We start from the raw sequence: 144,179 nt of genomic DNA on the forward strand, positions 1-144,179 counted from the left end.
TCTGTATTTATGTGTCTGTTTCTGCATTTTTTTTTTTTGTTTATTCCCTTTTTTTGTTAGATTTCACATAAAAGTAAAATCATATGGTATTTGTTTTTCTCTGTATGATTCACTTCACTTAGCACAATACCCTCTAGGTCCATCCATGTTGACACAAATGGCAAGATCTCATTTTTTTTTTTATGTCTGAGAAATATTCCATTGTGTGTGTGTGTGTGTGTGTATCTCACATCTTCTTTATTCATTCATCTCTCTGTGGATACCTGTGTTGCTTCCATATCTTGAGTATTATAAATAATGCTGCAATAAACATAGGGGTGCATATATCTTTTCATAATAGTGTTTGTATTTCCTTTGATTAAATATCCAGTAGTGGAATTACTGGATCATATATTTCTATGTGTATTTTTTGGGCACACCTCCATACTGTTTTCCACAGTGTCTGCACCAGTTTGCATTCCCACCAGAGGTGCATGATGGGAATTCCTTTCTCTCCACATTTTCAACACTTGTTATTTCTTGTCTTTTTGATACCAGCTATTCTGAAAGGTGTAAGATGATATCTCATTATGCTTTTGATTTGCATTTCCCTGATGATTAGTGATGTTGACATCTTTTTATGTGTCTGTTGGCCAACTGTATGTCTTCTGAAGAAAAATGTCTATTCAGGTCTCTGCCCTTTTTTCAATTGAATTATTGGGGGGGTTTTTTGGGTTGAGTTGTATGAGTTCTTTATACATTTTGGATATTAATCCCTTATCACACATACCATTTACAAATATCTTCTGCATTCAGGAGGTAGCCTTTTTGTTTTGTTGATGGTTTCCTTTACTAATCAAAAGCTTTTTATTTTGGTATAGTCTTAATACTTCAGTTTTTATTTCCCTTGCCTAAGGAGACATCTAGAAAAATGTTGTTAAGGCTGATGTCAGAGAGATTACTACCCATGTTTTCCCTTAGGAGTTTTATGGTTTCAGGTTTCACCTTTAGTCTTTAATCCATTTTGAGTTTATTTTTGTGTATGGTGTATGGTGTATTTTTGCATGTTGCTGTCCAGTTTTTCCAGTACCATTTGTTCAAAAGACTGTCTTTTGCTCATTGTATATTCTTGCCTCATTTGTTGTAATTGACAATATATGCATCAGTTTATTTTTGGGCTCTCTATTCTGTTCTATTGATCTATGTGTTTGTTTTTGTGTCAGTATCATACTGTTTTGATTAATATAGCTTTGTAGTATATCTTGAATTCTGAGATTGTGATACCTCAGCTTCATTCTTTTCAAGCTTGCATTTTGCTATTTGAGGTCTTTTGTGGTTCCATACAAATTTTAGAGTTAATTTTCTGGTTTTGTGCAAAATGCTATTGGGGGGTGCCTGGATGGCTCAGTCACTTGGGTGGCCAACTCTTGATTTTGGCTCAGGTCATGCATGATCTTAGGGCTATGGGATCGAGCCCTGTGTCAGGCTCTGCACTGGGTGTGGAGACTGCTTGGGATTCTCTTTCTCTCTCCCTCTGCCCCTCCCCCACATGCATATGCTGTCTTCAAAAAAAAAAATGCATTGGTATTTTGACAGGGATTGCATTAAATCTGTAGATTGCTTTGGGTGATGTGTACGTTTTTATAATATGAATACTTCCAATCCAAGAGCATGGTGTATCTTTCCATTTGTTAGTGTTTTCGATTTCTTTCATCAGTGTTTTATAGTTTTCAGAGTACAGGTCTTTCACTTTTTGATTAATTTTATTCCTAGATATTTTATTCTTTTTGGTGCAATTGTAAATGAGATTGTTTTCTGTTTTTTTCTTTATGCTACCTTGTTATTAGTGTATAGAAAAACAACAGATTTCTGAATATTAATTTTGTATCTGGCAACTGTACTGAATTTATTTATTACTTCTATCAGGTTTTTTGGTGGAGTCTTTAGGGCTTTCTATGTATATTATCACGTCATCTGCAAATAGTGACAGTTTTACTTTTGCCTTGTCAAGTTTAATGATATTTATTTGTTTTTCTTGTCTGACTGCTGTGGCTAGGACTTCAAGTACTATGTAAAATAAAAATGGTAAGAGTGGACATCCTTGTCTTGTTCCTGACCTTTGAAGAAAAACTCTACCTTTCACCTTTGAAGATGATATAAGCTGTGAGTTCATCATATATGGACTTTATTATGTTGAGGTGCATTCCCTCTAAAACCACTTTGTTGAAAGTTTTTATTATGAATGGATGTTGAATTTTGCGAAAAGTCTTTTCAGCATCTATTGAGATGATCATCTCATTTTTATCCTTCATTTTGTTTAATGTATTATGTTGATTAATGTGCAATCATTGAACTGCCCTTGCATCCTCAGAATAAATCTCACTTGATTATGTGAATGATCCTTTTAATGTATTGTTGAATGTGGTTTGTTTATATTTTGTTGCAGATCACTGAATCTAGTTTATCAGGGATATTGGCTTATAATTTTCTTTTTTTGTACTACCTTTGCCTGGGTTTGGTATTATGGTAATTCTGTCCTTGTAGAATATATATGGAAATTTTCCTTCCTCTTCAGTTTTTTTGGTTTGTTTGAATACTTTGATGAGAGTAAGTATTAACTCTTCTTTAAATGTTTGGTAGAATTCACTTGTGAAGCCACCTGGTCCTAGAATTTTGTTTTTTGTGGATTATTTTATTACTGACTCAATTTTGTTACTAGTAATCATTCTGCTCAGATTTTCTATTTCTTCCTGATTCAGTTTTGGAGAATTGTATGTTCCTAGGAATTTATCCATTTCTTCTGGGTTGTCCAATTAGTTGGCATATACTTTTTCATAGTAATGTCTTATAATCCTTTGTATTTCTGTGGTATTGATTTTTACTTCTCTTCCTTTCTGATTTTATTTATTTATGTTCTGTCTTTTTTTTTTTTCTTGATATGTCTGGCTAAAGTTTTATCAGTCTTTTTTTCAGAGAACCAGATCTTGGTTTCATTAATCTTTTCTATTTTTTAATTCTCTATATCATTTATTTCTGCTCTGATATTCACTATTTCCTTATTTATATTAACTTTGGGTTTTCTTTGTTTTTCTTTTTCTAGTTCCCTTATGTGTAAGATTAGATTGTTTAATCAAGATTTTTCTTGTTTCTTGAGGTGGGACTGTATTGCTATAAATTTCCCTCTTAGAACTGATTTTGCTATGTCCCAAGATTTTGTACCATTGTGCTTTTATTTTCATTTGTCTCCATGTATTTTTTTTTATTTTTTCTTTGATTTGTTGGCTGACCCATTGGTTGTTTAGCAGCATGTTGTTTAGCATGTTGTGTGTTTTTTCCAGGTTTTTTTTTTCTTATAATTAATTTGTAGGTTTATATCATTGTGGTCAAAAAGATACTTGAAATGGTTTCTATCTTCTTAAATTTGTTGAGACTGTCATTGCAGTGCAGTCTAACATGTGATCTGTCCTGGAGAATGTTCCATTTACACTTGATAATAACATGTATTCTATTATTTTTGGATGGAAAGTTCTGTATATTTCTGTTAGATCCACTTGTCCAGTGCATCATTCAAAGACACTGTTTCCTTATTGATTTTTTTGTCTGCATGATTTATCCATTGATGTAAGTGGGGTGTTAAAATCCTCTACTATTACTCTCCATTTATTCACTTATGTCTATTAAATTTGCCTTATGTATTTAGGTGCTCCAGTGTTGGGTGCATACATATATACAGTTGTTTTATCTTCTTGAAGTGATTCCTTTATCATTTTATAGTGCCATTCTTTGCCTCTTTTTACAGTCTTTGTTTTATTTTTATTTTTTTTTTAAAGATTTTATTTATTTATTTGACAGAGAGAGATAGCGAGAGCAGGAACACAAGCAGGGGGAATGGGAGAGGGAGAAGCAGGCTTCTTGCTGAGCAGGGAGCCCGATGTGGGACTTGATCCCAGGACCCTGGGATCATGACCTGAGCCAAAGGCAGACGCTTAACCACTGAGCCACCCAGGCACCCTACAGTCGTTGTTTTAAAGTTTATTTGTCTGACACAACTATTGCAACTCTGGGTTTTTGTTTTGTTTTGTTTTTTGTTTTTTGTTTTTTTGCTTCCATTTACATGGAATATCTTTTTCTGTCCCTTCAATTTCAGTCTGTATGTGTCTTTTCTGTTTTTTATTTAAATTCAATTATGTATTATTGGTTTCAGAGGTAGAGGTCAGTGATTCATCAGTCTTATACAATATACAGTGTTCATTACATCATGTGCCCTCCTTAATGTCCATCACCCAGTTACCCCTTCCCCCCTCACCCCCCTCCAGCAACCCTCAGTTTGTTTCCTATGATTAAGAGTCTCTTATGGTTTGTCTCCCTCTCTGATTTTGTCTTTTTATTTTTCCCTCTCTTCCCCTATGATCCTCTGTTTTGTTAAATCCCACACATGAGTGAGATCATATAATTGTCTTTCTCTGATTGACTTATTTCACTTAGCATAATACTATCTAGTTCCATCCACATTGTTGCAAATGGCAAGATTTCATTTTTTGATGGCTGAGTAGTATTCTCTATTCATTCATCTGTCGATGGACATCTGGGTTCTTTCCATAGCGTGGCTATTGTGGACATTGCTGCTATAAACATTGGGGTGTAGATGTCCCTTTGGATTACTACATTTCTATCTTTGGGGTAAATACCCAGTAGTGCAATTGCTGTGTTGTTGGGTAGCTCTATTTTCAACTTTTTGAGGAAGTTCCATACTATTTTCCAGAGTGGCTGCACCAGCTTGCATTCCCACCAACAATGTGAGAGGGTTCCCTTTCTCTGCATCCTCACCAACATCTGTTGTTTCCTGACTCATTAATTTTAGCCATTCTGACTGGTGTGAGATGGTATCTCATTGTGTATTTCCCTGATGCCAAGGCATGTGGAACACTTTTTCATGTATCTATTGGCCATTTGTATGTCTTCTTTGGAGAAATGTCTGTTCATGTCTTCTGCCCATTTCTTGATGGGATTATTTGTTCTTTGGGTGTTGAGTTTGATAAGTTCTGTATAGATTTTGGATACTAGCCCCTTATCTGGTGACATCACAATTCCAGACTTTAAGCTCTATACAAAGCTGTAATCATCAAGACAGTATGGTGCTGGCACAAAAACAGACACGTAGATCAATGGAACAGAATAGAGAGCCCAGAAATGGACCCTCAACTCTATGGTCAACTAATCTTTGACAAAACAGGAAAAAACATCCAATGGAAAAAAGTTTCTTCAACAAATGGTGTTGGGAGAATTGGACAGCCACATGCAGAAGAATGAAACTGGACCATTTCCTTGCACCATACACAAAGATAGACTCAAAATGGATGAAAGACCTAAACGTGAGACAGGAATCCATCAAAATCCTAGAGGAAAACACAGGGAGCAACCTCTGTTACCTTGGTCACAACAACTCCTTGCTAGACACATCTCCAAAGGCAAGGGAAACAAAGGTAAAAATAAACTATTGGGACTTCATCAAGATGAAAAAAGCTTTCACACAGCAAAGGAAGTAGAGGGCAAAACCAAAAGACAACTGATAGAATGGGAGAAGATATTTGCAAATGACATATCAGTCTGTATGTGTCTTTAGGTCTGAAGTGAGTTTCTTATAAGAAGCATATAAATAGATTTTGTTTTTTTTCTATCCAGTCTGTCCCCCTACACACTTTGATTGAAGTATTTAGACCTTATACATTTAAAGTAATTATTGAAAGGTATGTACTTACTGCCATTTTTGTCATTGTTTTCTGCTTGTTTTTGTTGTTTATTCCTTTCTTGTGCTCTTCTCTTGTCATTTAATGGCTTTTTTTTTTTTTTAGTGTTATACTTGGATTCCTTTCTCTTTATTGTTTATCTATTATAGGTTTTTGGATAGTGGTCACCATTAGGTTCATATATGATATCCTAAGTATATAGCCATCCTTATTAGGTTGATGGTCACTGAATTTCAAACACATTCTAGAATAATTTCATTTTTATTTTCCCCTCCAGATTTTATGTATGTGTTGTCATATTTTACATCTTTTTATTTAGTGAGTCCCCTTAACTAATTTTTTAGATATAATTGATTTTACTTTTTTTTTTTTAACCTTCCTATTAGCTTTATAAGTGATTGCTACACTATCTTTCCTGTGTGTTTGCTTTTACTCATGGCATTTTTTCCTTTCCTAATTTTCTTATTTCTTAATTATAGCCTTTCCTTTTCCACTTTAAGAAGTCCCTTTAACATTTCTTGCAGTGCTGGTTTGGTGATGATAAAATCCTTTTTTTTTTTTTTTTTGGTTTGGGAAACTCTTTAATTCATCTTCAATACTGAATAACTTTACCAGGTAGAATATTCTTGCTTTTTTTTTTTTTTTTTTCTTGCAGCACTTTGGGGATGCTGGTCTGCAGTTTCTGTTGAAAGATCAGCAGATAACCTAATGGGATTTCCCTTGTATGCAACTAGTTGCTTCTCTCTTGCTGCTTTAAAAACTCTCTTTAATCTTTGACATTTTAATGATTACATGGTGTATGGACCTTCTTAGATTCATCTTATTTGGAGCTGTTTCTTTGAACCTGGATATCTGTTTCTTTCCACAGATTAGGGAAGTTCCCAATTATTATTTCTTCCAGTTAGTTTTCTGCCCCTTTCTCTTTTCTCCTTCTGGGATTCCTATAATGCGAATGGTTTTTTTGCTTGATGTTGCCCAAGAGATCCCTTATTTTATCCTCATTTAAAAAATTCTTTTTTCTTTTTGCTGTTCAGACTGGGTGATTTCCATTACCTTGTTTTCCAGATCATCGATCCATTGTTCCACATTCCCTAATCTACTGTAAATTCCCTCTAGTGTATTTTTCATTCTTGTTATTGTACTCTTCAACTCTGATAGTTTTTGGTTTTGTTTTTGATTTTCTATCTCTTTGTTGAAGTTCTTACTGAGTTCATCCACTTTTCTCTCCAATCTGGTGAGCATCTTTATGACCATTCCTTTGAACTCTTTCTCAGATAGATTGTTTATCTTGGTTTCATCTGGTTCTTTTTCTGAGTTCTTATCTTTCTTTCATTTGGAGTGTATTTTTCTCTCCCCATTTTACTTGACTTTGTGTTTGTTTCTATGAATTAGGTGGAAAAGTTAGCTCTCCTAAACTTGAAGGAATGATCTTGTGTGTGGTCATCCCTTGAGTAGATTGTGTGCCTGGTGACTCTGGCTGGCTACCTGGAGATGTAACTGCATAGGTTGGGATCCTAGTGTACTCTGGGCTGGGGTCTCCCTGGTGGAATGGCTGGAGCTGAAGTGGGCACAGGTTAGGGTAGTCCCTATTCTCTCCAGGCAGGGGACATACTGGCAGGACAGCTGAAGCTGAATTGGATATGAGCTGGTGGGTCCTGTGGCTCTCCATACAGAGGGGGCTTTACCAGGACAGCTGAAGCTTGGGGGCATGGGCGGAGGTGCTCCTAGGGCTTTCTGTGAAGAAAGCAACCTGGCAGGACAGCTGAAGCTGAAGTGGGTATAAGACAGGGATTCCTGAGGCCACAGAGCCCCAATTTAAATATGCACAACTTTTATCTATAAGGAAGACTAAAATCCTCAGCATAAAAGAGGAAACTTACCAACTTTTCTAGACTTATCTCTTACCACTCCCCATCTCCCATATTATACTTCATCAATACTGTGTTATTCATATGAGCTAAAGATAAAATATCTTTCAATTACTCTGTGCCTTTGCCTAAATCTTTCACCATACCTAGGATGCCTTCTTTATCCATTTCTCCTTCTGGCAAATGCTTACTTACCCTTCAGTTCTCTAGTCAAATGTCACATCCCTTGTGCCATTAACTTATCCTTTCCATGTATTCTCATAGCACAATTATATCTACATCTCTATTATAATAATGGCAATGTGGGTTTTTTCTTTGCTTGACTGTGGGTCATTTTTGTAATTTTTGCTTGAATAGAACAAATTTGGCATGTGCAGTGATACAAATAAACACTTGGCTCAGGGAGACAAATTACCAAATCTAGGCTGAGAAATCAGGTAAGAATTCCCAGTAACACAATTCCGTTTTAAGAATAAATACAAGTCGGGGTGCCTGGCTGGTTCAGTCAGTGGAGTACTCTTAATCTCAGGATTGTGCATTTGAGCCCCACGTTGGGTATAGAGATTACTTAAAAAAAAAATAATAATAATAAAGACAAGTCTAGACTAGGAAAGAGGAAAGTTAGAACATTGCAACAGGACAAATGTGTACCAAAAGTGAAGTTATGTTTTGTGAATCCTCAGTATTTGATAGAGGCAAAGTTGGAAATATGTGTATATAGGCTAAAGGAAATAGAAAAAGGGAATTGACCTTGATCCTTAAAATGATTAATCGATGTTGCAAAGGACTCAGATGAGTTGAACTAATATTTTAAAACTACACAATTTTGTTCAACTATACTCAGTAAATCGAGCAAAGAATTTAGATTTTGATATCAATCTGACTTGAGATTTGCTGGGCAGGTATGATATAAATAGCAAGTATAAGGGAAATGAAGATTATAGTGAGGTGTTTCAGATGAGGTATAAGAACTGGAAGAATCAAAGAACACAGGCTGTTTCCAAAAATTATGTATACTGGAATTAAGAAATTAAAAGTTGTAATTTGTTGGGGTACCTGGTGGCTCAGTTGGTTAAGCATCTGCTCTTGATTTTGGCTCACATCATGATCTCAGGGTCATGGGATTGAGCCCCGCATTGAGCTCTGTGCTCAGCACAGAGTCTGCTTGAGATCCTTGCTCCCTCTTTCTTTCTCTCCCTCAAATAAATAAAATCTTTAAAAAACCAAAAGTTGTAATTTGTGGATCCAATAGGTATTTATTAAACACTTAATATGTGCCAAATACTGTTTTAAGCACAGGGAAACAGCAGATTTTTTAAAAGACAAAAGTCCCAAGATATTTCTCAAAGTTCAAATTTTCAGAGGTAAAGTAGTTCTAGAAGATTAAAAAATCAGAGAGATGTGCCATGGAAGAGATGGCTGAAGTTTTGTGGTCTGGGTCACTGGAGTTTAGGAAAGCAAGAAACTCTGAGGAGACTAGATTCCGTAAGTTATAAACATGGACAGGAAATCAATCAGGCCATTGTCAGCACTTGGGTGATAAGAAAAAAAGCCAGATGCAAAAGTCTTCAATGAATGTAAGGGAGTGAACAGGAGGTTGCTACATTGTAGAGATGGAAATGGGCAGAAGGCATAGTGAGATGCACAAGTTTCAATGGAGTGGTAATGTTTACTTGAAAGTAGAAGATAGCAGCAGTAGTTGAGAGAAAAGAGCATGCCCTAACTTCTGATCCTGTGGGATACATGTAAAATGAGAAGAACCAGGTTTTAATTAAGGAAGTGGAAAAAGCATTATATGAACTCTCTGAGGGATCTGTTGACCATGGAGTGAGGAGTGAGGTTTCCACAGCCCAGTGAAAAGAGAAAGCACAGAAAAGTATGAGGATGATGGGGTGCCTGGGTGGCTCAGTCGTTAAGCATCTGCCTTTGGCTCAGGTCATGATCCCAGGCTTCTGGGATCGAGCCCCGCATCGGGCTCCCTGCTCCGCGGGAAGCTTGCTTCTCCTTCTCCCACTCCCCCTGCTTGTGTTCCCTCTCGCGCTGTGTCTCTCTCTGTCAAATACATAAATAAAATCTTAAAAAAAAAAGAAAAGTAGGGTGAATATACAGCAGACCTTACACTTTGGGCAGTGTTCAAGGGATGGACTTAGCTGACTCAAATATTTCAAAAATGTGAGTCTCAAATAGGTACGACAGGTTGAGTCCAGGTTCTAGAGACAGACTTCATAAGGTAGATTTCAGCTTTACCACTTATATATAGACTCTGTGACTTTGGGAATTATATAAACTGCTTTGTGTAGAGTTTGCACAGAGCAATTCTTAATTATTAGGTATTATTAATATGCTGAAGCCCAAGGAAGTTGTTGGAAGTTAAATGAAGCCAGTCACAGGCCTGTTTTATAAATTGGTATACGTTGAGGCCCTAGAAAATGAAGGTCTGATCAGTGGACATTGAAGCCAGTCCCAGATTAGGTCCCTGGTGGAAATGGAGGCCAGTGTTTTGAGAAACTCAGACAGGACTTGAGGCCTCACGACATTGATAGTCAATAAAAATAGAAATAGCCAGCTTAAAGACTCAATAGCAAAGAATCCCATCACTTGGACCCTGATTAAAACACTCCCACTGAAAAGTGAGCCTAGTTTTTTGTATATTTGCCCCATCACATGGCTCTGAAACTTATAGAGCCTGAGGTAGGCAAGGCAGTAAGACAGGCTTAAAAGTAAATGTGTTTAAACAAAACTGTTCATATTTATGAAGTCATATGATAAAATGTGATCACTAACAGTCTATGGGCTGAGATGATAGTGGATTAGTGTTTAAAACATGGGCTCAGGCTTTGCCAGTTACTATGTGACTTTGGTAGTAACATTGATTAATCCTCATTTTCTCTAATATGGAAATAATTGCTTCACACTGTTACAACAGGAATCATGTACAAATGCATATAAAGTACAGAATATATAATGTTACTAGAAAATATTTTTTTAAATTCTAGCTATTATTTACTACAGGACTAGAACTAAATAAGACCTAGGGGACATCAGATTTGTGTTTTCTGTCACCACTGCTCCACCATGTGTGTTATTTCCTAAAAAAACAGATGTTGTCATGCTCATCCTGTGGGAAAGATAGAGGGCAGCTGAGAGAAAGTTCTGGCTCTCGAGTGCAAAAATCCATTTAGATCTTATGATAAAAATGTACGAGATTTACATCCAAAGGACAGAAAAAATGTTAAGTAATGTAAAATTGTGTCAGGGATAAGAGTTATACAGATAAATGACCAAGATGGATAGATTCAATAAAGATCTTTTCTTCATCTCTCTTTGGCTGAAGAGCTACCATATGGATAATTTGCTTTTAGTTATCATTGTATAGTCAAATTAAAGGAATTGGTCTTCTTTTGGCACTGTGAATCTAACAAAGTTAAATTAGGTCCATGGTTGACTCTGATGTCTTTATCACAGCAAATTAGGTTCTTAAAGAATACATAATTCTTCCCTCCCCCTGAAGGAAGAAAGGGCAAGAAAAGGGTTCACCTTAATTTCAGATCTCCATGCATTAAGTGTTGATTGTTGAGTATAGATATAAAAGAGGGACACATCTAACCGTTTGTGGTCTTTTGGAAATTGTTACATGTTATATGACTTGGCTGCTTCTGTGTCTTTAAAAGCTAAATGATTTCCTATCATTTGCTTCAACGAATCTATAAGGAACTATATACTTCAGCTCTCCAACCCCACTGGAAGACAACATTCTAACTATTCTTGGGAAAAAAAATTCTTATGTGCTAGTATATAATCCTCGCACCCATGCTCAGATATAGAATTTAATAAAAATAGGTAGTAAGTGAAAACAAAATTTGGATGGATTTTGCCAGTTATTTTAAATTTATTTATACTTATTAGGCCACCTTAGACCAAGATGGTCTGAAATTTATGCAGTAAATATATTAAAGAATGAATGAGAGTTCTTTGATTTCCTTAGGTGAAACAGTATTAAACTTACAACTAAATTACACCTGTTCAAGAACAATTCATTTAAATATGTGTCAAAAATGTGAGTCTTTTGGAGTTCCTAAACTGGAATTTGGCCTGGATATCAACTCTATACATCATCCCAGTTAAGAATGGTTAATAAAAACAGAGACACAGAAAGAGACTATACTTGAGGGAGAGAGAGTATATTGGTAAGGAACCTCTATAGAGTTCTAGGTTAAGTATGGTAATTCAATGATCAGAAAGAAAGCAAATGCTAACACAAGTATTTTTGGACATTCTGTTTATCTGTTATGAAGTTCAGTATTTCCATAGAGATCTTGTTTTCTTGATTTCAAATAATTTTCACTAAACTCAACTACATATGGCTTTAGTATACAAATTGATAAGCCAAAGTAGATAGCAAATTTAGAGACACAGGTGGTAAAGAAAAGTATGTTGAATTTTCAGTCCATTAAACTGGTTATGAGTGTGGTTTTAAACTCAAGAATATGTTGCAAGTATAATTGTACTTAAACTAGCTAAAAGACAAATTATGGTTAACATACTTCTATCTTTTCTATCTTATTAGCAAATAACATTTAGACTTGCTTTGAGACTTCCTTTTTAATGTTAAAACGTTTTTATAAAGGGATATTTGTTCACATACACCAACTCTTTTGACTCAACAAAATTGGCATTTCAGATTTAAAACTTCTATATTACTTAAGAGTAGGGATTCTCAGAATTCTAAAGCCAAACAGCAGCCTGAACAGCATAGGAAAGTGAACCAGTATTCCTGGGTTATTACGATGCACAAACTAAAATGGTCCTTAAAGCATGGTGGCTAAAATGGCTTTGAAATTTCATTTTAAATCTTATGTTTCAACTTACAGGCTTTATGTTTTGCATTCTTCCAATGACATATCCATGTTTGTTTTTAATGGGAAAAGTTTTAATTACCATTTTAAAAAAGACAATTCAAAAACATACAGCATTCCATGGTTTTGGCTAATCCTTATCATATAATCAGAGAAGCATGGTCATGGGGTTTAGATTGTCAGGATAATGCATTAGGGTGCCTTCCTTTTAATGGCATTTGACAAAAAATACTTTTGGAAGTCTTAACTTTGTATTCTTTAAAATAATTTAATATCGAAATTTGAGATTCTTGGATAGGTTTTAAATAAATTTAATTTTTGTGATTTTTTTTTAGAATTAGAAAAAATTCATATTTAAAGGGATATTTTTTAATAAGCAGGGTAAATTTACCAGTATTGCCATATCATCCATGTTACCTCTTAAATCCATTTTACCAATAACTTTAAAAAACACTGATCTTAGAGTCCAAATTCTTTAGACCATAATCTGACCTCTTCCTATCAAAACACATTTTCTCTACTGCTTCTCTGTCTCATAATCTACAACCTAGCCAGGTTAACTTTTAGTTTCTCTAGGGTGCCATCATCTTGACTCAGGTATCTCTTTATTTTTTAAACGCACTATTTTTGTCTTCAACAGTTCCCTTCCTCATTCCTCCTTCCAACCCAGCTCTAAAGTATAACTACCTCCAAGAATCCTTACCTGATAAAGGTTAAGTATGATCTAATAGCACCCAGTAGTTTCTCCATAAAACGCGTCAAACTATCTAAGTGCTTGTTTACTTACCTCACAGCAGACTGAAAACCCCATGATAAGAAGGGACTGTGTTTTATGTGCCATTTCACAGCATCTAAGGTAGTACATGGTTAGTAGGTAGTATTTATTGAATGAAAGAATGAATTCTCAAGAGGTTAAAAGATGTTAGATACAGAATAAGATCCTTTTAAAATTGATTTATATTTCTAGTTGGTAGAAATCATAGTTTTAGGGGCTAGTATTTCATTTGAAAGCACAATACTTGGATTTTTTTATATTGACAATCTTTAAAACTGGAATCTACCCTTTCAAGGGGTAGCTCTCCTGAGTGAATTTTAAAGACAAATTAATTAAATTCAACTATTTAAAAAACAAAAGTGGTAAGGGAATAAATTAACCACAAGCAACTTATGTACATTGTTATTACTCACCATGGCATTAAGTAAAAAGAGCATGGGCTTTGAGGTTAAAAAATATCTCCATTAGCTCAGAAAAATTTTTATAATCACCCCACCTTAAAATTGGCCCAAAAGGCAATTTTTCTACCACTACAGACATTCCCAAAGCTATTATTTCTACAGGGGTTGATATTTTATACAGTGCTTGCATAAATTATCTTGGTTGAAACTAAAAATAACCCCGTAAAACAGAAAGGATATGAACGAGAAAAGGGGCTCAGAAAACTAACTAGCCTTGCTCCAGCTAGCTACCAGGATCAGTAAATGGTGATACCCAACATCAAATTCTGTTTTCTGATGTCTAGTGTCCAATATTTTGGCATATACTGTCTTGTCATAATGTGAATTAGACTAGAAGCTCCTTGAAAGTAGACAGTTCTACTATAACATAGCATAAACATTTCCAGAAACTTCCCCATATGCAAAATCACAAAATAAAAACCACAGGGCTTAAAATGGGAAAAAAATGGGGTTGAGGCACAACTCAAAAACTTCATCAGGAACATAAAAGTAAAAACAGTAAAAAATGGCAGCACAGTTTTACATATGTTAAGTGGTTAAAAATATATATAAATACTGCTATAAATATAACTTCATCTTGAAAAAGATCTTAGGTCGCTTTTGTAGAAGTGCGTATAGGAAGTGGTGTTGGAGCTTGTTAGTTATTATTGTAAAGTGTTGGTTGAATTATCTCAAACTGGGCCAAAAGTTAACACCAGATGTGGATTAAGTGTGGCACCTAATACATGGGGAGAACTGAAGTAGCTAACAGATGTCTGAGGAGTATACATGAGCACATTTTATGTAAATTTCTACATATTTCTACACAGCTCGTTTAGCTGGGTACAGTTTTTCGCTTTTATCAATGTTTCCCATGATGAAATTGCACATAAGTCACGTAATGCTTAAATTCCAATACTTATCAAATATGTTGGAACAAATTTGCCTTTTCCAAGTGTTACAAAGCTGTACTGTGGTTCTATTTTTCCTTGTATTCCCTACGATGCACGTAGCAAGTGTCCAATAAATGCCTTTTTAATAAGAGGTCTAATATTTACAGAAAAAAAAAAACCTTCCATAAATGGAAGGTGAAAAATCCCCAAGCAAGAGAAAAGAAAAACTTTCAATGGAATGAAACTGTATTTCACATAAATCCCCCAGAGTGCACATTTGAGGTACATGTTATCTCCATTTTACAGGTGGGAACGTTAAGGCTTGTAAAGGTTTCACAGCTACTAGGTAGAATAAGGCTTGAATACAGTTTAGTCTAGCATCAATGCCTATGCTTTTTTCCAGAAAAAAAGAAAAAAAAAAACAGTATCTCACATAAAATTCCAAACTTAGGGAAGAGAGAACTATTGTAATGTTATTTCCCCCTGGAGCTCTTTCACTTACATCTTTAGAAAATATTATTCCTTTGAACATATATGCTTTACTTTCTTGGAATCATGAGTAAATGAATTGAAATCACCTTTTAGAAGTTTACAAGTCTCCCTAAAGGAGCTCTTTTACCACAATTCTTCGACAGATTCCCCTCCACTAGAATTAAACATAGCAATAAATACATGAATGCCTCAGGTTTCTGGAAGATTTTGTGATTTGAACCATCTGGAACTGTTACAATCCCAAAATTTTAAAAAGCAAAATAAAAGGAATTTAAGCTGAACCAGACAAAAACAGGGAAACATCTGAATATTATATACAACACACTATCATTTGTCAGTGGTTGGTTATGGTTATAAAAACCAAAATCACAGGAGCAAGAAACTTAATCGCAAAGAAGAGGATGGATGAAAAATGAAGAAATAAACAGTGTAAATGACAGCTAAAGCAGCAAGGTTTAGGGACAGCAATAGAGTTGGTAAGCAGGAAAAATTCAAGACAGGACAGTGGAGAAAACTGCTAGTCACAAGAACATTAAGAACTATGCTAAGAATATGTAAGAGTCCCTAAAGGCATGCTATGGCAAAGTTAAATCTGTATCTACACAGCTCTAACTGTATCTGCAATATTACTCAGCGAAGCTTCGGTATTTCAACCATGAAACTGCTATCCAGTTGGAGTCGGGAAATGGACTGAAGAAGCATTCAGTGAATAGAAAAGCTGCCTCTTTACTAAAATGACCCAAGGGCATACTTTTATTATACTATGAGTCAGCACTTAGAAGAGTGTTAATTTCTAATCGTTTAAAATCAATTCACATGGAATTTCTTTCCCTGTCAAGCTAAATTTGATGTTTAGAAATAAAAAAAATATTGATTTCTATTAATAGCTATTTACCTATTAACTTGTACACTAAATTAGTTTTAATTTGATAACAGCAGGCCTGTATTTCCTGTAATTGGGAGAACACACTGGAGGACTGGACTGGGAACCCAAGGACCTGTATTCTAATTACAGGTCAGTCAATAGAAATATGTTGTAAACTATTCATTTGACTTCTTTAGAAGTTTGTATTTAAAACGAGGTTAGAAACTATAATACATATATAGGGTCTTTTTTAGTTCTACAGTTATTCTTTAATGTTATTAACAGTACTTAAATTACTAATAAAATTTTCGCATTAGAAAAAAAAATTTTGATTTTCATGAAACTGAAAAAAGTATATTCTGCTAGAATGCTTCTCCAACTTTAATGTCCAAATGGATCTCACCTGCCAATCTTGTCAAAATGTATTCAGCAGGTCAGAGACAGGGCCAGAGATTTGAGTTTCTAATAAGCTCCCAGGTGATACTAATTGCTGCTGATCTGGGGGCTGCATTTTTAGTAGCAAGCTTCTAGGATCTGAAGAAATTGTAATGCTGACAAGTGAGGCTAGCCCAGACGTTATTATAGAATAGTGACTATGACGAGGAATGCAAGGAAAATATACCAGGAGGTCTGATGATGAAATATATTTGGGATTTGTGTTAATATGGGAGGTTAAAAGTGCGTAAAGGAACAAGAAAAGTTGGTAAATGAAGTCGAATGATGGGGGTTATAATCTTCTATTGTATGTTTGAAATGTTTCATAATAAAAAGTAACATGCCTTCACTAAAAAATCCTATACAACACTAACACCAATTAAAGGGATGAAAACAACATGCCAAGCACCTTTCCACTGAAATGGTGGGGAGGGAGGGAAGTCACAAGGGTGGATTTTATGGGTAGCTAGAAAGGATATATTTGTATTTAAGAATCTTACACATAATTTCAGCTTTTAAGATACTGTCAACAGTTCCTTGCTAACTTTTTACATCTTTACATTAGGAGAAACTTACTACTCCAACAACTTATTCAATATTTATTTTTAAAAAACTGATTTAAAAACCTTAAATGTCATGAGATTTGATGAGGGGCGTATGGATGTCCAAATATCTCAATCTTAAAATATGTTTGTGTGTTGGGACAAAATATACCATCCAAACATCATGAATATTAGAGTATATGTGCAGAGAAAATTTAAGCTACAGAATACAGAACAAGAGCAACCGCTGAATTAAAACAACACTCAATTCAAATAATGATTACCTCCGGGGAAGGGATGGTGTAGGGATTAGATCAAGAAGTACAGAGGGATGTCAATTCAATCTGTAAGTCTTCTTTTAAGTCATATATTAAAATTATGCACAAAGTATGGAAAGTGTTACGTGTGAAAGAATCAAGTGCTAAGTGCATAGGTGTTCATTCGATTTTCTCTGTATTCTTCTGCATATCTGAACAATTCTTTTTGTCCTTAATGTGAATAATCTGACATTTCAGCATGTGTAATACTTTAATTTGCAAAACCTAAAGTAAAAAAAAAACGTAAATGGAGTGTATTTTAGAATATCAAAAATCTTAATTTTATATTTTTTAATTAGTACACAAATTCTAATACTGTTGCTTAAAATTAAGATTTTCTAGAAACAGCTACAATAGAAACCTACGTACCCTCATTCTCCATCTTTTTGCTTTACTGGACTGACAAAAAAAAAAATTTAGACCATTAAAAAATACTTCCTTGTAGCAAAAAAAAGGCAGTAGGATAAGATTTATTGTGGAAAAGTTTACTACAGGCTAATCTGGCAGTCCTAGAACTTTGACAGTGTTACATTTTCTCCTACATAGCAGTTTACCACACAGCATTTCTGCATTTATTCTGTTTGAGCTTCACAATAATTCTGTGAGGTGGGCAGAGCAGAATTTATTGCCTCCATTTTATAGATGAAGGCTACTGAGGCTTAGAAACATGACTTGTCCTTTGCCTAGAAACTATATGGTGATCCATATAGAACTACAGGAACAAAGTAAGTTTATTGTAATTTGATTAGAATCACCTTAAATCTTAAAATGCCTCAAAAGTCTGAGTTAATATATTCCTAACGTAATGAAGAGAATGATTTGTTACCCTTCCTGGTTAAGCCAAGGTATTCTTAGGGGCTTCCAAATGACATTTCTAATGTTATTTATGACATTTCTCATGTTAAATATAACATTCAATATAAATACATATGAATCCATTCCTTAAGTAGGTGCTTTGAAACCCATTTCCAAATAAATCTTAATGTCAAAAAAACCGGTTTTCTAGTGCAGCCATAAAAACAAACAACTAAGTATTCAAGGTAAGGCTTCTATTAACAAGCAGCTAAGTTGTAAGAACACTTCACTGTTCGCTAGTTCACTGTAAAAGACTGAGGCATATAGTGGTAATAATGATGATAATGCTGACAGTATTTTCACCTAGCACTTCAGCAACTTACATATGACAAGGACTGGGTTACGGTACCAAATTTTAAGTATTCTACAATGTCCAAATTACTTCACTGACTTGGTGCTTTGGAAGGCAGGCTGTGTATCACAGTGTACTCTAAGAGACTGAAGAATCTGCCACTCCCTGGGCAGGAAGAACTTTGGTGTCTGGTTATCCTCCATCAGAGGTATTGTGAACTTGCCCCAGCTCAGCGACTGAAGCAATCCAGTTCCCATGCACATTTCAGGACCTTCCTTTCTTTTTCCGACCCAAAGCCAGCCACAAAGAATAACTTGAAAGGTGGCTAAGTACCTACTTTCAGGTGTTTCAACCACCACCCAATACTGAGAAAGAAGTTCACTTAGAACAAATTTTGTTCAATTCCTATTCACTAGCCATGGTATTGGTTTTTACATACTTTAGGCACATCTGCTGTTGCTTTGAGTGCTTCTCTAGTACAATCCCATTTTAAGAAGAAAAAATATGAGATCACCTATCTTCCAAAGAACCCCAATGTTGCTGACTCAAATGTAAGCAATTGTTTTATTTACTACATTCTTCTTTCTTGGAGGCAACTGAATTGTATTAATATGGCACATTTAAAGTTATTTGTTTTTTATTCTCCTAATGTATGAGTTTTGCATAATTCTTAGTTATTTCATAACAAAACAAACCTATAGAATATGTATTAACTCTAAAGTTACCTGACACCAATACATTTTTAAAAAGTGACCAAAAATATTATGAGTAACACAAATAGCACCTTAACTGAACTCTTAAAAAAAAAAAAAGTTGTAACATCACAAATTACCCTTAAGTTTTAAAATACCTGAATGTATTATCTTCCCACCCATGGCAAAAACAGACCAAATGTTACTGTTTGTTTCTTCCCAATAACATCTAGTACTCTTTGTTAAAACTTCCAAGGTAATCTAAGATTAGTAGGAAATCTTTAGCAGACACAAAAGATGAAAGATGAAACTGCAGCAAGAGAGCATGGCAAATCCAAAAGATCTATTAGTGCATAAATCTACTAAAAAAAAAAAAAACAACAACAACAAAAGAGATAGAAAGAATTAACAAGATACAATAAAAGTTATGTCTTTAAAGCAGTAGATTATAACAGGGTGGGAAATGTTTAATATGTGTCCTCCTGAAAAGCAGTTACTGTCTTTTAAATTAAGAAGAAAAAAAAAAAACAGCTGGTATATTTTCACAGCATCTAGATTTATTTATGGTATAAAGCCATAGAATTGTAATATTTATTATTACTCCTTTCCCACCCTGGCAGAGAATAAACATGAATTCAGAAGCACAGTGGAGTGAAAAACAAAGAGGAGGAGAGAGAAAAGGCAGCAGAGAAAGACAGAAAAGGTGAATACAGAGCTACAGAAGTGTTTATTGAGCATGCTACAGAGGTAAGCAGAGTACACACAAAAGGAAATTAAACAACCATCAAACCTCCCAACTTTGTTAGAAAATTAATTTTTAATTGTGCCACTTTCAAACTATACTGAATTTTACATTTCTAAAGATGTAAAAACTCAACTAATAGAAAATATACATGACCATTCTGTCTACATAGATAACAGAATCTATGAATCTTGAAACTAAGTACATCAATTTCAAAAAGTATTGGTCATTTAAACAGAATCAACAATTCAGATTGACAAGAACTGTTCAAATTAATTTGACCTGTAGATTCTGAGCCATGTTTTTATTAAAGTCAGATCTATTCCTAAATACAAAATATTTTGAAGATTTATTAAAACTGAATATTACAATGCAAGGTAAATTAAGACTAAAGGCACATAAACTTTGGTCCCACCTGGTTGTCAGTTTTAGAAAACTGCCACAAAATTAATCTTCCTGCAAATTTTCGCAGTACACTTTCTTTATCCTTGAAAAATACATGCACCAGTTCCTGAACTAGCTAGACCAGTCTGCACATGCTCAGAAATCCACAACCATATTCCAAATCTTAATTACAAACTAAGGATGGCAATATATATTTAAATGCACGTAAGTCATGTCAACTTCAAAAACATCTACGAAAAATATTCAGCCACAAACAAGACATTACTTAGTGCTGACATTTATATGATACGTCCCACAAGAGTGTGTACAAAAAGGTTAAGATTCCACAATGCTTTCCACATAGGGCTCAAACTTACAGAAATCACTTTGTTGTCTTAAGAAATTAATACTCTGCATCTTGTTAATTTTAACTAATGCCTACATTCATAACTGAATCTAGACCAGAATTGTGAGATACAAAAGGCCAATGTTTTTTTAAAGCAAGAAAGCCTAAGGTAGTAAAAACTAAAAAATGCTGCTTTAATTCTTTCAGTATCATGTATCTTATTTGATTAAATAGAAAGAAATGTGACAAGCCAATAATTCTAAATAAGTTCCAAGCAGGAGAAACAAAAACTTAACCTTTTTACACACCCCTGCCTAAACATATTGAATTCCCATATAACAATGTGCCCTAGACAACCAATTCCTTTTTCCTAGTAAATGCACAATAGCAACACTAGTTTTCCTTTTTAAGGCACGTATGTCAACTAAGTTGAAAAAGGAAAGTATAATTAAACTAAAATGATAAACATACAATAAAAATGGCCTCCCTATAGAACAGATGAAATACAGCAGTTAACAACTCTGCCTTTATGTATGCCATTTCATTTTATAACCAAGGAATGATAACAGCATGAAAAAAAAAAAGAAACAACAAAAAAAATCAAACTCTGGTCCCCACTTTTCTGAACAGTCAATAGGTGATGACACCAAACAATGTGATACACCCTCACTTTTCACCTCCCCCTTTTTAAATCGTTGACTTGGAGAAAGACACTCTCAGATGATGGTTTTCACCAAGGTTGTAATTATGAAGATCAATCAAGGCCTGGATAGCTTCTTCCACTGTTGCCATCTGAAGAAGAGCCATTTTGTGATCTCTTCTGAAACAAAATTATGAAATTAGATACTTCATAAAAATTAGGAAGGGCTTAAATACTTGAATTTTTACCCATAAACAAAAAGGATAAAAACTATGAAGACAACTCTTAACTTCTATGAAGTCACTAATTTAAAAACAAGAAAGCTTGCTTACTGAAAAAACTTAAATGCTTTCACAGTGCCCCCAGTGTTAGCAAACAGTGTTCGTAGATCCTCTTCTGCTACTGAAGGACTAGGAAAATTGGATGGAAAAAAAGGGTAAAGATTAATAATAAATTTTAGGTTTTATTCTTAAAATGTATAGCCTTAAACTCCAACTTTCATACTTACGGGATATTGGATAGGTGAAGGGTTGCAGAAGGAGGAAAAATGTTCTGAAAATTTTTGGATCCAGGTTTCTTAAAACGATGCAATGGGGAATTACCAAAATCCTTTGTTAGCCCTTGATCATCAAGTCCCTCTCGAGGTAGTTGTACAGTCTGATGTTTAGAAAGAGTAACACGAATAATTTTGCCATACATTTTCTGTCCATTAAGATGATTCATGGCTGTAAAAAGAAAAAATGCCTATTAAGAATATTAACAAGTCCAAGGCAAAAAGAATTCTTCTTTTAGAATAGCAGAAATAACTGAATTCTATGATTTTTAAATAAATCATAAGTTTACAACAGCCATTGGTGACAAGATTAAATTTAATTGCACTAGACAAGCATTCTGGCAAAAAAGCCAGTTTCTTTCATAGGATGAAAATCCTGATTATGAATCTCTTCCTTGCCAATCCTGCTAAGTCATACACTTAGTTGCAGCAAGAAACTAGTACTCATCTGTAACTTTTTCTCCCTTCTGCCCCACAACCTAACTGCCAAGTCCTAGAATACTCTTCTTCCTAATTATTCCTCAATTCATCTCTCCATTCTCCCCTTTTCACTGTCACAATATTTTGATCTGCATAACTCAGTCTCTTAATTTATCTTCCTGCTGGATTTTTTCTACTTTTCTCCAACCCATTCTATTACACATAGCACCTGGATGAACTCTGTAAATTGCAAATCTGATGTCATTACCTGCCTAAAATCTTAAGGTCAGACTAGGAAAGGTACAAGCCATATTAAGGAATGAAATCTCCCCAGCCTCTTTGAAAATATTTCTTGATGATGTACAATACCAACTACTTTGTTAGTGCTGATAATCAAGTGTAAGACAAGAACCATCCTACCCCTCATGTAAGTTACGGTTTTTTAGTACCGTACTTCCTTGCACTTTAAGCTCCAGCTATACAAAACCTATCCCCTTGACATGCTAGTTCTTCTTACCTTTAGCCCTGTGTGCATGCTGTTCTATCTGTAACAATTTCCCAACTCATTCATTATTCCTCCTAGCCTTTCTCATCATCGTTCTTCTCTGGAAAGGCTCAGATCCTCATTAAATATTCATCCTTTACTTCTTTTTAAATTCATCACAATTTATTTTAATTATCTAAATCCTCCTTCCGACTGCAAAGTACATGAAGGTAGGAACCACTGTCTCTATCCCAGCACAAAGCACAGTGCTTAAACACAGAACATTATTTCTTGAGGTAGCAGTTATTTTTAAGCTAAATGAGCCGATCTGAGATTACAGAAGAGTTCTCTACTTTTTTTTTTTTTTTTAAAGATTTTTATTTATTTAACAGAGAGAGAGAGAGAGCACAAGCAGGCAGAGCGGCAGACAGTGGGAGAGGGAGAAGCAGGCTCTCCTGCTGAGCAGGGAGCCAGATGCGGGGCTCGATCCCGGACCCTGGGATCATGACCTGCGCCGAAGGCAGCCGCTTAACCGACTGAGCCACCCAGGCGCCCCTCTATGTTTTGTTTTACTCACTAGTCACAACTTAAGACCATTTCATAAGTCATATATACTTTAAACTGAAGGTCTGATTTGACTACTTAAATCAAAGTATTAGAGTATTAACAGCAGAGACATAGAGGCAATATGGAAGAGCAGGGAAACAAGAACAAAATCCTTACTCTCAAAATGTTTTTAATTTGATTAGTATACTGCAGTACACAGTCTGACATCAGAGATGCACAATTTACTAATTCCGTGCATCTTGTTATACGTACTTGTATAGAATATAAACCAGTTAAATATAAAAGAGGTCTGAAAAAGAAAATGCTATGGAAGTGTTAAGGTACCATTCAGAAAAGAAGCAAAACTATGTTTTTTCACTTAAAGCTTCCTTAATCTTTAAAAACAAGTTTACTCGGGCGCCTGGGTGGCTCAGTCGGTTAAGCGACTGCCTTCGGCTCAGGTCATGATCCTGGAGTCCCGGGATCGAGTCCCACATCGGGCTCCCTGCTCAGCAGGGAGTCTGCTCCTCCCTCTCATGCTCTCTGTCTCTCATTCTCTCTCTTGCAAATAAATAAAATCTTAAAAAAAAAAAATTAAAAAAAAAAAAAAAAAACAAGTTTACTCTTCCCGACTGTTTTTACTGTAGTGTTACGTATTTGTAATGTTTTTTTCTTAGATTTTCAATGGAGACTAACAAAAAAATCATCTTAGTCCTGAATTCTTACTAGTTCCACTGCATTTCACATGTACTTCTAAATTTTCACTTATAAAATCAATTCAATTATTCAGAGACAGTACATACACCTTTATAATAAAACTTACTTGAATTACAAAACATTTTTAAAGTTCTATCATTCTATTGCTTATGATAAAGTACTACTAGCTCATACAAATGTGTTATAAGGAAGGAATGTGGGGAATAAAGTGGTATAAAGAAGCAGATGAAGGCTGTTATAAAGAAAACTACCTTAGTTCAGTTTTGAAAAGTTATGAGAAGACTGCACAAACAGCTGAGTTTTGATATACCGAAGGGCGGAAATAAGAAAACAATAAAAAGTCCTAGGCACAGTAGCTATACCAAGAGGAGATGGATGAGAGAGAAATGGGATTAAAATAAAGCAAAATAATCAAAGAGCTAACTCTGGAAGTAGTCAGGTAATGAGAGTTCTAGTTCTAGTCAGCTGACTTGACAAAAGAATCTGAAGTAATCTCAAGAGGATGAGGGGTCTTCATGGTTTTTAAGTATTTAAAAAAAAAGCTTGTCAAAAACTGAGGCACACAATGATTAAACAAAAAGAGATTGTTTGAATTACTAATTTAAGATGAATCAAGTTTAAGTAACAGGACTCTATCTTGAAATCAGTTATAAGAAACATGGTGTAAATAGGCAAAGCAATCAATGATGGAAAAGGCCAATGCTGCACAGTGGAAATGGCACTTTTGGTTACATATAATTTTTTACTTTTTCCTTCATCTCTGTAGAAGATACTGAGTAACAGAAAGTCAAAAGATGGTAAAAAAAAAAAATTATAGATTTTTATACAGGAGGAGTTTATAAAATGTGAAACTGGAGCTATCAACAATTATCCCCTTTATAATTCAAAGTATTATTTGTGTTGCCTCTCATTTTTTAAAAAATGAATCTCAACATCCATTTGTCTATTTTATTATTTGTTCAAAGACCCAGCTTCTAGCTTTGTTTTTTTTCTCTCAACTGTCTTCTATACCAATGATTTCTAGTCTTTACTATTATCAGCTCCTTTCCTTGGGTTTATACCAACATTCATAAAGTTAACCTCCTGTCAAAACACCACTTTCACTGTATTACACATATCTACTTCGTATAGTACTTTCATTATCATTTTAGTTTTAAGTAATCTAAATTATTAAAGTAACTTGCTTGGTCCATGAGAGATTGGAAAATTCTAAATATATCTTTTTGTTATTAACTCTAAATTGTGCAACAGTCAGAGAATAGGGTCTATAGGATACTTACTCTTAATTTTATTGAAGCCTGCTTTCATAAATGTTCCCACATGTACTTAAACAGTGTGTTAAATGCGTAATTCTATACATCTATACATAATTCATCACAATTTAATTATCTAAATCCTCCTTCTGACTGCAAAGTACATGAAGGTAGGAACCACTGTCTCTATGTATAGATGTGTATAATTCTGTTAAGGTAATTGTGTCATACCATTTGTATCTTTGTTGATATTCTTTTTGTCTGCCTGACATAATTCAGAAAGGTGTGTTGAAATCTCTCCCTATAAGAGAAGATTTCCTCAAGTCTCCCTTTAGTTTTATTAATTTATGATTTACATATTTTGAGGCTATTTCATTAGGGGTACACACACATAAAACTTTTATCTTCCTGGTGATTTATCTTTTTTATATCCCTTTTACTTTCAACCTTTCCACATCCTTGTGCTTTATATGTTCTCTTATAACGAACTTAAAAACTCAAATCTAATCAACTGTCTTTTCACTGATGCATTTACTCCTTTACATTTGTTGTTGTTATTCCTGGTGCATAGGGACTTAGATTCTATCATAATTTTTAAATTTATTGTTTCCCCATTATACTCCATACCATTTGCTATTTCCCTCCTTGGGGGGGCAGAAGGAGAGATCTCTTGAAATCTCTTGTGAGACCAGCAAGACCTCAAAGTGTGACTGACAGTTCTTCATTATTCATGGTAGTTCCACTGTGAAAGCCAATTTATATACACATACTTAAAAACTACTCAAGTATCCTAACAGTTATAGGATTTCCATTCATTTTACAGAACACTTTGATAGATGTAATTTAGTAGATACAGGTCTGTCACGAAGAACTAAGTTAGTTTACTTTTGAGATGGGAGTTATATAATAAAAAAAAAGTTTAATATGAAGGAACTACTACTTCGGTATTTTGTTAAAATTCTGTTAAAGTTCATTTAAGGATAACATACACAAATTAGGCATGGTAGAATGTTTATTAAAAAAAATCTTCATGTTTGCAAATTTTAAAACTGTGGTCTCAAATGATAACATGGCCTCTAAGGCTTGCAACCATCTCCTTCACATTTAAACACTACTATCTCTTAATTCTCTGTATTTCCCCCATACTACTTCCTAAGCATAAAAAAAAAAAAATCTACCTATATCATGAAGCAATGAGTATTTCCAAATAGAGTCCTATGAAAACCAAAAGGAGAACAGTACCCAGAAATAAAGCATATTAAATTTTAAAAATTCTGATTTTTTTCAATATTAAAGGCATTAATGGTGTGAGTACATATTTTTATGGTCATCTACTTCAAAAAAGCAAAATCTAGCAATGAGAAATAAATCATTTACTATTAAATACAGTTTAAAAACTATAAATCATGTCAAAGCTTTATTAAAAAGATCTTACAAAAAGCAGGAGTAAAAGATTTACAAATGTTAAGTACTGTTATGCACCGAACTGTTTTCTCCCAAAAGTCATAAATTAAAGCTCTAATCCTATAATATGACCATTCAGAGACAGGGACTTTTAAGGAGATAATGAAGGTTAAATGAGGTCATAAGGATGAGGCCCTCATCCAATTAGATTAGTGTCCTTGTTAAGAGGAAGAGAAACTCAGAGAGCTCAGAGGAAAGTCCATGTGAGGACACATGGAGAAGTTAGCCATCTGCAAGCCAGGAAGAAAAAGACCTTATCAGAAAGTGAATCTGCTGACACCTGAGAAAATAAATTTCTGTTGTTTAAGCCACTCAGTGGTATTTTGTTTTAACAGCCCAAGTAAACTAATGCAACTACAGTAAAAATTAAAATGTCACTTATTTAAAATAGTCCTTATATAAAAAATATCCAGAAGAGTTTGGTTGAATTCTACCTCAGGAACTTCTCAACTATGATGCCTGTATATCCTCTATATGAAGGGTAATGCCATCCACAGCTCACACAGTGATGAGAAAAAAATGAAACATTTGAGAAAGCTTTAATGCTTTGTAAAATGCTACTTACAATGTACATAAAAAAAATGGCCATGACTACCCCTACCCAAGCACAGAAGTATACACAGCAGAAGAAAACATTTACGAAGCATCTAGGACATGATTAGCACTTTTATAAATCTTTCATTGAAGATGAAGATGTCTGCCGCTCTGCCTGCTTGTGCTCTCTCTCTCTCTGTTAAATAGATAAAATAAAAATCTTAAAAAAGTGGAGAGCCTGATGTATAGTTTTATATGTTGTCTGGGCTACCATGATAGCTGGTAAGAAACAATGAAATTCACACTTACTTCTATCTGCTACCAAAGGCCAAATAATATCACATTGTTCAAGTTTATGAGTTTTACTGGGTGTTAATAGCAAAAATCACAGCCCTTACCTCAAAAATAACAAACTTCAAAATTAACAATGTGAAAACCAATGTGAGGCATCATCATCCCTGAATCTCAATAAACAGAATTATAAGCTAAGAACATGATGGTATTTACAGTCTTACCACATTGTGAATATGCAGTTGTATTCCAGATTTATGTGATCTGACATTGTATATAAAGTCACATGATACATTAATTAAAATACTTGCCTAAGTAAGAATATATGTGTAATCAAGTACATTTTAAGATTCCAAAAGGGATTAACAATGGTGTATGTGGCACAAGTTTTTCATTTTGTAAAAACCTGGTATCTCTAAAATACATTTTCCATGTGACTCTTTCCATTACTAAGTTTAGACAAATACTTAGAATAATTAAAATTAGGATTCCTTAGACTATATGAACGGTTAACTTCTATTATAGAGAGTAACCAGGAAAGAAAAACACTAAAGATCTTTAATATAAACGCTATCATTATTATGTGAAACTGGAGTCCAAACCGTTTTCCATTAGATTGTACTTGAGGATTGGTAAGAGGACAGCAGAATATGCAAACATGTTCATCATGTATAAATACATTAAAACATGAAAATTAACATGACATTTTGAGCCTGGCTATGAAAAAAAATGTTTTCTTACTGCCACAAGGGGGTTTGTTTTTATTAACAGATTCAGATTTAAAGATGTACAGCTAACACACAAGTTTAATCTTACCAAGTTGTGATTGGTTTCCATCAGCCATCTGTATCAGAGCACTGTCTTTCTTGTTATACAAAATCTTCACACGCTGCACATCTCCATAAACACCTTTTTTGGAGCCACAGAGAGGTAATCCAAAAATGGAATTAATTTTACATGCAAGTCAGCTGAAGATTATCTTTCTGACATATTAATGAAACATTCAGACATCAACATGATCACTCATTCAAACTCATCATTCTCACAAATGAATAAAGAAGATCAAGATTTTGAACAGTGAATTTTGAAAAGAATAATTTTTGATAAACCCTCAAAGCTATGTGAATGATATTAAATTAAAGACCATGCAAAATAAATCAGCATGCATTAAAACAAATTTTGTGTCTATGGAGAGTTTTAAATAGCAAAGAAAAATAGCAAAAGATTTACTATTCAACTTTAAGCCAAAGTGCTAGCTACAAATAAGAATTAAGGTGAAACAAAAATCAAATCAATAATAAAAGTATAGTGCTAACAATAACATACCGAAGAGGGTAAACAGACTTTGGGGCGTAACCATCTTTAGAAGGAGAGAAGAGCAAGCAGCGTAAGACAAGAAGAGAGAAGAGTCGAGGAAGAGCGGAGATGAACAGATCATCCATAACGAAGGGTGGTTCCCGCAGAATGGTGAGGTGGTCATGGATCATGGTTCAAGGCGGTTAATTGGGGCAAGTTGGTCCGAGGAACATTTGTTCAAGCACAGAAGCATGAACATAGGGAATGGAGACAGGGAATGAAGACAAGGACAAGGAAAATAAAGGATAAGACAGGGAAGGGAATGGGCATTTGGGAAAAGACAAGGAAAGGGAAGGTGAACACACAGGGGAAAAGGATGAAATGGGGAAGGGAAACAGCAATGCAGAAGAAAAAAATAAGGAATTGGGGAACAAAAAAAAAATAAAATATAGGTCAGTACATAGGAAATGCAGGAATTTGGTCAGAAAATGGTTGGTTTATGTACTGTACAAGAAAAACTGAGTAAAATGTAGTCATCCAAGACAAATATGGGTAAAGTACATCTATATCAAAGAGTAAATTACAGCATTTCATCTCAACATAGGGAAGGAAAGCATGCACAGGAATTTTAAACTTTGAACTTTAACTGCATAAGCATGGCTGGTTATGAAATGCAGGCAAAATTCTTAAAAGAAAAACAAAGGCACTCTGATTCAAACATTTTAGCATGCAGAACTGTGAATGACAATAGTATTAAATGATAAAATAAGCTTAATGTTCGTATTAACAGAGGCCAATTAAAAATGAAACAAATATTCAAATTAGACATTGTAAACTGATACATTGAGCTTCCCACATTTCATACCAGCTTTCATAGCAATCAAAATAAAATATACCAGACATAAAATGTACAACTAAAGAAAATAACTCAGCAATAAATTTTATTTAACAAGGGGGGGGGGATAAAGTTGAAAAATATTTTTAGAAGACAATGACTAATAACTGCAAAGAAAAAATTACTAAGAAAGACTGGAAGAGTGCCTCGTCAAGATCTTTGGAAGAACCTTCAAAGAAAAATGTATTAGAGTAGTTCACATAAAATAAGATTTAAAAAAATGCAATGACACATAAGCATGAAATGAACAAGCAAATAATTAGAAAAGGCAAAGAACAAAATTGTTTTACAATTAAATCTGCAAATTAGATCACATTTGCCTTTGAGAACAACAAAAAGAAAAAGCCATACTTTAGTACTTCACCATATTTTTCTTAGGAAAAATAGGTAGTTAGGTTAAAAATAATAATAATAATAATAATTATATATATAAAGAGATATGACTGTCTAAGGAAATTATTACCTAAACAAGTACATAGATTTTATTCAGAAGTAGAAACATACAGAAAATACTTTGACTAATGAATGTACATAAAAAGAAAGGCAAGTGCAAAATGAAATAAACATGAGAAACTTTCACAAATGAAATGGAGTTAAAGAATAAACATCAGAAAATTATTTTACTAACCTCTTCATTTAAATTGCTAACCAACAGGACTGTATTGCCACCAGCTGAGACTCCAGGCATACCCACTCGGCCAGCAGCAGCTGCAGCAGCTGCTGCAGCAGCATTTGGAATAGCCAAAGGACTCAGAGCTCCTGGAACAGCTGCAACAGGAAGCCCTAATTTTAAAATAAAGCATATTTTACGAAACACACACAAGTCGTTTACAAAAACCAATTTAAGCACGATGGCTGCATGGCTTAGGGCTGACCATTCCAAATGGTTCCTGAAAGTCAATTTTTATAACATTTAGAAAAATGTTTTGCTGATAATGTAGTAATTAGAGAAAATTAACTGGTTTCAATGAAATCATTAAATATTAGGGCTAAGGTACATACCTGTAGTATGCTAAAAAATTAAATACATAACATTCCATTTCCTATGGAAAAGCAAACAAAGCATAAAGAATATGATATTTCTAAGTCAGAAACTTGAAAAATTCACTTCCATGGTTTATAGCAAGAAGGCACATCTAAAATAAATATCTTCAACAATAACTCAACACATTGTTATACAAGTGCTTCTTCATAAACTCATACTTGAAATCAGACAATTACAGTTTATGAAACAAATATAGTAAGTTCTTCAGTTCTTGGAGACATATCACCTGGAACACATCATTATTTAATTATAATTAATTCATTCAAATGACCTAAAGAAAATCTTACCAAAGTTTATTTGCCTTAATTTCACACTCAAGTAGTCATAATGAACACAACAAATTTCTCAAAGACAACATTTCCCCAGTAGAAAGACTGAGAAAATGTCACTGTTAACACGCAAGCTTTCTCTTTCAGTCTTTTCCCACCTTTTGCCTACCAGTTTTAACATTTCCTTATTTCAATTGTTCTCTTTTCCAGTCTTACTATTGTTCTATCATCTTTAAGATATGCCAGTCATTTATTCTAGAGAGAATTTTGTCTCACCATCTTATTCAAGAATAAACTCAAAATCCTTCCCTCCCTTCAATTCTTCCATTCTAGTTTATATCTCAATAAATACTAGTTCACTAATTAATTATATTTTTCTCCTTCCCATGAAAAAGGAAACATCCAACCTACATGAAGTTAATTCATGACATACCTGGATAGAAATGGCCCTTAGTACTGTTGTCCCGTTAAGTTCATATTCTATTTCTTCTTTTCTCTTTCCACCAGCCTTCTTGTGTATGTCATAAGGATGTGATGTTGCCTTTGGTTTCAGATCTCTTAATATTTTAGCCAAGTTTTTTTTTTAATCTTTTTACTTTATAGAAACTGATTTCATTGACAGTCTGAAGGGTTAAGAGTCACAATTCTTAATATCTGCAGTTTGACTTACAAATTTTTTTTTTTTTTTTTAAGATTTTATTTTTTTGACAGAGAGAGAGACAGCAAGAGGGAACACAAGCAAGGGGGAGTGGGAGAGGGAGAAGCAGGCTTCCTGCCCAGCAGGGAGCCCTAAGCGGGGGCTCAATCCCAGGACCCTGGGATTATGACCTGAGCCGAAGGCAGATGCTTAACGACTGAGCCACCCAGGCGCCCCTCCCTCCAATTTCTTTTTCTCTCTTCTCTCTGAGCAGTTCAATAGTGGAATAATATTTTTTTTCAATCTTTTTGTGGATGAGCTTTAGTGCTTTTGGCCCACTTTTCCAGATTCCCCCTTCTTCTTACTTCTCCATTTTCTTTTTTATATTTTAACTCTTTGTTATGGAAAATATCCAACATTAAAAAAAAAGAGACTAGAATAACAAACCCCACACACCCATCACACTGGTTTAAAAAGTATTAACTCATGGCACTCATGGCCAATCTTGTTCCATCCGCTCATCCATTTTATGTATTATTTATTTTTCATCCTTTTTTATTTTAAAAGTAAAACCCAGAAACAAGTATCTAATTTTAAAATAAAAACTTCTCATGTCTTTAGTAGTCTTTGATGCCTTTTTGGATCCACTACTGTGGTGGACCTTTGCAACCAACTATTCTACAGCATTTCAAACTTCCCCATATTAAATACTGTAGCTCTCATTATACTTTATAGGTTGTTTCCATTAAATATTCAATGGATAGCTTAATTTGCTGCCAATGAAAATGACCTCTCCCCCTCCTCCTTTAATTATCATTCCTTGAAAGTATTTTTCAGATAGTTGTGGCTCAGTGTACATAGCATTCAACTAAAGTTGATAACACAATTATTCAATAATTGGTGGCAGAAACTCCAGATGTAGGCATTACATTGTCAAATCATTCCCTTGTTTCCCTGCCTTTAATTTGCTACTCTTCAGTGGAAAAAGTAACTTAAAATTCTGTTAAGTTTCTTGGTCTTAATGGGTTCCAGTCAGTGGCCCAAAACAAACACCAACAACAATACATGGCATGCAGAAGAAAAAAGTTCAGTAACAATCCTCAAATTCCTTCAAAAGATTTTTTTTAAATCCATTAAAGAAAGACATTTGAGCAGCTTTTGTCCACAATAAAAAATTAAATCAGTTTAATTTCTGGTTTCATTTCCAATTCTACTAGACAAACAATTTTCAGGGCCCACTAAACCAAAATAATTTAACTGTACAACTAATTATAATTAGATACCAAAATTAATCTAAACAATTTCTTAAATCCCTGGCATTTCCCTGTCCATCTCTTGACTCTTACCGTCATCTTCTGTTTATTAAAATACTCCTATTTGATAGAATTGTCTTGAACTTTGTATCCCCACACTGAAAAAGTTCTCAATCTTCTTGGTCTCAGGACCCCTTTACAGTAAACTCAGAAATTACTGAGGACCACAAAGACCTTTTGTTTATTTGGATTATATCAACTGATATTCAACATATCAGAAATAAAAAACAAGAACTGTTTTAAAAAGAACAAGAACACATGATCCCCTATTCTATTAGCCTTCAGAGTAATGTATGCTAGGTGAGAGTAAGAGTCAAAAGACAATATTTTAGTATTGTCATGAATATAGTTTTGACTTTGTTAGAGTCCAAGAGATCTCTAGGTATTTTGTGAACCACTGCCATTATACTTGGTATGATATTTTGTACATATGAGGTTAAGAAATACTAAGGAATTAAAAAAATACATTTACTCATTTCAAAGAAAATGCTGTAAGAGAGTATGGGTATAGACGAACCATGAGAGACGATGGACTCTGAAAAACAAACTGAGGGTTCTAGAGGGGAGGGGGGTGGGGGGATGGGTTGGCCTGGTGGTGGGTATTGAGGAGGGCACATTCTGCATGGAGCACTGGGTGTTATGCACAAACAATGAATCATGGAACACTTCATCTAAAACTAATGATGTAATGTATGGGGATTAACATAAGAATAAAAAAAATAAATAAAAGAAAAAAAAAAATAAATAAAAAGAAAAAAGAATGTTAGACATGCAGATAGATTACACACTACTGACACTTCCAGAATTAAGTTCTAAGTCATCTATTACTCATATTTCCCTGTTGACATTTTAAGGAAAATTATTAATTCATGAAATATAAACTACCAATCTACCTAAATTTGATATATCAATCTAAACACGACAGTCTAAGCTTAATACTTCATTTTTGCAGAAAAGCTTCTTCTGAAATACACCTCTACAATGTCAATATACAATTCAACAATCTCATGAAAACTTCACCAAAATATTCAAAGGTGATAGAAAATTTGTTCTAAGAAACTTTAAATATTCAAGACAACTGTTTTTGAAATACATTTCTTGTTGAAATCTGGGTTTTACAATGAAGGTAGGTAACTTGGTGGCACAAAATTATTTAAAACATCAAGACTTACGGAAAAATGATCACTGAGAATTAAAAGAAAACTGAAATTAATTTAAAATAGTAAGGGGAAAATTAAAAGTCCAGGCTGGAGTCTTAGTGTGACAGATTTGCAAGACTTTTTTTTTTTTAATGCCAGGAAATGTCACCTTTTATTAACACTGCACTTTAAGTAACAATAAGACTGCAAATTTTCTAGTGAGAAAATGGGCTCAAAGGAGATGCAATTTACCTCCTTCTAGTATGGAGGTAATGGGAAGCTTAGCAAAAAGTGGAATGTAAGCTGTGAGATCCCCCCATTGTTGCTACTACTATCCAAAAGCTACTTCATGTCTCCCCACTTTTCCATTTATTATCACTTATCCATTTATAATCTGGGTCACTGTGCTAGTGTGTCAGGTTATGATATATTCTTTTTAAATTTTATTTTATTATGTTAATCCCCATACATCATTAGTTTTTGATGTAGTGTTCCATGATTCATTGTTTGCGTATAACACCCAGTGCTCCATTCAGTACGTGCCCTCCTTAATACCCATCACCAGGCTAACCCATCCCCCCAACTCCCTCCCCTCTAGAACCCTCAGTTTGTTTCTCAGAGTCCATAGTCTCTCATGGTTTGTCTCCCTCTCCGATTCCCCCCCCTTCATTCTACCAAGTCATTTTTCTTCATTTTAGGAAGCCCAGAGTATGGTGTAAAAGTACTTTAAGAGATTAGGGCAGTCACTGTCCTTGATGCCACTAGCATGTACTTTTCTTCCACTATTTCCTCTCCGCCACCCCCCCTCCCCAGACTGATAACTTAGAAAAGCTATTTAAGCCATCTTCACACAGTTCTAAATCCCTGGAATTAGTCTTGAGTTTTTACTGGACTTTTAAAGCCTCTAATGAAAGATTCTACAATTTCTCTCAGTATACTCTTCTCTGAAAAATTACTGTCAATTAGGAAAAAAAAATTTAGGTTTAATCTAAATGTCTTCTACAATAAAAACAACCTACAAAATATTTCATGATCAGCACTACTTATACCATAGTAATTCTGAAAAATTCTGTATTGTATTTTTCATATTAACTCCTAGCTGTAAGTCAATAAATTTACCATCTTCCCTTTGTAAAAATAGTATAAAACATGTTACATACATTGGCTCCAGCAAATTATTTTTAGCTGTAATTTTAATGATTTACATCTTTAGCTAAGGCAGTAGGTATGCTGGAAAAAAAGATTATTAATGCATGCTGATGATGAGAGATCAAAAATACCTGTTCTACTTCCAGGACTGTTATAACAAAATAATATTGAAGAGCTTCATAAACTGCCATACAAAGGTATCACAGGGATACTTTCCATGTGAAATGATCTTCATCAGGTGGGCCACCCAGACATTTTGAGTGACTCGGCAATTTTATAAACTGCTCATGTTAGTTCTGTCACCTTATTATTACTAACCCTTACTCCACTGAAATGGATGAACACACAGCCATGTATAGGATACAAAGTCCAGTGGGATGAAGGGATATAACTTACTTATCTGTCCCTCTTCCCTTAAGGTCACATAGACATCCTTAATCTTGTTCAGAAGAATGAAAACTTTTTGTTAACTTACTTTAAATCATTTACAAATTTATCTATGATTTTTTGTAAGATTTATGTTTTAGATTTACAGAAAAACTGAAGATTCTACAGAGTTCCTATATAACCTGGGTACTTCCTTCTCCCTTTATTAACATCTTACATTAGTATAGGATAGTTGCTGCAATTAATCAGCCAATATTGATATATTATTATTAACTAAAGTCCATACTTTGCCAGACTTCCTTGGTGTGCATCTAATATCCTTTATTGTTCCAGGATCCCATATTACATTTAGTCATGTCTCCTTAAGCTCCTGTTGACTATGACAATTTTATCCATGATTTTTAAAGATATAGAATTTGTTTTATCCCTTCATTTCCCAATCTAAAACTTCTTTACTCTGGTTCAAGACATCTGGTAGTTGTCTCTCATACTACTGAAGAGAGGATAGGGGGTGGGACTTTGAGGCCCTTTCTAATTCATCAAGTATAGGGTCTTGGGTGGGGAGGGCAGTTTTTTACATTTTATTTCCTGATTTGAAACTGAAACTTTCACTTTTGAAAAGAATGACAAACGGTATTCTTTCCTGAAACAATCCATTCCTCCTCTTCTACCACCTTCCTTTCAATTCCTTATTTTGCCTGCTGGAATGCATTCTCTTTTCTACCATTAACAACTACATTTTTCTTCAATGTGTTCCTTAGAGAAACTTTTCGATTAAAAGCTTGCTTTATCCTAATGAAACTTTTCTTATAACCCTCTCAAAGTCATTTTTATCTCCCTAAACCTTCCCCAAAGGAAGGAAAAAGGATGCATTATTCATCATTTCCACCCTACCACCCAATGTTGCTTTCCTACTGCAGTTCTACCACCATCAATTAAGACAGATTCTGCATCCAATCATTTCTCATCAAAACAACCATCAGGTCACTGGAATATTTTCTCTCATCACAGAAAGACTTTAGCACCTGGCTTTATTTCCTCCTTCTCTCCCAAGCCCATCATCATTTTATGATACAGCAAATACCCTTGGTTCACAATTTCTTTAAAACTTCTTTGACAATTTTTACTACATCAATCCATTTTAGCAACTTCTCTTGCTACATCTTTGATTTTTCTCTTTTTCCAATATTTAAAATCCCCTTTCCTGACTTGATTCTTCCATCTTTCTCAATTCTCCTACTCCATACAATTACTGAACCCACTTTTGGCCTCTATGTTGACTAGTTCCCTTTCCATTTTTCCTTGGCTTAACTTTACAATGTAGCCTAAGTGGTTTTTTTGATGTTCTTCAATGCCACTCATGGATAAGTCCAATCTTGTATTTTAGCTAAGCTTTCATCTGGGTATTAGAGTGAAAACATTCCAATTTTAGTATATGTGCTGCTGTAGTGAGCACTACAGTGAAAACACACATACACACCCCAAAACTGATTCCATAAACATTTTGGTATTTAACATTAGCTGATATCCAAGTCTATCTGCAAGGATTCCCTACAAACCCATCAGACTTAAGCCCCACATCCTACTCTCAATCTTGGTATGTTCAGAAAGTCTAAGAATGAGATCAGAATTTCCTCAAATTTTTCAACCAACTTCAAAAGTACTCCCTTTTTTCATCTGTTTCCCCCTTTTCCCTTTCTTCATAAAAACACAGAATGGTGAGAAGAAAGAATATGGACTACATAGCTGATGACTTCAGTTCTGGCCCCAGCTCTGCCCCTACATTCCAACCCCCTCCCCATATTTCTATGTGAGCTTGATAATAATCCCTTCTAGTTCTCACAATGATCCTAAGCAAGTACTTTTTTATTTTTTTAGGCTCCAGCATTTTCACTATACTCTAGATCCAATCCTCTACAATCAATTCTAGGACTTAAGCTAGCCTTAAAAACACATACTAGGGGTGTGTGGTGGCACAGTTGGTTAAGCGTCCAACTCTTAAGTCTCCCCTCTGAGATCAGGTCGTGATCTCAGAGTCTTGACATCAAGCCATGTGTCAGGCTCCACACTCAACAAGGAGTCTGCTTGAGATTCTCTCTCCTTCTTCTTCTCCCCCTCCGACTCATGCCAAAATAAATAAATCTTCAAAAAAGCCCACAAAAAATACTAGTTAATACGAAATGAGCATTCATTATATGCCAAGCACTATACAAACTGCACTTACTAACACATTTAATCCTCACAATAGCCTTGTAACACTGTCATTACATCCATTACAAATGTGGAGGCCAAGACAGTGAAGCTAACACAGATTCTGAACTCAGGACATCTGGATTTGGAGCCCATTCGATTATGCATAGTTCCTCAATGCAAACATTTTTCCTCCGGCCCTGTTTTACTCAATTACCATTCCATTTCTCTTTCCTTTTTTTTATAGCACACTTCTTCAAAGAGTAATAAATGCTTTCTTATCATATTTATATCCTTAATCCATTATAATCTGATTTATACCACTCTCATGAATAACCTTATGGGAACTACTGAACTGAATAGGAACTTCTAATTTTAATCCTATTTATCTAATTCCTCAATTTCTTGCTTAATTTTTCCCACAATATAAATGTGCACTGCTTAAGTTTCAATTTTAATTTCAAGTCATTAATCCTCTTGCCCTCTTATACCTGAAGAATCATAAGCCAAGCTTTTAAAATATCACACATCTGTTCTCCAAATTCACAAGCTCATGGAACTATTGTCCAAGTGGTAGGCAGAATTTCCTACTGTCTAGCGGACTTCTCCCCAAGTTTAATTACTCATAAGTACTCATATCAATAAGATGCCAAGTACTATTACTTTTTTTTTATTTTTTATTATGTTATGTTACTCACCATACATACATCATTAGTTTTTGATGTAGTGTTCCATGAAGTAACTATTACTTTTGTTTAATTTTTTCCATATTTGTTTCTCTTCATTCTCATTTCATGTCCCCGGTTTAGATTCACAACTATATCTTATTTAGACATTAATAGTCTCCAGTCTCCAATATGGCTTGTTAATAACTGAATGCTTGTCACTCCCTAAACATGATATATACTTTATCACATCTGCTCATGCTGTTTTTTCTTATTCATATCCAAATCAAATGGCCTTTAGCCCATAAAACCCTCCCAATTTCTCCTTCAGATAATGAATCTCATTAGACATTTCATTATGTTCTAATATGACACCAACTCTATTACAGATTTCATTTTGCCTCACATTAGAGCTACTCAGATGTTTGCTGCCTCCACCAGACTGTAAACCAGATTACACAACAGAAACCTTCTAAATCCCTGAAGTGCCTAGCACAGTGCTAAAATGAACGCTGAATAATTCAATGAATTTAGAATTAACGAGGATGCCACTGAGGTGAGGCAGAATCCGTTCAGAGGTATGAAATGCTCATGGCAATTACTTAACAAGGCTTTCAGAAATATCTAGAAAATGGGGCACAGAGGAAAGGTAGACTCAGAGAGTAACACCGTTAAATTGAAATCAAGATCAACAGGAAAAAAAAAAAGTATAGAAGCTAAAAGGGAAGCAAAATAATGAAGTTAGAAAGAACTCAGGGGGAAAAAGATCAAGAGAAGAATTGAAATGAGATTTCCTATGTTACCTATTGTTTTCTTGGTGTATCTTTAGAGGAACTAGTGTAAATTTTCTACCTGATTTTCACCTGCTTTAGATAGAGGCACATTTTATACTGTGGTCATGAACACAGTTATTATTCTATCAATTACAGAAGCAGCAGTAACATACTTTAGAAAGGCTTTTCTTTGTTTCAGCCATACTATATAACTGTCAACTCTTAAAAACCAACACTTTTTCAAATTAGAATCTACAGTCTGATTTAATTTAAACCTACCTTTTATATCCAAAGGCTAGCGTTGGTTACTACTGAATTCAGGCTGTTTAGCCTGAAAAATATGAACACTAGAATAAATTCAAATATCTGACAGACTGTCTTGAAAATGAAAGTAAATAAAATTTCTTAAAACTATACCTGAGAACAATATAATGGGTGAATCTAACAGATATTTCAAACAAAGGCTATGTGATCATCCATTAAGAACTTTATATGAAGATTTTACCCTGCATAGTTAAAAGGCAGTCTATGAATAACATTTTAGCCCTACAGGAATAAGCTTATCCTATTTGAATGCTGGGGAATAAGTAAATATGCACCGACATGGTAACCTTATTTCTTCTAATGTTCATCACACCTGTGGCCCATTATACTTCCAAAGTATGCAACTACCACCAACACATTTCCCTTACCAAGAAAACAAAAATAATTCAACACACATTCATCCAAATATTATTTAAAAAGGACTCAAAGAGTTAAACTCTCTAAAGGTTATTGCTTCAAGTTAATTTATGATTTAGAAGTTAAAATTTTATCCATTGACAGGTATTATAAATGAACAATTCTATCTCAGCTCATTACTTCTTTTCTAAAATAATATTTTAAAGAATGAGAAATTAATATTTTAAAAATTCAGCCATAGCAAAATGGAGGGTAGTTCAATAATCCAAAGAACTCATTTTCTAAGAATGCACACGTAGAGAAGTTTCAACTTAACTTCTATAGTTTCTTTCTTCTTACATGTTAAAACAGAAATGAAATGAGAAAGCCAAAGTTATAGGACAGTGAATTAGTACAGGTATTTTCATGTGACTTCTGACCAAAAATATGATACACTGAACATGATAAAATACTGCTTTTCTAATTATATGGCTTTAAAAAAAATTTTTAATGTTAAGGCACTCAGTGATACACTCTAAAAATCTATGTAGTTTAATATTTCTAGGAAATACTTCTAGAATGTTTGTGTATTTGTAATTGTTTTAGTTTTTGTTGGACGATGACTTGCAAATGTATCTGTAGTAGATGAATTATTCAGTCTGATTTTACGAACATAATTTTCTTTGCTATAATGCAATCTTATAATGGGATATTATAGATTAGGGCTTTGTTAAAATTAAGATTTTAGTTTTTAAGTTTTAATGTACATTTTGTGAAAACGTAAAAATATAAACTCAGTTTACTATATTTTGGTTTGCGTGTTATATATACATCTCTATTTTGGATTCAATTTTGAAGGGACATATGAACAATACTTTTGATTTTTCAATCATGTAATAATCAGGTTAAACACTGAATGGACTTGGCAACAAAAAAACAATCTGTCTTGGCAACAGAAAACACCTTAGTATATGGGGGAAAAAAGAATTAGTATATGGGGGAAAATTAAAATTATAGGACTTACATATTTACTACATGTATGACATTGTTCTATTATTAACTCTATAGGGGAAAAGAAGACAGGCTAAAAGGCCCAGCTATCTATAGTATATTTTATTCAATTGTTTGTTAGAAGCATGAACTTTGGAGCCAGACTGCCAGAATGCCTATCTCAGCCACTCACTAATTATGGGAATATGAGCAAACTGCTAATCTTTTTGTGTCCCAGTTTCTAAATCTATGAAGTGGGGGACAGTAAGAATAACTTCATTTAGGGATAATGTGAGGATAACTCACAAGGGCTAAGAATGATGTGGGCATTTAATACATACTCAAGAAATGGCTAGTGATTAGTATCCATATGCATCAGACAACCTTTTGGTTCCAGGCACTGAGACAATTTCATTCTAAGCCATAGTATTTCATGTGTTTCTGCTACACAATATATGAAGAACTGTAGCAATTAAGGTGGCACACAAGTAACTCCTTTTAAACTAGTAATTTTCTAAATATTTACTCCTATCACAGGAATTACCCCCCAAAAGATCTAGGCATTTTGAGAGTGGAGCCAAAGTTTTATAGGGAAAACAAATAGTGGTAGAAAAAAAACAGCTAATCCCTTCTATCTATACCAATCATCTAAAAGACCCCACCTTTTAGAAACTGGTATAAAGTATCCTTAAGACTCATTTTGACCAGCATTTCTTTTTAGAAAAGTCTACTTAATGGCCTACATATCACAGTAATTAACTGAAAGTAGCCTTATAAATTCATGAAAATACCAGGTGGTAATTTTGTTCTTCCTAAGCTCTGTGGCTATTGAATGGTTCAGCAGAAAAACAAATAAGAATTTCCAAATAGCATTCACCTTGGAGGATACTGAAACACCCTAATTTATTAAATAATATCTAAAAGACAACAATGAATGAATATCTTATTTTCTTTTTAAAGTTTTTTTTTTTTTTTAAAGATTTTATTTATTTATTTGAGAGAGAGAGAATGAGAGACAGAGAGCACGAGAGGGAAGAGGGTCAGAGGGAGAAGCAGACCCCCCGCTGAGCAGGGAGCCCGACGTGGGACTCGATCCCAGGACTCCAGGATCATGACCTGAGCCGAAGGCAGTTGCTTAACCAACTGAGCCACCCAGGCGCCCCTGAATATCTTATTTTCTAAAAACACACATGGGAAAACATAGGCATTATTTAAATATAAGAAAACATATGAATACTGCTCTATTAGCTCACTGCTACATACTAATTAATTTCCAGTTAGTCTAGCTTTGCAGTTTCCCCCTCATCACTCTCCTGAAATAGCATATATAAGATACCAGTATTTCATGAAAGATGTTTGTTTTTATTGCACATCCTACAGAATCATATTTAAAAACTATAAACAGACTACACATACACATGGATACAAGGAAAACATCACCTAAGGGATTTTAATCCTTTGAGAAAACAACTCACACTCGTATCTGTAGATCATTTTTTTTTCTCTCACAATTAACTACGAGAGAAGTGATTTATATTCTAGTGGTATTTAGTAAGGAAATACTAATGCTTCCTGGTTCTTTATTTTAGGGGGATGAATTCCGTCTTGAAACAGATCTAAATTTTAATTAACTCTGTTTAGTCCCTTATCCACTACCCATTCCCTTTTTTGAACCACTGGCTAAGACCAAAATAAAAAATATTACATTAATAAACAAAAAATAGCTCACTTCTGGACTGAAGTCACTATATCAAATCACTCTGGGGCTATCAGAACCTGGAGGCAACCTACAGTTTCTAGAGTTTAAAGCAGTACTGGGAAGAAGCTAGGCTGTACCCATTCATATACTGGTTTAAAAATTAGTGAAAAAACAAAAGCTGGGCATCAATTTCTTCCACCAAAAACCAACAAATAAATGCAAGAATTTAACTGTCCTGTACAAACCATATTACAAGATAAACAGTCCTAGTTGATGAAGGAAAACGCTATAAAGATTTTCAACTAATTAATATAGAGAAATATGTGAATTAGGGGAGAAAGGCAACATTCGCAACCCCCAAATGAAATAAATTAAGGACCAATCATTGGTGGATACTACTCAAACCATTAGAAAAATATAATGGAAGGATCAGAATGTCACCACCTGAACCTCAATCTATCTTAAAGCATCACTAAACATGGGATAACCAGATGTTTTATGCTTCCAACTTAGATACAGTATCAAACACAAGAACCTATAAAGTATTCTTGCTTGAAAAATATAAATAAATACCACAACCTAAATCTAATCAAGCTTTTGGAGCTAACTTCTGGTTTACATAAAAAATGCAATGGATGGATGAACAAGTTAAGATGACACTACAAAGAAACAGCCACACCAATCAAGACTGTAGGACTTTTTCTCAAAGTAACTAGGTTTCTTCATTAAGTCAGAGGAACTGAGGGTGGAGATGAAGGGAGAGGACTATCACAGATTAATAGTGTCTTAGGAGAAATAACAACCAAATGTATGGCCCTTGAGAAGATCCTATTCTGAACAAATCAACTCTTAAAATACATTTTTTGAGACAACTGGGGAAATTTGAAGATGGATTGGGTATTCAATGACATTAAGAAATCACTGTCAAACTTGATGGGTATGATAATCATATTATCGTTTGGTAAGAAAATGTCATTATTTTAAAGATATTATGATAATGTTTGAGATGACATGACATGATGTCAAGGATTTGCTTCAAAATACAATAGAAAAAATGAACAGATAAAACAAGTGTAGAAACTACTAAATCAAGATTTTACGAATGTGGGATTCACTACATTGCTATATGATGACTGAACTCTCTGACAGTAAAAAGTTTTTTAAAATTACCATGTGAATAAGCCATTCAAAAGTAACAAAACAAGATTCAGAAATCACTTAAAAATAACTTTAAAAGAGGGCGCCTGGGTGGCTCAGTCAGTTAAGCGGCTGCCTTTGGCTCAGGTCGTGATCCCGGAGTCCCGGGATCATGCCCCGCATGAGGCTCCCTGCTCAGCGGGGAGCCTGCTTCTCCCTCTCCCTCTGCCTGCCTCTCTGCCTACTTGTTCTCTCTGTCAAATAAATAAATAAAATCTTAAAAAAAAAAAAAAATTAAAAGAATATTTTAAAGCTTGTTAATTTTACATATTACAAACACAGAAAAAAACAAATTCAATTTAACAGCTAAACAATATTCTACCAGAACAATTATACCAAGATATATTTATTTGGCATGAATAAACAAAGTATAAAATACTGTTTCATAGCTATAAAGAAGTTCTTTGAGAATGCCCTTAACTTTGCTAAAAAGCTAAAATTTAGCATCTAAAAATTACAAACTTTTCTCTATAGCAGTAATTATCAATTCCCTAGTTACACAGTAAAACCATCTTGAGATCTTAAAAAACTACAAACTCCTAGGACTCACTATTCATGATTCTCAGTGTAGGGTAGGGCCTGGTGATTTCAATGTGCAGAAAAACTTTAGACACTGTTCTTTGGAACTACAGATCTACCTTTATGAACAAAGGTTTGTTATAGCTGTTCTCCATTATCAATTATTTTAAGGTCAACAGATTTCTCATAAAAAATTTGTTTTGCCTTTCTGTTAAGGCCATATGATGAGATGGCTGACTGCTACTTTATTCAACTCAAAATGCATAGAAAGCTCAACATAAGTATTCTTTGTACAAATTATCTTCCCTAATTCTTAAAAGGTAGACAAGATCATGAAAAATTACTCCTAGCAATTTTTCTAAAAGTGATCCACCCCTTAATAAATTAACTACACTTCTTAAACATGATAAAATGATCATAGTAACGATGTCTCAATTTATAAATCTCAAGGATTTTTATCACTTTGTTCTATGAAGTAGAATATGTGAGTAACTAATAGTCTGCCAGGTTTGTGATTATGTATTTAGATGTCAGAGTTCTAATTAATTACAAAGCCCTCAGTTTTCCTTCTTGAAAAAGTTAATTTTCTGAGACACTATAATCCCTAGTTACTAAAAGAAAAAGAAGAGAAGCCAGGTATAAAAGCTAGTCTTAAAAAATTATTGTGTAAAATAAACCAATTAAAATATATATAGATTCCAAATTCAGTCAAGCTCTTAGATACAAAAATTATACAAGGTAAAGTGAATCCCCCTAAATATTTGCAGAAAAGAAGGATTACCTAGTTATTTGTGTTCTTACAGAATCTTTGAAATAAAGGGAGATCTATTATTTCATTTTGAATAAGTACTGTTTGAGGAAGACTCAGCAGGAAATGGATCCCATTGATACTAGTTTGTTGTATGTTGAAGTCACTTGACTTACTAAATTTCACTAGAGGCAAATAAACATAGGAAAGATTTAGTTTCCATTCCAGAAGAAGTGACCTCACTAAAGTAATACTGAATGTTATATAAAGGGTGTTTGAAAACTACTTTAAAAGGCAAAACACAAGTGGTTCCTTATAAAGATCACAATATCCACAAATGTGTGGGGGGAAAAAAGTTAACTTCACGTCCCATAGATGGATACTTGTGGATTGAGATAAATTATTTAAAAATAATTTTTCTATAAACTGGCTAGTCTAAAATATTGTGAATCAAGTTGAAGACTCCGCTCTTATGAAGTATGAATACCCTTAATACACATTTTACATGTATTGTACATCCCAATAGAAAGAACTTAGACAACTAATACAGAGACTTGTAAATGTCTAATAAGCATTTAAAAATTATAAGCTAGCTCATAAAATAGTAAAAATTAAAATAATAGTTTGACACATTCGTATTCCTATCAAATTAATATCCTAACAAATCCAAAATATAATACTCAATGCTGGTAGACAAAAAAGTGGAATAGCCAGCCTCATATACCATTCAAATTAATATCAGCTTTCTAGAAATAAATTTGCAGTAAGAATCAGGAGTCTCTAACATTTTCTTTGACCCAATAAATCTAGCTTTAGGAATCTAGTCTCAGGAAATAATCTGAAAGACAAAAAAATTATCTACAGCGTGTTTGTCACAATGCCATATATATGTTAATAAAAAGTATGGAAGTAGATTAAATGTCCAATAAAGGTACTTTCAAAAGTACTACAAATCCACTAGCATGCTAGACAGCTATTAAAATTTTCTAAAAATTTTTACCAAAATAACAATTACAATAAAACATAACACAGAACTGCACAGTGTGATTTTAATTTTGTATAAAATTACATATTTACATAGAAAAGAAAAAATGGTTACCTCTTGTAAATTATCAAAACTACCAGAGTCCATACCATTATTTGATTTTTGAAACTTTTAACTCATCTAACATTCAAAAAATATCTGGAGATACTTAATATAAAAACCCAGTTATAACAAGATGCAAAACCATTAAAACAGGTAAATGATGAAGTCATTTAGTAAAAACAGGTGAATTTACATTATCTTCATCTTTCTTATCAGAGTGCAGAAATAAAGGTATATTGAAATATTCAAAATAGAGCTAGAAGATGAAGACAAATTTATTAAGTAGTGATATGCTTTTAATGCAAAAAATGCAGAACACCGGAAAAATGAATAATAAATGTATAGAGTAGGATACAATTATGCCAGGGCTTCATAATCTTTTATGAGAAAGACATTTCATTACTACTTAAAAGAAATTTCACCAGGGCCATGAGGTTACAAGGAAAACAGAGATGAATTCCCTAGAAGAATCCAGGTGACTTCTAACCAGGACTCCACCCAGAATCCAAACACACAAAGACATGTCTAACTATACCCAAATGGGCAAAACGCACAAACTCCTTCAAGTCCAAGGAAGGGATTGTTATGGTCCCGTGCTTGATGCTAGCTAGAATTTCTTGATATTTTACACTAAGCTATTTAATGACCTGGGTGTGAATTTTTAAACTTCTCAGAAACTGTATGTAAAATCTTCAATTTATCTACTTTGTGTTAAGGATTAAATAATGTATCTAATCCAGTACATCTACTGTGCCTAGTAGAATGCCTAGGACCTGGGAGTTATTCAATCAACGCTGTTTTTCTCTTCTATAAAATAAAATAATTTCTATCAGTAAATAATTTAAGAATCTATAGTGATAATTATAAGCAAAGATCATGTATCACTCACTGTCCCATTCTTGACTTTACCTTTAAAAATGGTACACTATGAAACAGTCAACAAGCCAAGTTGAGGGAATAAAGGCTTAAACTAAGCCCACACAGTGGTAAGAGATTCTGTGAGAAAAGAATGTTATTAACCTAAAGAATCTGTTAAAATTATGGTAAACAATTATGGTTTGTTTGTGCTAGATGTATTAGAAAATCAGAATAAAGGGTCAATATTGTCTGGAGTTACCAGGATTAATTTCAAGTATCAATTGCTTCTCTTGTGCATAAGGTGTCTCTGTTCATGGATATATCACTTATATTACTACATATTTATAATGAATAGCACAAGTGTTACATATCTACAGTAAATATGTTATCTACTTGCAAGAATTACTTCATTATAATATACTTTTACTGAGAGACATAAACTGAACTATAAGAGCTAGTTTATAACTCATCAATCTTCAGTTCCAAATGGACAGAAACTTTCACTTAAAGATAAAATACACATATATAAGAAACCAAGAATTTCCCAAGCACAGCAAATAAAACTATAAAATTTCATCTTAAGTTATAAATCACTTCACTCATTTCATTTGCAAAATAACACTTTCCCTTATTTTTTCTTTATCTTGACTCCATCAACTAATAGTTGCAAATTTTTGCATTGTTTTTCTTGTCTGTGTGAGGTGAGTCAAATCCATTGTAGAATGAGGTGAAATATAAATGATTAGGATAAAATGTGAATACCAAAATAAATCTTATAGAAAATTCTTCCTAGTTTAAATTGTTTTTTAAGAGACAGGGGGCTATAACACGTGTTGAAAAAAATCCATATGACTACTTCCATTACATGTTTTGCCTGTTCACTTTCCACCGTTTCTATGCAGTGCTAAATTATAACAATTAGAATATGCACAAGGACTCTAAAACTGGCTTAGACCTAGACAGTGTGACATCAAATTTAATGTGAAATTAAGAACTCAACAGTATTTCTTCATTAGAGCTTTTCTTCTTTTACTTTGAGAGAGAAAATGAGGACGGTGAAAGGAATATAGCTGAAAGAATTTTCCTAACACTTTAGGTTTTTTTCTACCAACAGCATTCAAATGCCTCTTATCCAAAAAAATAAAATAAAGCCTAACACAATTTCTTAAATTCCAAAATGGGGGATTCATTATACTTACTGGAGTTTAACAGGCACCTTCCCATTTGGCAAAATGGGAGAAAAGTGGTATAGACAATAAAAATCATACCTAAGAGGGATGTCTCCTTGGCAAATGCTGCAGCAATAGCTGGGTCCAATGCAGGCTGTCCATCCCCAGATGGAAGATCAGGTCGAGTATAATCCCTACTTTTATCATTGTTGTATTTTACATTCAAATTCACAAGTTTGGAAAAATCAATCCTTAGGGTACAGCAAGCATTATAAATATTCTGACCATCTAGGGCCTGTAAAAGTGAATAAAGTATATCAGCAGTCTTAAGGAATGAAAAGAACAGGACTTTGACAATAAACCCCAACAATGAAGACCTGCACATAAAAGACACCAGGAAAGGGATCAAATATCATACATCATTCTTTGTTATCCCAACTGTACATGTATTCATTTCCACAAATACTATCTTCTTTAAATAGAAAGTGCTACTTAAATCTAAAATACAACCAGTTAAACACATATGCTAATGCTTTTAATTCAAAAAAAATCTGCAAATAATTCAATCTAAAAAAAAAACAAGGATTACAAATATAGTCAGTCCTGCCAAAGTCATACCATAATAGTCTGCATAATACTTTAATTTTATTATACATACACATTTTTTGCTGGATGGCAGAAGTACTTTGATGTCACATTTTATGAAGTGCCTCAAGCCAAATAAGTATCACTGTAATGCATAATAGCAATTCCCATGAACTGGGGCAAATACTATTATTTCCTTAAACTTGAGGTGCTCAACCTGAATCAAAATAGACTGTTGAATTAGAAAATGCAATGTCATCCCAGGAAAGCTCGGGAATAGAAGAGTGCAAGCTCTAGAGTTGAAAGCCTACACTCAATTAGGTCATCTTGAAAAAGTTACTTAACCTCTCTGAATCTCAGGATCTTTCTTAATCTGGAAACAGAGATGATAATGGCTGCCAGGATCCTCACAAGGTTACCTTGAGGATTAAATAAAAGATCACATATGTGAAAGTACAATGTGAATTTTAAAAGACATATGCTGCTGTTATGAATATTACGGGTTGTTTTTTTTTCCTGGTCCTACATAATCACCATTTCTCCTCCAGCTGGATATAAGCCTAGAACAAACTAAAGAACAAGGGAATATATTGTTAATTTTTCATTAGAAGAATAAACATTTACTGTATAAAATAATGGTTTAGAAATAAAAAATGTTTAGCTCTATAAATCACTGTGAAAATGAAAAGACAGTTCTTCTGATAATACATCAATAGATTAAGCCTGATGTTTATATAGACCAAGATCCATTAGGCATGTAAATCTAGTATTATTTTGATAATAGACCAACACTTTTGCATGACCTTTTTAGAAATTGGACTGAAATATATATGAAACCTTAGGACAAATTCAAGAGATTGTTGAATTTTTCTCTCCAACCCTCACTAATACCTCCACTGTTAATCTTTTTCTGAGCTGTTATTCTCTTATAAAGCAAAATGCTAGGGGGCAAAATTTTCCAATTAACTGAAAATAACTGCCAAAAATTTTAACTAGTATATAAAAAGAATTTTGTTGGCTCTATCACTCAAACTGCGTTTACATAGCAGTGGTTCCCAGAGCTTTCAGAAACAAACAGAAACAGAGCACTGAGCTGCCACCCCCAAAGATTATGATTTCTTAATTCAGGATACCTAAGAGACCCCCCCCCTTTTTTTTTTTTTTAAACAAGCAATCTACATGACAAGAACCTAGGTGGGCTCTGGACCATACTTTGAAGAACGCTATAAATTCTCCTCAGCAAAACCTAAAGGTACACCTTGCCAGCTAACTGAATTCCCAGTGCTTAAGACACATTTTTCATCTCCCATTCATATGGAACAACTGTCACTAGAAGAGGAGAGGTAGGCTTGAGATTCGCTTTCTAAACTTATATTTTTTGCCTATAACGTTATATAACCTCCACTGCTTAAACAAGCATAAAAATGTAGCAACTCTACTACAAAGTTTAGAACTAACTCATTCCATAATATACTGAGATATACAAGGATGACTGCAAAATGGAAGAGATCTGTAACACAACAGATGCTGGGAGAGTTGTGACATGGGATGAAAGTTCTAATACGTACAATGTGCCATACACTGTGCTAATGTTCTAGGAATTCAGCAGAAAACAAAGAACACAAGCTACCCACTCTTACATGACTTAGAGTAAAACTGAAAATACAGACATCTAACAAATAATTATAAATCTGATGTGTGGTAGTGAGAACTAAGAAAAGGAGGGGATGTAATGTAGTTGGAAGTTTATGGAAGACCTCTCTGAGACTTGCAAACCTGAAAGAAAACAGGAAGAGTTGGACATAAAAAGACAAAGAGAAAGCAGTAGAAGCAAATGCAACATCAAGCTGTAAGCCTGAGAAATCAAAGAAAATACAGCATATGCAAGCTATTTTAAAAAGTCCAATATAGTAAATGGCGAGACAAGCTGAGGACTGATTAAGAGTTTTGTAAGCCATGTTAAGGACTGAGAACTTTATACTAAGGACAAAAGTCAGTCACTGAAGGGCACTGAGAATGGAAGTTATAGGACTTTAAGTTGAGATCACTCTTAGTACTCTGTGGAAAAACAGGTGTAGGGGAAGAAGTCAAAGTGGTGACCTGAGTCAGAAGGCCACTGAAGATTTAAGAGATGATGGCTTAGATAGTGCTTTATTCAAGCTGTGATTCATGGACTAGCAGCCCAAACTCATCTGCATGAAAATAAGGAGTCTATGTCAGAATCTGTATCAATATCACACTAAACACATTGTAGCTAGAAGTAAACTGACTTGTATTTTGGCAAAAGCTCCTGGTAACATCAGAGACCAGCACTCTGAGTAACACCTGGCTTAGCCTAGGGTGGTGGCAAGAGAGCTGGGAGACAAAAGGATAGATTTGACAGAAATTTAGGATGAGAATCAGTAAGATTTGGTGATAGGCTGAAAGTAAAAGGAATAAAAAGCCATGTTTTCTGGCTTGTTACTGATGTCAAATTTGGTAGCCTGAGCTTTACTACCACAGTAAACACCACAGGTGAGGCAGGTTTTTTTTTTGCGGGGGGAGGAGAGGGTAAGTTACAGGAGTTGAATTGAACACACTAAGTCTGAAGGTGCCTGATGGTCCACTAAGTTCCTGGTCTGGATTTCTTAGAAAAGATCTGATGCTAGAGAGTCATGTGGGCATGTCAGAGTCACAAAGGTATAATACCTTTGTGGGATGTGGGAACAGGTAGTCCCCCATGCAGAAAGGGGAGGGATATGATAAGACATAGTCAGAGAGGCAGAATATATCTAAGCGAGAAGTGTTAGAGACCAGGAGAAGAGATGATTTTAAGAAAGAGAATGGATCACACTGTCAAATGTTACCTAGAGGATAGGGATGATAAGGATTGAATAATGCTGTTGAGATTTAGCACTGTAGCAATCGCTGGTGACACTGGGAAAAACGATTTGGGTAAAGGGGGGTTGGAACCAAATTGCAGTAGGTAGAGAAATAAAAAGGAGGTAAGTATAAACAGCAAACAAAGAGAGCTTATTTACTAACTCTGGCTATAAATGAAAAGGGAAAAGAATAGGTGAACAGATGGAGTGTTACGTGGAGTTCAGGGTAAATTCACATACAATGAAAGAGATTTAAGGATGTTTCAAACACTGGTGAGAAGTAGCCAACAGAGAGAAAAATATAAGAGAAAGAGGGGATGACAGTGCAAAGTCTCTTGGAGGGCAGAAGAGGATAGAATCTGGTGTTACTGTCTTAGAAATATCTATGCCTTTTATTACAAGAGAAAGATAGGTGTGGTATAAGTAGATTTTGTAAAAAAAGCTGATTGGAGTTTCCATCTGATAGTTTCTATTTTTCCTGAGAAGCAGGAGGCAAGGTCATAAGGGGGAGTAAGGAGAGACTTGGTGGAAAGAGAATTTTTTGATATAGTCATTGTGAAAAATGGGACAGCATGATGACTAGAGAAATATGGTAAGATTTTTCAAGTAGAGGGCCTAGTCTAGTTGTAGTTGATGATGATGAATTTCAACCGGTACCAACTGCTAGATTATATGATATTCTCTAGGTATACTAAACAGTCCAGATACAGGCATGAAGAAAGATTACTACAGTCATCAAAACTATATGTTTTAACAAGGTGTCAGGGTTACAAGATAATGGGGAAAGCAAGTTTGGGAAATAAACTTTTTTCCTTCTCATTATAATAGTGAAATGAAGTTAAGTTCAGATACCAGAATAGTTCATTAGTAATTAATATTAAATAATTACCTACTCTCTTGGAATTACAATTAATTGTACATCTTTGTAGAAAAGACCTGAGTGAGTGTATATGACATTAACAAATGCCTGATGCTTATTATCTGTACACGGAAGATTGGCTAAATGAAAACTTCAAATACCTGATAACATTATTAAAGCATAATCTTTTAGATTACTATAGATTACTTCAGATAAAACACACATATAAACTATTTTCCCTATTGAATTATAGCCCAAATGCAGTGTAATTCCAAATCAAATTCCATTTCATTGGTCTTTTACCAAATACTCATCCCTCTGCATCAGAAGGGATGACAAAAAATATTCCACATTAAGAAAAACACGCACTATATTTAAATATGTTGTGAAGGTACAAAAAAAAAAAAAAAGCCATAAAGATCATGGCTTCTAGGTTGTCTGCTACTGATCAAACCTCATACCACATGGATTTTGGCTACTCTTTAAATACAAAGTATCTCCAAAGTTGGAGGGCTGGGGCACGTAAAGAGAAATTATTTTTGGAAAAAAGAATTCCAAGTGTTAATGTATGCCTGAAAAGGAAAATATAATAAGATTAGGTCATGTAACTTAAGAACCAGTGAGTTACAACATACTGGAGAAAAACAGGCTGAAAATATGTCTACCTCACATATAGTGTGTACTACGATCAGTAATTTTTTTACCTCTAAATATTAGCCTCCCCTTGTAACACAGGAAAAATTCCTGTTCTGTTTACAACATAAAATATCAGGAAAAAATGAGATAACAGCACTTGCTAAACCATTTCAATTATGCCAATATTAACAGTACAGACTTTGTGCTACCTGAAGCTATTTTTGCTCCCCAAATGAGATTCTGAGGATAGAAACACAATGAAACAATCAAAAATGGTCTAGGTTCCATATAATCTATCTTAATCTAGAGGAAGCACTGAAGTACTACACCATAATTAGTTTGAAAGTAAGAGTAAAAGGGAGAAAAAGAGGTAAGTCAGAAGGTAAAGGAAGATAAGACAGTTGATGTAATGGTTTAATAATGAATATTTAAGGGTTTAACAACAGAATAATCATCACAATGAGATAATATGACACAAGAAGTTAAAAAGCTAGAGCAAAGTGGATTTAAATACTATACACGAACAGAAGATTAAGGCATTTAGAAGCAAAGATACAGTATGCAGTTTTCAAGGGTAGCCATGATGTGGGAACATATTTTACTTCTTTTAATAGTTTCTTACCCTCCATATATAACAATAAAAAATATAAAGGATGTAAATAAAAAGTAGACTAGGAACCTATTCACAAAAGCTGCCTTTAAAAACAAATCTTTAAAAAGAATATTAAATATACTGTAGTCTTAAATAAACTGAGAACCTATAATAACATCTGAGCCACATGTGTGATGATACACTTTAGCCAAACTGTCTTGATAGCTAAATTAATTACTCTGAAACTCCCACTGAAAAACATTTAAGATCTTTACTGGTGTGCATGCTCCATCCTCAAGAGCTTAAAACTTTGGACCTAAGTCAAAAAAATATGCAAAATAACAGAAGTCTGTATTATAGATAACTACACATACAACTATCCTTAAAAAGAAATACTTCTTTACCACAAATTTAAGCTTTCCTAATAGTATCTAAATGACACCAATTTGTGCCATCTATAATGCTACACGGTACTGCCAAGTTATGTCAGTATTAATAACATTAGCTACATATATGCATGTATATCTATCTGCCACTGAAAAATATCGCTATCTCAAAAAAAAAAGCTCCAGACTTACTAGTTTTGCTTGTTGAGCATTTACTGGATCACCATACTGGAGAAGAGCTTGAAACTGGTTATTTTTTGTAAATGTGATTATCTTCAATACAGCACCAAACTTAGAAAATATCTGTTAAAACATTAAAATCAAAGTATTATTTATCTGCTGTATCATTATTTCTCCAGTTTATGGGTAAACATGAAAATTAAGTTAAACTTACTTGGTGAAGAACATCAAGTGTTACAGGGTAGTACATATTGTCAATAATTATTCTAAGCACTGGACTCTGGGCTGGAGTCACTGCACTCTCACTAACTGTGGTGCCACTAAGAGGAGTATTTGCTGTCTGGACAGCTGTCACAGCTTGAAGAACTGCTTGAGCACGCTGAAAATTGACAGATAAACACTTTAGAAACACACTCAGTATTTTCACTCTACTCTGCTGCACGTTACACTATTAGCTCATTTCTTTTCTAGAACACATACAGATTAAACAAAATTTAACACTCACTCAATAAATGCTTTCTGAGCACCTGCCAAGAGCCAGTTTTTATCTGTTTATAATTGAAGTATTCTACTAGTATTTACTTCAAAACAATTATCTAGGGTTTGGGAACTATATTGAACAAGCAAAGATAGGCAAAGTAATTTATTTTCAAAAGAACAAAATATAGGGATGCCTGGGTGGCTCAGTCGGTTAAACGTCTGCCTTCAGCTCAGGTCATATGATCCCAGGGTCCTGGGATCGAGTCCCACATCAGGCTCCCTGCTCAGCGAGAGTCTGCTTCTCCCACCCTGCCTCCGCTCCCCTGCTTTGTGCTCTCTCTGACAAATAAATAAAATCTTAAAACAAAACAAAACAAAACAAAACAAAATATAGTTTGGCAGATTCACATAATCAGAAAATGTTTTAAACAGAAACTTTTAGAGAACAATAAAACTTCAACCTAATATTAGTCACTCCATAAAAAAGGCACATGGTAAACCTCAGCAAGATTACTAGATTACTTCTAATACAATCTTAAAGGAGGAATACTCAGGATACATATTAAGTCCTTTTTCATTACTAGCATAACTTCTAAGATACTGCTAATTAAACCAGGAGAGATCCACTACTATTGAGACACAATTTCTGAGTTTTTTTTTAAATTTCTGAGATTTTAAAATGTGAAAAAAAATACACAATAGAATATTACTACTGTGATAGGTTCATTGATAAGGAAATAATTTTTCTACCTATCTGGAGTCAAAAAACCTACATAAAGGCAAATAACTATTAAGTAACAATGACAAATACTGTTACATTGCTTTAGAGTTTGAAAAAGCTATATTGGCAGATGAATAGGAATATTAACTGAACACCATGATAAATGAAAAGGAAGGAGAACATAAAAGAATTAGGCCAACACTTATGAGAATAAACAAAAATAGTGCTCCCTCTAGCAGCACATTTGCTATGGTGATAATCATTCTGCAATATAGAAGTGTATCAAATCAACACATTATATACCTTAAATTACACAATATATCGATTATATCTAAATAAATCTGGAAACAAAAAAGAAATAGTTCACTGAAATGTCACATAACCAGGAGATCACAGAGTTTGGAATTCAAAGAGACCACATGCCCATCTGGTTAAACCTCATTGTTTAAATGCTAATGAAATAATATGACCTACAAATTTATATATTGGCTAAAGTGACTCAAAGTATTTTAAGCAGTATACTGCAATATTACTTCCTTCATGAATAAAGCATGTCCTTGGATATATTTATGTTATTACAAGCAAAGAAATATCACAAATTAGGAAAACACTAACATCTCCTCTTTCAAATAATGGAATGTCTTTTTAAAGGAATCACATGATCATGATATACTATCCAAATGGTACAGTTAAGTTTCCTCTGCAACCCTATCACTCTATCTGCTTTCCCCTACCCATTCCTCACCAATATTATTGTGGGTATCCCTTCCAGAGATACCATCTACACATGAGCATATATGTATCTAGTCTACATAAGCACATAGGTATATGTCTACTCCATACCTTCTTCCCCAATATTATTCACTTTTCTCCATCTTCTCTTTTTAGCTTAATAATTAGGTTCTCCATTATCATTAACAATAACTTTCTAAATTTTTTTAATTGATGAAACAGAGTTGGCTTGCCAATCTAGGTTTTAATTAAACTTAGAGAACCATTACATATACATATAAATGGACACAAATCAGAAGTGTATAAGCTCAATAAAACATTACAAATTGGACAGATCTATGAAATGACTAGACAAAAATAGAACATTATCAAAACCCTAATTGCATCACATAGTATGTGTTCTACTTTGGCCTGGCATTTTTTGGTGTTTTTTTCTTTTGTTTTGTCTTCTTTCAATAAATGTTACTTTTATGATGTGCATCCATGTTTTGCAGGTACCAGCAGCTTGGTCATTTTTTTGTATTCTAACAAATTCCAACGAATGAATATGCCACAACATATTCTACTGCTGCTGAACATTTGGATCATTTCCAGCTTTGGACTATTACGCATTAGTGTTCCATGAGCTTTCTCATACATATCTTTTGATGCACATATAATGTGTTTTTCTCAGGTATGTAACTAGGAGTAGATTTACTAAGTCAAAGAATATGTATATGCTCAGCTTCAATACATATTTCAAGTTTTTAAACATGATTCTATGAATTTACATTCCCATACGTATATATGAAAGTTCTAGCTTCTCTACCTTGTTACCAACACTTGGCATCACTCATCTCATCAATCTGATGGTACATGGTAGTATCTCACTGTGATTTTAATTTGTGTTGAGGTTTCTTAGTGCAAACCTAATCCACTCTGTGGATCAAAAGATAGCTTTCTGGAGGGAACTAAGGTGAGACGTGAAGATGTGTAGCAACTGGCCATGTGAAGTGTTGGTTGGAAAAGTGGTACAAGGGCAGGCAGGCCATAATATTCCAGGCAAAAGTAACATCACAGAAACACAGTGGCCCCAAAATATTGGAAATAAGAGAAAGCATGCCAGGTTTACAATTACTTTTGGGTAGAAGCATAGGCAAATATATAGCCAATAAAACAGAAATAGTAGCCACCTTTTCTGAGGGCCTTTATTGTGAACATGAAAAGGATCTGATGCAGATTTGTATGATGAGAAGGGAAGAGGAGGGAGAGGTACTAGGGAGAAAGAATTCAAGAGGGGAAAGTAAAAAATAGATCAGTACGAGCTATTATAACAATATAGCCAAGAGGTGATTGTGTGTGTATGAGCTGTTCAAGTAACAAGAAAGATGATGAAAACTAGGCAGATATTATAAGAGTAAATTGAAAAGAGTTGGTAACTTCATGAAAGATCATGGAAGAATTCATGGTTGACTCATATTCATTTGCCTCTCCTATTATGAATGCCCATGAAAATGCCTATAAATGAGGTGATGGGGATGAAAGTACATTCTCATGATGAGCACTGAGTAATGTATAAAATTGCCGAATCACTATACTGTACACCTGAAACTAGTATAACACCATTATGTTAACTATACTGGAATTAAAATTAAAAACTTGATAAAGGGGAGCCTGGGTGGCTCAGTCGTTAAGCATCTGCCTTCGGCTCAGGTCATGATCCCAGAGTCCTGGGATCAAGCCCAGCATCGGGCTCCCTGCTCTGCAGGAGGCCTGCTTCTCCCACTCCCGCTCCCCCCTGCTTGTGTTCCTGCTCTCGCTATCTCTCTGTGTCAAATATATAAATAAAATCTTTTTAAAAAATTAATTAAAAATGCCCAAAAATGAATACAAAATGGAATAAACCCAAATACTGAATAGAGAGAATGTTGTTAGCTGAGAATACTTTCATCAAATTTCTGGAATACAGAAAAGGAACAGAAACAAATGACACAGAAGACATAGCAAACAGGGTTTGCACTGACAGCCACGTGAATCAGAGAAACTGGGAGAGTCACAGAGGGCAGAGGGGGGATATAAAAGGGTTAACGGAAAGTCTGCCTAATGAACAGTTAAACTCCTCTTCCTCCCCTCCCCCATCATCTCCTCTCCCTTAACCATTAAAAAACAAAAACAACAAAATGCTCCCTTCAAAGAAACAGGAATTCTAAAGGGAGTTTTATTGGCCCAGACCTTTTTGGTATTTGGGGGATCCCAGCTTAGTATCCAAACTCATTACTTAATCTAGAGGAAAGCATACCATTCCAACAAGTAAAACCTAATTCTGAAATATGAAAGACTACTGGGGGAGGAGGGACAGAAAGATGGATACAAGATAAACATAACAGCTAACATTGAAGGAAATGAGATAATTTACATATAGTGAAGTATTTTTTTAAATACTGTTAATTAGGGGCACCTGGGTGGTTCAGTGGGTTAAGCGTCTGCCTTCAGCTCAGGTCATGATCTCGGGGGTCCTGGGATCAAGCCCCTGTTGGGCTCCCTGCTCAGCGGGGAGCCTGCTTCCTCCTCCCCTCCCCATGCTTTCTCCCGCTCTCTAATAAATAAATAAAATCTTTAAAAAAAAAAAAAAGGTATGGTTTTAAAAATAAAGTACTATTAATTAGTATACTGAAAGAATTGTGAAATCATAAAACACGACCAATTTTAACAAAAAAAGATGACCAGAAAAGATTAAAGGGTTTCTGAAAACTAAAAATATGGCTGCAAAACCAGGTGTTTTTCAACAGAAGCAACTTTGCATTGATTGTTCCCTATATCTGGAATAATAGTAAGTGCATTTATTTCCTAACCCTATTTAAGATTATCCAGACCAGAGTAAGTGCATTTATTTCCTAACCCTATTTAAGATTATAAAGATGCCTTATCTTTATCCTTTTCATGTTCCTTGCATTGGAAGCTTTTAAAATGAGAATGCCTTCATGAATTACTTTACTAAAAATACTAATATATAAAACAAAATTGAAATATACCATTTTAAATTCTAAGTAAAATGAATATAGAATATTTTCTTTTGGTATATTTCCAATGATAAATTTTTAGAAGTACAATTTCTGGTTCAAAATTAATGAAAATTATTACCAAATTAAAACAAACAAAAAACCCCAGAATATTTAGCCTTCAAACAAAAGTTTTAAATGCTTATTTATAAACTATCAAAATGATCTTGAAAGGTCACTTTTTATGATGGTTAAAATCTATGAAGAATTATTAGTCTGTTACATTTTCAGTAAGACAAAGAGTCTGATATAGTTTAGATTTTACTGAAACAGAAAAGATGTAATTAGCTAAAAACTATATTAAAAGAGCTAAAGTTTTTAGACCATTCCTGCATTGCTATGTATTTAGGTATAAACCCATTCTTACATTATTTTTTAGAATATATTTTTAAATAATTAGTATCTTCTACATCACATTTAAAAAAAATAAATCCACATATTCATATATTCTCAATTCTTACATTCCCCAAGTAAAACCATTAATACATCTTCAATAAAAATCTTTCCAGGAGAAACCTAAGGCCTATAAAAAGTCAGATAACTAAAGGCATTAAAATCATACCTTAAAAGTCTAAGCAGCAGAGTTCTACAGTTTATGCGAACAGTGAGCCCAATCTCATAAACAAGTTTCTACACAAAAATCTGAACTTGCAACATGGAAATGAACATTCTGACCAGAACCTTAACGCTCTGAAAGAATATTATTTAACTAATTCATCAAGTACCTATTTAAAACATGAAAACAGACTGCACATACTTTTTGTAAATTAACATAATATTTAATATTTAGGGATATACCGCAAGGAAATATCTTAAAAACAAGAAAATGCCCATAGTTACATCTTTCTGTTAATAAGTTTGAGATTAGTATGTCCATTTTGTTTATGTACCTACACATACTCACTTGGTTTAACGTATTATCTGTTTTTAGTTCTTTGTGATTGGAGTACTGGATATAAATTGGTTGGTTACGGAGATGAGGTGTCACAGCAGAATAGTAATTAACCATAGTAATAGCTGCTTCCTCTGTTGCTAGTTCCAAAAATGCCTGAAAATTTAAATAGCAAAAATTGGAATACTATGAATTATATTCAGGTAAACTTCAATATCTGTGTAATCTATTCAGCTAATGAGAAAAATCAGTCTCTAGAGTAACCTTTCCAGTTACATGTAGACACTCAAGTAAGTTATCCTTACTTATCCTTCCATACACCACAAATGTAGTCCAACAAAAGCTAGAGAAAATAAAATCTAAACATTTTTCAATATCCGAATTTTACCATTCTGATACTAGAGAACATGAGAGATCTCAAAATCATTTTTAAAGCAGTATAACTCAAAAGAGACAAAGAAAAAAATTAAAAGTTAAATATCAGATTATTAGTGATATTAATTATATTTATTTATATTTCATTAATGTCACTAAATTCTTCTAAATGGTATCATTAGAAATTTTAAAACAAAGTTTTACTTTAATATGCCTTGGTCTTTCTGCCACAGGTACCATTTATTCAATGAAGAATACCTAGGATTAGTGACTATTTTCTTCTAATGCTATCAAATAAATATTTCCATTGGATAAGTTTAAAGGGTAAGATGCTGATAGTGCCCCCACTGTTTTCTGATATTACAAAGAGTAGAGCCACAATAAAAGAAATCCTTCATTTGTATTCATTTGTATTTCTGTATTTTCCACAATCCAAAATCTAACAATCCAATCTATAACAATCCAAAAGTGAATTCAAAAGGCAAAATTGAAAACTACAGTGACGTATTCATTTTGGCTCCTTAGCATTAGTTTCTCAAACAGCATCACCAGGAAAAGCCAGAGTAAGACTTCTGTTATGTTCTTTTAAAAAAGTTAGGACCTACTATCGTCTATCCTTTTATTAGAAGTCAGCTAATTCAGGCATACTGGGTAGTTTGGGGCTTAACATTTTATAGGTCCTGAAAGAAGCATACCTGATTTTTCCCTTTCAGCATAAGGATGTTGGTCACCTTACCAAAAGGTAAGCCTAAAGCAATAACTTCAGTTTCTGTCACTTCACCAGGTAATTTTCGAATATGAAGTACACGAGAAGGAGCACCATCCATTTTATCTTCTCCTTTAAATTTTTTGCTATCATTACCATTGGCTGAAAGACATTAAAAAAGTCTTTATTATTTTTCCTGATTTGTGTAAAAAAAAAAAAACAACAAAACACAAAACAAAGTTTAAAAAAGAACTTAAAAACATAGCTGAGTACACCTGAATAACTCCTAAAAATTTGAAAGCCGGGCTTCCAAAGGAATAGAGAAAATCATGTTCACCAATTGCTATTAGATAAAATTACATTATCAATTAAGATAACTATTAGATAAATGTTTCTGAATAGTATATGTAAAGAGTAATAAATAAGCAAAAACACATTAAAATACAATTTCATAAAGAAATTGTCCAGTGCTAAAGAACACAATTATCTTACAATTTAATAATTTTATTACAGACTAACAGAAATACAAAAAGAAAGTGAAACTTTTGACTCGGCAAAAATTAAGGAGATTTTAATTTTACCTGGGAAATTATAAATGGTTCAATTTGGAAAATATCATACTCAAAAGTGGGAGCAAAGAAGGCAATTCTGTAAAAATAATTATGCAGACAATCCACATTATGGCTTACTTACAATGAGCCTCTCCTAACTTACTCATACCACCACTTAATCTACCTATTTTGTCACTATCAACATCTATATACTATAAAACACTCATGGACTTGATTAACTTATTCTAGTACTCTGACCTTTAAACTGATATACTTCAATCAACAAATTAGTTACCTGCCTTGATTCCAAAGCCTCACCAAAAATAAAAGTCCTACTAAAGACACAATAAAATAGGTTATGTTTTATGTAAAATTGTTTGAAGAACTTGCAATCTATCCACTATTCCATATTAGTGGTTCCAAATGGTCTAAGGACTAAAGGATATTTCTGAAACGAACTAAAACGAAGGATACTTAATAAGCTGAGAAATATACATGTATACTCCACTTGTATGTAGCTTTAGGTACTTCATAGTACTCTCCAAATCAACACTATCCATAAACATTGTATGTGTGTGTGTTGTATGTGTGTATATATTCAACAATATCTATAAAATTCTAAGATCAATTTGATCTCTAAGTGTCTTTAAAATTCATTCACACATTGATTCTTTAAGAGTTACTGAGTATTGGAGCACCTGGGTGGCTCAGTCAGTTAAGCATCCGACTCTTGATTTTGGCTCAGGTCATGATCTCAGGATCATGAGATCCTGCCCCGTGTCGGGCTCTGCAATGGGCATGGAGCCTGCTTAAGATCCTCTCTCTCCCTCTATCTGTGCCCTTCCCAACCACTTGGGTGTGCAGCTCTCCCTAAAAATAAATAATAGTAATCGAAAAGTTGCTGAGTATCAAGAATGTGTCTGGCACTATTTGAGGCTCTGGGGGTACAGCAGTGAACAAGATAATCAATAAGATCCCCAATGCTCTCTTACAGTCTATTGGGAGAGGTGACTAAATAGTACACTACACTATAGGAGGATCTCAAAAACAAATATCACATTATATACAACTGCTAACAAAAGATCTGTACTTTTCTCCCAAAGACCATGTAACATCAAAACTTACATTCTCTTCATACTCTGATACTCCCTCAGTTGGTGAATAGTTTTAGAAGAGGTGGCTACTAAATATTCATATTTCAGTGCTAAATATTATGGAAGTTTTCATTTTATATGAGAATATAAGAACATGAAATAAGGAAATTAGGACTTTTTAGTCATATGACTAAGCATACTTTCATATATAAAAACACTCCATCCCTGGAAAAGAAAAAGGACACAAGAAAATGTATAGCCCTTAGCTTATGAAACACATAGGCCATTTATTAGCCTAACAGAGAAGTAAGGAAGACTGGGTCTCTCTGGGTTATACATCTGTGATTCTTCAGAAGACAAAGTACAATAATTTGGACTTCTTTCCATGATCTGTTCCCTTCCATTCCCCAGGTAAACCCACAAACTATTGATTTGTGAATGTAAAACCAGTAATAATTAAAATGATTTCGAAGAACTAAGGCAACAACAACGTAGTAATGCTTTTATTTATGCATATAGGTTGTACATAAATTGCAGAAATCTTTAATCACATCATTTTCCATATGTTATTCAGCCTTCTTAAAGCCTTTTGCTTAAGATGTTCTTCTCAAATTCAAAACAAATAATATGTTAAAAAAAAAAATGTAAAAACTATTTCTATCTGAAAACTTCTCTTCCAAACTCAAAAGTGGCTTTCTACCTCAATTCTATAGTGAACATCTTCACCTTTGATCAGTCTCTTTTTTCCTTGACTGACATTTGCTCTTTACTGGTCATTACCTGCAGTTTTCACATGAACAGTCTCATTAATTTGTTAATTTGTTAAATCCATTCATGGTCAAAATACTGTGAGCCCTCTCATCCTTACCAAATCTCTCTGTTCTCACAACACCCTTAACAATTCATAACTAGTTTTTTTACTTCCCTGATTCATTTGAAGCTGCTTCGAACCCTCTGCTTATGTACTCATTCCCAAAAATAGTTGGAGTTCCTCAAGCTGTTTTGGCCCCAAAGTCCTAGCTTTACTTGCTCATGTGAACACTCCAGCACTTGGGTCTCAAAAACCACCTTATTTAATTTGTAAATCTATTATTTTAGTCCCACTCATTCACCAATATTCTAATTCTATACTTCCAACTGTGTATCAACCTGAAGTACATTTCAAAACTTTATACTTCTACTTGTTTATACAGCAGAAACTAACAAAATATAAGTACATGTTCAATCTCTTAAGTCTTTCACACTCAAGCATTTATAAAAAGCACTGGTAGCATCCTTTATCAAATGTGAAACTGAGAAGAAAAGCAGTTTCAATTCCAAGCAGTTTTAAGTTAGACTTCAGGGCAAAGCATAATGTTATAGAAGCTGTTGGCTTTAGAAAAATAAAAAATAAAAAGAATCTGAGTTATGAAAAATGAATGTCTGTACACTTTTACTTTCCTATCTGGGAAAACAGAAATTCCAAAAAAGGGTTAACCAGAAATGCAGGCATATACAGAAAGATACTTCTGTTATTCTGCTGTTTAGTCAAGATCAACAGCCACCACACAAAAAATCTTAGGTTTATTGTAAAAACTGGCTGTCACTGTATTTTTAAGAAGCTGCACAGCCTACTTGCCAAAAGTACCTTACGCATGAGCTAGAAAAAATAGAAGCCTAGACTAAACTAGAAGTCTCATGTGCTGGAATACTCTCAAAGCATTATAACAAAACAAAATGACATTATATAAAAATGTCTTCACGTTAAAGTTGAAATGAATATCCCAAAGAGTTCTGAGTAACATATATCAGAATCTATGGAATGATTTCAGTGCTTTCACATAAAGCAAAATGTCACACTTTCAGCAATAATAAATCCTGCTATTATGGAATAACAATTAGCAGCACTGGCAGAAATACATATACCTAACTTAAAGTAATATTCCATATACATAGTTATAAAGAAATGAATTTTACAATTGTCAAAAATTTTACAACTGTCAAGGCTCCTTCCCACTGACAAACAGTTACAACCTCTTTTCAATAAAATCCAATCACAATACTAGCTGGAGCTAGCCGTTTTTTTCTGAAATGTTTCACTTTTATTTCTGAAGGAACTAACGCATTACAAATTAATCTTAATGCACTGACTTAGTAAATACTTACCTGAGACTAAGGTTCTAATGACATTAACTTTTCGCACTTCTAAAATTATTTTTTCTATGTCACAAAAACCAGGTATATGTTTAGAAAGTAAGTCTGGACAGATAAGGGAAAGACCAATGAGATAATAGGCTTTTAGAAACCAAATTCTACAATAAAGTGAATTTGTGGAAACATTCTGGAAAGCTGGAATTAAGAATGAAATCCTGTTCTGGATCTGATAACCATAAAAGTTTCTTTATAACATGGTCTGTAAAAGTACCTTTTCAGACACCTGGATGATAATGGCGTATCTGTCCAGGCAAGTAAAATCAATAGTCCTTAAAGTTCTTTTTTCCCTATTTGCTCTTATATGCAACAATATTCAAATTGGACACTGTGAGAACATAAACAGACTTTCATCATTAAGGGAAAAAAAAAATCTTAAAACTCAGCATTTCCGAAATTTTGTCTGGTCCCAGGAATTTGATAGGGATCAAACCATTCTGAATACCTACGAACTCAACAGGAGATCGAAGAGAAGAATAGCAGCAACTCTCTGAACAGAAAAGCGACCACTTTCTGGAAGGTAGGACATGGGAGAGAAGTGAATCCGAGGCGATATACGGGAAAACAGATCGCGAGCGGGGGGGAGGGGGGGGCCTCCATCACCCGGATAACGGCAAGTGATATAGAGCCGCAGAGCACAAAATCGGAACTTTTAGAAGTTGGCTCTGTTGAGGGACATCTCTCCAGTGGCTAGGCAGAGGGTGGAACCCTCACTGGGACAGTGTGATCTCAGGACCCTCAGGGTCACAGAAAGACCGGGGGTGCCTGAGTGCGGGGCAGAGCTCCCAGGTATCGGAGCAGGGAAGCTGGCTGCACAAAAGGAGCCAAGGAATGGGCTCTCAGCTTGGGGTTGCCATAAACCTGGATCCGCGGCAGTCAGGCCACTGCTCTTCCAGCAGGGACCCAAAAAGCAGCAGATCCGGGGAGACTCCCTTTCCTGCCCCGGGAGGAGCGGCACGGGAGCGCACCGCAGGGAACTCCTGGGTTTGGAGACTCCACACGGGGTCGGGTGCCAGAGACAAAAACGCTCGGTCACAGGCCCGGTGAGCACGGAGTGCGGCCAGAGACTGGGGAGACGGGAGTGATTGACTGCTTTTCTCTGGGGGCACACTGAGTAGTGGGGCCCCGAGTTCTCGGCTCCACCAGGGTGGAAATTGGGAGGCTCACATTTTCGCTCTCGTCCTCCAAAGCTGTACAGAAAGCTTGCAGGGAACAAAAGTTTCCGAGAGCAAATCCGAGCAGATTACTTAGCCCAGCCCCGGCAACGGCGGGGCAATTCCGCCTCTGGCAAAGACACTTGAGAACCACTACAACAGGCCCTTCCCCAGGAGATCAGCAAGAACAAACAGCCAAGGCCAAGTTTACCGATCAAGGAGAAGGGCAGAATGCCAGCACTAGGGGCATACAGCACATGGAATTCATGGTTTTTTTCCACCATTGATTCTTTAGTCTTTCAAAAGTTAATTTTTTTAAATTTTTTTTTTATTTTTATTTTTCCCTTTTTTACCCAACATCTTATCAGTCCCTTTTTAAAAAATCATTTCTATTTTTCTTTTTTAGAGTCATATTCTATCCCTTCATAGTAGTTAACCTTATTTTGGGTGTATATATATATATATATATATATATATATACACTCCTCTCTTTAAAATTTTGAGATACATTTTCTTCTAACAGACCAAAATATACCCTAAATCTCTATTTATGACTTTGTTCTAGTCTCCTGCCTGATCACATTCTTTTTTTTTAAACCTCTCTCTTTTTTCAACTTTCTTATCAATTCCTTTTATAAAATCTTTTATAATTTTCATCTTTACAGTCATATTCCATCCCTTCATTGTATTTACCCTTATTTTTGTACATATATAAGTTTTTCTTTCTTTAAAATTTTGGGAGGCACTTTCTTCTAACAGACCAAAATACGCCCAAAATCTAGTGTGTGGCACTGATCTATGCACCAGCCTGATAATACTCGATCATATTCTGTTTTTGTTTGTTTGTTTCTTTTTCCTTTCTTTTCCCCCGGTTTCAGGTCTCTTCTGATTTGTTTATAGTGCATATTTTCTGAGGACGTTGTTACCCTGTTAGCATTTGTTCTCTCATTCATCCATTCTCCTCTGGACAAAATGACAAGATGGAAAAAATCACCTCAAAAGAAGGAACAAGAGGCAGTAACGACTGCCAGGGACCTAATCAATATGGACATTAGTAACATGTCAACTAGAGTTCAGAATGATGATTTTAAAGATACTAGCTGGGCTTGAAAAAAGCACAAAAGATATTAGAGAAACCCTTTCTGGAGAAATAAAAGAACTAAAATCTAACCAAGTCTAAATCAAAAAGGCTATTAATGAGGTGCAATCAAAAATGAAGGCTCTATCTGCTAGGATAAATGAGGCAGAAGGGAGAATTAGTGATACAGAAGACCAAATGATGGAAAATAAAGAAGCTGAGAAAAAGAGAGATAAATACCTACTGGATCACAAGGACAGAATTTGAGAGATTTGTAGGTCTGTAACCTACAATGGCAGACACATTAGATTGGCAACAGACCTATCCACAGAGACCTGGCAGGCCAGAAAGGACTGGCAGGATATATTCAGAGCACTAAATGAGAAAAATATGCAGCCAAGAATACTATATCCAGCTAGGCTGTCATTGAAAATTGGAGAGAGAAAAAGCTTCCAGGACAAACAAAAACTAAAGGAATTTGCAAACATCAAACCAGCCCTACAAGAAATATTGAAAGGGGTCCTCTAAGCAAAGAGAGAGCCCAAAAGTAACATAGACCAGAAAGGAACACAGACAATACACAGTAACAGTCACCATATAGGAAATACAATGGCACTAAATTCCTATCTTTCAACAGTTACCCTGAAGGTAAATAGGCTAAATGCCCCAATCAAAAGACACAGGCCATCAGATTGGATAAAAAAACAAGACCCATCGATATGCTGTCTGCAAGAGACTCATTTTAGACCCAAAGACACTTCCAGATTGAAAGTGAGGGGGTGGAAAACCATTTAGCACGCTAATGGACACCAAAAGAAAGCTGGGGTGGCAATCCTTATATGAGACAAATTAGATTTTAAACTAAAGACTGTAATAAGAGATGAGGAAGAACACTATATCCTACCTAAAGGGTCTATCCAACAAGAAGATCTAACAACTGTAAATATCTATGCCCCTAACATGGGAGCAGCCAATTATATAAGCCAATTAATACCAAGCAAAGAAACACATCGACAACAATACAATACTGGGGGACTTTAACACCCCCCTCACTGAAATGGACAGATCGTCTAAGCAAAAGATCAACAAGGAAATAAAGACTTTAAAAGACACACTGGACCAAAGACACTTCACAGATATATTCAGAACATTCCATCCCACAGCAAGAGAATACACATTCTTCTCTAGTGCCCATGGAACAGTCTCCAGAAGAGATCACATCCTAGGTCACAAATCAGGTCTCAACTGGTACCAGAAGACTGGGATCATTCCCTGCATATCTTTGGACCACAATGCTTTGAAACTAGAACTCAATCACAAGAGGAAAGTCGGAAAGAACTCAAATACATGGAGGCTAAAGAGCATCCTACTAAAGAATGAATGGGTCAACCAGGAAATTAAAGAAGAATTTAAAAAATTCATGGCAACAAATGAAAAGGAAAACACAACTGTTCAAAATCTTTGGGATGCAGCAAAGGCCGTCCTAAGAGGAAAGTATAGAGCAATACAAGCCTTTCTCAAGAAACAAGAAAGGTCTCAAATACACAACCTAACCCTACACCTAAAGGAGCTGGAGAAAGAACAGCAAATAAAGCCTAGACCCAGCAAGAGAAGAGAAATAATAAAGATCAGAGCAGAAATCAATGAAATAGAAACCAGAACAGTAGAACAGATCAACAAAACCAGGAGCTGGTTCTTTGAAAGAATTAGTAAGACTGATAAACCCCTGGCCAGACTTATCAAAAAGAAAAGAGAAATGACCCAAATAAATAAAATCATGAATGAAAGAGGAGAGATCACAACCAACACACCAAAGAAATACAATTATAAGAACATATTATGAGCAACTATATGCAGCAAACTAGATAATCTGGAAGAAATGGATGCATTCCTAGAGATGTACCAACTACCAAAACTGAACCAGGAAGAATAGAAAACCCGAACAGACCTATAACCACTAAGGAAATTGAAGCAGTCATCAAAAATCTCCCAACAAACAAGAACCCAGGGCCAGATGACTTCCCAGGGGAATTCTACCAAACATTTCAAGAAGAAGTAATACCTATTCTGAAACTGTTCCAAAAAAAACACAAATGGAAGGAAAACTTCCAAACTTGTTTTATGAGGCCACCATTACCTTGATCCCCAAACCAGACAAAGACCCCATCAAAAAGGACAATTACAGACCAATATCCTTGATGAACATGAATGCAAAAATTCTCACCAAAATACTAGCCAATAGGATCCAACAGTACATTAAAAGGATTATTCACCACAACCAAGTGGGATTTATCCCTGGGCTGCAAGGTTGGTTCAACATCCGCAAATCAATCAATGTGATACAATACATTAATAAAAGAAAGAACAAGAACCATATGATCCTCTCAAGAGATGCAGAAAAAGCATTTGACAAAGTACAGCATCCTTTCTTGATCAAAACTCTTCACGGGTATACGGATAGAGGGTACATACCTCAATATCATAAAAGCCATCTATGAAAAACCCACAGCGATTATCATTCTCGATGGGGAAAAACTGAGAGCTCTCCCCCTAAGGTCAGGAACACGGCAGGGATGTCCACTATCACCGCTGCTATTCAATGTAGTCCTAGAAGTCCTAGCCACAGCAATCAGACAACAAAAACAAATAAAAGGCATCCGAATCGGCAAGGAAGAAGTCAAACTCTCACTCTTTGCAAATGATATGATACTGTATGTGGAAAACCCAAAAGACTCCACCCCAAAACTGCTAGAACTCATATAGGAATTCAGTAAAGTGGCAAGATATAAAATCAATGCACAGAAGTCAGTGGCATTCCTATACACCAACAACAAGACAGAAGAGAGAGAAATTAAGGAGTCGATCCCATTTACAACTGCACCCAAAACCATAAGATACCTAGGAATAAATCTAACCAAAGAGGCAAAGACTCTGTACTCAGAAAACTCTAAAATACTCATGAAAGAAATTGAGGAAGACACAAAAAAATGGAAAAACGTTCCATGCTCATGGATTGGAAGAACAAATACTGTGAAAATGTCAATGCTACCTAGAGCAATCTACACATTCAATGCAATCCCTATCAAAATACCATCCACTTTTTTCAAAGAAATGGAACAAATAATCCTAAAATTTGTATGGAACCAGAAAAGACCCCGAATAGCCAGAGGAATGTTGAAAAAGAAAAGCAAAGCTGGTGGCATCACAATTCCAGACTTCAAGCTCTATTACAAAAGCTGTCATCATCAAGACAGTATGGTACTGGCAAAAAACAGACACAAAGATCAATGGGACAGAACAGAGAGCCCAGAAATGGACCCTCAACTCTATGGTCAACTAATCTTCGACAAAGCAGGAAAGAACGTCCAATGGAAAAAAGACAGTCTCTTCAACAAATGGTGCTGGGAAAATTGGACAGCCACATGCAGAAGGATGAAACTGGACCATTTCCTTACACCACACACAAAAATTGACTCAAAATGGATGAAAGACCTAAATGTGAGACAGGAGTCCATCAACATCCTAAAGGAGAACACAGGCAGCAACCCTTTCGACCTCAGCCGCAGCAACTTCTTCCTAGAAACATCGCCAAAGGCTTTTAGGGAAGCAAGGGCAAAAATCAACTGTTGGGACTTCACCAAGATAAAAAGCTTTTGCACAGCAAAAGAAACAGTCAACAAAACCAAAAGAGAACCGACAGAATGGGAGAAGATATTTGCAAAATGATGTATCAGATAAAGGGCTGGTATCCAAAATCTATGAAGAACTTAATCAAACTCAACATCCAAAGAACAAATGATCCAATCAAGAAATGGGCAGAAGACATGAACAGACATTTTTCCAAAGAAGACACATCCAAATGGCCAACAGACACATGAAAAAGTGCTCAACATCGCTCGGCATCAGGGAAATCCAAATCAAAACCTCCATGAGATCCCACCTCACACCAGTCAGAATGGCTAAAATTAACAAGTCAGGAAACGACAGATGTTGGCGGGGATGAGGAGAAAGGGGAACCCTCCTACACTGTTGGTGGGAATGCAAGCTGGTGCAGCCACTCTGGAAAACAGTATGGGGGTTCCTCAAAAAGTTGAAAATAGAGCTACCCTACGACCCAGCAGTTGCACTACTGGGTATTTACCCCAAAGATGTAAATGTAGTGATCCGAAGGGGCACATGCACCGCAATGTTTATAGCAGCAATATCCACAACAGCCGAACTATGGAAAGAGCCAAGATGTCCATCGACAGATGAATGGATAAAGATGTGGTATATATATACAATGGAATATTATGAAGCCATCAAAAGGAATGAGATCTTGCCATTTGCAACGATGTGGATGGAATTGGAGGGTATTATGCTAAGCGAAATAATCAGAGAAAGACATGTACCATATGACCTCACTGATATGAGGAATTCTTAATCTCAGGAAACAAACTGAGGGTTGTTGGAGTGGTGGGGGGTGGGAGGGATGAGGTGGCTCAGTAATAGACATTGGAGAGGGTATGTGCTACGGTGAGTGCTGTGAATTGTGTAAGACTGTTGAATCACAGACCTGTACCTCTGAAACAAATAATACATTACATGTTAAAAAAAAGAAGAGGGGCACCTGGGTGGCTCAGTCGTTAAGCGTCTTCCTCAGCTCAGGTCTTGATCCCAGGGTCCTGGGATTGAGTCCCACATCGGCCTCCCTGCTCAGCGGGAAGCCTGTTTCTCCCTCTCCAACTCCCCCTGCTTGTGTTCCCTCTCTCACTGTGTCTCTCTTCTGTCAAATAAATAAATAAAATCTTAAAAAAAAAAAAAGATAGTAGGATGGGTAAAATGAAGGGGGGGGGAATCAGAGGGGGAGGCAAACCATGAGAGACTATGGACTCTGAGAAACAAACTGAGGGTTCTAGAGGGGAGGGGGGGTGGAGGAATGGGTTAACCTGGTGTTGGGTATTAAAGAGGGCAGGTATTGAATGCAGCACTGGGTGTTATATGCAAACAATGAATCATGGAACACTACATCAAAAACTAATGACATAATGTATGCTGATTAACATAATAAAACTATAAAAAAACCTCAGTGTTCAATAAAGGTGAATAAAGGTAAAATAAATTGAATGCATATAAATTTCTTCTGTTTAAACAAGGCTTTAAGGAATTTTATTCCATCACTCCAAGACTCAATTCATTCTTGGTCATAAAGTACATTAAGTATCATTCCTAAACATACTTTTAACAGATAATTCTTTCCACCAAAAACAAATCTCCTTTTCCCCTATTCTCCCTTTTTGAATGGGACTATCATCCATCAACCCAGTGATTCTAAGCCCAATCTAAAACTTCTCCCAAACTAGTCTATTTCCAAATAATTCAGAAGTTCAAATTTCTTGATACATCATTTCCTCCATATTCTACGAATCTACAATTCAGGACACGTTAATATCTTTGGAGCAGATTATTGTTAAAGTGTTTAACTGTCCTATGTACAGTAGTGACCCCCCACACACAAAATACAAATAGAAGAAAAATACTTTCTAAAATGTAAATCTGGGCAAGTTTAAACTCAACAAATCAAATTCTATATACAAACCCATACCTATCAGGACTCAACTTTATAGTCACTCCCCCCTCTCATATTTCACATTCCAGCTTAATAAAACTAGGGGTAGTTCATCATTCCCAGAGGTAGCCTACTGTTTCAAACAAATTTTGGATTGTACAACTTTGTTAATTGATATGGAACATGTCCACAGAGAATTCCCTTTTACTTCCTGTTAATCCCAACACCCACAGGCAACCATTATTTATACTAAAAATTGATTATCTGTTAACTTTATAAAAATGGAATCACAGTGATTCATTTCAGTGATTTGTTTTTTGTCTGGCTTCTTTTGCTTCATATACTGTCTTAATATTCACTCACGTTCTTGTATTTGTTAATAGTCATTCTTTTGTTACTAATTGGTAATCTACTGTATGTTATACCACAATTCATTGACCCATTTTCCTACTGACAGGCATCAGGTAATCAAGTTTGGGGCCATCATGAATACAGTTTTTTATATACATATTTGTACAAGTCTTTTTCATTAGGTAAAAACCTAGATGTAGAAGTACTGGGTCATAGGCCATGTTTATGTTTAACTTTATAAGATATTGCCAAGCTGTTTTCTAAACTATTTTACACTTTTACCAGCCATGGTGAATTGTTCCATTTGCTCTATATCCTCATCAACATTTATGTTGCCCATCTGTTTAATTTTAACCAAGATTCTAGTTGGCATGACAGGATACCTCAATGCAGTTGTAACCTGTGTTTTCTTGATGATGAATATGTATTTTCATGTGCTCATCAGCCATGCGTATACCTTTTGTCCAGTTCAAAAAATTAGGCTCTTTGTATTTACAGATGTTATATAATCTGCATACAAGTCCTTTGTCAAAAATATGTATTAATATGTGATTTTAGTATCTTTTCCTAATCCGTGATTTGTCTTTTCATTTAACAATGTCTTCTGATGAGAAGTTTTTCGTGTAGGTAAAATGTTTATCAATTATTGCTTTATGGGTAGTGTTTTTGTGTCTTCTTTAAAAAAATCTTTACCTCAAGTTTGTGAATATATTCTGTAATATTTTTTAAAAAGCTTTACATATGTAGTTTTTTAGGTTTAGGCATATATTCACCTATTATTTCTGTACTGTATTAAGTAGTTTGAGTTTCTTTTTTCATATGTGTTTCCAACTGTTTTCTGGCACCATTTCTCCAACTGAATGACCAAGACACCTTTGTAAGTAATCAGTGGACCTTAAATGTAGGAGTTTATTTCTGTACAGTATTCTGTAAATACTAATCTTGTTAATATTAAACTGATTACTACAAGTTTACAGTGAATCTTGAAATCAGATTGTGTCGACTTTTTTCTTTTGGAAAATGGTTTTAGTTCATCTAGGTTCTTTTTTATTTCCACATAAATTTTAGAATCCACTCGTCAATTTCAATTTAAAAGCCTGTTGAGCTTGACTGACTTATAGATTCAAGTCCATTCAATTTAGGGGAAAATGACATTTTAACATATTGAGCCTTCTAATTCATGAACATGGTTTCTTTCTCATTTAGGTCTCTAATATCTCTTTGCCGTGTCTTGTATAGTTACTGGTGAACATATCTCCCACATTTGTTAAATTTATTCCTTGATATTTTGTCTTTCTTGTATTTTTGTAAATGCATTTTTAAAAATTTTATTTTTCCAATAATTTGCTAATAATATCAGGAACCTATTTTTTGTATATTGAACTTGTATTATGTAACCTTCTAAATTCAATGATCAGTTCTACGAAACATTTTGTAGATTCCTTTGGGTTATTTTTAAAATGTTGGCACAATATGAACAGACTAAAGTGGTATTATGCTACGCAAAATAAGTCAGAGAAAGACAAATATCCTATGGTTTCACTCATATGTGGAATTTAAGAAATAAAACAGATGAACAAGGGGAGGGGAAGGAAAAATAAGATAAAAACAGAGGAAGGCAAACCATAAGAGACTGTATAGTTAAGAGAACAAACAGGGTTGCTGGAAGGGAGGAGGGTGGAGGAATGGGATAAATGGGTGATGTGTATTAAAGAGGACACTTGTTGGGATGAACACTGAGTGTTATATGTAAGTGATGAATCACTAAATTCTAAAACCAATACTACACTATGTTAACTAAGCTAATTAGTTTAAATTTTAAAAAATTACATAGCAAATAGAGTTGAATAGCAAGTTTATAAAAAGTCAGATATTTAAAAACCAGTAACCAAATACCATATGCAGTATTGTGAATTGCCAGAAACATCTACACTTCTCTGTAATTATACAAATAAAATTAAACTCAATTTCAAAAATATAAAAATAAAAATGTTGCCTGTAAATAAGATAGTTTTACTTCTTCCTTTTTAAGCTTTATGTTTTTTATTCTACTTGCCCTAATAATGTAAGCAAAAAGCTGGAAAAATTGTGAAAACAGACATCCTTACTTCATTCCTGTTTTTAAAGAGAAAACATTCAATATTCCACCATTAAAGAATGGAATTTGTTTTAGGCTCTTATTAGATGCCCCTTATTCACCTTGTGGAAGTTCCCTTACCTTACTAGTTTTCTGAGAGATTTTTATCATGAATGAATGCTGTATTTATCAAATGCTTTTTTCTCCTATTGGCATTTTTTTTCTCCTTCATTCTATTATTGTGATAAATTATACTGAGTTCACTTGCAGATGTTAAACCTTACAATCCTTGGGTAAGCCTCAATTAATAATCATGAATTATCATTTACATATTGCTAGATGTGATCTGATAATATTTTGTTAAGAATGCCTGCATTTATGTTAATGAAAAATATTAGTTTGAAATCTTGATTTCTTGTATCTTAATTAGGTTTGGGCATCAGTTATAGCAGCATCATAAAGTAGAATTTGCAGTAGTCTCTGCTTCTCTCTTTTCTAAAAAAGTATACTGAAGATGGCTATCATTTCTTACTTTGAAGCTTCATACCTGAGTAAAATCACCTATGAGTGAAATCACCTATGCCTGGAGTAATCTTTGTGGAAAAATAGTAAGTTCAATGTTTAGAACAGACATAGAGCTAATCTGTACATATTATAGAGTTTATGTCACTTTTGATAAATTAGGTTTCTGAAGGATTTTGTCTATTTCACCTAAGTTGCTGATTTATTGGCATTATTGCTGTTTGTAATATTGCCTTATTTTCCTATTAACATTCTGTAGGATCTGTACTGGTACCTCTAACTTTCATTCCTGATACTGATATTATAGTTTTGATAGGATTATTAAACTTTTTGTCTGATATAAGCATTTTCTAATATATGTATATAGGTGTAGACGTTTTTTCCCCCATGTACTTTCTTGCGTTACAGCTAACAAATTTTGATATATTTTCACTTTCAGTCAGAAAGATACCCTTATACTTTCCTTAATTCATATTTTGTTCAGAATTATGTAGTTCAATTTCTAAATATTTGGTAATTTCTTAGATTTCTCACTGTTTTTGATTTCTACTTAAATTCCACTATAATCAGATACTAATGAGCTTTCAGCCATTTGAAATCTATTGAGTTATTTTATGTCCTAATATATAGTCAGTCTATCATGGTGCTATGTACACTTGAAAAGTTATTCTGAAGTCAGGGTGTAGGTTTCATGAATATGAGTAAAGCCCAGCTGAAGGACAGTATTGTTCAAATCCTCTATGTATTTATTTTAAAGATCTAATTGTCCTATCACTGTTAAATCAATTAATTTTAAAATATCCAACAATGATTATAGATTTCTGTTTCTCTCTTTAGTTTTATATATTTAATGAACGCCAAAGCTCTGTTATTACTGGCATACAAATGTTTTCCAATATATTAACCCTTTAAACACATGAAATATGTTTTTTTATATCTGGTAATACTCCTTGTCTTGAATTCTATTCTTTCTGAAGTTAATATAACCAGATCAATTTTCTTGTGCTTGTTGTTTGCACAGAATATTTTTTTCCATCCTTTTTACTTTCAGTCTGTGTCCTTCTACCTCAGTCTGACTCTAGTAATAGGTACTGCAGTTAGGCCTTGCTTTATCCAGTATGACGATCTCTGCCTTTAAATGAACTTCTTAGATCAGTAATGTCCAAATGAAACGTTCAGCAAGTCAAATAATCTTAAATATTCTATTAACCACATCAAAAAGTAAAAAGGAATGAAATTAATTTTAATAATATATTTTAGTTTAATATATCTGAAATATTACCATATCAACATACAATCAATATCTTAAAAAATGAAGTATTTTGCATTCTTACTACTTTTGATACTACAGTCTTTGAAACACACATGCACCACACACACATCTCAATTAGGGATAGCACATTTCAAGTGCTCATGGCTTCACATAGCTAGTGATCACTACAGCAGATTAAGGTTTTGGGATTTTTTTTGCCAATTTACTTTTAACACATTAGTTTAGTATTTAGAGGTTAGTTTAACAGCTATTTATTTTCTAACTACCCAGTGTTTTTGGTAGTGGTCTTCTCTTGCACTGCACTAATAGAATATTTGATAGTATTCCATTTTAATCCATCTATGGGCTTTTTTCTTCTTAAACAGCCCTTTTGAGGTTTTATTCACATACAATAAGCTACATATATTTAAGGCATACAATTTGAGAAGTTTTGATATATGCATACATCCATGAAATATTCTACAATACTGTAAGTATACATATCCATCACCCCCAAATTTCCTTTTACTCTTTGCAACCATGTCCCCCTTGCACTTCCCCACCCCCAAATCCAAACTGCTTTAGTTTGCATTTCCTTGTGTTTTATATAAATGGAATCATACAGAATGTACTCCTTTTCCCCCACTTCTTTCACACAGCATAATTATTTGGAGATTTATCCCTGATACTACATGTATCAGTGGCTTATTCTAGGAGAGTCTGGCTGGCTCAGTCAGTAGAGCATGAGACTCTTGATCTTGGGGTCATGAGTTCAAGCCCCACGTTGGGCGGAGAGCTTACTTAAAAAAAAAAAAATAACTTATTCTCTAGGACTGAGTGGTATTTCATGGTATGCAATGGAATACAATGCCAAAACTGCAATCTGTTTATCCATTCAGCTGTTGATGGACATCTGGATTGTTTTGGGCTTTGGGTATTACAAAAAAAGCTACTATGAACATTCACCTTAAGTTTTTTAGCTTTATTTTTAATGAACAAATCCTTCTTTTATCATGCATAAATAACAAAGAGACAAACAGCTGCATCATTTCGTAGATGTTTAAGTTTTTAAGAAACTGCGAGATTATTTGCCCAAGTAGTTCTACAAGTTTACATTCCCACCAACAATATATGAGAGTTTTGGTTCATCCACATCCTTTCCAACACTTAGTATGGTCAATCTTTTAAATTTTAGCCATTATAATAGGGGGGTAATGTTATCTCACTTTAGTTTTAATCTACATTTCTCTAATGATTAATACTTTGAGTATCTTTTTCATGTGCTTACTTGCCATATGTTTTTGCTGAACTATCAAGTACTTTTGCCAATTTATTACATTGGGTTGTTTGTCGCCTTGTTAAGTTCTAGAGTTTATACAGTCCAAATTTATATATATTCTGGATCAAAGTTCTTTATCAGCTATATGCTTTATAAAGATGCTCAGCTATTCTACGGCTTGTTTTTTCATTCTACTATCAATGTCTTTTGAAAAACTTTTAAGTTTTAAAAACTGACAAAGTCCCATTTGTTCTTTTATAGATTATGTTTTTGGGGTCCTAAAGCAAGGTCACAAAGATTTTCTACTCTGTCTTCTTCTAGAAGTTTTATAATTTTAGATTTACATCATGTATGGTCCATTCAGAGCTAGTTCTTAACTATGGGGTATGAGATACAGATCCAAGTATTTATTTATTTATTTTTTAACATATGGATACCTTAGTCAAAAACCAGCTGTCCATAATTATGTAGGTTTATTTCTGCATTCTATTCTGTTCTATTAATCTATCTTTCTTTATGCCAACAGGACACTGTTTTGATTACTCAGCTTTACAATAACTTTTGGAAACAAGGAATCAGTCCTCCAACTTTCTCTCTATTCACATTTAACTACACTTCCTTGTATCTTTTTTTTTTTCTGGAGATTATATGCAATCTTAATAGAATCTATGTTAGAGTTAATATTCTATCATTTCATATAAATAATAAAAACCCTACAACTATAAAATTCTATTTATTTTCACTTAGTGCTAACTGTTGTCATAGAAACATCTACATACATAAATAAACCACATAATACAAAGGTTTTGTTTTGCTTTTTAATGTACATAAACAGTCTTTCAAAGAGATTTAAAGAATTAAAAGGGAGCCTTTTTAATTTACACACACATTTACCATTCCTGGTACTCCTGGTTACTTCCTGCAAATCCAAGTTTTTATGTAGTGTCATTCTATTCAACCTAAAGTTAGCTTTTTTTTTTTCCTTTTAGTTAAGTGAAGGTGTTGGTCTCCTGTGAGATGGCTTTTTCCTTGCTATAAGATTTGCTCTTTATCATTAGTTTTCAATATTTTGACTATTATGTGCCTAAGCGTGTTTCTTTTTATTTATCCACCTTGATATTTTTCTTAAAATTTTAGAAGTTTTCAGCCATTATTGCTTCAATTACATATACCTGGCCCCATCCTCTTTACTTCCTCTCTGGAATTCCAATTATACATGTATTAGACAGCTTACCTGTCCCTATATTTTCGTCTTTCTGGGAAACTTAATAATGTCTATCCATGTGTATTCAAGTTCAATAATCTTTCTTCAGTTGTCTCCAATCTGCTGTTAGCCCCAGTGAATTTTTCATCTCAAATATATTTCAGAGATTTCTATATGCTCTCTACTTCTCTTATCTCTCTTAACACATGCCTCTATGTGTTCACTATTTAGTATTTTCCTTTATAGCTTTAAAAATATTTAGTCTCCCTGTCGGTTAATTCCATTATCTAGATCATTTTGGTATCTGCTCCTATTTAATGCTTCTCTATTTTGTGGAATGTTTTCATGCTTTCCATAATTTGTAATTTTTAATGGTATGGTGGATATTGTGAATGACAGAGTTCACAAAATGAAGACTAAATCATGTCTTCCCTAGGGGGTACTGTTTTGTTTAGGCAAGCAATTAAACTACTAGTGATCCTTAATGTGTTGTCAGCCTAAACTATCTGTTTCTTAACTTAGTCTTAAGGTTGGCACTTACTATAGTGTGTGATCCGTTCTCTTAACGACTGGGCTTTCTGTAGTCTAAATTAAATGCCTGAGGTTCTCTCCAAGATGTCTGCATTCTGACTTCCCAGAACTCTAAGGTCTCAGAGCACTAAACAACCCTTGGAACCACCATTCTTGCTCTCAGCCCCAAAGCACATCAGTTCTGACAGACCATGCACAGTTCTCAACCTGCACACAGGCAGCCCAGCTATTATTCAAAAATGCTGATCAAATGAATCCCCACACTGAATTCTGACCCCTGCCCTACGTTCAAACCCCCGGAGAGCTTCCTTTTTCAGGACCTTTCTCCACAAATCCCAGATGTCTGAGAAGCTTTGAATTCCAATCTGTCTTTTTGGCTCAGTGAGACTTCCATACTCTGCTTAGATTCCCCTTTCCTGTGCTATAATAGCAGAGTACTCCAAGGCAGAAAGCCAAAGTGATTATGGGATTCACCTCATGTGATAATAATCCTATTCCCTTCTTTCAGGGATCATTATCTAGTACTGTCTGCTCATCAATTCCAGACAACAGTTGTCCAATATATCTTATACAGTTTCATAGTTGTTGATTTTGGAGGGCATATCAGGGGGGAGAAGGGAAGGCTGCTATCAGTTATTATGTCATAGCCCTACATATTAATTTTTTAAAACATTTCAACTATTCATCACTATATATATTGTTTTAAAAAATGAAACTAGCAAAGCAGCATTTCAGACATTTGAACCTGTTTAATTATTTGTATACTGTAATTTGACTATCAAAACCATGGCCTAGTGATTTTGCTTTGTAATCATGGAAAAGTCAATAATAATGATGTGTGGGCAAATTCATTTTCACATCATTATGACTACATTTGGTAAGTACTTCATTACAGTTTTTATTTAACTGAGCTGCCAAGCATGTGTATGTGTGTGCCAAGGTGTACATATACATAAGCAATAGCTACCTGAAGTAAATCAAAACGCTTCTAATCTTTTACAACCCTTTTACTATCCAGTACAATTAATTCCTCAAGCAAGTAATTCAGGAAAGGAACTTTGGTTTTAGGTAAACAATGTAAAATGCAGGGTTATAAAGTAAACTAATTCAGTTGTCGTCGTCATCATCATCATCAGATTCAAATTCTGGCCCATAAAACTAGGGTCCAAAACCAGTTTATATTTGTTTAGACAGACATTACAAACAACCAACAATGTTATTTCAGACATATACAAGAAAAATACCCTAAGTATGAAGATAATAGGGAGATAACATTAAAGGACTCAATTCAAAGAATTAAAATATTGTTAGAGCAAAGAAAAAAGGGGGAAAGCACACAAAAAAGACAACTATGCAGCCGAATCTTTTTATTTTTATTTAGTTGGGCTTCAGGGCTTGTGGGATGTGGAATACTTAAAACACAGTAATTCCCTTTATCTGCAGCTTTGCTTTCCATGGTTTCAGTTACCAGTTATCAACCACAGCCCAGAAGCAGATGATCCTCCTTCTGAGATACTATAGCTTAATACTGTATCACAATGCCTACTTCATTCACCTAGCTTCATCTCATCACACAGCCATTTTATCATCTCACATCATCATAGAAGACAAAGGGTGAGTACACCTTTTTATTATACTGTACTGTTACATTGTTCCATTTTTAGTTGTTGTTAATCTCTTAATATGACCAATTTATAAACTAAGCTTTATCAAAGGTATATAGGAAAAAGCATAGTATATTTAGGGTTTTGTACCACCTGCAGTTTCAAGCATCCACTGCAAGTCTTGGAACATATCCCTCAGAGAAGCAGGGGGACTATGTAAAAAATATTCTAAGAAACGCAAACATAAAAACTAAAAACAAAAGTAAAAAAGGGGCAAGAATGAGGGGACTCAGAACATGAAAGAAAAAGGGTTATATTTTTGTGATTAAAAAAAGGCAATCAGACTTAGGTACTTGCCCACAGAAATCATCAAGTTTAGGTTTTTCACTTTTTTAATACATTTTTTACACACTTCACATACTTTTTTTTTTTTTTACACATATATACTCTAGTAAAATTTCCTCTGTAGCGTTTCAACAGAAACATTTAAAACATTTAACATAAATTATAAAAGGCTATTCTGATAAAAGACTAAATTTTCATTTTAACATTCTGCCCCATAAAATGGCAAATAATTAAGCAACACTGTTAAGAGAGAGACACTTACCTGTAACCACCATGCTGCTCATATTAGAGTTCGGACTACTGAGAACACTGCCTGAGAGTAGTTCGTCAGATCCTCTCTGTAAAAAACAAACACATTAGCATAAGACATCTTTAAAAATATGAATCTGTCACTTATCTATATTTTCCAAATATTCACTGAAAAACAAATGTCAGCTGTTGCACTACTGGGAATCGTTTAAAATTTTAACCCCTAAAATAGAAAACTAACTCCATTTTCTTGTCAATCTCTCTCCCTTTTCCACAAAGCCAACAGTTTTTCCTTCTTTCCTTTCGCCGAAGTATTGGTTCACTATCGACAATAAAAACGTTTTCTTTTTGCTTTTATTTTTTAGAGCGGTTTTAGGTTTACAATAAAAATGAGAAGGCGTCAACAGAGATTTCTATATACTCCCTGCCCCCATACATAAATTAAGGCCCTCATTATCAAAACCTCCGAGCAAAATGGTACAGTTATTATCAAGGATCAACCTGCAGTGACACATCATAATCAGTGAAAATCCAGTTTAACTGAGGGTTCACTCTTGATGTTGTACATTCAATGGGTGTGAACAAATGTATAAAGACATATTTATATCGTTATAATGTTGTATACAGTATTTTCACTGCCCTAAAAAATTCTCTATGCTCTGCTTTATTCATCCTTCCCCCAACCCATCCCTGGTGAGGGAGAGTTACTTTGGAAAATAGTTTGGAAGTTTTATAAAACAAATACACTCTTACCACATAATCCAACAACTGTGCACCTTGGTATTTACCCAAGGGAGTTGAAAATGTAATGTACACACAAAATCCTGCACACAGATATTTACAGCAGCCTTATTCATAGCTGTCAAAACTTGGGAGCAACCAAAAGTCTTTCAGTAGATGGAATAACTAAACTGTGGAATGTCCAGACAATGGGATATTTTTCAGAAGTAAAACAAAACGGGCTATCAAACCATGGAAAGATAAGGAGGAACCTTAAATCCATGGAATTAATTTTTCTTAAGAGTGTTAACTGTGTCTTGATTCATTCTTTTGCAAGTGGATGTCCAATCGTTCCACCAGCACTTGAGACTGTATTTGCTCCATGGTATTGCATTTGTGCCTTTGTCAAAGATAAGCCAACTATATTTACGGGGGCTCTACACTGGGCTCTCTATTCTGTTCCACTGACCTATTTATCTGTTCTTTCACCAAAACCACACTGTCTTGATTACTGTAGCTTCACAGTAAGTGCTGAAGTTGGGTAGTGTCAGTCCTCTAATTTTGTTTTTCTTCAGTATTGTGTTGGCTATTCTGGATCTTCTGCCCCTCCCCAGAAACTTTAGAATCCACTTGCTGGTATCGACAAAATAAATTGCTCTAATTTTGATTGGGACTGCATTAAATCTACAGGTCAAGTTGTAAAGAACTGACATCTTGACAATATAGAGTCCTCTTATCCACAAACATGGAGTATCTCTCCATTTGTTTTGGGGTTTTTTTTGTTTCATTCATCAGAGCTTTGTAGTTTTCCTCATATAGATCTTCTTATATTTTGTGTTAGATTTATACCTAGCTATTCATTTTCTGGGGTGCTGTCAAGAGTATTGTGTTTTTCATTTCAAACTGCATTTGTTCATCACTGATATACAGAAAAGCAACTGACTTGTATATTAACCGTATATCCTGCAACAGTGTAATAATTGCTTATTAGTTCCAGATTTTTTGTCCTTTCTTTCAGATTTTCTACACAGGCTATCATGTCATCTGCAAACAACAATTTTATGTTTTCCTTCTTGTTCTGTATACCTTTTTATTTCCTTTGCTTGCCCTAGCACATTAGCAAAAACTTCCAATAGAATGTTGAAAGGAACTGATGAGAGAAAATGTCCTTGCCTTGCATCTAATCTTAGAAAGTATTGAGGTTCTGACCATTAAGTATGATGTTAGCTGTAGTTTCTTTGTAGATTTTTTTTTTTAAGATTTTATTTGTCAGAGAGAGAGAGAGGGAGAGTGTGTGTGCGCACAAGCATAGGGAGTAGCAGGCAGAGCAAGCAGAGGGAGAAGCAGGCTCTCCGCTGAGCAGGGAGCCCTGACTCAGGGCTCGATCCCAGGACCCTGGGATCACGACCTAAGCCAAAGGCAGACCCTTAACGACTGAGCCACCCAGGCGCCCCTGTAGATGTTTTTCATCAAGTTGAAGAAGTTCTCCTAAAACCAGAAACTATTACTAGTTTTTATCATAAGTGGATGTTGGATTCTGTCAAATGCTTTTTCTGCATCTATTGCTATTATCATGTGATTTTTTTTTTTTTTTTAGTCTGTTGATGTGATAGCTTATCCTAATTTTCATTGTTTTTATGGCAAGTATGCGATACAGCATTAAGAAAAGGGACTCTGTAGTTTAGCTACCACCTACCAGCTATGTAACTAGTAAATTACTTAACTATTCTAAGCTTTAACTTCTTCATTCGTAATATGGAGAGAACATTTACATCAAAATCCTTGGGATTAAATGTCATAATACATGAACAGTGATTACCAAACAGCATGTCTGACCCACATCAGCAGTGTTCACTATAATATTCCCAAGGGTCAACCAAGCACAGGGTCCACATATAATTGTTGACTAAATAAGTGAATGAATGCTTATTATTAACCATTGCCCTAGTTCTCAAGAAAGACTCCCATACTTTTCAAAAGTATACCTGACTTCTTTTAAATACGTCTTATCAGTTTACTTTTTAAACATTTGTGTGAGTCAAAATCCTTCCACCCCAGTGGATTCATAAGTAATTCTGGAGATGAGGAGTGAGGAATCTTAGATCTACCGAAGTATAAAAGAAAGCCTGTAATTCTGATGTGATGCGTGCAGGACACTCCTTCCTACAATGTATGTTCAAGAATGGCAAAGTCTTGTCAATTTTTAAAAAATGCTTTATTTGTGGGCTTTTTTCTCCCTCGAATGATTTCACACATACTGCTAGAAGAGTAGGTTTAGCAGCCTTCATAACTGAGTCAGCAGAATATCAAGTTATTTGAAATTCTAGATATTTTTACCAAAATTATTGAAAATGTTTATAAACATTTAAAAAAAAATTATGTTGGTCTTTCCAATGAATATAAAGCTTACCAGTTCTATGACCAAAATAAGTGATTCTACAGTACTGAAAATATTAATGTTTCCACATTAACTGATGGGACAATTTTATTTTATATATCTTGGCACAGATGCTTAAGTTGGAAGAGATATAAAAATCAAATGACTCAATAAAAACAGTAATTGATAGCTGTTCCACAGTCATGGCTACTGAAACAAACTGAATTAGAACTTAAACTCGGATTAACAATCTCTACTAAAAATATATATTCTTAAAATTCATCTAAGATGGAATGTCAAGTGATCTTAGATTCAATTAAGAAAGGAAATGAAGTGTTAAGATAGGCATTAATGTCCCTTTTTAAATCTGACCACAGAAACTTTTTCTCCTGTGTAACAAAAATGACCATTTCAGGAGAAGTGAATATCCCACAAAAACAATCAGGAAAATGCTAATATGCAAAGATACAATCTATACATAAAAGAAAAAAATAAGTGTAAAAAATAGTATGAGTAGAAAAATTACATATATGAGTAGAAAGACTGAATGACATTTTATTTTCATTCCAGTACTTGAAACTTTTCTTTTTTTTTTTAATCTTGGTTATTGAATATCCTGTTCATAATAGTTTAATCCAAGTACCCAGGTAGAAAAGCTGCTTAAGCTACCAGGAAGGCAAGCAAGAATTGAAGACTGACCTTGACAAGAGTCCCTGGGCTCTGTTAGGTTTCAGGACTGAGAACTGCCCAAAGACTTTCTTTTCTGGAGAAGAAGGAACCATGACCCAAAGTCATGGGGACAAGGATGCCAACAAACATCAAGTTCCTGAGAAAAGCTAGATTCTCAGAAAAGAAGGTACTCGGGTGAGTATTTCTTTAAACACAGAGGTGGTGCTGCCAAGGAGACATGCACTGGGTGCTAGCTACCTACTAGAAGCTGTGGAAGCACTAACTCATATAACCAATAAAAATACAGAATACGGATGGCAATGATACTCTGAAAAGGATCAATAAAAAACAAAAATTGAGTTTTAAACAAAACAACAGATAGAAAACCTCAGGGTGAGAAGAACTAAAGGAAAAAACAAATAAGACAGCACAATTCTATATTATCAGACCCTGCAGACAAAGAACAAAAGCTTAGAAAATAATGAAGGAACAAGATGAAAGAAAGTTGGTCCAGTGAATAACCAAGCAGACTGATACCATTTTCTTAAACCAGCCGGACTTTAGCTTATGAGAAATAAATTTGTTATTTATACCACTATGTTCTGCATTTAATACAGTAACCTAGCCTTCACCCTAACATATATTTACCTAAAATATGAAGAAATGGCATTGTAATTTTAACTGGCTATCTCTGTAAAGGGGGAAAAATGAAACTGGATCCCTAATACAATATACAAACAAAAAATAATTTTCTGATGATTAGAAACCATTGTAAAAGGCGTAACTAAAAATTTTTGTAATGTATAAAAATACCTTCATGATCTGAATATGTAAGGATTTTTTAAATTAAAACACAAGAAAATGAACCATGAAAAATACTGATAAATTCTCCCACAGAGTGGCCACAAAATCTCTATGAAAGAAACTATTCCAACAACAGATAAAAACTTAAAAACCATTATTAGAGATTGCTTTAAAGATTCCCAACAAGCAACAGCTAAGATTCCCATAAAAACAAGGGAAATATTTAAATGGGTGAAGAGGAACATATAAATAATTTTAATCATGATGGCACAGGGAACTTGTGGCCGTATTGAAACTCTATCCATTAAAATTAGCAGCTTTTGTTCATCAAAACACAGCATGAAGTGCCAAGAAAAGCTACCAACTAGGAGAGAATATTAACACATATAACCAACAGAAAATCAGTAACAATAATACATTAAAAAACCTACAAAATTCAAATTTTTATTAGGCAAAGATACAAATAGGTATTTCATAAAATTTCACAAAAGTAGAAACACTAATGGCCATAAACATGTTGAGGGAAAATAAAGATGTAACACCTCATTAATAATGGCAAAATTAAGGAACTTAATACTTGACCAGGTGCTGATCAGAACGTGAAACTACAAGAACTCTTCTATACTACCGTTAACATAAATTGGAGCAATACTTTGAAAAATAATCTAGTACTACCTTGTAAAGTTCAACATACTCTCCATCGTACCAATACTTCTTCTTAGATATATACTCTCAAAAACATTTGCACACGTGCACCAAGTAATACAAAAATGTTCAGAGCACGAGTTAAGTCAAAAATGGTAAATGACCCTGGTGAATTCCAACAAGAAATGAGATATATCAGGGACAGACTAATACTGCACTGCAATGAGTATTACATAACTACAAAAGCATGGCTGATAATTAAAAACACTGTTAAAGTAAAACACGAGGCACAGAAAACATAAAATGGGCATACCATTTTCATAAGACTCAAGAAAACACAAAATAATACATTTCTGATATATACATGACAAAATCATATATAAAAAGGATAAAATAATTCCTGGCAGTCACTACTCATGGCAGGGTGGAAGGGAGATTAAAAAGAACACATAAGCATATGCAACAGCACTGATAACATTCAACACTAATTAATTCCAAATATTTAGAAAATTAAAGTCCAAAAAGATAAAAATGTGAAGTTCTCCCCAGTTCAAAATTTATCATTAAATTTATTCCAAATCCTTTCCAAAAATTTGTATTTGTTTCTAATATTCATACAAAAGAGAATCACACCATAAATGCTGCTTCACACCGTCTTCCTTTAATTTAATAAGACAGCTTAGAGATTCTTAAAAAACTCATCACTACTAATGAACTTCACTTTATCAACATTTTCATAGCATTCTAGTATATTGGTGTACCACGGTTTTTTAAATTCTCAAGCTGGTATGTTTCAGTTATGTGCAATTCATCCCTGTACTTAAATACAATGAAAGTCACAAAAGCAGATCATAATCTATTTAACAAGTAACTCAAGAAATTCCATAAAGAAGAAATTGTACAAACCGTATTTGCTCACAGTAAGACATTTTGATGAGGAAAAAGAAAAACAAAAAAATTCAATTGTATTAGTTTAATTTGATGAAACTTGGATCAAAACGAGCATATAAACTTCAAATACAGACTATTGTGAAAAATTAGAAAGTTACCCCATTAAAAAAATAGGCAAAAGATTAAACTGAAAAGCTATTTCATCTTGCTCACAGTGAAAACCAATTCAAATGAATACATTTATGTGCCATCTATCAGACTAGCAAAACCCCAATTACTGAACAATATATTCTATTGGGCAGGCTATCAGGAACAGAGACACTCATATACTTTCCATACAGCAGTACCAAAAAAAAAAAAAAAAGAAAAGAAAAGAAAAGAAATTTCCGAGCCACGGAGTGATTTCCAGAAGTTATAGCTGTTATAATCTGCATAGGCAGCCACTTTCTCTCTAGGGTGATGGGAGGGAGAATGTAGGAAGCAATTCATATTTGTTTATATTAGATCCAAAAATTAATGAAAATGATGGGATAGAAAAAGCAAATTAGAGTGGACAGGAATTTAAGAATCATTATAAATGTAGTTTGTTTTACTTTTTACTTGGGGAAATAAGCCAAAAATTGGGGGGGGTCGGTCCTAAAAATCAAAACCAAAATGAAACCATTAAACCTAACTATCAACTTGACAGTAAAACTACACACAGAATTCTCTCAATAAACTTCAGAATTCTGTAATTATACGGACAAAAATAATTGCAAAGAAACCTTAAACTATATTCAGTAATTACAATGTCAGTGTAGTACTGATGTTCCCTTAAAAAGAAAAACTAGGACTAGAGGAGCAAGATGGCGGAAGAGTAGGAGACCTAAATTTCGTCTGGTCATAGGAACTCAACTAGAGAGGGATCAAACCATTCTGAACACCTACAAACTCAACAGGAGATCGAAGATAAGAATAGCAGCAACTCTGAACAGAAAAAAAGACCACTTTCTGGAAGGTAGGACGTGTGGAGAAGTGAATCCGAGGCGATATACGAGAAGATAGACAGCAGGGGAGGGGGCCTCCGTCAGCCGCTACTGGCAAGTGATAGAGCAGCAGAGCACAAAATCGGAACTTTGAGAACTCGGCTCTGCTTAGGGACGTCGCTCCAGTGGCTAAGAGGGGAGTGGAACCCTCGCTGGGACAGTGTGGTCTCAGGACCCTCAGGGTCACAGAAAGACTGGGGGTGCCTGAGTGCGGCAGAGCTCCCAGGTATCAGAGCGAGGAAGCCAGCTGCAGAGACAGAGCCGAGGAGTGGGCCCTCAGCTTGGGGTTGCCATAAACCCTGCCCGCAGCAGCAGTCAGGCCACTGCTCTTCCAGCAGGGACCCAACAAGCGGCAGATCCGGGGAGAGACTTCCCTTCCTCCCCCGGGAAGAGCGGCGCAGGAGCGCACCGCAAGGATCTGCTGGGTTTGGAGACTCCAAACGGGTCGTGTGCCAGAGACAGAAACGCTTGGTCACGGGCCAGGTGAGCACGGAGTACGGCTGGAGACCGGGGAGACGGGAGTGATTGATTGCTTTTCTCTGGGGGCTCACTGAGGAGTGGGGCCCTGAGTTCTCGGCTCCTCTGGGGTTGAGACTGGGAGGCCGCCATTTCACTCTCATCCTCCAAAGCTGTACGGAAAGCTTGCAGGGAGAGCTTTGCTCCTGAGAGCAAACCCGAGAAGATTACTTAGACTGGACCCCGCAGGACAGGGCAATTCTGCCTCCAGCAAAGACATGTGGGAACCACGGCAACAGGCCCCTCCCCCAGAAAGTCAGCAAGAACAGCCAGCCAAAAGCAAGTTTACCGATCAATGAGAACGGCAGAACTCCACCACTAGGGGAATACTGTACACAGAATTCATGGCTCTTTTCCTATGATTCTTTAGTCTTTCAAAGTTAAATTTTTTTTAACTTTCTTTTTCTTTTATATTTTTTTTAATTTTTCTTTTTCCCTTTTTCAACCAACATCTTAACAATCGCTTCTGTAAAAAATCTTTTTTATTTTTCATTTTGAGAGTCATATTTTATCCCTTCATAGTACTTAACCTTATTTTTGGTATATATATATATATGCTGTCCTCTCTTTAAAATTTTGGGATACATTTTCTTCTAACAGACCAAAATATACCCTAAATCTCTAGTGTATGGCTTTGTTCTAGTCTCCTGCCTGATCACATTATTTTTTTTAAAAAACCTCTTCTTTTTTCAACCAAATTATCTTACCAATTACTTCTATAAAATCTTTTATACTTTTCATCTTTACAGTCACATTCCATCCATCATATTAAGCCTTAAGTTTTTCTTTTCTTTTTTTTTTTAAAGATTTTATTTATTTATTTGACAAAGAGAGGCACAGCGAGAGAGGGAACACAAGCAGGGGGAGTGGGAGAGGGAGAAGCAGGCTTCCCACCTAGCAGGGAGCCTGATGTGGGGCTCGATCCCAGGACCCTGGAATCATGACCTGAGCGAGAGGCAGCTGCTTAACCGACTGAGCCACCAGGCGCCCCAAGTTTTTCTTTTCTTTAAAATTTTGGGAGGCACTTTCTTCTAACAGACCAAAATACGCCCAAAATCTAGTGTGTGGCACTGATCTATGCACCAGCTTGATCATATTCGATCATATTCTGTTTTTGTTTGTTTGTTTCTTTTTCCTTTCTTTTCCCCCGGTTTCAGGTCTCTTCTGATTTGTTTATAGTGCATATTTTCTGAGGACGTTGTTACCCTGTTAGCATTTGTTCTCTCATTCATCCATTCTCCTCTGGACAAAATGACAAGATGGAAAAAATCACCTCAAAAGAAGGAACAAGAGGCAGTAACGACTGCCAGGGACCTAATCAATATGGACATTAGTAACATGTCAACTAGAGTTCAGAATGATGATTTTAAAGATACTAGCTGGGCTTGAAAAAAGCACAAAAGATATTAGAGAAACCCTTTCTGGAGAAATAAAAGAACTAAAATCTAACCAAGTCTAAATCAAAAAGGCTATTAATGAGGTGCAATCAAAAATGAAGGCTCTATCTGCTAGGATAAATGAGGCAGAAGGGAGAATTAGTGATACAGAAGACCAAATGATGGAAAATAAAGAAGCTGAGAAAAAGAGAGATAAATACCTACTGGATCACAAGGACAGAATTTGAGAGATTTGTAGGTCTGTAACCTACAATGGCAGACACATTAGATTGGCAACAGACCTATCCACAGAGACCTGGCAGGCCAGAAAGGACTGGCAGGATATATATAGAGCACTAAATGAGAAAAATATGCAGCCAAGAATACTATATCCAGCTAGGCTGTCATTGAAAATTGAAGGAGAGAGAAAAAGCTTCCAGGACAAACAAAAACTAAAGGAATTTGCAAACATCAAACCAGCCCTACAAGAAATATTGAAAGGGGTCCTCTAAGCAAAGAGAGAGCCCAAAAGTAACATAGACCAGAAAGGAACACAGACAATACACAGTAACAGTCACCATATAGGAAATACAATGGCACTAAATTCCTATCTTTCAACAGTTACCCTGAAGGTAAATAGGCTAAATGCCCCAATCAAAAGACACAGGCCATCAGATTGGATAAAAAAAACAAGACCCATCGATATGCTGTCTGCAAGAGACTCATTTTAGACCCAAAGACACTTCCAGATTGAAAGTGAGGGGGTGGAAAACCATTTAGCACGCTAATGGACACCAAAAGAAAGCTGGGGTGGCAATCCTTATATGAGACAAATTAGATTTTAAACTAAAGACTGTAATAAGAGATGAGGAAGAACACTATATCCTACCTAAAGGGTCTATCCAACAAGAAGATCTAACAACTGTAAATATCTATGCCCCTAACATGGGAGCAGCCAATTATATAAGCCAATTAATACCAAGCAAAGAAACACATCGACAACAATACAATACTGGGGGACTTTAACACCCCCCTCACTGAAATGGACAGATCGTCTAAGCAAAAGATCAACAAGGAAATAAAGACTTTAAAAGACACACTGGACCAAAGACACTTCACAGATATATTCAGAACATTCCATCCCACAGCAAGAGAATACACATTCTTCTCTAGTGCCCATGGAACAGTCTCCAGAAGAGATCACATCCTAGGTCACAAATCAGGTCTCAACTGGTACCAGAAGACTGGGATCATTCCCTGCATATCTTTGGACCACAATGCTTTGAAACTAGAACTCAATCACAAGAGGAAAGTCGGAAAGAACTCAAATACATGGAGGCTAAAGAGCATCCTACTAAAGAATGAATGGGTCAACCAGGAAATTAAAGAAGAATTTAAAAAATTCATGGCAACAAATGAAAAGGAAAACACAACTGTTCAAAATCTTTGGGATGCAGCAAAGGCCGTCCTAAGAGGAAAGTATAGAGCAATACAAGCCTTTCTCAAGAAACAAGAAAGGTCTCAAATACACAACCTAACCCTACACCTAAAGGAGCTGGAGAAAGAACAGCAAATAAAGCCTAGACCCAGCAAGAGAAGAGAAATAATAAAGATCAGAGCAGAAATCAATGAAATAGAAACCAGAACAGTAGAACAGATCAACAAAACCAGGAGCTGGTTCTTTGAAAGAATTAGTAAGACTGATAAACCCCTGGCCAGACTTATCAAAAAGAAAAGAGAAATGACCCAAATAAATAAAATCATGAATGAAAGAGGAGAGATCACAACCAACACACCAAAGAAATACAATTATAAGAACATATTATGAGCAACTATATGCAGCAAACTAGATAATCTGGAAGAAATGGATGCATTCCTAGAGATGTACCAACTACCAAAACTGAACCAGGAAGAATAGAAAACCCGAACAGACCTATAACCACTAAGGAAATTGAAGCAGTCATCAAAAATCTCCCAACAAACAAGAACCCAGGGCCAGATGACTTCCCAGGGGAATTCTACCAAACATTTCAAGAAGAAGTAATACCTATTCTGAAACTGTTCCAAAAAAAACACAAATGGAAGGAAAACTTCCAAACTTGTTTTATGAGGCCACCATTACCTTGATCCCCAAACCAGACAAAGACCCCATCAAAAAGGACAATTACAGACCAATATCCTTGATGAACATGAATGCAAAAATTCTCACCAAAATACTAGCCAATAGGATCCAACAGTACATTAAAAGGATTATTCACCACAACCAAGTGGGATTTATCCCTGGGCTGCAAGGTTGGTTCAACATCCGCAAATCAATCAATGTGATACAATACATTAATAAAAGAAAGAACAAGAACCATATGATCCTCTCAAGAGATGCAGAAAAAGCATTTGACAAAGTACAGCATCCTTTCTTGATCAAAACTCTTCACGGGTATACGGATAGAGGGTACATACCTCAATATCATAAAAGCCATCTATGAAAAACCCACAGCGATTATCATTCTCGATGGGGAAAAACTGAGAGCTCTCCCCCTAAGGTCAGGAACACGGCAGGGATGTCCACTATCACCGCTGCTATTCAATGTAGTCCTAGAAGTCCTAGCCACAGCAATCAGACAACAAAAACAAATAAAAGGCATCCGAATCGGCAAGGAAGAAGTCAAACTCTCACTCTTTGCAAATGATATGATACTGTATGTGGAAAACCCAAAAGACTCCACCCCAAAACTGCTAGAACTCATATAGGAATTCAGTAAAGTGGCAAGATATAAAATCAATGCACAGAAGTCAGTGGCATTCCTATACACCAACAACAAGACAGAAGAGAGAGAAATTAAGGAGTCGATCCCATTTACAACTGCACCCAAAACCATAAGATACCTAGGAATAAATCTAACCAAAGAGGCAAAGACTCTGTACTCAGAAAACTCTAAAATACTCATGAAAGAAATTGAGGAAGACACAAAAAAATGGAAAAACGTTCCATGCTCATGGATTGGAAGAACAAATACTGTGAAAATGTCAATGCTACCTAGAGCAATCTACACATTCAATGCAATCCCTATCAAAATACCATCCACTTTTTTCAAAGAAATGGAACAAATAATCCTAAAATTTGTATGGAACCAGAAAAGACCCCGAATAGCCAGAGGAATGTTGAAAAAGAAAAGCAAAGCTGGTGGCATCACAATTCCAGACTTCAAGCTCTATTACAAAAGCTGTCATCATCAAGACAGTATGGTACTGGCAAAAAACAGACACAAAGATCAATGGGACAGAACAGAGAGCCCAGAAATGGACCCTCAACTCTATGGTCAACTAATCTTCGACAAAGCAGGAAAGAACGTCCAATGGAAAAAAGACAGTCTCTTCAACAAATGGTGCTGGGAAAATTGGACAGCCACATGCAGAAGGATGAAACTGGACCATTTCCTTACACCACACACAAAAATTGACTCAAAATGGATGAAAGACCTAAATGTGAGACAGGAGTCCATCAACATCCTAAAGGAGAACACAGGCAGCAACCCTTTCGACCTCAGCCGCAGCAACTTCTTCCTAGAAACATCGCCAAAGGCTTTTAGGGAAGCAAGGGCAAAAATCAACTGTTGGGACTTCACCAAGATAAAAAGCTTTTGCACAGCAAAAGAAACAGTCAACAAAACCAAAAGAGAACCGACAGAATGGGAGAAGATACTTGCAAAATGACATATCAGATAAAGGGCTGGTATCCAAACTCTATGAAGAACTTATCAAACTCAACACCCAAAGAACAAATGATCCAATCAAGAAATGGGCAGAAGACATGAACAGACATTTTTCCAAAGAAGACATCCAAATGGCCAACAGACACATGAAAAAGTGCTCAACATCGCTCGGCATCAGGGAAATCAGGAAATCCAAATCAAAACCTCCATGAGATCCCAAACGACAGATGTTGGTGGGGATGAGGAGAAAGGGGAACCCTCCTACACTGTTGGTGGGAATGCAAGCTGGTGCAGCCACTCTGGAAAACAGTATGGGGGTTCCTCAAAAAGTTGAAAATAGAGCTATCCTATGACCCAGCAATTGCACTACTGGGTACCCCAAAGATACAAATGTAGTGATCCGAAGGGGCACATGCACCCCGATGTTTATAGCAGCAATGTCCACAACAGCCAAACTATGGAAAGAGCCAAGATGTCCATCGACAGATGAATGGATAAAGATGTGGTATATATATATACACAATGGAATATTTTTTTTTTTAAAGATTTTATTTATTTATTTGACAGAGAGAGACACAGTGAGAGCAGGATCACAAGCAGGGGGAGAGGGAGAGGGAGAAACAGGCTTCCTGTGGAGCAGGGAGCCCGATGCGGGGCTCGATCCCAGGACCCTTGGGATCATGACCTGAGCCGAAGGCAGACGCTTAACGACTGAGCCACCCAGGCGCCTCTATACAATGGAATATTATGCAGCCATCAGAAAGAATGAGATCTTGCCATTTGCAACAACGTGGATGGAACTGGAGGGTATTACGCTGAGCTAAATAAGTCAATCAGAGAAAGACATGTACCATATGATCTCACTGATATGAGGAATTCTTAATCTCAGGAAACAAACTGAGGGTTGCTGGAGTGGTAGGGGGTGGGAGGGATGGGATGGCTGGGTGATAGACACTGGGGAGGGTATGTGCTATGTTGAGCACTGTGAATTGTGTAAGACTGTTGAATCACAGACCTGTACCTCTGAAATCAGTAATACATTATATGTTAAAAAAAAAAAAAGATAGGAAGGGAAGAATGAAGCCGGGGAAATCGGAGGGGGAGATGAACCATGAGTGTCTATGGACTCTGAGAAACTGACTGAGGGTTCTGGAGGGGAGCGGGGTGGGGGCATGGGATAGCCTGGTGGTGCGTGTTGAGGAGGGCACGTACTGCGTGGAGCACCAGGTGTTACACACAAACAATGAATCATGGAACACTACATCAAGAACTAATGATGTAATGTATGGTGATTAACATAACACACACACAAAAAAGAAAAACTAGTATACATATGTAATATTTTGTTAATATTAGCAAGCAAAAATATTCAATGCACAAGAGGTATAAATATCAAATCAGAAAAATAAAAACTGTTAAGTATGAATTGGAAATAACAAGTGAGCTCACAGTATTTGTCTTCAAAACACTGCTAGCTCTGTCCACTAAAAGAGCTTCTGAAGTAATAACAACCTAACAGCAATTAGCAACTTTACACCCACATTATTGTGGTCTCTAAGGACCACTACCCACCCAAAGGAACCAGAATTTTCTTAAAGAAATGGCTAATTAAAGGTCTGGAACAAGAAAAGGTACTTCAAGCAAGTAAGTATCAAAGCCACCCCTATTATGAGCTCTCATTGGCTCAAGATGAAACAAAGACTTTTTAATCATTGCTGTAAGACTGGAAAATAAAGTCCTTGCCACCACAATGATTCTTTTTTTTTTTTTAAAGATTTATTTATCTATTTGAGAGAGAGAATGAGAGAGAGAAAGCACGAGAGGGAAGAGAGTCAGAGGGAGAAGCAGACCCCCCACTGAGCAGGGAGCCCAATATGGGACTCGATCCCGGGACTCCAGGATCATAACCTGAGCTGAAGGCAGTCGCTTAACCAACTGAGCCACCCAGGCGCCCCACCACAATGATTCTAACAACAACAACAAAAAAATTCTAACAACAAAAAACCCAGTGGCTACACTGGAGGTTACTACAGTACCAACTCATCAGGAAATGTTTTTAAATTCAAAATCTATCCTGTTTTCTTATAAAAAGGGTATTTCAGTATGACAAATATTTGGTGTAAAGCCTTAACAGAATCATCTAAAATATGCAAGGGTAAAAAAGAATATCACCATTTTTGCAATGCCCAATGAAGCTGCAATCATTAACTAATAAAACCAAGAAAGTGAAAGGATGATGGAGCACTCTACTCTAGATGCATCACACTAACAAAACCCGAACCTACTGATAAATGTTAACATCACAAAGAGACAGACATATTCCTCCTGGTGTGATACAATAGGACTTACATAGAGTGCACCTACAAAATATTCCTGCTAAAAATTAAGCCTGAATCTGATCAAGCCTCATCTCAGAAAATAGGATATGAGGAATGTATAAAATGACATGGAGATATAAACACCGAAATCAACAAGGTGGGAAATCATACAGAATAGATGACCCAGTTTCTCTAATAATCAATAAAAGAAAAAGGGAGAGGAGAAGGTAAATTGATTTATAAAGAGACTTAAAAGACTAAATAAATCAACACATTGACTTCCCTTGATTCCTGGTTTGAAAGGGGGAAAAAGACATTTTTGAGGCAATTGGGAAATTCTGACTACTATTGGAAATTAGATAATATTAAGAAACTATCTTAAATTTTAAGTATAATAATGGTATCAATATCATCCTTAGGAGATTTTATCTGTTAGAGACACCCAATAAAGTATTTAGGGATGGTATGAAATTATCTGAGATTTCCTTTAATATTCTCCGAGAAAAAGGATTTGTGTATTACTGTACCATTGAAATTAATTTTGTGTATCTTGGAAGTTTAATAGGGAAGCTTAAAAAAATTAAAATGAAAAAACTGACACAAATACATGGAAAGACATTTTGTGCTCGCAGATTAGAAAAATCAATATTGTTAAAATGTTCATACTACACAAAACAATCTACACATTCAATGCAATCCCTACCAAAATTCCAATGGCATTTTTCACAGACATAGAACACACAATCCTACTATTTGTATGTAGCTGCAAAGGCCCCAAATAGCCAAAGCAATCTTGAGAAAGAACAACAAAGCCAGAGGCATCACACTCCGAGTTCAAACTAGTAATCAAAACAGGATGGTACTGGCATAAAAACAAGATACATAGATCAATGGAACAGAAATACACCCACACATATAGGGCCAATTAATTTATGACAAAGAAGCCAAAAACATAAAATGGGAAAACAGTCTCTTTAACAAATGATACCAGGAAAACGAAAGAGCCACATGCAAAAGATTGAAACTAGACTACTACCTCACACCATACACAAAAATTAACTCAAAGTAGATTAAATACTTGAATATTCAAGACCTGAAACCATACAACTCCTAAAAGAAAACATAGGTGATAAGCTCCTTAACATAGTCTAGGTAATGATTTTTTGGATTTGACACAAAAGCAAACGCAACCTGAGCACCTACAGAATGGGAGAAAATATTTGCAAGTCATACACAGTTGTCCCCTCTTACCTATAATTTTAGTTACCCATGGTCAACCATAGTCTGGAAGCAGATGATCCTTCTTCTGAAGTATTGTCAGGTCAATACCATCCTAATCCTACATCACAATGCCTACATCGTTCACCTCACTTCATCTCATCACATAGCCATTTTATCAAATCACCACAAGAAGGGTGAGTCCAGCACAATAAGACAGTCTGAGAGAGAGAGAGATCAAATTCACCTAACTATAAATGGTACTATTTTATTATTGTTGTTAATCTCTTACTGTACACCTCGTTTGTAAGTTAGTTTACCACTAGTATGCATGCACAGCAAAAAACACAATATATATAAAATTAGGTACTGTACAGGGGCACCTGGGTGGCTCAGTTGTTAAGCATCTGCCTTCGGCTCAGGTCATGATCTCAGGGTCCTGAGATTGAGCCCCACATCAGGCTCCCTGCTCAGCGGGAAACCTGCTTCTCCCTCTCCCACTCCCCCTGCTTGTGTTCTCTCTCTCGCTCTGTCTCTCTCTGTCAAATTAATAAATAAAATCTTAAAAAAAAAAAAAAATTAGGGAGTTAGTTTTAGGCATCCACTGGGGGTCTTGGAATGTACCCCCTGGGAATAAGGGATACTACTGTATTTGATAATACCCAAAATATATAAAGAATTCATATGACTCAGAAAAAAATAATCCAATTAAAAATGGGCAGATGATCTGAATAGACATCTTTCCAAAGAAGACAGGCATATGGCCAATAGGTACCTAAGAAAGTGCTCAACAGCACCAATCATCAGAGTAATGCAAATCAAAACCACAATGAGATATCACCTCACACCTGTTGGAATGACTATTATCAAAAAGACAAGGAATAGTGTTGGTGAGAATGTGGAAAAAAGAGATCCCTTGTGCACTACTGGTAGGAATGTGAATTGGTGCAGCCACTATGTGGCTAGGTAGGAATGTAAATTGGTGCAGCAAAGGTTCCCCTCCCCCAAACAAATTTTTAAAAGTATCATTATACAATCCAGCAATCCCACTTCTGGGAATTTATCTGAAGGAAAGAAAATCGCTATCTTGAAAAGATACCTGCATCCCCATGTTCACTGCAGAATTTACAACCAAGAAATGGAAACTAACCTAAATGTTCGTCGACGGATGAATGGATAAAGACAATGTGGTGTGGAATACTATTCAGGCATTAAAAAAAATAAGGAAATCTACCATTTACAACAACATGGATGGGCCTTGAGGGTATTATGCTAAGTCAGAGAAAGACAAACACTGTATGTACGATCTCACTTATATGTAAAATCTAATTTAAAAAATAAAATAAAAACTAAACTCATAGATACAAAAAACAGATGGGTGGTTGCCAGAGGTAGAGGATGGACAAAATGGGTGGAGGTGGTCAAAACATACAAACTTGCAGTTGTAAGATAAATGACTCCCGGGGATGCAATGTACGGCATTGTTACCGTAATTAACAGTACTGAATTGTACACTTCAAAGTGCTAATAAAGTAAAATCTTAAAAAGTCCCATTATAAGGAAAAAAATTTTAATTATATGTGGTGATGGATATTAACTAAACTTATCCTGGTAATTGTTTCATAACATACACATATATCAAATCATTATGTTATACATGTGTAAAACTAACAGTGTTATATGTCAATTATTTCTCAATTTAAAAAAAAAGAAAAAGAACTCTAAAAGCAAAAACTTATTGCCAGGGCACCTCGGTGGCTCAGTCATTAAGCGTCTGCCTTCAGCTCAGGTCATGATCCCAGGGTCCTAGGATCAAGCCCAGCACTGGGCTCCCTGCTCAGCAGGAGGCCTGCTTCTCCCACTCCTACTCCCCCTGCTGTGTTCCCTCTCTCGCTGTGTCTCTGTCAAATAAACAAATTAAAAAAAAAAAAAAAAATCCTTAAAAAAAAAAAAAAACTTATTGCCGAAAGTATCACCTAATCTTCCTTAATCTTGAATGTATTTTTTAAACAAGAAAGTCAATGAGTTCAGGAGTCAAAGTGGACTACAAAACAAAATAAATCTAGCGTGAGGCAGAAAAATAATGATAAAAACAGAGATTAATGAATTATTGAAACAAAAAGTATAAAAGCTGGTTCTTTGTACAGACTAGTAAAATAAGGTCTCTGATAAGAGAAATAAACAGAATATCAATGTTTAATATTAGTAATACAAAGGGGAGAATTAACAAATGCTATACAATGCTGAGAAATCTGAAGCCCAGTGAAATACAATTTTCTAGAAAAGCACTGAATAAACCAGTGACTTTGGACGAAACTGAACTATTTGTCAAAGAAGTATCCCTCTTTCCTCACCCTTTACATATAAGCTGCTTAAATTCCTTGTAATATATAGGGGAAATGATGGGAAGTACGTATTGTGCTGATTAACTTGCGTAAAATCACTAGTAATCTATTTTCCTTTTTGCCTAAAGTATTAAGCATGACCTCTACAATTAGAGAAAATATTATGTGGAAGAGAGAAATTTTTCAAAGATATGTTATAGTTCTCTCCCTTTGAGTTCAAGCATTGCCATCTTATTTTGTTGATAATGTAAATACTCCTCCAATTACCTTATAAACTTAGTGCAATTTATTCAAAACCCTAAAGTCTTCATGGAACTCAGCCAAATGATCTTAAAATACACATGGTAAAGAAAACATTCTTCAAAACAATTTTGAAGAACAAAGTTGTGAAATTCACTCCATAAGATTCCAAGATGCTATAGTAAATTAAGACACTGTGGTACAGACGAATGAAACAGAACATATAGCTGAGAAACAGTTCCATGCATGTATGGAAACCTGACAGCTGACACTGCAGATCACTGGGAAAAAAACATGAACTATTCAATTAAGTTGGTACTAAATTTGTTATCCATAAGGGAAAAAAAAATCATTAAACCTTTATCACACACTATACAAAAATTAAATTCCAGATAGACTGAGGCCTTAAATGTGAAAATCAAAATTTCAAACTTTCAAAATAAAATCCACTATATTAAGACCTTGAGTTAAAGGAAAATTTCTTAAAACCAAAACATAAATGTGATGTTAAAATTTCCAACTTCTTTTCAATAAAAAAACAAGCCATAGACAGGAGTTAATCATAGTATATACAAGTAACATGGCTTTAGTATCCACAATATATAAAATTTTAGTCACCCCCATCCTCCAATTATTTTAGAAGTTACATACCCTATTCCTGTTTTTACTATGCTGACCCTTACTTATCTGATTCACTTTGGACTTGAAATTTACATCCTCCAGACTGGTCATGTCCAGAAGAAATGTAAAATGAGCAACACATAAGATCTTGTAAATGTTCTAATAACCATTTTTTAAAAAGTAAAAAGGATACAAATGATATTTTATTTAATCCAAAATACTGTCAACACGTAATAGGTATAAAAATTACATTTTTTTAATCATACTAAGTCTTGGAAATTTATGTGCATTTTACAACTGGAGATTAGTTTAGACTAGTTACACATCAAGTGCTCAATAACCATGTATGACTAGTGGCTACTATAATGGACAACACAGCTCAAAACAATACTAGAATCATCAGAACTTAAACATCAGTTACTCGACTACTCTCTTACATGTTATTATGATTTAATATTTTTAGTTCTATTTTTTAAACCCCAAATCAAACAATCACTGCCATTACTCTTACACTGTCAGTAATTAAATTTACCCACAGTCTTACCAATTTCTTGGTTAACCTTACTTCTCCTACCTCAAACCTCCTTTCTGGAGTCATTGACCTTCTTCCTGAAGTACAACCTCTGAGAAATTCTTCAGTGGGTCTGTTGATCAATTTCCTCAACTGCCTTTGTTGGGGCAGAGGAAGGGGAAGCAGTGTTTCTGAAAATGTCACTATTTTGTTTTTCTCTTTAAATGATAATTTAGCTGATTATAGAATAATAGGTATTTTCATTCAACACTTCGAAGATACTATTTCACTATCTTCTGTACCGATATGTTGAAGAAGCATATTGTGTCTTTCCAGTTCTTATTCTTTCTTAAGAAATCTGATTTTTTGACGGCTGCTTTAAAGATCTTCTCTGTTGTCTGGTGGTCTGCTCTTTAACTGTGATGTGTCTAAGTTTTCCTGTGCTTCCTAAACCTAAGAATTCATGAAGCCCATCAATTTTGGAAAATTATGACTCTTTTAAACTTTCATATTCTGCTTCTCTGCAATCTTTACTTTCTCTTTCTGGTACTCTAATTAGATACTTGTTAGAATTCCTCTTCCTTTTCTCTGTATCTTTTAACCCCTCTACTATTTTCATCTCTTTGTTGCTCTGTGTTGAGTAATTTTTTTCTTTTAGTTAACCAATTCTCTTTAGTGTTATCTGACTAGCTGTTTTTAACGTGGACTCCAGGCTTTCTTAAAAATTAATGCACACTTGAGAGGGCGCCTGGCTGGATCAGTTGGAAGAGCATGTGACTCTTGATTTGGGGGTCATGAGCCCCACTCTAGGCACAGAGATTACTAAAAAAATAAACTTTTTTAAAAATTACGTACACTCGAAACTAATACTGTAGGTTAACTACACTTCAATTAAAAAAAATTTAACTTTTAAACAATAAAAAATTTTGTCTCTAATAGCTATGTAAAAAATTTACATTATTTGGCATCTAGAGGTGCTCTTTCCAAATCAGGTACATAAAAAGCTATAGTAACAACCATGATCATCATGTGCCATTCTGTGCTAAATCTTAGGTGTTATTTTATCTCATCTTCAAAAGAACTTTTGAGGTAGGTCCTATTAAATTAAAACCATTTAAAAATTTGTTAAACTAAAGCTTAGAAATTACCTTCAATGTTAGAGGCCAAACCCTAGCCTCCTAGCAAATTCTAGATCACATGTTCTTAACCTGACAAGACCTCCATTGAAAAAACATTCTTGTTCACCATCAATAATTTCAGTTTACATTAAATTTTAATATTGCGTTTCTATTATACAAATTTTAAGTGACTTTAAGATACCCTTCTTTTACATATCCTTTAAGAACACTGATGAAGAGATGTTTATTGAGCACAGACTATGCTGAGCACAAACAAGGTGAAAGAAGTTATTACAAGAAATATTATTGGGAATTACACACACACACACACAAATCAGACAGCATATGTCTTCTAGTGGAAAAACATACCACAGCTTATAAAATATTACCAGAAACAGAAAGAGAATATGATAGTCTCTAGATCCAACACCAATGATACATGAACATTTTAAATTACAACATCAGAACACAATCATAGACGCAGACTGGGGCAACTCTGTGGGACCAACAAGTTTTCTTCAAAAATAAAATGCAATGTAAAACAAAACAAAACAAAACAAAAAAACCCATGGGGTGAAAGGAAAACTTGCAGATTAAAAGAAACCAAACAGGCATATCAATATATTGAATGTGTTCATCTTATTTGATCCTGATCTCCACCCCCCACACAAAAAAAAAAAAAACCTGTAAAAATACTATGACTTTTATGAGACAAGTAAAATTTTAACACAAATTTGGCACTTGATAACATTAAGGAACTGTTCATTTTTTTGTACATCCTAACAGTATTGTTTAACAAAAAAAAATAGTAAAGAGTCCTTATCTTTTAGAGGCACACCAAAACATTTACAAATAAAATAATACAGGGATGCCTGGGTGGGTCAGTCAGTTAAGCATCTAACTCTTGATTTCAGCTCACGTTATGATCTCAGGGTCGTGAGATCAAGTCCCATGTCAGATTCTCTCTCTGACTTAAAATTCTCTCTTCCTCCTTCTCCCTCTGTCCCTCCCCACCTTCTGGCACACTCTCTCTCTCTCAAAAATAATAATAATAATGAAAATAAAATAAATACAGTATTTGCAACTTGTCTCAATACAGGAGGAGAAAAGTAGAGTGGATATCACAAATTTTACCAATGGTTTATTGATGATTATTGGGACTAAGTGACAGATAAATAATCGTTCATGGTAGCTATTGTCTTTTTCTATGTTCAAAATTCACAAGTTATATAAAAAGAATGATTCTTGAAAAACACTTATCTGTCATAAGTTTTTTTTGACATTTTATTACTTCTAAAGTAAAAATATTACTTAGCCATGTTAGCCCCTAATGCAGCATGTCTAAAACTAAATTAAGAAAGCTATTACGCTTTAGCAACACAAAGAGACCAAATGAGAGATTAAAATATTAACATTTACAGAGACTCATTATTCTAATTCATAGCACTCCATGTAATACCAAAGCCAATCTTTTCAGAACTCATTCTCCAAATTCCAAAAACAGCATAACAGTGAGCTACTTTTATATATGGGAACTTACAGGTATACAGAGTAGTGCCTACCAGATGAAGTACAAATTTCATAACCTGCACTTGAGACCTTCTACAACCTATCTGCCATCTTCTCTTTCTCTCATGTCCAAATACAAACCCATATACAAACCTACTGGCACAAAAGCTGTTCAGTGGTTGTGAATTTGTGCCAGCCCATCAACACAACTTTGGCCATGTCATTCCCTCAACATATACTACTCACCTCCTATCCCAAACTATTACACTGCCTATGTCACAACTCACTACTTTTGTGAAGTCTGCTCTGATCCTACCACACCAAACTAATCTCTCCTATCACGGCCATATGGCACATGCTTAAACCTTGTGTACTTATCTCTTCAACTACATGAGGTCCTAAAAGACACAGCTCTTTTGCATCTCCAGCAAAAAGGAAGAATGTTGTGAAATAAAATTGGTTTATCTTTTTATTGATAAGTGGCTCATGAGATTATAAGAATACTGAAGCCAGAGACCCTTTAGGAGTCATTAAATATTTACTGAGTATGTACTATTTAACATGTACTACTGATGATGGAGGAGCAGTAAAACTTATTGTTGTTGAATAATACCTACCTCTACCTTCAAGGAGTATGTATTCTCTCAGTCTCTTGAGTTACAAGTTAACAGTGTTGTCATTTAGTAGACACACTAAAAATGTCTGCAACTTGAAATTCTAATGTAAATACCTAAGCATGAATATCTATACAGCATTTTAAGAAATACCAGAATCTAAAAACCCCAACAAAACAGTTTTTAGTAACATACCTATTTATAAACAATGTTATGTTCAATCGTTACAAAAAGTAACAGTTGGCATTATTTCATTGCAACTATCTAAACAGCCAATGTTGGTAAATTCAATAGCTATATCAAAACTTCTACAATAAGGTCAGCACTTTCCAACCATGCTTTCAAAATACTAGTGAAATCCAACTTGGAAAATGCTAACAGCTTATTTTAACAACTATGTTCTTTATTAATTATCCAGTCTTAAAAGGCTTCCTTTAGTTAACTTAGAAGAGAACTACTACAAATTTCACTATTTAAAATACCCATCCAAAAAGTTAACATTTCACCATACTGAGTATCATCCTGAATTACTATGCAATCACTTCAGGCATTTTTGTTTTCTAAGTAACAGGCCAATTGTTTTGCAAAGATTTCACCGTGGCAAATGGTTAAGGGTATAGAAATGAAACCCTGATATTACAAATTACAAGGAATGTAAAAAACCATTTTAAAGAAATGCAACAAACCTCTTATTAAAATTCACAAATTTCCTTTTATACTCTCACTAAGCTAACCAAAGAGAAGTCTAAAATCAACTACCTACAGCAAATTTATAAAGATAATGAAAAATGAAATTTCAACATATCCTAAAGCTATAAAATTTGAATATTCTATATGTAGTATAAATCAGTTAATGTTAACTGAAGACCTAGTTGTGAAAAATACTTTTTCTGCATAATCACATTTAATCTTCAAAACTATTATAATCCCATTTAAAAGACAGAAGAAACAGAAGCTAAAAATGTTTAAGATCAAATAAACTAAAAAAAGAAGAAATTATACTACTTAATAATACAGATAAATCTATATGCCCAAAACTACATGAAAAAATTCAAAGGAAAAAAAATTCAAAGAATAAACTGAAAGAAAATGTACCTACAATGAATATACCAATTTTTATACAGAAATCTAACAAAGATGATCATTAAAATAGGTCAGGTATACAGAGGCAGTTCACAGGACAAGAAATATAAAGTCAAATTCTTAAAATCTCACCCATTTCAAAATATAAATTATAAAGCACTTTCTTAGCCTAAAATTTGCTAACATTCTAAATTTTTGTAAAACCCAGAATTGGGTAAGGGTGTGGAGAAACAGGTACTCCCATACACAGTTGTGGAAAACCATTTAGTGAAGAATCCTTTTGGCAATGTGGTTTTCATATACTTTTTAACTGTAAATTTCAAGTGACACAACATTTCTACTTCCATTGTAAATATTCCTACACAGTCTTTAACTGCAAACTGGAATCAAATCATAATGCCATCAATGTAGGAACTACATTGTGGTGTGTCCATGTAACAAAGAATGAGGCAGATCTAGAAGTGCAGACCATATTATGTAATTTTTTTAAAAAGAAAAAAAAGGTGGACTTCTAGTTTCAGGCAAGATGGTGTAACATGCACCAGTCTGCCCTGTTTAAACAACTTTAAAAAAAATCACACATGATGTATAGAACAATGGTTTTCAAGACCACTGAAGATCAAACAATGATGAACTATGATCCCTGAAATTCAAAAAACAAAGGAGGTGAGTCCATGACTGCCCCCAGCTTACTCTCTTGAGAGAAAGACCAAGACATGGCACAGCTCAGATGGAAAAAAATGGCCAAACTTCAAAAACTCCCTGAGTTAAGTAAGAGGACATGAGTCCAAGGAGACCAAAGCAAGGAGAGTTTGTACGGCAGAGTACCAAAGAGAGTTGCACAGAGACAACTCTGGGAATCTGCAAAGAATCCCCCCTGGATATTCAATGCATACACATAACTATATTATGGGTAATACAGAAAATGTTTTTCTTATTAAGTCATGTTTAGAAGTTAATTGGCTGTTTCAATAAACAGTATAAAATTTATAACATCTATAGAAGTAAAATGCATGATAACGACAGCACAGAGGCCAAGAGAGGAAAAATAAAGTATTCTAATACTCATATAATTTATGTGAAGTGCATATATATTCCTTGAGGGAAGACTGTGGTGAGTTTGAGATCTATGTTACAACTCCTAAAAACAGCCACCAATATAACAAAACAAAGAGTTACAAGCTAATCAACTAATAAGAAATATAATGGAACTAAAAAAAATACTCATCAAAAGAAAGAAAAAGGGAAGAACACAAGACACAAAAAGAAAAACAGCAAAGTAGTAGTTTTAAAACTAACCATATTAGTCAAAAGAAGAGGGTGTTAAGTTGGATGTAAAAATCAAATTCCAACTTTATGCTATATACAAAAAACACATTTTAAATCTAAGGACACAAATAGGTTGAAAGTGAAAGAATGGAAAAAGATGTATCATGTGAACTCTATTCAAGAGAAAGCCAAGATGGGTATACCAATATCATAAAAAGTAGATTTTAAAGCAAAGAATATTACCAGGGATAAAAATGATCACTACATAATAAAAAAAAGGAGTCAATGCACAAAAAGGACATAGTAATCCTAAACGTTTATGTACTAACCATAAACTTCAAAAAAAATTAGTAAATAAAACAAAAACTGGTAGAAGTGCAAGCAGAAACAGACATATGCACAAGTAAAAGAGATTTCAATATCCTTCTCTCAATGTGCTAGCACAATAAAAAAATCAGGAAGGACAGAAATCACTTTAACAGCAGAATATACATCCCTATAAAATACACAGAAAACTTAAGATATATATTTGGGTCATAAAACAAGTCTCAACAAATTTACAAAAGATTCAAGTCTTAAAATATGTTCTCTAGCTACAATGAAATTAAATTAGAACAACAGGAACATCTATGGAAAACTCCAAATATTTGGCAATAAATAACATACTTCTGAATAACACAGGGGTCAAAAAAGTATACCAGAATGTGTGTGAACTGAATAAAAAGAAGTGTGAATGTCAAAATTTGAGAGATGCCACGAAAGCTGTACTTAAAAGGGAAATACATAGCACTAAGCCTCTATATTAGAAAAGGTATGTCAATGATATCAGCTTCAACATAACTAAGTTGAAAAAGAAGAAATGCCAAGCAGAAGAAAACTAAAACAGCAGATATCATTAAAATAGGAAACCAAAAACTCTGTGAAACCAAAAGCTGATTTTTGGAGAATATTAATAAATTAATCTCTAGCTAAAGTGACAAGGAAAAAAAAAGACAAATTATCAGTATCAGGAATGAGAGAAGTGACATCACTATAGAGTCTACAGATATCAACAGTGTAAAAAGGTTAATATCATAAACAATTTTATGCAAATAAACTCAGTAACTTGGATGAAATGGACTAATTCTATGGAAGGTACAAATTATCAAAGTTCACTTAAGAAGAAATAGAAAACCCAAATAGTCCTATATCTAGTTAAATAAATTAAAAGTGTCATTTAAAACTTCCACAAAGAAAACAAACATCAGGTCCACACAACTTCACTGGCGAATTGCCTCCAAACATTTAAGAAAGAAATAGTATCATTTAGGGTTTCACCCTGATATCAGGAACAAAGTAAAGATGCTTGCTCTCATCACTTCTATTCAGCACTGTACTAGATGCCACAGGCAGGAAAAAAAATGGTATCCAGTTAGGAAATGAGTAAGATAAACGGTGTGTATAGAAAATCTGATGATATCTACAAAAAAGCTATTAGATCTAACAAGTGAATTTGGCAAGAGTAAAGAATACAAGAACATGCAAAAATATTTGTATTTCTTTGCACCAATAACCACTAGAAACTGAGATTTTTATAACATTTTACAACTGCACCAAAAAACACGAAATAGGGATAAATCTGACAGAAATGCACAAAAACTGTACTTTGAAAACACTGCTGAGAAAAATTAAAAGGAGATCTAGGTAAATGGAAAGTTAAATTGTGTTCATGAGTGGGAAAACTCAAGATTGTTAGGATGCCAATTTACCTCAAGTTCCTTTATACATTCAAGTTAATTCCAATAAAATCCCAGCAAGCTTCTTTGTAGAAACTGACTCATTTAAAGAAGGATATGGGGAGAGCCAAAACAACTTTGAAAAAGAACAAAGAGGACCACGACTGCTTGATTTCAAGATTAATATAAAATCATAGTAATTAAGACAGTATGTTTTTGGCATCTACAAGAACAAAAATGGATCAATGGAAAAGGATACAGTACAGAAATAGAATCATACATAGATAGTTGATTTTTGACAAAGGTGCAAAGCCAATTCAATGAACAAAGGACAGCCTTTTCAACCACTGGTCCTGAAAAAGTTTAAGTCCATACCCCAAAACAAAGTATGTTGACATATTTTGCATCATATTAAAAAAAAATTAACTCAAAAAAACTTAAATAGATAACCAAAAACTAAAACTTCTATTAGAAATCAAAGGAGAAAAATCTTTGTGACCTTGGGTTACGCAAAGATGGCTTAGATATGACACCAAAAGCATGAGACATACAAGATAAAATTGGTAAACTTCAGTTGATTAGAATTAAAAACTGCTGTTCTTCAAAAGACACTATTGAGAAAGTGAACACAAATAGAAAATATTAACCATATATCTGATAAAGGACTTATAACAACCAGAATGAAGACCTCTTAAAACTCAACAGTAACCCAATTTAAAAAGTGGGCAAGAGATATAGAGACAGGTCACCCAAGATGATATACAGCTGGCAAAAAGCACATGAAAAGATAATTAACATCACAGACCTTAGAGAAATGCAAATTAAAACCACAAGGAGATTAACACTTCACACCTACCAGAATGTCTATAATCACAGGCATTGGAGAGAATATGGAAGGACTGGAAATCTCATACCCTACTGGTGTCAAGGTAAAAATAGTACAACCACTTTGGAAAATGGTCTGTAGTTTCTTAAAACTTTAAAAAGTTAAAAAGCATATGCCTACCATATGATCCAGCCATTCCAACCAAAGGTATTTCCCCAAGAGAAATGAAAGTTCACACAAAGATTTTTACAAGTATGTTCACAGTAGCTTTATTTACAATAGTCAAAAAACTGGAAACAACCCAAATGCCCATCAAGAGTTGAATGGATAAACAAATTGCTGTATATCCATAAAATGTAATATTACTAAGCAAAGAAAAAGGAATAGACTATTGATAAACAACATGGGTAAATCTCAAAATAATTACAGAGTGAAATAAGACCAAAAAACAAACAAACAAAAAGGGTACATTTTGATTCATTTAAAATTCTAAAAAATGCAAACTAACCTATAGTGACAGAAAGCAATGGTTGCTTGAGGAAAGAAAGGCAGAAGGCAGGGATTACAAAAAGGCAAAACAATACTTTTGGGGGTGATGGATGCTCATTATCTTTGCTGTGGTAATGGTCTCATAGGTCTATTCATATATCAAAAAACTGTACACTTATAGATATGCGCAGTTTACTTTAAGTCAAATTTTATCTCAATAAAGCTATTTTTTTAAAAAGGCAAGATGTCGGCCACTACACGTGGTATGAACCCATTTGTATAAATAAGCTAGGATGCTAATGTTTGATAATATACAAACTAATAACACTTCAGGAAAAAAATGCACCAGAAAAAATTTAACATAATCACCTACACCTGAGAAATAGGACTAGGACTCGGAGAAATACTTACCACTATGAATTTTTTTAACCATGCACATTAAAAAATATATACATACAAAAACTTAATTACTCGTACACAGGCATGACTCCCAAGCAAAAATTCTTAACCACTATCTCAGAATAAGTTCATAAAATGAAACTTCAGTTATTCAAATTTTTATATTAAACAATGGATTAAAAAAAAGGTTGGCAATTATTTTTACATCATTTTCCAATTTTTTCTCCTCTAACTACTAATACAGAAAACTGGTAAAACCAATAAACCATACCTGGACATCCAATTCTTTGTCTTCTCCTTTCTCTCCCCTCTTGTCTAAGGTCCTTCTCTCCTCATCCACTAACAGTGGACAACTCAGACTTGTATCATTCTTTCTTTTACAAAATTCCAGAGGATACCTATTTGGATGGTAACTATACATTCTGTATCTTGCACTCTTGACCTATTCCTGATTTCAAATCCTGCAACTACCTCAACTTAGAAAGTATCATTGCCAAATAAGAATACCTTCCCTAGAAAAGGCTCACTATTTCTCCCCCGATCTATGTAATATGAACTCAAAAAATAAGCCTAAATACTAAAGTATGGACAAACTTCTAGTGCATAGAACATGAAAAAACAAAATAGCTCCTAAAGTATTCTAAAGAATTTCACACTGTTGTGGATGAAATTTTAAGAATTCTAAAAAATATTGTAAATAGTCACCATCACTACACTAAGGACACAGCCTCTCAAGACTACTCACACTTGAAAGGGGGAAATGTCATTCCATCAACAAGTATTTGTGTATGAGGCCTGGGAGATGTGCTAGGTTTGAAAAACTTAAAAAAAACAGAAGACAAGGACCATGCCCCAACAAGGTAGACAGGTTTGCAAAAAAATTTTTAACATATCACACTGTTAAAATAAGCAAGAACTCCAGGAAATAAAAAGCCTAAGCAGGTCTAAAGGAGTTTTCCTGGCCAAAAAGTGAGGAAAGATTCCAAATGATCTCTACCATAAAGCCTATTTTCCTTTAATGGAAAGACAAACCAGCCCTTAACTTCTGACTCTAATTTAAAGCTAATTGCCTAAACAAGTTAAGTATCAAGATAACTGATTTCTAATGTGGCTCATTACCGAAATACGTATTTTAGTATTCATAATCAAAAGAAAAAAAAATCTCAGATTAATAGAATTGCATGATTAGGTCAAATCACTTACCTGTCCATTTAAAACCATAATTTCCCCTCAGAAAATTGGGATATCATTTATAGTCACAAAAAGCCATGTCTGAAAACATTTTTCAACCCTGAACAGCATTCATACCTACTTTAAAATGTTCTCACAGACTGCCTTTCTAGAAAAACTTAGTTTTTGTCTATATAGATTATAAACTATATAACCCAACTTTTAAAATTCAACAAAACACTTTACACTTTTGTTAACTGTAACTTTCAAAAGCTAACTGAAAATTTTCATTAATGGTAACAGTAGATTCAGCAATTCAGTTTTCATCAGTTCCAATTTTTTCCTACCTTCACGCCAACTGCAACCTCAGTGACAATTCTGTAAAGAAAAAAATAGTTTCAACCTCATTATTTTTCTAATGATCATTGTTGGACTCTAAAACTTTTTAGGGTAATTCATCATTCATAAATCCTCCACTCACCATGCAAATGGAAAACAAATACATAGACTGTCAGTGGACACTTCTTTGTACTATTTTCAACTCGGTTTTCTAGAAATTGCTTTCAAACTTGAGATATTCACTAAACTTCCGGTATTTTTTAAACAACCCTTTAAATATAAAGAACAAAACCCCAAGCAGTATAATGCCATTTCGGCAAAGCTTGTACACTTAGATTAATAATTTAAAACTTAAACCAACTCTTTAGTTATCTTGATAGAATTAGGAAACATTAATTCCACTACTAAGTTTTGTCATCAATTTCCATGTTTATCTGGTGAAACAGTAAACTTCTCCAGATCTATGTTTCATGGGGAAAACAATCTCTAGGATAATTTAAGTTTTGTTACTTTGTTAACTTTGATAAGGTCTTCCCTTAGTATCTTTTAAAAACACTAAACTCCCCCCCCCAAAAAAAAACCCAAACACTAAACTCCAAACACTTAATCAAGATAAACTCGTATTTTATTTGGCTCTTCATATTTTGTCACTGATTCTAATAAATGTGCTTTTTAAATGAGAGTTTTTATACCCCCAGAAGGGCTGAATACAGCTGTATTTTCGCCCTCAAGGGTGCCTCTTTTCCAACAATTAGTTAAATCATTACGAGTCTTTTCAGATGTAGAGCATTAAGTACCAGGGAGACCCGGTCCGAGTCACTTATTTCCCAAAGCCCTCGCCTCACCTCACTCAGCATTCTATCTCCACTCGGGCTCTCAAAGATGCAGCACGGTTCTGTAGCTTTTTGTAGCTGTTTTTGTTTTTCCAGAAACTGGTCAAAGTGGCTTAAAAAAATGGCCCTGTGTTGACTAACTGCTCTTGTTTCGGCCATGGCTGTTGGCCTTTGCCCATGTGACTGATGTCGACCACAAACACTTGGTTTTTCAGATGATTTAATTTCTGGGCCCTCTTGCCAAGCGTTGAATATTTAGGCCCCCGCAAAAAGGCATTTTTTCTGTCTCCCACCCCCACTACCAGACTCAACTGAAAACAAAGGAGTATGACATCTGCCTTCCCCCTTCCTCCCGCCGCCGCAGCCCTCCCCACCCCCCGCCCCCGCCTTCCCCAGCGGCTCCCACTTAGCTTCCCCCCAGCTCCCGCCACCGGCATCTCCCCCAGCCAGGGCGGGCCAGGCGAGGCCGGGGAGGCTGGGGACGGCTGCGGTGCACACAGATGCCGCTCTTCTCTCCCCTAGCAACCCCCCCACAGGTTGGCACGACACTCGCTTCCACAGGCGCGGCTAACCAGGGTTCGGGTCCCAGCTTACGGATCGAAATGGCTCCTAGAGGGGGCAGGGACGGGCCAGACGTTCTGGGGTTCCCACCCCATCCCCCGCCGCCAAGCCCGTACCCGCTCCCCCTCCGGGGCCGCCACCCCCGCCATCGCCCCAATGCCCCTCCTGTCTACAAGCCCGCTTTCTTTCTCATTTTCTCGACCGGAGCCCGCCGGGGGAAGCGAAGGGAGGGGTGTGTGCGATGGGGCGGGGGTTGGGTAACGGCAGCCCAGCCCTGGGAGGGGCCGCCGGAGGGTTTCTGGCCGACCCCGGGCCGGGCCGAAGGACCGTCCAACTCCCCTCTCACACACCTCCTCGCCGGCCCCATTACATACCCGTCCATTGCCGAACCGGACAAAGCTTCGCTCACAAGAACCGAGCCACGCAGCCTGCGAGACACACAAGCGGCGAGAAAATGGCGGCCAGGGCCCGACGGAAATTGCCGAAGGTGCCGGAGCGCACGGGGCAGCGCGCGGCAGCGGCGGCGGCGGAAAGAGCCGAGCGCGCCGGCGCCCGGCTGCGGGAGGCGAGCGGCGGGGCACGGGGACGAGGGGGAGTGGGCGCTGCCGCCGTCGCTTCCTCCGCGCCGCCGCGCGCCTGGAGCCCTCCGCCCTCCGCCCTCCGCCCTCCGGGCGCGGGCCTGCTGCTGTGCAGTGCGGCGGCCTGGCTTCCTTCTGCACGGTCCTCTGAGAAGTCCCTGATGTCCTTCTTGGGAGGCGTGGGTGGTGCACCTCTCAACCCTCCACACCCACTGCCCTGCACCTCAGGAGGGCGGTCCCGGGACCGTAGGAGTGTTCCCAGGCAGCCTCCACTTTTCGCTCCAACCCAGGTCCCAACTTGGCTACCCTCGACCCACTCGGGCCGAGGAAAAACTATTTTATAGCTTTCCTCTTACGGCATCTTTTATTTGCAGACCCGCTCCATCCTCTAAAACAAAAACAGATACGAAAAACAAAACACCTTTATCCCCATTAAATTAGACCACTGCTTATTGGATATCAGACTGAAACCTAGGCTTTTGCTTCCAGACACTTGTAGTTCCACGCCAACTGGAGGAAAATGTGATTCTCACCTCAGCTGATGATTAGTGCGCACCTGTAGGAAATATCACAATGCCCTGGATGGAAGAGAAGACTGGTTGAGCCATGTGGTGAAGAGTAGTTAGGAAAAATGCTAGGATAAATTAGGATCTACCATTTGGGGGCTTGAAAGGGAAAGTGGGGATGAGAGTGGTACCTCAGTCTTCACCATTGGTTAGAGAGGAAAGGAACATTAAAATGGGCTACACAAACTGACGCTCTTTTCCGTGTATCTCACGGTCTCCATTTTAATTCTAATACCATATTGGACCTTTTCTTTAACTTGTTTTTCAGAGGTTCAACAAAGTTTGAACAAGCATCCATTTGGCAGAAATTCGCTCAGTGGGTGACTGCTTTGCCAGCAATTGACCCTCTTCTCCGCCCATCACCCCCAACCACAACACAAACACAAATGTACTTAAAATCCTGAGAAACGAAAAATATTCCCTATATTTCTCCAGTTACTCTCAGTGCCCAGTTTGGTTTTCCTATACATCCTTGATGCAACCCTCTTACCCCATTACTAACGGGAATTTCACTGTACTAAATGGTACTTTCTGTATAATTCATAAAATTATATTATTTTTAAGGCAGACAGAACTGAAAGAGCACCTTGTCCAAGTATTTTGCTATAGAACTCTTCAAAGCACACAAATGTTAAAAATTCTTGACTTACCTCAGGGATTGGCAATCCTTAAAAGTATCTATTTCCAACAGTGCCTTTCCTTTGCCTTCACCATTGACTTACAGTACATAAAGGACCCATTATATGCCATTAATAATCACTTTTCACCTGTTTGTGGTTTTGTACATGCATTTTCCCTCAACAATATGTAAGCTCCCAAAGGGCAGGAACTCTAGCATAATTTTCTGTATTCTCCACATCGACTCAATCAATATTGATCTATTGGCAAAGACAAACTCTCTCCTGAGGGGAAGCCTATCCTTAGGTGCCAAAAGAAATGACAGTATTCACAAAAACATGTTTTTCTTTATTTTTTTTCTCCTAATAAAGTACAAGACTATGAACAAGCAATAGTCAATATGCTTGCTTATTTAAACCCATCACCATCTAGAAAAAATTTAAGATTCTTTACAAATGAAGTCATATAAAATATCAGATGAAATAACAAAGTCAAATGAGAGGGAATAAGGCAAAAGGACAAAAGTATAATATGGAGTCAGGAATGAGGCTAATGCAGCAACGTATATCACAAAAGCATGTTGATTAAAAACTGGGTTCAAATTTGAGCTCTTTCATTTAGCAGCTGTGTGACATTAGGCATGTTCATTAACCTCTCCAGGAAAAAGTTTCCATTACTGAAAATAATGGGATTACTTTACTGAAAATGAAAATGGGATTAAAAATAGGGCCTGCATCCTAGACGGTTCTGAAGTCTAAATGCCTTAATGTATGTAAAACACCCCTCTAGTTCAGTGATGGGTTACAGTAAATATTCAGTAAAGGGTTCTATCATCATACTTATCATTTTTGTTATTAACTATTATTATTCACTTGACAAGAAACCAGTAACAAATTTAGCTCTTGGATTGTTAACAGCCAACAATATTGGTATAAAGATATCTATATAGAGATTTTCACAAAGGTTAAACATGTCACTGAAGTAATTAGATTGGCTGGTATCTAGTGGAATAAATCTGGGAAGATGTCATAGATAAATTTCTGAAACCTCATCCAAATCTAAATTTGTATGAATTTATGAGTGAACCATGGGGCAGATTATTAATCTCAACATTAGCAGATGGCCAGCCTTTTTAATATATGACAAGATTATATTAGTGTTTATGGATTCCTAACAAAATAAGGCAATAAAAAGTGAAGTGCCTGTAGAATATTATTTTCATACCCATATCTTTTTTCAGTGTAATGATTTGTTCTTTCCCTTCTGAGTGGTAAATGTTTTGACCTTTTACAGAGATTTACACTTATGTGAACAATGATTAAATCTAAATTTCAGTGTATGCTAAGTCAAAATGAGATCTAAAGGATGCAATAAAAGTAGGAAATAGGATCTTGTTCATAATGTTTTGGTTTTTGTTTTTTGTTTTTTTTTATTTGAGAGAGAGAGAATGAGAGACAGAGAGCATGAGAGGGAGGAGGGTCAGAGGGAGAAGCAGACTCCCTGCCGAGCAGGGAGCCCGATGCGGGACTGATCCTGGGACTCCAGGATCATGACCCGAGCCGAAGGCAGTCGCTTAACCAACTGAGCCACCCAGGCGCCCCTTGTTCATAATGTTTTGATTTTATTCCTATCTCCACCTCTCATCGGCTTGTAGTACCAACGACTTCCTTTAACTTTTTCATAAAGCAGTATCTTCTTATGAGAAGAGGAATAATAATATGATCAATTAGATCAGGTATTTTGGTATGTATTTTTGAATAGGTGATATAAATTCAAAATAGGGAAAGTTAATTCAAAAGATATAAAAGCATATATAAAATGCCCAGAAAGGGCGGGCGCCTGGGTGGCTTAGTTGGTTAAGCGACTGCCTTCGGCTCAGGTCATGATCCTGGAGTCCCCGGATCGAGTCCCGCATCGGGCTACCTGCTCAGCAGGGAGTCTGCTTCTCCCTCTCCCGCTCCCCCCTCTTGTGCTCTCTCTCTCAAATAAATAAATAAAATCTTTAAAAAAAAAAATGCCCAGAAAGGGCAAATATAGACAGACAGAAAACAGATTAATGGTTGCCTAAGGCTGAGAGTGAAAATGGGGACTAATTATAAATGGACCCAGGTTTTTTTTTTTCGGCTAATGGAAATATTCTAAAACTAGATTGTAGTGATAGTTGTACAATATACTAACTATACTAAAATTCATTGAATTATACAGTTAATATTGGTGAATTTCATAGTATATAAATTATATATCAATAAAGTGGTTACAAAAAGAAAAGGCATATACCTTCCACACCTGCTCCCCAGCTACTGTATTCCAGAAGCAATCCATCTTACCAGTTTATTGCATAATGTTCTAATGCATAAATTGATTGCATATATAGTTTTAGTTTTTATTTTGAAGTAATAATTACAGTATACACTTTTCTGCAACTTCTGTTTTAACTTAAAAAATATGTCATAGAGATCTTTCCTTATCAGTACATTTAGAACTGTCTCATTCTTCATATATGGCTGCATAATATTCCACCAAATGCGTAAATCATGATTTATTTCACTGGATCTCACTGATGAACATTTAGGTTGCCTCCAATCTTACTATTTACAAGCAATTCTGCAGTCAAAACTCTTGCTTCTAAGTCATTTTCCATATGTGTGAATATATCTACTGGAAAAATACCACAAACTAAATTCCTGGGTAGAATGTATTTTTAATTTTTAAAAATGCTATCAAATTATCTTCCAGGTCCTTGAGCCCTTGTGAGAAAATATTAGCAATTCCTATTGTAAAAAGGGTGCCTGATTTCTTTAATATATAAGGAGTTCCTACAAATAAAAAAGTCAACAACCAAATAGAAAAATAAGCATACAAATAGAATATGGATAAATATTACAGAAAAGTAAAAACAAAAATGCTCAACCTCACTTATAATAAGAGAAATTCAAGATAAAACTGTACTAAGATACCCTTTTTCACCTGTCAATGCCCACCTGTCTCCCTCCCCAGCAGGCATAGCACAAAGCTTCCTAAGTACTGAGAACAAGGATTCCTTTCCACACTATCAATTTGTATAAAAATAGAATAAACACACTTCTAAATATATTACATTTGTATGTCAGAAAGTTTTTTCCCTATGCATTTCTTCTTGGAAATCTTCTGGAAGATATATTTCCCAATGAGGGAATACATCAGTAAAGAACATATGGTATCCAGGAAGCCAGAGATACAACATATAAGAGAGGAAAAGTAAATTAGATATTGATCAAAGAAGACCTAGGCCAAGAGCTATACAGTGGTACAACAGTCCTTCGGTTCCAATACAATATGAGAACAGAAGGCCCCAGGAAAGATGTCTCCAAGAAAAAGCATGGAACTTATGTAGACCAAAAATGTCTGACTATATTGAGCAGAATTTTGTAGTGCTGTTGGCAAGCTTAGAGGAAAAAAATTAACTCTGAGATAAATAAAAAGTTGTAAGTAAATAAATCACAAGGCACTCTGGATCAATCATAAAAATAGTTACATCTTCATAATAATGTAAGCACTGAATATTAATAAAATTAAGGTTATGAATGTGTGTATGTGTGTGTGTCTGTGTGTGTGGTGGGAATATAAATTCTCATATTCCAAAGTAGGAAGTCAATAGAATATGTCTAGAATTGATAGTTGAGAATATAGCAAGTGAGCATATCACTCAGAAGCATAGAGGTAAATACCAGGAGAATCAGGGAAAAGAATTCAAAGTGGTTGTTTCTGGGAATGGTACTTGGGGATAAGAAAAGGGTGAGACAGAAGAGTATAGTTTTGGTTTTGTTTATTTCATAATAAATCTTCCAGAACTATTTACTTGTTAAGCTTTGTGCATGTGTTACTTTGATAAAAATACATTTTACATTAAAAAACGAAAGGATTAGATGGCAGCGAGCAAAGGACTGTCTTAGCACAAACATTGCCTCTTTTGTATTCAGCAAAAGTGACTGCTTATCTACATGCTCACTGAAAAAAGCTCATCATAGCTGGCTGTCCCTCCTATACTGTGCATATAATAGAGATTATTCTTGGAAGAGAACACAATAGTTTGAGTGGATCAGCAGTTTTTAGAATGATCATGCATAAAGGACTAAACTAGGGGAAAGAATGAGAAAAGTAAAGAAAAATACACAGAAAAGTAAAAGATGAGAAAAAAAATCCTACATACAAAGAAAACAACATCATTTTGCTTTAAAATATTATAAATTATGAAATGTTATAAATATATTATAAAATCGACATTATAAGTTATGTGGCTTTATGTAAATAGCCACATAAATGATAACTGACAAGCGATTTGCAAATAAAAATACAGGTTTTAAACTCATTCCTGGAATGAATAACTCTTCCCAGCTGAATTCTTCTTTGATAACTTCACAAAGAAAGGAACCAAATAACAAATGGAAACCATCAGCTTTTTCAAAATCTTTCAATATCTTGAAAGTTTTAAAAGTAGTTTGGATACATTTGCTCCTTAACACTAGCAATGAAAAACTGAGAATTGAGAGCTGAAAATAGTTCAGATTTGGTTAAGTCTCTTAATTATTTTGCAATAGATGTCTCTCTTGGAGCATTGTCACCTCTGTCTATGATTCCCTGACCCCCTACACCCATATTCTATTAGAGAAACAAAGTGTCTTTTTAAGAAAAGAAGAATACGATTTTGTCCTTATTTAATATTTACAATGAAGTATGTTTACCAAATTTGCAAATCACAGATAACCTATACTAGGAAGATAGAATCAGCATTCAAGTTTATATTGAAAGGAATGCAACAGGAATATAGGTGTAAGGTCTCCTATTTAGGTTAAAAGAAATAGCTGCAAAATACTCTACACATTAGGGGATACATGGTTTGATGACAGACCCTATAAAGAAATCATAAAGTATTGAACCAAAATAATTATAATCTTAGGATTTGTTAATGAAATGAAAGTATTGTACTCAAATTTTGCCCACAGATTATGTTTAGTTAGAATAAATGTTAAGAAAATGTTAGACCAGGATAATTGTAGAGGGCGTTATTGTTGGCAATCTCAATGAGATGCACACTGATCACACTACTAAATACAGCCACCTGCCACCCTGCTCCAATCATCTCAGTCCCCCTTTCCTTGCTCTATCTACTCTTTTTATTAAAGGCACTCACCACATTCTAATGTACTATATAATTAATTTATTTTTTCTACATTTATTGCTTACCATCTGTCTCCCTCTGTTGGAATATAAGCTCTAGAACCAACAGTTTGTTTTGGCCTTGATGTATCTCACGGGCCTAGAACAAATTCCTGGCACAAAGTAGAGGCTCCCCAAGCATTTGCTGAAGGATGAATGAATAACTGAGCTGCTGGATCACCTACGTTCTGAAGACTGACTCTAGTAGACCTGCCAGTGATGTGAGCCAGGGAGATTCCTTTACTGCTTTATACATTTGGAGTCAGAATATCTTTTCTAGACAATCGAAAGCAAACTAGCCATTAAAATAGGGAAGGATAAGGATTCATATCAGAGAAAGGATGTTTGAAAGAGTTGGAGAAGTTTACCCTGCGGAAAACCAGTGAAGAATATGTTAGTCATCCTTAAATAAATAAAGGGCTGTCATGTAAAAAGAGGAATTAAGCATATTATTTATTGTTCCACAAAGTAGAATGGATTAAAGTTACAGAGAGGCAAATTTCAGCTCAGTGCAAGAATGAACCTTCTAACAATAAAAGTGCCTCACATTGGAATGAGTGGCCTCATGCTTTAGTCAGCTCTCTGTTATTATATGTTCAAGCAGAGGCTGAATGCATCCATCAGAGACAGGATGGAAGAGATCACTGCACAGGGCAGTGGATTGAACTAGGTGATTTTTTGAGTCCCTTTCTACTCTTGAATTTGCTATGAAGTATTTTGATGTGGGCACTTATAGTATATTTGCTTAGCCCATAAATACATGTTCTTTCTCTGTGAACTATCTCTTTCTCAATTCCCTGACTCTCTTCACATGATGGGCTTTCAGCAGCCCTATTTGTAATGTGAAAGCCCAGTTCCTTCGGCCGTAGCTGGTTAGACCAAGAACGGGCAGCTTAGCAAAGTGTGTCAATCATATTCTTCCACCTAGAAACTTAGATATAGGAGGAAAAACTCTCAGTCGGTGTTCTTAAGTGATTAGAAAGGTAACATCTTAACTCAGAAGTAATGGACAACTCTATTCTACTATGTGAGCTAAGGAGTGTAGATAACTGGTCTGCAGAAGGAATAAAGGATTGAAGCTGATACAAAGAAGAGAGCAACACTAAGTAACAGACACTATACTTGTACTACCTGGCTATCAGGCTTTCTAGTTCCTAGTTCCAGTCCTTCCTAAGGTCTTTCCCTTTCTCTCTTTCTTTTCTGTAAGTCAGTCAAGTTGTTTCTATTACTTGCAACCAAAGAGTTATAATCAATAACACTTCATTTTGCTTTAAAGTATTATTTATGTGTATAGAATCTGGGTTAATAAACTAAATCTTCTATCATTTATATAAAATGGGTAAAAATAAGATTCTGTCTACACATTAACTGTAACTGCATATACTGTCAATTAATTGAAAAAAAATGCTGTATGACATTTTTTTGCAATGTATTAGTTGCCTTACCATCATTTCCATCATATTAATACTTGAAATAAAGTCTTAAAAAATTGTGATAACAGTTCTAAAATGTTGAGTATTTGGGGGCTTCACAAATGAACTGTATATTTTTATTTAGGTACCTTAATGCTGTTATTATGTTCTGTTCACTTTTGGCGCGAGTAGGAGGTGGTAGTATTTTCTGTTCGGTCCTCCACTTAGCTTTTTTATTCTTTCAGGTTTAGTTGGTGGTGGTACCGTGAACATGATAAAACAGGTGTTATGGACTAAACATTTAAAAAAATTGAGAGTGGCATAGAAGTGCAAGGGTAGGGAGGAAGGGCTTTTTCATTGATGCCATTTACCAATTACTCAGAGCAGTGACTACCAAGTTTACTCCCCCACCTCAAACACTGGGGTCCAGGAAGTGATACATAAAGAAACAACCAGAACCTTTTGGCTAGGTCTCTACCAAGAGAACTGGTCTCACAGAAGTCGGATCTGGCCCCTGTGGAAATTATTTCACCTCTACCACTATCCCCTCCCTCAGTACTGGGGAACAAAGTCAGTGATATGTTAGTAAATGTTTAAGAAGTGGCTCTTTGGGAGAAAAACTCTGATTTGTTATGTTTGTTGATTTGCACGACATAAATACTTCCACCATGGTCGGTTTCAAGCTACAAACATGACTAAACATGGATTAGCATAATCTATCCTAGCATAGTTGGCTCTTGAGGGTATACCTACTGATACAGGCTACCTTGTGTCTAGAACCCACTGCCAAAGAAAGTCAGCCTCAGGCAGTGCTTTCTGTCATGAATGCTCTTCTCTACATCTTCACAGGATTTTCTCCTTTACTTCATTCAAGTCTTGCTCAGAAGTGACCCTCTCAGATGGGCCTCCTTGGAGAATTTTATTTAAAATAGCAACTCTATCCCATCACTCTATTTCCTTCCTTACTTTATTTCTCTTCTTAGGAATTAAGAGCCTAATATATCGTGTGTCTATATGTTTAGTTAATTATTATTTGTCTCTCCTCCCAAAGTACAACCTACATGAGAACAGTAAGTTTGCATTTTTTGTTCTTTGCTGCCCTCTCAACACCTAGAACAATGCCTGGCACAAAGTAAATAGTCAATAAATAATTGTGGAATGAATTAATGAATAGACTTTCTTAAATAAAGTGGTAATCATCTCTACATCCTAAGTGCTTACTTAGCACAGTCCCTGGACCAGAATTGGCACTCAATAAAAATGTTTGAATATATGAATAAGTAATTACATAGATATATAAGACAAATGAGCTAGAGTGGGAAGTTAGCAGAAAGGTTCATTTAGGAACATTATATTTCTAGTGATATGCCTGCATACCAGATGGCAAATCTTTTCTTCCTTATCCTATTTCATAGCTTGGAAGACTGAAATACAGAAAAACAAGTTGACTTTACCTATATACATAAAATGTGCTGTCTTTCCATAAGGCTAGTAGGTAAACTCAGAAATGAAAGTTTGAATTTGAACCAGTCTGATATAGTGGAAAGAACAATGGTCTGGCAATTTATCAGAGTTTGCTATTCCTCTAGCTGCCTAAACTGAGTAGGATGAAACATTTAGCTTTTTTTTTTTTTTTTTTTTTACATTAGGTGAAATACCCCATTCAAACAAAATAATTTCTATTCCAAAGGTTTCCGTTCATGTTGTGGTTGTTAGTGAGCTGAAGTTATTTAACTAATCCAAGTTTAAGTATATATAAAATAGCTGACCATATGCAATAGAAGATATTCATTCATTCATTGAACAAATATGTATTATTCAATAAACATTTATTTATTCATAAATATTTATTTGACCACCCTATTTAATAGTGTAAATTGCTCCCTTAGCACACCTGATCCTCTTCACTCTATATTCATTTTCTCATAACATCTTCCAATATAGCAAATATTTTCCTTATTTATTATGTTGATTTTTTATTGTTATTTTTTCCTCCCTCACCACTGCCTCCCCCTGGCCACTCACAAGGGAAAGAGCTTACTTTGTTCACCAATGTACACTGAGCACTTAGAACAGTACCTGCCACTCAATAAATATTTGTTAAATGAATGAAATTCATACTTTCTATGTTTCAGACACTATTTTAGGGACTAGAGATATAGTAGAGAACAAAACAAAGACTCTGCTCTCAAGGAACTTACATTCAAGGGGGAGAGCAGGAAAAAATATTTATGCATGTATGTATGTATGTCAGGAGATGATAACTACTATATCAAAAAATAGCAAGGCAGTGTAAAAAGAGGGTAATAGATGAGAATTGAGTGATAGGTTTCAACAGGGAGATTAGGAAAGGCCATCCTGATAACATGACATTTAAGCAGAGACTTGAAAGAAGATAAAGAGAAGAGAATGAGACTGCAGGTATGATAATCTGGGTTATAATGGTATAGAAATATATTGACTGTGGCTATTCAAAATTTTTGAAAATTAAGGTATCTAACATTTATTTATTTATTGAAAAACTATCATATTTCAATCTCTGTGCAAGATACTGAAAACAAACAAAAAAAAACAACTGTCCTCAACCTCAGTTAATTTGATTTTGGTAGAGAGAAGAGATAAGAAAATCGATTATTAAAATTCAGTACAAAAAAAAAAAATCAGTACAGCACCAGCACAACCAGGAAAAGCACAAAAGATGTCTCCCACACGATGTTTTTTTGAATGTAAGCTAGAGAAGTTTGAGGATACATGATCAGGTTTTCGGGGGGGGGGGGGATGAAGCTTTAACTGTCTAGTTGCCAGTAGACGAGGCAGAGAAGGCATCACCGATAGAGGAAACAGCATCTGCAAAGCAGGGAGTCAGGAGAGAATATCAAGTGCTCAGAACCTGTACATAGAGAGATATTAATGGTGTTGAGAATTTTGGTGTAAGGAAAGGAGAATGAAGAGGAAACCAGATCCTGAAATGTCTGTATATACCATGCTGATGAGTTTGAACCTTATCCTAAAGGCAATGCAATAAGAAGTTGTTGGAAGGTTTTAAGCAGGGGAGGACATGGGGTCCTTATAAGATATTTGGGTAGACATTTAGGGTAGACATTGAAATTTTAACTTTTTTGAAGTCATAAGACTATTTCATGAAATTGTTACCTGTTGGACACATTTGATATCTCAGAAGGGAAAAAAGCCAATACAATGAATTTATAGTTTCTCTTTAACATTGGAATACATCAAGGATATTTAAGCAAGATATTTATATTAGTTGCTTTTTCAGGAAAGTATAGCCTGGAAACTATCTTTGATTTGAAACTTCTATAATAGGCCAATAGGATATTTTCCCACTAATATTATTGCTAATAATATGATAATATTGCCTTGATTTTACCTGGTAAATGCAATGGACTGATGGACTTTCCTTTGGTATTAATGAGAAAAACAGTTTATTTATATCTCATAAAAAAACTATCCCTTTCTCACAATTTCTATAAATACAAAGAGGTTTGTGAAGTTTGGGCAGGAATAAGCAAAATCTTGTCCTTGAAGCATAGAAGAATTTGCCACTCAAAATATGCCACTTTGGCAAAAGGATGATTTTGAGCTGAAGGCAATTGAGAAGCAAATTTATAAAATGTAATCTGCTCTCCTATTTGTCTAAAAGCAGGACATAAATTTATAAAGATGTCCTTCCTCCCCTCCACTAGGAACAACAAAAGTGAATCGCTGGAGACAACTTTAGACCCTTATCAGCCTGGAAACAGCACTGGAAGAATCTACATAACAACTTTACTAAATAGCCTTTATCTATTGTTAGTTTCCCAGATATTTGCCTTCCCATGATTTGAGTCCTAGAATCTCAAGGTGCTTTTCCTTTGTCTTGCTACTTCTTTAAAAAAAGTATTATTCCTTTGTTATAATGCTATATAAGCCCAAGGTCTAGCCACCCCTTTGAGTTAGTAACCCTTGAGTTTCTCTCATGTATATATATATGAAATACACATATTAGTAAACTTCAATTTGTTTTTCTCTTATTAATCTGTCTTTTTTTTTTATTGTTATGTCAATCACCATATATTACATCATTAGTTTTAGATGTAGTGTTCCATGATTCATTGTTTGTGCATAACACCCAGTGCTCTATGCAGAACGTGCCCTCTTTAATACCCATCACCAGGCTAACCCATCCTCCCACCCCCCTCCCCTCTAGAACCCTCAGTTTGTTTTTCAGAGTCCATAGTCTCTCATGGTTCGTCCCTCCTCCGATTTTCCCCCCTTCATTCTGTCTTTTGTCAGCCTAACTTACAGGGTTCCAGTTGGAGAACTTCAGGTAGGCAGAGGAAGAGATTTTTTTTCTTTTCCTGTATCCCATAGGGCACAAGGATATAGTTAAAAAGAAGATACCAATCTGGCCACTCAGATGTTATACAGGCTGTGGAATGCAATGTGACCAATTAGGGTATATTTTAAGATAAGGTTTTAATAATTTATGAAATAAATCTTTGGACCTTTTTTACTCATCTCAAGCATGGGCACATCTTCTGGAATTCCTTCCTGATATCACTAAAGAGAGAAAAAAAGGAAAAAAAAAAAAGAGAATTTAACAGCTACAACAAAACCTTTCAACATACTCCACAATATTCAGATTTTGTGTAATTTAGAAGGTCTGAGCTTGAGTTAAATTTAAATAAAGTTCATCTTTGTCAAAATAATTCCTTGCTTATGAACAGTACAATTTAATTGTATAAGTGTAAGCAGAATGTTTAAGATAACATAGACTATCAACTGTTTCTAAGCACCTTCAATACCCTCAAATATTTCAGAAGTAATTTATATACAGTTGATATGCTAATTATAATTAATATGTGAATAATTCTTATCTATTCATTAAATCAGTCCCCCAAGGATTTTTATCAGTCAACATATTGTTAGCTGTAAGCTTGAGTTGCTTAAGACTTGATAGCTGAATGAGTAAGGCAAAATTCTGACATATTTTCTGCCCTTTATCTTTATCAAATTGAACTTGGATATTTTCTTTTTCCTCAGGGACTACCCCAACTTGTTTGCCACTTCTTTGTTTAGGATGCAACGCCATTGTGTCTGCTGAAAATATCTACCTACAGTGTAATTTTTGAAGACATAATTACTAACAAAACTAACAAAAGTATGGTTTCCATCTTATGGGGCTCAGGACATGCTACTGCAAAATATGGGAACTTGGCATGTTGACTATCTTAAGCTGGAGGATTTTGAGAAAAGAGCAGAGCAGGAAGATCACGCTGACCTTCCACCATCCTCCTCACCCCTATTCCCTGAAACAGATCATGAAACTCCCATATAAAAGATATTTTCCCAGTACAAGGAAGAAGGATGACGTTCTTATCACCAGAGATGGAGAATTTGGGGTCAAGAAATCTGTACAACTCATCTTACTAAACTCATCCTTATCTCCCCAGTGACTATTTTACCACTTGCTAACCCTAACTCAAACCCCTCTGTTTTGTCAATTCTTCACAAATTTATTGTTTCTTTTCCTAAAAGGAACAACAGCTTCCTACTCTGTCACTTCTTCAGTTCTTCATTCTCTTGTGAAGGCTTCCATGTACATGTAAAAAGTCAATAAAATGTGTATACTTTTCTTCTGTTAATCTATCTTTACCAGTTTAATTTTCAGACCCAGCCAAGGATCCTAAGAAGGCTGAGGAAAACTTTTTCCTCTCCTATACATCTCATCAGCTCCCAGTATAATCTAAAAAACAAAAAGTAAACCTTGCCCAACAAATTTTCCTATACTATACTTGGAAGCCTTTCATTAAAAAAAAAATGTGGTGCCCCAGCTTTGCTGGCATCCTAAACACACACTTAACCTAGCAATTGCTTAATCCAGTACTAACTGCTGTACTGACCAACCTAACAAATTTTTTTCCAGACAATGACCTCAACCAGAGAGCTGAGAGCCAGCACTTACCTTTAAGAACAGGCGTCTGTGGCTTTTGGTACAGAGTTGTTACAAGGGTGGCTTTCCTTGTAGCCTAGCCAAAGGAATTTATAATAGTTACTGAACGCACATATGTTTCTGGTTATAGAGTCTCTCTTAGAAAATTTACATGTGCTATCACAGTATTCCAATGTTTGAAAATGTCATGCCCTTGTTATTTGAAAATGACAGTGCTGAGCTGTGCTTTGAGTTGTTTATTTGAAGGCAGTGAAAGGTCAGAGATCCAGTCACTTTTTTTCCTTCTGTTCCTCTTGTAAAAGGTAGCATTCATCCTTGGAAGGATGACTCAGAATAGAGTTTATCTATTGAATGCTTCCTCTGTATAAGGCATATGCTAAGCAGTCAGGAGATACAGAGGGATCAGTTTGAATCCTCTTTCAGAAGCTATTAGGGGGGCTTTCCTGACACTGTAGGTAAACTTGTCATGGATCACCAATGTCCATTCCTGGGAGCTTGAATTCTCATAATCTACTCTGTCTCTAGTTCCTATGTTTGTGTTTCCTGCATTTGTACATTTTGCATTAACCTGTATGTGAAATTCAGTCCCTTGTCTAATTGACATGATAAATTAGTTTCTACCAAGTATTTGTCAGATTGTCCCTGAATATTTAGAGGTGACAATGAGGGGTTATATTGTGCAGGTTAGATATCTGCAGCCCCTTTCTCTTCCTTCTTTATTTCTTCTTGTTTTTGTACTCTCCCTTCTCTCTGTTGAAGCAAACCAAAATTTCCTCCCTCGCTCATGCGTGTCATTCTAGTGAGCATCATTTATTGCTTCAATGTACAACTGGATGTCACAACTCCAAGAAATAATTCTTCCAAATATTTCTATACTTTGTTCTTCCCAAGAGGACCCCTGATGAATACATTTTCTTCCCTCCTTATAGGAGATGAGAAAGAAGTTTTAAAAGGTAGGTTTTGATTATCAAAAGAAAGCTTTTAATTGCTACTCAGAAAAACTCTGAACCCTTACTGTCTCAACTCAATGCAACAAAAACCGTATCAGAGCTTTAATCTACTATCTTCTCTTTCCTACACCTGAGCAGTTGAGTGCCACTAGGTGAAAAATCTCCCAGTTTTATAGATGCTGCCACCATAAAATCATAACTTCAAACTGCAGCTGGATCCTCAGCTTCTTCTACTAATCCCTTAAACTGTATTTTGTTTCCTCTCCCTCAACTACTATTCCAAATCTGCACAAATCTCATCCAATTCTCCACTCACTTTCAGGCCACTTTCATTGACAAAACTGAGGTCATAATGCATAATCTCTCTGAATTTGCCGATCTCTCACCTATGAAATAATTTACATAAACCATTCACATGTATACCTTTCTTCTAGTTTTGAGGATGAAGGGTGCCTTTTCCAGTTCCTTGATGCTATACTATCTGGGCCCTTGATCTGTCAATTACTCCCCCTCTTCTATCATTAAACTTTTTTTAGGGGCAGGCATCTTTTAACTCAATTACTATAATAATCATTTGACTTTTCTTTTTTTTTTTAAAGATTTTATTTATTTATTTGAGGGAGAGAGAATGAGAGACAGAGAGCATGAGAGGCAGGAGGGTCAGAGGGAGAAGCAGACTCCCTGCCGAGCAGGGAGCCCGATGTGGGACTCGATCCTGGGACTCCAGGATCATGACCTGGGCCGAAGGCAGTCACTTAACCAACTGAGCCACCCAGGCGCCCAATCATTTGACTTTTCTAACCACTGTTCTTATTCCTATGAATGCTACACTCCATGACATCTGTGCAAAAATAAGTCTGTATACGGAACTAACTTTCTTAAAATCCTCTAATGGCTCCATTTCACTGTAGGTGAAGTCCAAGTTTGTTAACATAGTGTAAAAACTCTTCATAGTGTTGAGCCTCATTTCCAGGCATTGCCAGTCTCCCACTTTATGCTCCAGACAGATAGAACACCAATATCCTGCACCCATCATTCCATTTTCGCCTCAATGCCTTTGTTTATGTCTGTTTATGACTTTTCCAACTTTCCCGCACTATACCATTCCACACCACACCACACCGCATATGCCCTTTCCCTAATTTAATTTCTGCTTATTTTATCAGAGTCATTTAATATGTCACTTCAACATGAAATCTTTCCTTTTGTGATGTAATAATATTCTGTGGTTCTCCATCACCCATTCTTATCTATTATTTTCCAATTATCTCCTTAAGCTTGGGGTTCCCCAACTCCACCACCACATATACCCTGTAGAAACTACATTTTTTCACCTTGATCCACCAATTCTTTTTACCATACTACAATATGAAATATATTTAATCAAATTCATCATAATAATTAAAAATTTCCTCTGGATACCTTTAGAGTTCATGGTCCATTGGCAAGTAAGTTTTTATTTCTTGGTTTGTTTCTTTGCTTGCTTGTTGTTTCATGGTAGCACTGTGCCCACCAGAATGTTTTTATCTCACAATGGTTAAAATATAAAATGTGAACTTCATAATTCCAACATTTTATCCTTATTGTAAGCAAAACTCTTAATTTATATTGTGAAATATTTCATACGTACTACATGCAAATGTTCATAAGCAGTTTAGAAAGTGTTAATGAAATTAACCATTAATACCATTTGGGTTAAAAAATAATGGCAAAATTCCTGAGTGAGTCCCTGGTAGCAACAAAGTTCACCAGTCTGGGCATCTGGCTTAGCTGTACTGCGGACAAGATCCTTGAACTACAGCAGAAATAATGGCCACAGGGAGTAGGCCACTCTCTTTTCTTTTTCTTTCTTTCTTTTTTTCTTCTAAGATTGCTATGTTCCATCTCCAGCTCTCAGGAGTAAATCAAATAGAACATACTTCTGTATGATAAAATCAGGGTTCTCAACTAATATAGCAGCATGCAGGGGAAAACAATAACTTCCCTAACAGACAGTCAAGACATTTCAACCACAGATAAGAATCTAGGCTAGGCTCATTAACATCCTTAGCCATTAAAGAATAACTGGGACCTGACTTGCCCTCCCTCCATTAAAATGAACACTAGAGGGGCTCTTGGGTGGCTCAGTTGGTTAAGCATCTGCCTTCACCTCAGGTCATGATCTCTAAGTCCCGGGATTGAGCCCTGCATGGGGCTCCCTGTTCAGCAGGGAGCCTGCTTCTCCCTCTCCCTTTGCCCCTCTGCCCTGCTCATGCTCTCTCTCTCTCTCACTCTCTCTCAAATAAATAAATAAAATCTTTTTTAAAAAATACAAAAATAAAATAAAATGAACACTAGAAAACTTGAAAAAATATAAAGAAATAACTGTTTTCATACACTGGACAACAGGCAGTGCATAAGTGAGAAAAAAGAAAATAAATGAGGTGAATTTTATGATCTCTTCAGCTTTGTGCCTGAAGATACTTCCTGGAATATGGTAAGAAGAGAAGTAAGCAAAGCAGAATATGACACTCTCAATAAGTTGAGGTGACAGATATGAGACTTAAGAGAGGCTAAACACGTGAAATTTGAACTGACGAGAACTGGAAAGGAAAGAGAACAGAGAAAGAGCTCCAAAAATCTGCAAGAGTTATTCTTGCGTCTACTGGTGAATACTGAGCTACACATGCATAGGGTGAAACTCCATAAGGCTGGTCAAAAATGATTCAGGAGCTATAGGCTAAGCAATGTCCATTACTCACACAGGGCCAGGAGATACACAGGAGTGGGAGAAATTTGAGTTCTAATAAGCCATAGTACAGAGCCTTTGTTGAACTCCTTGGACATTCAACAGAAAACCCAAAAAGCTCACACAGTAACAGTAGGGCTAACTAGCACTAGTGTTAAGAATGCTCTTGACCATCCCTGACCAAGTCACAAAAAGAAAATCATGAAAGAGTCACATTGATCCAAAAGTAACCTAAATGCCTACCAAACTGAATTCAACACTCTTAAAAGACAACAAAACACAGACACACAGCAACATAAAATTTGCTGTCTAGAACTCAATACAAAATTACAAGACATGTACATAAGCAGAAAAATGAGACTCATATTAAGAGAGATATCAATCAATCAATAGGAATATACCCAAAACCTCTAGAGATGAGGGGTTTTAGCACATACATTAAATAGGTATTATAAATAAAGTCAAGCGCTTAAAGGAAAAACATAAATGTAATGACAGAAATAAAAGTGTAAAGATTATTATATATAAAATTATTATTATATAACATATATAACAAAATAAAAAAAATCACATGGAAATTTTAGTGCTGAAAAAGATAATATTTAAAATGAAAAAACTGGCAGATGGGCTGAATGGAGTTTTTAGAGACTGCAGAAGAAAAGATCAATGAACTTGAAGACATAGAAATCAATAGAAACTATACAAACTGGTACACAAAAAGGAAGAAAAGGCTGTAAAAAAATGAAGAGTTTCAGGGACCCAAAGTACAATATTAAGTAGTCTGAAACACATGCAATTGAAGTTTTGACTTGGAGGGGAAGATGGGAATTTTAATGGCTAAAAATTTTTCCAAATTTGATAGAAACTATAAAACCACAAGTCCACAAATTCAACAAACAAAAGCAAGATAAACACACAAAAACCCACATAAAGACACATCAAAAGCAAGTTGCTAAAAATTAATGATAAAGACAAACTGTTAAAAGCAGCCAGAGAAAATAATGGATGCCGACTTCTCACTGGGAAAAAAAAAAAAAAATGGCAATCCAGAAATACGATGACATCTTTCAAGTGTTGAAAAAAATTGCTGTCAAACTAAAATTCAATATTCAGAGAAAATATCTTTCAAAAATTAAGGAAAAAAATTCTTTTTCAGACAAAGCTGAAAAAATTTCTTAGCCGATCTACACAACAAGAAAAATATTTCAGGCGCCTGGGTGGCTCAGTTAGTTAAGCGACTGCTTTCGGCTCAGGTCATGATCCTGGAGTCCCGGGATCAAGTCCCACATCAGGCTCCCTGCTCGGCGGGGGGTCTGCTTCTCCCTCTGACCTTCCTCCTTCTCATGCTCTCTGTCTCTCATTCTCTCTCTCAAATAAATAAATAAAATCTTTAAAAAAAAAAAGAAAAATATTTCTCAGATAAAAAGAAATTGAGTCTTAATAATGGAATAAAAAGTTTTGGAAAAGGTAAATATGTGGGTATGTTTAAATTTTTCTATTTTTAGAATTTCTTCAAAAGATAATTGACCACTTAAAGCAGAAATTAATAACAACTTACTGTGAGTTAAAAGAAAGTCATTAATATTGATTGAAATGGTATATAAAATGATAAAATTTGGTCTTTTCATGTATTTCATTTCAATTTATTTTATTTATTTCAATAATAAAATTATTTTCCAATGTTGTAATGAAAAAAAATATCATATGTAGAAGTAAATATATGACAACAATAATATGTGGGATGGAAGGGGAAGAAAGGAAGAATAATGTGAGCTTTTTAACATTATGCATGAAGTGGTATAATATTTAAAGGGAGACTGTGATCAAAGATGCATATTGTAAAACCTACAGCCACCACTATGAGGATATAACAAAGAATTATAGCTAAGCAGTCAGCAGAAAAGATAAAATGGTGTCATAAAAATACTCAATCCAAAAGAAGACAAGAAAACTAAAAGGCAACCTATGGAAAGGAAGAAGATATTTGCAAATGACATCTGAAAAGGTTTAGTATCCAAAATATACAAAGAAACATATATTTTTTAAAGATTTTATTCATTTATTTGACAGAGAGAGACACAGTGAGAGAGGGAACACAAGCAGGGGGAGTGTGAGAGGGAGAAGTAGGCTTCCTGCTGAGCAGGGAGCCTGATGCGGGGCTTGATCCCAGAATCCTGAGATCATGACCTGAGCCGAAGGCAGACGCTTAACAGCTGAGCCACCCAGGCACCCCTAAAAAGAACTTATAAAGCTCAACACCCCCAAAAAAGAAATGATCCAATTAAAAAATGGGCAGAAGACATGAATAGACATTTTTCCAAAGACGACATACAGATGGCCAACAGACATATGAAGAGATATCAACATCACTCATTGTCAGGAAAATACAAATCAAAACTACAATGAGATATTTATTACCTCATACCTGTCAGAATGGCTAAATTCAACAATACACGAAACAACAGGTGCTGGCAAGGATGTGGAAAAAAGGAAACCCCCTTGCAGTGTTGAATGCAAACTGGTGTAGCCACTCTTGAAAATAGTATGGAGGTTCCTCAAAAAGTTAAAAATAGAACTACCCTGGGGCACCTGGGTGGCTCAGTCAGTTAAACAGCTGCCTTTGGCTCAGGTCATCATCTCATGGGTCCTGAAATCGGGCTCCTTGCTCAGCAGGGAGTTTGCTTCTCCCTCTGTCTATCCCTGGTCATGCTCGCACTTTCTCTCTCTCCCTCTCAAATAAATAAATAAATAAAATCTTTAAAAAAATGGAACTCCCAGGGCGCCTGGGTGGCTCAGATGGTTAGGCGTCTGCCTTCAGCTCAGGTCATGATCCCAGGGTCCTGGGATCAAGCCCCTCATCAGGCTCCCTGCTCTGCGGGAAGCCTGCTTCTCCCTCTCCCAATCCCCCTACTTGTATTCCCTCTCTCGCTGTCTCTCTGTCAAATAAATAAATAAAATCTTTAAAAAAATAATAATAAAAATAAAAAATAAAAAATAAAAATAAAAAAATGGAACTCCCTATGATCCAGCAATTGCACTACGAGGTATTTACCCAAAGAATATAAAAATACTAATTCAAAAGGATACATGCACCCTGATATTTATAGCAGCATTATCTACAATAACAAAATTATGGAAATAGCCCAAGTATCCATGGACTAATGAATGGATAAAGAAGATGTTGAATATATATAATGGAATATTACTCAGACATAAAAAAGAATGAAATCTTGCCATTTACAACTATGTGGATGGAGCTATTATGGAGTATTATGCTAAGTGAAATAAGTCAGTCCGAAAAAGACAAATACCATACAATTTCACTCATATAGGGAATTTAAGAAACAAAATGAATGAGCAAAGGGGAAAAAAAAAAAAGAGAGAGAGAGAGGGAGGCAAACCAAGAAATAGACTCTTGACTACAGAGACAAAGTTGTTATATGAAGTGTTGAATCACTGTATTGTACACCTAAAACTAATATTACACTGTATATCAACTAACTGGAATTTAAATAAAAATTTAAAAGCAAGCAAACAAAAACCAAAAAAAGGACAAAAAAAGAAAACGAAAATGATGAAGCAGATAGGATAAAGAGGAAGCAAAACTAAGGTACTAGATTTAAACCCAATTTTATCAATACTAACATTAAATATTAATGGCTAAACAGTTCAACTAAAACGTAGATATTATCAGTTTCTGGATAAAAAGCAGAACCAACTATATACTGTCCACCAGAAACATACTTTAAATATAAAGATACTGTTAGGTTAAGAAAGAAAATAAATTAGTTAATATAGATTGAAATGCTACATAAAAATGATAGTACTTGATCTTTTTAAGGTCCATTTTATTTTCAAAGCAAAATTATTTCTAATATTGTAATGAAGAAGTCTAAAACACCATTATTATTGTCATAGTTAAACTACCTTCTCATTTTGTAAGCAAATTATCATTCACATAAATGAGAAATTTTTTCCCCTACTTTCCTAGAATTAAAGCAATAGTAAGTATTTTCTTCACAAGAAACTTAATTTTAAGTAATAGAAGAGGCAAATTCTACCCTGTGTTTGACTGGCTGTTATAAGATGTGCATTTGGTTTTAGTCTGCAATATTTTATAGAGACTCTCTCTGATATACTGATCTTTAATTCATTGTTGTTCAATACCTTTTGAAGCTCTAGCCAGAGGAAACAATTATTTTTGAAGAATTGACTGAAAGCTATGTCATCCATTTCTTTCCCTATATACTATAAAATCTATCCCTATAGTATGACAGAACATCAGAAAACATACACACCTGGACACATTATGTTAGCCCCATGTTATGTTGTTAGTTTATATTAAGGCATACTGTGGATTATATACAGAGTGGCCATATAACCTAGTTTGTCTGGGACAGTCTGGATTCCACTTGTCCACTCTCAAAAGTGTCTGTGTTTGGACAATAAATGATATGCTTATCCCAGTTATAGTCGACTTTTATTTTCCTCTTTCCTTTATTGTCAATTTTCCCTAGCATTCATGTACTACTCTTACTGCAGGAAAAAGAGCTATACATACTATTTTAAAAAAGAAAAAAAAATCTTTCATACCATTTGTATAACCTCACAAAATATCAAACTTCCTACAGAATTTTTCATCCTTCTGGCAGAAGTTACTGAATTACTTAAAATCATAAAATATTAAAGTTAAGAGTTTGTTTAGAAAACATTTTGTCTGATCACTTCATCAAATAGGTAAGGGACCTAAGACTAGAAGGCTTATATGACTGACCCATCATCATTCAGCTAGCCTGGGTCATAGGTGCAATTATCAGTCTAGACCTGTGCTTTTAGGCTAATCATTAGCCACATGTGGCTATTTAAACATAAAATTTAAAAAATTGAATACTATTAAAAGTCAGTTTGTTGTACAAATTAGCCACACTTCAGTGCTCAATAGCCACATATAACTATTGGCTACTATTGGACAGCCCCGGTATATTTCCTCCACTACAGTAGCCTAAAATAGTAAAATTTTCAAACACCTAATGAGAGTAACTTTGAGGGACATAAAAGTATGTGACTCTCACCCTTTAGGAACCCAAAATATGGCTACAAAGGAGAGGCAATCATTGTATCAGTTAAAACTCTGATAGACATGAGAGATAGGAAACTAGACTTAAATAAGCTTGACTAAAAAATGAATGTATTGCTTCATATAACTGAGACCTCTAAGAGTAAAACTCAATTTAGGCCCATGTGGTAGAGTTATTTAAAAAATGTCTCCAATTCTTCATGCCTCCCTGTATCCACATCTGTTCTGATGGGACTTCTATCAAGACAGAGTCTATTCCCTCCCACTTGAATCTGGACTTACTTTGTGACTTGCTTTGGCCAACAGCATTTGGTAGAAGTGATGGTTTTTATACAAGAGTAAACAGTCCTTGTACACTCTACTTTCTCTTTTGAAACACTGTCATTGCCATGTGAGCAAACATGGACTAGCCTGTCAGATGATGAAAGATCAGTTATAGTTCTATTTAGCCCCAGCCTACAAACAACTCACCACCAGGTACGTAAATGAAGCCATCATAGACCAGTTAGTCCCCAGATGACCATATACATAAAGTAAGCCTAGTCAAAATGAACCAGCCTGACCAGATCAACATAACTATTCAGTTGATGCATGGACTCATGAGCAAATACAAATGCTTATTGTTTTAAACCACTGAGCTTTGGAGTTCTGTTTTGTTTTACATAGCAGCAGATAACTGATACAGAACACATGAAAACTTTGAGCACAGGAACTTGAAACAATTACATTAAGATCTGCTTTTTCTTTTAACTCTTAAGATCTGTTTCTTCTGTGTTGGTCCCATTCTTGGAGAGGACCTTCATTGGGGGACATGGGTGGCTCGATACATTAAGCATCTGGGGGTCCTGGGATTGAGCCCTACCTCAGGCTCCCTGTTCAGCAGGGAGTCTGCTTCTCCTTCTCCCTCTTCCCATCCCCCCTCTCGTGCGTGCTCTCTCTCTCAAATAAATCAATAAAGTCTTTAAAAAAAGAGAAAGAGAGGATCTTCATCAAGTGTGTGAAGATGATTCTGGCCTCTATTCTTTCAACTTCATGTCCAGTGGGAAAAAGTAACCCTCTTTTTCTGTAGCTCCTACAAAAGTTTTGGGATTCATTCTGGATGGCTTGGGTCATATGTCCATCCCTGAACTAATCATTATGGTTATGATAATTTGATGTGAGAATTCAGTGAAGAGGTGCATGTCAAGTCCTTAGCATTGCCTGGTGTAACTAAAATGATAGCTATTATTCAAAGTAATACTCACCAATTCAATCAACATTTCTTATACTCCTATGTGCCATGATCTTTGGTAGGCACTTCCACATACGTTACTTTTGGGCCCTCAGAAGAGGTATTTTAGCAAAATAAGGCACTTTGCAGTGAATTTTCTTATCAGTTGACTGATTGGTGGTTTAATTAAGACATTTTAATAGAATACTTTCAAACCCAAATAGCAGAAAACGAAATTAAATTGGCTTCAACAATAAATAGAATATACTGGTTCATGAACTAAAAAGTCCAGAGGTAGACTAAATTGATTAAAGATTAGACTTTACTTTTTTCTAATTTTCACAGTTTTGTCTTCCTCTACGTGTTGACTCTTTCCTCAAGCTGGTTTTCCTCATGGTGGCAAAATGGCTGCAGCAAATCCAGGTCATAGGTGCACACTACATTCATTCAGAAGGGAGATTTTCTTTTCACAACCATTGAATGAGAGTTCTAGTTTTCACTCTGTTTGGATCAACTTAGGCCACATGCCTATACTTAAACTGTCACTGTGAGCCCGGAATTTCAAGCGCTTAGATTAACACAGCAAGAGGTAAGGTTGATTCTACTAAAAATGCATGGCTAATTGACATTGTGAAGCTGTGGAATGCCTTTGGGAGAGGACACCAACAATGTCCTCTCTCAAAACTATATGGTTAGCAACAACAACAACAAAAACAGCAGGCAACTTTGAGAGTTATTTAAAATTACCTCCACAATGAGAAATTTTGCTCATAACTACTATGATTTTTCAAATGGGCCATTGACCTTAAAACTTGTTATTTCAGGCAGGATTCTTGTTTGCAAGTGACAGAAAATTCAAACTCTTAAACAGTGAAAGGGAATACATTGGCTCATGAAACTGAAAAGTACAGAGATAGAAAAGGTCACGCAAAGTTGGATTCAGGTACTCAGGGTTTGTCAGGAAGCCTCAGGCTTTCTCAACTCTGCTGTCCTCTATGTTGGCCTTATTCATAGGGAGGCCCCTTGAAGCTCTAGGCTTACAATCCCTTAGTTTAGTGACCCAGAGGAAAGAGGGTTTCTCTTTGTCTAGGAGTTCCAGCAAAAATCCAAAATTGATCATGATTTGGCCATGTTTGGGTCACATTCCCATTCCTGAGCTAATCACTTAGAGTGAAGGTCAGGATGACCATTGCCCAGCACTGGATTGCTTGCGTAACTGATTGTTGCTTCTAGATGAAAGAAAAATACAGGCAAAGTTGAGGAAAAGCAAAGAAGCTGCTATATTTGTCTAGCCAGTTTATCCCTTTATTCACTTAAACAAGAAGTATTTATGGAGAGCCTACAACAGGCCTGGCTAGGTGTTAGGCCCAGGAAACTGGGGAGGGAACAAGAAGGAACACAAGACAGTCCCCATGTAGCATATATATAGCCCAGCCCAGAGGAAAGCTGTTAAACAATCACTGTAAGTATCATGAGAGGCAAGTCACAAGGTGCCATGGTTGATTCATCTTGCACAGGAACAAAAGGAGACTTTGCAATGTCTCTCTGCATTTTCAAGTGGAAAAAAAAAGAAAGGAAAAAACCCCCACTATTATCTTCCTCTGATCTCTCAAATTTAGCTCTTTGCCCTTTGAAGCACAAACCTGAATTACTTGATATTTACATTGAATAGTTCCTTAGCAACCATCTCATATATATGGAGAATGGTACAAAATTGCTTTAATAGAGCTGAAAATTAAACAATCTCAGCTATATCCAAATATTATTATATAAACATATTTCCAAAGATTTTTAAAAGTTTTACTATGGAATTAAATGTATAGTCAACTAAACATCATTTCAAATGGCCAATGATGTGTCGGTGATTACAAATGTTTTAAATAATAAAAAAGAATTCAACTTATGCTAGCAAATATTTACTAAATTTGCTTACTGAACGTATTGTGATGGACTATCACCCCCAGGACAGAATAGCAGTTGGAAAGAAGGTTGTTAGGGATCTATGGTCAGACAATGTGTCAGGAGTTCAGGAAATTCAGCCAAGCTAGAAAACACAGGTGGCTGGTCTGGAAGAATTGGGGTGATAAGCTACAGAGTCCAGAAAATGAAGATATGATTGCTGAAGGTAGGAACACTCAGGGACAGAAGAAGGGAATGAGTTTGTGGCATGCTTCTGTTACAGGTGGTCTTGACCTCTGACCCCACTTAGGGCTTCTGGCAGGGAGTGGAAAGCTGTTGAGCTGTAAATAGGCAATAGGAAGAATCAACACTCTGGCCCTCAAAGTGCTGGAATCAGGGCAAAGCTAGAAAGGCTGTATGAGGATTACAGGGTGGTCTTTATGCCAGCATTCTAAGAAGATGCTCTAATAAAAACACATATATTCAGCCTTACAAAGGAAGGAAATTCTGATACATGATACAACATAGGTGAACCTTGAAAACATTATGTTAAGTGAAATAAGCCAGATAAGGAAGGATAAATATTGTATGATTCCACTTATGTGAGAGATCAAGAATAGACAAATTCATAGAGACAGAAAGTAGAATAGTCATTACCAGGGGCTGAGGGAAGAGGTAACTGGCAGTTATTGTTTAATGGGTATAGAGGTTCATTCAGTTTGGGATGGTGAACAAGTCTGGTGATGGATTGTGGTGATAGTTGCTCAACAATGTGAGTGTACTAAATGCCACTGAGTTGTACATTTAAAGTGGTTAAAATGGTACATTTTTGGGCGCCTGCTCGGCAGGGAGTCTGCTTCTCCCTCTGACCCTCCCCCCTCTCATGCTCTCTGTCTCTCATTCTCTCGGTCTCAAATAAAAAAAAAAAAATCTAAAAAAAAAATGGTACATTTTATTACATGTATTTTGTCACAGTAAGAAACCCCACATATAAGCATTCACTCATTCATTTAACATTAGTGAACACCTGTTAGGGTTGCCAAAAATGTAGTGGCTCTCCAGGGGCACCTGGGTGACTTGCCGGCTAAGCGACTGCCTTCCCACTCATGTCATGATCTCTGGATCCTTGGATGGAGCCCTGCCATCAGGCTCCCTGCTCAGCAGGGATTCTGCTGCTCTCCCTCTCTCCCTCTGCCCCTCCCCCTGCTCAGTTTCTCTCTCTCTCTCAAATAAAGAAAATCTAAAAAAAAAAGTGGTGGCTCTCAAGTGGTTTTTGTTTTGTTTTGTTTTGTTTTACCGAGACTCACTGTAGGAAATGTATTTTACATTGCAATTAATACAAGCACATACATGTACATAAAAATAAAATGCAACACAATTTTCATGAAAGCACATTTTCCCCTTACTTTGAGTGGTGTAAAATTTCTTTTTTATTGTACTGTATTCTGTTCTCTACCATTCTATTTCATTAAAAGAGAATGATAATGTTATCCCATCAGATTGAGTCTTGACCCAATGAGTTACTATTCTCCAATTGAAAACATTGCTTTAATGCTTATCTGAAATGTTCCTTTCTGTGTGAAGACTGTTATCCCCCTAATCACCAACAGCCTTTCCTTTCTCTGAAGTCTGATAAGGGCTTTTTAGTATTGACGCACTTATTAACACAAGACCCTAGGTTATAGCTATTTTTGTGAATTTTATCCCTTCTTGAAAGATTGTAAATTTCTTTAGGATAATGTTGATGTCTTATTTATTCCATGTCCTCTTTGGCACCTAGGATGTAGTAGAGTCTCACTGGAAGTTAGTCAAATGAAAGAAACCTGCTATTGGTCATGATATGTCTCATCTGATTTCTGGTCTCTTCTTTAGCAGTGTCTGATTTAGGGATAATATGAAGAGATTATTCATTGAGATGTTCTCTGTTACCTATAACCAATTTATAATGTTCTTGAGTAATTCATCCAGACATCACCAATTCTTATAAAATCTCCTATATGAGGTCACATTTCCATGTTGGTTCCTTATGTGGGGTAGTAATTTTTACAGTACTTCTGATTCTGATCTGATGCAGGGTGAGGCTGGGAAATCCAATTCTAGTTTTATAGTATGTAGGAGGAGCCCTGGTAGAGTAGCATCTTCTATCCCTCTTATTAGACTAAAATAATAAAAGGTATGGTAATAATGGGGAAAAAATGAAAAGAAGCAAACCACTTGAGTGGAGAGTAACATTTTTCAGATGAGCAGTACTTAGTAACAAGAAAACATTCAAAGGGGGAAATCCTTTCAATATTGTTTTTTAAAAAACTTCAAAGAGGATACCCAAGTCATGCAACTGTTTCTTAACATGAAAATCTTCAAAGCATACATTTCCCATGCAATGCTTAAAATTCTCAAAGGGGGCTCCCTCTGGAGTAAAACTCTTTGAAGGTGAAATCTCTTCAACCGTATGAGTTTTTTCAAAGAGAAAACCTTTTCCAAATTTTCTTTAAGCCAGGAACATTCTTTAATGAGGAATTATTCCAGAAATAGAAAAACTGCCTTTTCAGTGATATGTGAATTTTTAGGTTCCTCCAAGTGAAATGCTAAAAATAATAAAAAATAAAATACTACCAATAATATATACAACAGTTACGTTTAGCCAGAGAAAGAAAATTCTGGCCAGCACTGACCACAGTGCACTTAATTTCAATGTCAAACATGTGAAGGCTTTGACATAAGGTTGTTAGATACATAGATCTAATTAAAATAGGGGAAACAAAAATATTTTTTTCTAGACTCTTCCTTTTGGTTCAAAAAGAAAGCAAGAAGAAACATTATGTGTATCTCAACTTAATTTCTAGCTTTTATACTCAATGTAATCTTTGATGAGATCTTTCTTGCAGTTTCTCTTCAACTACCTGTTATAAAGCTAATTTTTCAGATCCTATGACCCCTGAAGAGAAAAATTGCAGACATATTGGGTCAGATCCATTGTCCCCAAAGCTCAATATTCTGTCATTGGTACCAGGAGATATGCTTTTGTGACTTGGCTGTTTAGTCATTTACTTATTAATTCAACAAACATTTATTACAGTTACTATGTGTCAAGTACTATACTATCTCATCCCCCATGACATCAATATAAGTAACTTGATATATGCCCAACAAGTAGTCTCTTTCTTATTTCCTCTTTTCTAGCAGCTGCTGAGATCAGTAACTAGAAGGATCAAAACAGGAGCAGGTGTTTTCACCCAACCATTCAATTTAGGCCTTGACCTCCACTCCAGACTAGGCTTCCAGCCTATCTTTGTACATCCAGAATATGTACTAAATTGTTCTGGTACACAAAAAAGCTATCTACCAGGATTTCTAGGCTTAGCACAACCAGAAACCAGCATCAATTTTGACACGTGTTGCAAATGATACAAAATGCTCACATTGCTTTGTAAAATAGCAATATCAGTTGGAATAATAAAAAAAATTAAATAAAAACTCAAAAAATGGGGTGCTTGGGTGGCTCAGTGGGTTAAGAATCTGACTCTTGGTTTTGGCTCAGGTCATGATCTCAGGATCCTGAGACTGAGCCCCAAGTAGGGCTCCGCACTCAGCACAGAGTCTGCTTGTCTCTCTCCCTCTGCTCCTCCCCCTGCTCTCTCTCTTTCTCTCATAAATAATAAAATCTTTAAAAAAAAAAAACTAAAAAAAAATTAATGGGTAAATACGCTTCACCTTTGTGCTGTTCTTTCCCCAAATCTATAGTCTTGTCTAATCATGACACAATACATATACGCAACTTCAGGGACATTCTATAGAATACCTGACCACGAATCTTCCAGTGTCTGTCAGTCAAGATTATGAAAAACGATGTAAGGTGAGAAATCGTCATAGGTTACAGGGGACTAAGAAGACATTATGATTAA

General features: G+C 35.2%; 1 protein-coding gene across 5 annotated transcripts; it reads right to left on the bottom strand.

The window, feature by feature from the left end:
- Positions 1 to 18,652: 18,652 nt before the first annotated feature.
- PTBP2 (polypyrimidine tract binding protein 2) lies at positions 18,653 to 114,570 on the bottom strand. 5 transcript variants are annotated; one of them, XM_035017969.1, is made up of 14 exons: positions 113,542 to 113,810; positions 112,705 to 112,735; positions 82,193 to 82,268; positions 61,140 to 61,312; positions 60,082 to 60,225; positions 54,421 to 54,585; positions 54,219 to 54,329; positions 48,207 to 48,402; positions 30,242 to 30,396; positions 28,749 to 28,782; positions 28,239 to 28,331; positions 21,669 to 21,885; positions 21,493 to 21,570; positions 18,653 to 21,340 (listed from the first exon to the last, which is right to left on the bottom strand). In XM_035017969.1, the coding sequence occupies exons 3-14, from the start codon at positions 82,212 to 82,214 to the stop codon at positions 21,208 to 21,210; spliced, it is 1,521 nt and encodes a 506-aa protein (XP_034873860.1). In that variant the 5' UTR covers positions 82,215 to 82,268; positions 112,705 to 112,735; positions 113,542 to 113,810; the 3' UTR covers positions 18,653 to 21,207. The 5 variants fall into 5 exon arrangements, with proteins under 5 accessions (XP_034873860.1, XP_034873859.1, XP_034873858.1 ...); XM_035017968.1 differs by lacking the exon at positions 113,542 to 113,810 and adding an exon at positions 114,465 to 114,570 and having other exon boundaries at positions 19,757 to 21,337; positions 30,242 to 30,381; XM_035017967.1 differs by lacking the exon at positions 113,542 to 113,810 and adding an exon at positions 114,465 to 114,570 and having other exon boundaries at positions 19,757 to 21,340; positions 30,242 to 30,381.
- Positions 114,571 to 144,179: the final 29,609 nt, after the last annotated feature.

The sequence above is a fragment of the Mirounga leonina genome, unplaced genomic scaffold (assembly GCF_011800145.1).
Source record: "Mirounga leonina isolate KUSES-001 unplaced genomic scaffold, KU_Mleo_1.0 Mir_173, whole genome shotgun sequence".
Lineage (NCBI taxonomy): Eukaryota > Metazoa > Chordata > Mammalia > Carnivora > Phocidae > Mirounga > Mirounga leonina.

Bases quoted from the DNA above. Each gene is read 5' to 3' on its own strand.
- PTBP2 (XM_035017964.1), bottom strand. The intron at 48,403-54,218 runs GTAAGTCTGGAG...TCACTTTTACAG, and splicing joins ATGCTCAACAAGCAAAACTA to GCCCTAGATGGTCAGAATAT. The intron at 21,341-21,492 runs GTAAGCAAGCTT...ATTTTGTTTCAG, and splicing joins AAAGCATTTAAGTTTTTTCA to AAGAGATCACAAAATGGCTC.